At 45.5% G+C, this 144,179-nt stretch overlaps 1 protein-coding gene and 1 long non-coding RNA gene across 3 annotated transcripts; both read right to left on the bottom strand.

Moving 5' to 3' along the window:
- Positions 1–37,479: 37,479 nt before the first annotated feature.
- On the bottom strand, positions 37,480–101,676 carry LOC147359938 (uncharacterized). 2 transcript variants are annotated; one of them, XR_015138546.1, is made up of 3 exons: positions 101,179–101,676; positions 49,953–50,057; positions 37,480–37,609 (listed from the first exon to the last, which is right to left on the bottom strand). It is a non-coding gene; the product is annotated as an uncharacterized LOC147359938 (long non-coding RNA). The 2 variants fall into 2 exon arrangements; XR_015138545.1 differs by lacking the exons at positions 37,480–37,609; positions 49,953–50,057 and adding an exon at positions 78,966–80,239 and having other exon boundaries at positions 101,179–101,585.
- Positions 101,677–104,091: 2,415 nt separating this feature from the next.
- Positions 104,092–111,608, bottom strand: CBLN4 (cerebellin 4 precursor). Its single transcript, XM_086330793.1, has 3 exons — positions 110,661–111,608; positions 107,648–107,764; positions 104,092–105,395 (listed from the first exon to the last, which is right to left on the bottom strand). The coding sequence occupies exons 1-3, from the start codon at positions 110,949–110,951 to the stop codon at positions 105,198–105,200; spliced, it is 606 nt and encodes a 201-aa protein (XP_086186919.1). The 5' UTR covers positions 110,952–111,608; the 3' UTR covers positions 104,092–105,197.
- Between the last annotated feature and the right edge of the window lie 32,571 nt (positions 111,609–144,179).

Raw genomic sequence — 144,179 nt, 5'->3', positions numbered from 1 at the left:
ATAATAACTGATTGTGATTCGTTAAGTCCAGATTTAGAACCGTATTTCAGGTCTTTTTTACCTTTAGTCATTTCAGTGTCGATATCCAAATAGCCTTCAAACCTTTAGCTAAAATACACTTGGAGAAGTCAGCTAGAAGGGAAGGTACAAGCTATCTCTTCATTGAAAGGGGAGGGGCATTTTAACTTTAGGCTTTTAATCAATGACCCATTATATTTATATTGAGGTCAAGGTATTCCTTAACTGAAATGCATACATACAAATAAACTCCCACTCTTCTCACTCTTGAACTTGAACTGCACTGTAAGTTTGCCAATGGGAGTGTGTGACCTACTTTGAAATTCAGTTGCATCCTTTTTATTCTTTCATAAGGTCTGTAGTTTTTTGGCTCAATTCACATGAAATGCAATAAACTCACCCTTCAATTGTAAAACACATAAAAATACAGACAAAGCATTTTTTGATATTATTATAGGTATTATACAAAATATCAAGTTAAAAGTGAAATTATTTTATTGTAGTGTTGGGATGAAGTGTTGACAAGTATTCAATAGCCTGGATGTAATTTTATTCTCAAGATCTTCCTTACACACTAAATAAGATGTGAAGTCTTTGGTTGTTTAAGAGAGATCATCATGGGATTTTTTTTTTTTTTTTTCTGTTATTTACCAGGATTGGTGGGGAGGGGACAATGATGGTACAGATTTTGTTTTCATCCAAGACAGTACCCATAAAACAACAGGCTTACATGCTCTCTGAGTAAAAACATATAATTTCGCACTGGCCCTGTATTTTAATAAGAAATGAACTGACATTTTCTCCTGTCAGCTAATGAAACAATTGGGGACTACTGAAGAATGAAAAATGGATGATTAACAGCTTTATCTGGTGTCAAAGAAGCTCTCTTCATCTTAGTGATGAGTTGGCAATTTCTTATTTGGGAAGCCTGTTTTGAACACTCAGAGGCAGGGAGAATAGAGAATTAGAAGTTACTGTGTTAAGGGTATTATTATTGTTATTATTAATTTCCTTCTATAGATGTAAAGGCAAATGCCAGCTGCATGGAAAAATCTTGTCTTAGCTCAAGGTAACCATTCTCTCTTATATCATCAGAAAACTATTTCTATCAAATTCTTGGTGCAACAAGAAATTTAGAAAGTTTAAAACTTGGCAACTGAGATGAAGCAGAGGAATTGGACTCAAAGGAATAGAACAGTCATTCTTCTGTTAGGGGAAGCACACTGATTGAAACCGCCCACCCTGGCCAGGCACCATAGTAACCATTTGCATGAGTTGTTTTATGACAGGAGAGCCTGATAAAGGATACGGAACTAATGAGCCACCACCAACAGGAAGAGTTTGGGAAAGGTGGAAAGGAGACACCGCATGTCCATCCACTTGCCAGAATCCCTCTCGCTAGCATCCATCTTGGCTGAGCGATGTGTGTGCCACCAGGAAAGACTCCAAATTAGAATGATTGGCCAAAGACCACCCGGAAACTAATCCCATCACCATAAAACCCAAGACTTCGAGCCACGTGGCAGAGCAGTTCTCCTGGGTTCCCTTACCCTACTGCTCTCCACCCGGGTGCCCTTTGCCAATAAAATCTCTTGCTTTGTCAGCACATGTGTCTCCTCGGACAATTCGTTTCTGAGTGTTAGACAAGAGCCCAGTTTCAGGCCCTGGAAGGGGTACCCCTTCCTGCAACACTTCTAGATGGAATCTTGTCTCCAGAGTTAGGTAATCAAACGTGATAAAGATTTTTACCAGCCATGCTAAATAAATTGTGAGATAACACAATGGATTGCAAATCAGTCATTAAAAATCACCATGTAGACAGTAAAATGTAATGTTCAAGGTCACAGACATTGGCCTCAGACAGATCAGGGTTCAAATCCCCATCCTACCATTTGTTAGCTATATTATCTTGGGCAATTTATTTCATCTCTCCAGAAGTGACCATCTCAGAGAGTAGTTGTTCAAGTCACTTGAGATAATGTGCTTAAAATGCTTCTTATAAGACACACACAAATACTTAAATCAATGAAAAAAATACTTAATGGATGTTTTTTCTTATCATACTAATTTTAGCATTTGAAATATACACGTTATTGCTGGGTTTTAAAAAATCAGTTTGCAGAACCACATACAGAGTATGATCTCATTCACATAAGTTCCCCACATGCTTCTCTATGTGGCTTTGTAGTGGCACAAGAGCTGTATAGAAGGGTGTTCTGAAAATGAAAACAACTGTTATTTTCATGCTGTGGTACTTTCAGTGCTTATCACTCTTTGCTTTGCCTTTTTCTTTATATGTCATCTTACAGAAACTATTAAGTTGTCTGTAAAATCAACACTCACCAGACAGGTTTCAACATTTACCCAAATAGTCAGTTAGATGAGACTGACGTCTTACTGGAGAGAGAGATTAGGGAGAATAGGCCATCGGGAGCAATTTATCTTTCATGACCCTTCCCAAAGATGAAAGATACAGGGGAACGGTCTCTGCTCTTCGGACACAAAGGAAACGGCCTCATCGTTCTTGTGCTGCCATGCAACTGACTTTTGAAGAGTGTCTTTGAGACTTCCCATGAAATAAAAAAAAAGTTTATCGCCCATTTCAAATGACCTCTCAGAGAACTTTGGCTACTACATAGCTGGAGAAATTGAAACAAGAAAAATGAGGGAAAATAGTTCCTCTTTTGATTCTTGTCAAATGGTGCTCTTGCTAACCAAATTATTCACCAAGGGAATTCACAAGGGTGACCTGATGACACGGGAAAAATCCATTGCCTCAACTGAAGTCCATGCAAAACCTCACTAGCATTACAGTCATGCCCATAAAGTAAATCATTGTCATTCGTGTGATGGTGAAACATTCCCAGGAGTCCGGCTTCGGATTTGGTTTGGAAGCTTTCTTAGGACAGATCCAGGAAGGCATTAGGGGAAAATATTAAAAAAACAAAAAAGTTGAGGGTTGTCATTTCCTGCTCTGTGACATGAGGAAGCTGACCACCATCTAAGGCTTGACATTCTTTCATTTCATGTCAACTGTCTTCCATGAGCAAAGGCTGAGTTCATGTGGACAGTCAGAGGGGCAGCATCATCCCAGGAGAACCATATCATCAATACTTGCTTCCCACGCACCAAGATCAGAGTGCTGAAAACAAAACCAACAAACTAAAACACCCAGAAACAATAGCTTTTCATAAAGGTAAAAATATGTGTTGCTGTTCTTTAGTCTCTAAGTTGTGTCCAGCTGTTTATGACCCCATGGACTGAAGCCCACCAGGCAAGAGCACTGGAGTGGGTTGCCATGTTCTCCTCCAGGGGATCTGCCCGACCCAGGGACGGAACCCATGTCTCCTGTATTGGCAGGTGGATTCATTACCTCTGAACCACTTGGGAAGTCCCTAAAAATATGTGTACATGTGTGCAAATGTACCAGTACCCAAGAAATAATACATAAACTTGGAAACTCAAATAGTTTGGCAAATGAGAAGCTTAGTATCAGGAGTCATTTTGTCCAAACTATAGCCATATTTAGTTGCAAATTAAAAGTAGTTACATTCTTTGGTTGTACTAACCGCATCCCAATAATTCAGCGTCTCATATGACCAGCAGTTACTGTGTTGAGCAGCACAAAAATAGAACATTTCCATAACTGGAGAAAGTTCGATGGATTACCACTGGATGAGAGGCTGTAACACACTCTTTTTGCACATATTGCTTATTCAAGAATTGTAATTTTTTTAATTGTGAAATTAAAATTTTTAATTTTTAAAGTAATAATTTTAACCGTTTTATATAATTCGTATTGGAAAGTTCAAAAGGACTTTTCCGGTTTTCATCACTGGCTGCCAAAATTGCAAAACACCCTTCGACGGCCAAATTCAGAAATCCTATTATAGACTGTTCTCCCTAGAGCACATATAACAATTAACTAAAAAACAATTTAAGGCACGGATCAATTATAATCGTGAAGTACAAAGCCTTAATTTTGTTTCAAAAGCTAATACTAAATTGCTCTTTTTAAACTGATTTTCACTCCCAGGTACAGGAATCATATCGCAGATGGAGGGTATAGAGACAAGTGTGAGACGGTCCATACTGAGCCCCCAGGCTAAGTGCACAGCAGGCTGCAGACATGACACTCACGGGTGTGTGAGGCCTGCTTCTCTCCCTCCTCGTCTGTACTAAGCAGGAAAACAGACTATTGGATGAGAAATGTCATCTCAAGTTTTGGTCTCTGTCAGGAGCCCAAATTGTCTTTCTGCTGTTTCTCTTTGGGGGGATTGACATACTGATGAAAAATTTATTCAAAAATATATGTCGGGTGCTTGCTATGTGTGCGTCTCCAGCCAGGCCCTGGAGATGGAGCAGATAAAGTCCTTGGACCTCAAGCTGCTTACTTTCTAAGCTAACTGATGGTCAGTAGACCATTAAGTAAAATAACAATAGACACGTAAGTAAAAACATGTCCGGTGGAGAAGACTGAGTGCTTTGGTAGAGGCTTGCTCATTTACATGGAGTGGCTATCGCAGGCAGAATAAAAGTTCCCCAAAGATGTCCATATCCTAATCCCAGAAACCTGTGAATGTGTTACCTGATACGGCACAAGAGATTTTGCAAATGTGAATAAATGAAAGATTTCGTGATTGGGAGAGTTCCCTGGATTATCTGCATGGGTCTCAGTTAATCACAGTTGTTTGTAACTGTGAGGCAGAGGAGGTGTGGCCTTGGAGGCAGATGTTGGACTGATGTGACTGCTGTCTGCCTGCAAGAGGCCCAAGGAACAGGCAGGCCCCAGAAGCTGGAAAAGGCAAGCAAACGGATTCTCTCCTAAGAGCCTCTGGAAGAAGTGAAAATCTACCAATAGCTTGATTTTATCCCAGTGAAAAACATTTTGGACCCTGAACCCCAGGACTGCAAGATTATAAATTTGTGTGGTTTGCGTGCATGTGTGCTTGGTCGCTAAGTCATATCCACCCCACGGACAGTAGCCAACAAGGCTTCCCTGTCCATAGGATTTCTCATGCAAGAATACTGGAGTCAGTATTCATTCCCTTCTCTAGGGGATCTTCCCAACCTAGGGATCAAATCTGAGGCTCCTGCACTCGCAGGCGGTTCATATAATAGTCATCTGAGTTAAATTCACCCATTCCAGTCCATTTTAGTTCGCTGATTCCTAGAATGTCGACGTTCACTCTTGCCATCTCCTGTTTGACCACTTCCAATTTGCCTTGATTCATGGACCTATCATACCAGGTTCCTATGCAATATTGTTCTTTACATCATCAGACTTCGCTTCCATCACCAGTCACATCCACAACTAGTGTTGTTTTCACTTTGGCTCCATCTCTTCATTCTTGCTGGAGTTATTTCTCCACTGATCTCCAGTAGCATCCTGGGCACCTACCAACCTGGGGGTTCATCTTTCACTGTCCTATCTTTTTGCCTTTTCATACTGTCCATGGGGTTCTCAAGGCAAGAATACTGAAGTGGTTGGCCATTCCCTTCTCCAGTGGACCACGTTTTGTCAGAACTTACACCATGACCCGTCCGTCTTGGGTGGCCCTACACGGCATGGCTCTTAGTTTCATTGAGTTAGACAAGGCTGTGGTTCAGTAACCAGTTTGTTTAGATTTCTGTGATTGTGGTTTTCATTCTGTCTGCCCTCTGATGGATAAGGACAAGAGGTTTATACAAGCTTCCTGATGGGAGGGACTGGCTGTGGGGGAATCTGGTCTTGCTCTGACAGGCGGGGCTGTGCCCAGTAAATCTTTAACCTGATTTTCTGTTGATGGGTGGGGCTGTGTTCCCTCCCTATAGTTTGGCCTGAGGCCAAACTATGATAGGGGTAATGGTAGTAATGGTGACCTCCTTCAAAATGCCAGCTTGCCAGGTGGCTCCCAGGACTGTTGTATTCAGTGCCCCTGACCCTGTGGCAGGCCACTGTTGACCCACACCTCTGTCCGACACTCCTTGACACTCACAGACAAGTCTGGCTCAGTCTCTTGTGAGGTCACTGCTCCTTTCTCCTGGGTCCTGGTGCACACAAAGTTTTGTTTGTGCCCTCCAAGAATCTGTTTCTCCAGTCCTGTGGAAGTTCTGTAATCAAATCCCACTGGCCTCCAAAGTCAAATCCCCAAGGGGTTCTCAGTCCCTTTGCTGGATCCCCAGATTGGGGATCTGTTGTGGGTCCTAGAACTTTTGCAACAGTGTGAGAACTTCTTCAATATAATTGTTCTCCAGTTTGTGGGTTGTCTGCTCAGTGGCTATATCGTGGGGCTAATGGCAACCTCCTCCAAGAGGATTTATGCTACAGGCAGCACCTCCCAGGCCTGCTGCAGCCAGAGCCCCGTGGCAGGACAGTGCTGACCCCTGCCTCCACAGGAGACACTCAGACACTCAAAGACAGGCATCCGGTCCCATCACTTCATGGCAAATAGATGGGGAAGCAATGGAAACAGTGGCAGACTTTATTTTCTTGGGCTCCAAAATCACTGCAGATGGTGATTGTAGCCATGAAATTAAAAGACGCTTACTCCTTGGAAGAAAAGCTGTGACAAACCTAGACAGCATATTAAAAAGCAGAGACATTACTTTGCTGGACAAACACGTCTAGTCAAAGCTATGGTTTTTCCAGTAGTCATGTATGGGTGTGAGAGCTGGACTATAAAGAAAGCTGAGTGCAGAAGAATTGATGCTTTTGAACTAGGGTGTTGGAGAAGAGTCTTGAAAGTCCCTTGGACTGCAAGGAGATCCAACCAGTCAATCCTAAAGGAAATCAGCCCTGAATATTCATTGGAAGGACTGATGCTGAAGCTGAAACTCCAATAGTTTGGCCACCTGATGCAAAGAACTGACTCATTTGAAGACCCTGATGCTGGGAAAGATTGAAGGCAGGAGGAGAAGGGTACGACAGAGGATGAGATGGTTGGACAGCATCACCGACTTGATGAACATGAGTTTGAGCAAACTCTGGGAGTTGGTGATGGACAGGGAAGCCTGGCTTGCTGCAGTCCACGGGGTCACACAGAGTCGGACAAGACTGAGTGACTGAACTGAGCTGAGTTTGTGGTGATTTGGTACAGCAGATGAGGAAACAAATATGGTGGCCATGAACAACTTCACTGAAAATCTGACATTTGGACAAAGATCTAAGGAGCGGGGAGGGCCATCTGAGAGGGACACACATTCCAGGCAGCAAAGAGCAAGTGCAGATTCCCTGAGGCAGGAGCAGGGGAGTGGAGGCAGGGGGAGGGGCATTAGTGGGGGTAAGGTCAGAGGTGGCTGACTAAGATCAGTCAGGCTGGGTGGGTGGGACCCATACCCTGAATGAGATAGGGAGTCATTACAGGGTTTTCCAACAGAGAGATGAGGGGATGGGATTTATATTTTAAAAGGATTACTGTAATGACTGCTGAGCTGGGCAAAGACAGAAGCAGAGAGACCAGTTTGTCTAATAAGCAGGCGGGGGGCCTCCCTGGCTGTCCAGTGGTTGGGATGTGGTGCTCTCACTGCCGTGACCCTGTATTCAGTCCCTGGTCAGGGGGCTGAGATCCCGCTAAGCTGCATGGCACAGCCAAAATGAAAAATAAAGTAAAAATTTAAAAATCCAGGTGAGAGGTAATAATGACTTGGACCAAGGCAGTGAGAAGTGGTGGGTCTCTCGATGTGTTTTACAAAGATCATCTTGGTTGTGAGGTTGAGAAAAGATGCAGACAGGGCAAGCAGAGGAGCAGAGAGACGCTGGTAAACGACTGCAATAATTCGGCAAAAGTGACAGTCGTGTGGACCTCCATCCAAAAGCAGGGATTTGACACTGATCTGTTTTCAAGGTAGGACGGAATTTTCTGACATCTGGTCAGGATGAAAGTTATCCAGGGAGAAAGCTGCCACCCACAGAGATGTCTTTTCCTTCCTCACTCTGCAATCCTAAGCCCCAGGCAGCCTAACTATTCTCCCCAAGAGGCTCATTTTCAGGATCCATTTGAACAATTTACAAGATTATTTATAACAAGCAAAGAAAAAGCTTGGATAATTAAAATCAAGTCAGGTCCTCCAATGATTTGAAGACACCATTATTTCAACCTCCTTTCCCATCAACTTTTTCATCAGTACTGTGTAAGCACAAGGTTACAAGAGTCTGGTAGTGGAAGCAGCATCCAGAACAGCAAGTCTCCAAGGTGAATGAGTTATTTGAACAAGGCATTCCAAGCATAGGTTCCTAGATGCCTAAAAGATCATGTATCATGTGAACTACTTTCAATATTTCAAAAATCTTTTTGGAAACTTTACATAGAAGTAGAATATTGCACTGTGATGCTATATTAACTGTCTGATTCTGGTGACTTTATAGCCAGCCTGTGGGATCCAAATTATACTAGTCAGTTAGCAATTAAAAAAATAGGAAAATCAATAACTAATGAAGAAATGCAATTTGTTCAAAAAATAATCTTTAAAACCATAGGAACTATAAGAAAATAACACAGAGGTTGCCTAGAGGAAATCTTTGGGACTGATGGGGTTAATTCTCTTTCACTCAGGTGATTAGCCCATCACCCTCCACAGCTTCTTTGAGATGATAAATTTCATGCCAGTCTCCCACTTACTGATCCAGCGTTGTGGACCATTGTGATCTACCAGCATCACTCTCTCACCTCCTGATGACAATGTCCTAATGTTCCCTAAGAACTACTTCTCTCTGACTCTCAGGCCACAGAGTTTAGATTGAGAGCATTTTTCTCCCTGGCTAACCATCTCCCCTTCAGCCTCTCCAGGGTGCCGATGTGATGCAGGCTACCTGTCCAATCAGAGCATCACATTTTCCCAGCCACTCCGACTGGCTCGGACCTGAGCATGTGACTCAAGAGAGGAGCCTGGGAGTTTCACTGGGAAGACCAAGGATGGCAGGACTCCTTCTCCACCTGTAGGTTTGTTGAGCAGTCAGGATGCAAGCCTGGAGCTGTTGGCTCCATCGTGCCCCCATGAAGGAGCGTCTGCTAGAGAAGGAGCCGGAATAGAGGCACACAGGAAAGCCAGAGGAAGCAGACTGAGCCCTGAGCTTTTGCTCAGTCAAGGGAACGGCCTAGTTCTAAGAGGTAAATGAATAGTTTGGAGTCCTGTTTCTTTCACCTCCTTGCCATGGAGTAAGCTGCTTAGTCTTGGCAATCATATAAAAGCTAACTTATTACCAAGGCTATTGAGAGAAATAATTAAGAAAAGTCTTTGAGAGTAATTTGAAATGTATAAACACACTATACAGAAACAAAAATGAGAACTGAAGTTATTATCCTGTGCTATTTTCCCTTCCCACTCTCTGATGAAGGCAAGGAGTGAAATGACTGAATAGTAGGAGTCAGCAAGGCAAAGTCCATTAATAGTTGAGAATTGTTGACTGTAAATAATTATTCAGCTATTAAACCTTTAGAGTAGACTCTGTCTGATGCATGTTCTCTAATAGCGGTGAGTTTTCCACCAACACCTTTTGCTTCTGTGCCCTGTAATCAGACCCAAAGTAACTCTGGTTTAGGGTGTGTGTGTGTGTGTGTGTTTATTTTTCCCTCTTCCATTAAACTTGACTAGGACACAAGTCATTATAGATGCTCATCCATTACAGGAGTACTGGAGCTGCTCCACATTTGCATATGAATATGTAAAAGAGATTTATAATTCTATCTCTGAACATAAAAACATTTGTTGCATAAATTACACTAATATTCCTAAGCCCATTTGGTTTTCTCTGCTGCCTATCCATCCAGATATGGCTGAGTGGTTTCCATGGCCACAGGGAAGATCTTAGGTGAGGCAGGCGCATTCCGGGTTGGGAAGGACCGCGTCCTCCAGTGGAGTCTGCGGACACAGGGTGAGTAGGCCGAGCTCCCAGGGCAGCGGGAAGAGCCTTGCCAAGGTCAGTATCACTTGTTTCCGTATAAGCTGTAACCCAAGCCAAGGATCTCCAACTGCGCAGACTGAGTTCACACACCACACAAACCACAATGTGCTTCCACAACAACACGGAGGATGACACACCTCAAGACCTAGAGCGAGATGACATACAGGCAGAAGTCGTCACAACCAATGAGCGAGATGACATACAGGCAGAAGGAGTCACAATCAGTGAGCGAGATGACATACAGGCAGAAGGAGTCACAATCAATGAGCGAGATGACATACAGGCAGAAGGAGTCACAATCAGTGAGCGAGATGACATACAGGCAGAAGTAGTCACAATCAAAGAGCGAGATGACATACAGGCAGAAGGAGTCACAATCAGTGAGCAAGATGACATACAGGCAGAAGGAGTCACAATCAGTGAGCGAGATGACATACAGGCAGAAGGAGTCACAATCAATGGCTGTTGCTTAGTTGCTAAGTCATGTCCAGCTCTTCTTTTTTTTTTGCAACCCCATGGACTGTGGCCCATCAGGCTCCTCTGTCCATGGGATTTCCTGGCAAGAACACTGGAGTGGGCTATCATTTCCTTCTCTGGGGGATCTGCCCCACCCAGGGATCAAGCCCATGTCTCCTGCAGTTCAGGAGGATTCTTCACCACTGAGCCACCTGGGAAGCAGTCTTGACTATTACCTCCATCGTAAAGTCACATCAAGCCCAGGAATCCAATCCTGCAAGTTGCAAGTGCCTGCAAAGCTCACGCTTTAAGCTACCATGTCGTAAAATGCCAACTGCCCAAACTCTGAGACCTGACATTTGAAATAATTCTGTCCATATTACCTATCTTTCCCTTTTCTCATTCACTTGTATCTGTTGATGCTGTTCTTTAAATGCTTCTTGACATCTAGAACCTTCAAAGCTTGGCAAGTTTTCTAGTCCCTTATCCTGTTAGGACCTATCTGTGCCCTCCACTCCCGAGCCTGGAAGCGATGGTCTCAGTGAGCCACTTCCAGGGACAGGACCATCCTGCAGCTTTCCAGGACCGGAGGCCCTCCACGAGTGACCTCCTGAGCAAACCTCATCATCTACTTGCTTGGACCCCATTTCTGAGCTACCAAATATGGCCTGAGAATATGATAAAATTGAGCTGAATAGTTCCCCATGCATCTTTTTTTCCCAGCAAGACCCACAAAGGACAATGGAGGTGGTAAAAATGGTGGTAAAAACTAGTCATAGATTCTTTTCAAATGCAGCTTCCTGTTTAAAAAAAGAAAAAACTGGGGCTTCCCTGATGGCTCAGTGGGTAAGAATCCACCTGCCAGTGCAAGAGACGTGGGTTGGATTCCTGGTCTGGGAAGAACCCACATGTCTCAGAGCAGCTAAGCTCATGCACCACAGCTGCCAAGCCTGTGCTCTAGGGCCCAGCTGGGGGTTGCAGCTTCTGAGCCCACGCGCCGCAGCTCCCGAAGCCCACGCGCCTGGGGCCTGAGCCTGCACTGCAGAGCCTGTGCGCCTGGGGTTCATGTTCTGCAACGAGGAGCCACTGCAATGAGAAGCCTGTGCACCGCAACTAGAGAGGAGTCCCTGCTCGCTGCAACTAGAGAAAGTCCAGGCACAGCAATGAAGACCCAGCACAGCCAAAAATAAAATAAAAACAACCAAATAAATAATATCTAACAACAACAACAAAACAAACCGTCACATACTGAGGCAATCATGAAACCTAGTAGGAGTAATGGGTGTGGAGGACCCTAAGAGGGTCTGGGATTTCTCCTCCAGAAGCCCACAGCCCAGACTGCAAGTCAGGGGTGCTCCCCACATGGGAAAAGGATGTTTGCAAAGAAACGTTCAAGGAAAATCTGTTGAACCCAACTGTTGATTGGCTAGCAGCTGGAGATGGTCTTGCAAAGACTGAGCTTAGAATCACTAGAAGCGCTCAAAGGCTTCTGTGCTCCCAGGCTTATAAAATAGGAATTCCTGTGGGAAGTAGAAGACTGGAAAATAGGGCTACGGAAGGTCTGTGTCTTCCTTAATTCAGGATTAAGGATGCTGCAGGTAAATAACACAGGCTTACAAACAATGGAAATCTCTCTCTCCCAGTTCTGGAGCCTCAGATAAGGATCTAAGCCAGCCCTGATGAGGGTCCTCCCAAGCTTCATCGCGGGCATGTCCTGCCACGTCCTCATGGATTGGAGCATGGACGGAGCTCTGTGGGGTCCCTTTATAAGAACACGAACCCAGGGACTTCCCTCGTGGTCCTGTGATTAAGACTGTGCCTTCCCGTTCAGGGGGTGTGGGTTCCATCTCTGGTGGGGAAGTAGGATCCCACACGCCTTGCAGCCAAAAACCAAAACAAAACAGGAACAATATTGTAACAAATTTTAAAAAAATGGTCCACATCAAAAAATGTTTGAAAAAACAAAAAAACAGAACACGAGTCCCATTCATGAGGGCTCTATCCTTATGACCTAAGCACCTTCTAAAGGCTCTACCTTCACACACCATCACGTCCGACATTCGCATTCCAACTCACACCCGCTGCAAGGATGCAAGCGCCCAGGCCGTGGCTGTCTGGAAACGGGCAGCTTCTACCCTCCTTCCCTTCCTCCCGGCCGTTTCCCTTTCCTTTTCTTCCATGGAGGCCCTTTTCCTCCATGTGGACAGGAGGGAGACTTTCATCTCCAAGACCGAAAACTGATTAAATGTTTATTGGGATCATCCACTGAAACCAAGCAATGCGGCCAAGACTGAGGCCCGACATCCTTTTTATCCTTTTGCCAGCTTCATCTGGAGACCATCGTTGTCTCTTTCAAGTGACTTTGGGCTCTGCGGGCGCCAAGTACATTACCCCGTTCCCTGCCAGCTCCACAGAGGCCAATGCTCTGCCTCGCTCCTGCCAACCATGTAGTTTGCCAGCAACATCTCCAAGCTGGGAAAATGCACACACATCAAAAGATCCGCTAGGAGGTTCAGAAACCAGGCACAGAATGGAGGCACAGCTGAAACTCAAGTCCAGCCACCAGCTCTGTGCAAGGCTTTGTGAGCAGCACCTGGCATCTTCCTCAGGCACATTTTGGGGTCTTTCCCAACGACACGGCCGCCGAGAGGTACCGGGGAACTTCTGTGGCTTTCCCTTCCTAGAAACCAGGAGGAAGAAAGACATGTCGCTTACCCTAACCCTAGAGAGCTCTCCCCTATGCTACAAGAGTCTTGGGTTTCCCTCTGCACTGAGAAGCAGGGGCTGGACCCTAGCTGCCAGCATCACCCCAGGAGAGCACAATTAACAATCTTGAAAAAAATATGCACTTTAAAGGCATCATCCTCAAAGAGATCAGAGACAGGCCTGCTTATTAACAAAGGCTGCAAACGGGCGCTGGGGGCGTTTGCACCCACAGAGGTTTCCTTCGCCTGGAAGCCTGCCACCGGGCTCAAAGTGGCCCATGGCGGGAGGACAGGTGGGAGAGAAAATTCACCCCTGAATCCCCAGCTGCCCACGGCACTCCCACCGCAAAGAGGCTTGAAGAAGTGGACAAAGAGGAAGTCATTTTAAATGCTGCTGAGTTGCTTTAAAGGTTTTGTTTGCTTGCTTGTTTCTCGTTGCGTTGAAAATGCCAGTGACGCTGTTGTGTACACGTCTGGCTGCACTGAGTCTCGGCTGCGGTGCGGGCTGTGCTCTGGCTGTGACGTGGGCTCCAGGGCTCGGGGCTCTGAGGTGCATCTGCGTGCTCTCTAGTTGCACGGCAAGGGCTCAGTTACTCTGCAGCACATGGGATCCTAGCTCCCCATCCAGGGACCCATCCTGCGTATCCCCTGCCCCTGGATGCGGACTCTCAGTCACTGGACCACCAGAGCAGTCCCCCCTTGTCTGTTTTTTAATCAAGGAGCTGGTGGGCGGACAATGGGTGGGGTTTTTCATTTGCCATTTTGACTGTCGATTTCTTGATCAATACTTACCTTTCCTGTATCTGGTAAGCAGTAACAGCTCAAGGCGCTGACTGCCTATTCTAAGTTATTCATTTTCAAAAAGAAATTACTTTCCTATGATGTGAATGGTTTGCCAACACAATACTGGGGCACTTGGGCTATATCAGACAGTATTTTCTTCTCTTTTTATTCTTGAGTAACATGAGTTAGTGTTTGTCTATGTAAAACAGGTAGCCGCTCTTCATATCCAAGAAGGAGTCCTAATGAAGTATAAAGTTAACCCTAAGCAGTTGGGAGGACAGGAAAATACATGCCATGAGTCAACCAGGGGACTCCCCTGGTGGTCCAGTGGCTAAGACTCCACGCTCCCAACAGGGGGCAGGGGTTGAATCCTTGGTCAGGGAACTAGATCCCATACGCTACAACTGAAAAAATAAAAAGTAAAAAAGATCCCGAGTGCTGCAAGCAAGATCCAGGACAGCCCAAATGTGCTACACTGTGCTTGGTCACTCAGTCGTGTCTGACTCTCTGTGACCCCCTGGACTGTAGCCTACCAGGATTCTCTGTCCATGGGCTTCTCTAGGCAAGAACACCGGAGTAGGTTGCCACTTCCTCCTCCAGGGATCTTCCCAACCCAAGGATCGAACCAAGGTCTCTTGCATTGTAGGCAGATTCTTTTACCATCTGAGCCACCAGGGAAGCCCAAATTAATTAATTAATATTTTAAAAATGAATCAGCCATAATTTATTGAATGCTTATTACATGGTGGGCACTATGTCAAGGGCTGTATAAACATCATTTCATCACATAAACCTGCAGGCAACTCTATGAGGTACATATTATTATCCCCAAACAACAGGCAAGGATTCAGAGACATTGTTAAGTAAAAGGTAACATTAAGAATATGATGAGAAATCGGGTCACTGGATTCCTAAGGCAAAAAGAAAATACTCGTCAGATTAATATAGTAAAGTGAGGAAAGGATAAAAAAAAAGACTTTTCTAAACTTAGAAGAGACCATTTTAGCCAATAAAATGCAGGAAATTTGCCGTTCAACTTCATCTCCATCCTTTGAACTCTCATTCTCAAAGTTCTGGTGACATGAAGATATGGTGACAAACATTAACATCTCATGGAAGTCAGATGTTAATACACATTTTCTTTTCAAACCTTCAAATCCTTGTTTTCCAAATTTGGAATGTGAGCCTCAACCAAAAAGTGCATCACTCCTCACAGGACACAATCGAAGCCCACAGTGGGGAACGTGACAGTGACTTCAGGGCTCCGTCATCTTCTTAAATCAGTATCCCAACTCTCTGAAAATACCTACTTATACAAACACAATGCAAAAATACATATTGTTCTTGTTGTCTGGTTGCTCAGTCATGTCCAACTCTTTGCAGCCCCATGGACTGCAGCACACCACGCATCCCTGTCCTTCACCATCTCTTGGAGTTTGCTCAAATGCATGTCCATCAAGTTGGTGATGTCATCCAACCATCTCATCCTCTGTTGTCCACTTCTCCTGCCTTCAGTCTTTCCCAGCATCAGGGTCTTTTCTAAGGAGTCAGCTCTTCACATCAGGTGGCCAAAATATTGGAGTTTCAGCTTCAGCATCAGTCCTTCCAATGAATATTCAGGATTGATTTCCCTTAGGATGGACTGGTTTGATCTTCCTGCAGTCCAAGGGACTCTCAAGAGTCTTCTCCAACACCACAGTTCAAAAGCGGCAATTCTTCAGTACTCAGCCTTCTTTATGGTCCAACTCTCACATCCATACATAACTACTGGAAAAACCATAGCTTGACAAGATGAACCTTTGTCAGCAAAGTAATGTCTCTGCTTTTTAATACACTGTCAAGGATTGTCAGTGTATTGCATTTCTTCCTAACAGCAAGCGTCTTTTAATTTCATGGTTGTGGTCACCATCTGCAGTGATTTTGGAGACCAAGAAAATAAAATCTGTCACTGTTTCCACTGTGTTCCCATCTATTTGCCATGAAGTGATGGGATGTCCAACTTTTTCACTCTCCTCTTTCATTTTCATCAAGAGGCTCTAATTCCTCTTCACTTTCTGCCATAAGGGTGGTGTCATCTGCATATCTGAGGTTATTAATATTTTTCCCAGCAATCTTGATTCCAGCTTGTGCTTCATCCAGGCTGGCATTTTGCATGACGTACTCTGTGTAGAAGTTAAATAAGCAGGTGACAATATACACAATTGATGTACTCCTTTCCCAATTTTGAACCAGTCCTTTGTTCCATGTCCAGTTCTACCTGTAGTTTCTTGATTTTCACACAGGTTTCACAGGAGACAGTTAAGGTGGTCTGGTATTCCCATCTCTTCAAGAGTTTTCCACAGCCATCCACACAGTCAAATGCTTTAGTGAAATCAATGAAGCAGAAGTAGATGTTTTTGCTGGAATTCTCTTGCTTGTTCTATGATCCAAAGGATGTTGGAAATTTGATCTCTGATTTCTCTGTCTTTTCTAAATCTAGCTTGTATGCCTGGAAGTTCTCAGTTCATGAACTTTTAAAGCCTAGTGTGGAGAATTTTGAGGATTACTTTTTTAGTATATGAGATGAGTGCAACTGTGTTGTTTGAACACTCTTTGGCATTGCCTTTCTTTGGTATTGGAATTGACCTTTTCCAGTCCTGTGGCCACTGCTGAGTTTTCCAAATGTGCTGGCATATTGAGTGAAGCACTTTCACAGCATCATCTTTTAGGATTTGAAATAGCTCAGCTGGAATTCCATCACCTCCACTCACTTTGTTGGTAGTGATGCTTTCTAAGGCCCACTTGACTTCACATTCCAGGATGTCTGGCTCTAGGTGAGTGATCACACCATTGTGATTATCTGGGTCATGAAGATATTTTTTTGTACAGTTCTTCTGTGTGTCCTTGTTATCTCTTCTTAACATCTTCTGCTTCTGTTAGGTCCATACCACTTCTGTCCTTTATTGAGCCCATCTTTGCATGAAATGTTCTCTTGGTATCTCTAATTTTCTTGAAGAGATCTCTAGTCTTTACCATTCTATTGTTTTCCTCTATTTCTTTGCACTGATGACTGAGGAAGGCTTTCTTATCTCTCCTTGGTATTCTTTGGAACTCTGCATTCAAATGGATATATCTTTCCTTTTCTATTTTGCTTTTTGCTTCTCTTCTTTTCTCAGCTATTTGTAAGGCTTCCTCAGACAGCCATTTTGGTTTTTTGCATTTTGTTTTCTGGGGATGGACTTGATCCCTGTCTCCTGTACAATGTCACAAACCTCTGTCCATAGTTCATCAGGCACTCTGTTTATCAGATATAATCCCTTGAATCTATTTCTCACTTCCACTGTATAATCATAAGGGATTTTAATCATAAGGGATTTTGTTTAGGTCATACCTGAATGGTCTAATGGTTTTCCCTACTTTCTTCAACTGAAGTCTGAATTTGGCAATGAGGAGTTCATGATCTGAGCCACAGTCAGCTCCCAGTCTTGTTTTTGCTGACTGTATAAAGCTTCTCCATCTTTGGCTGCAAAGAATATAATCAATCTGATTTCGATGTTGACCGTCTGGTGATGTTCATGTCTAGAGTCTTCTCTTGTGTTGTTGGAAGAGGGTGTTTGCTATGACCAGTGTGTTCTCTTGGCAAAACTCTATTAGTCTTTGCCCTGCTTCATTCTGTACTCCAAGGACAAATTTGCTGTCACTCCAGGTGTTTCTTGACTTCCTATTTTTGCATTCCAGTCCCCTATAATGAAAAGGACATGTTTTTTGAGTGTTAGTTCTAGAAGGTCTTGTAGGTCTTCATAGAACCGTTCAACTTCAGCTTCTTCAGCAATAGTGGTCAGGGCATAGACTTGGATTACTGTGATACTGAATGGTTTACCTTGGAAACAGAGATCATTCTGTCGTTTTTGAGAGCACATCCAAGTACTGCATTTCAGATTGTTTTGTTGACTTTGATGGCTACTCCATTCCTTCTAAGGGATTCCTGCACACAGTAGTAGATATAATGGTCATCTGAGTTAAATTCACCCATTCCAGTCCATTTTAGTTTGCTGATTCCTAGAACATCGATGTTCACTCTTGCCATCTCCTGTTTGACCACTTCCAATTTGTCTTGATTCATGGACCTAACATTCCAGGTTCCTATGCAATATTGCTCTTTACAGCATCGGACCTTGCTTCTGTCACCAGTCACATCCACAACTGGGTGTTGTTTTTGCTTTGGCTCCATCCCTTCATTCTTTCTGCAGTTATTTCTCTACTGATCTCCCATAGCATATTGGGCACCTACCGACCTGAGAGTTCATCTTTCAGTATCCTATCTTTTTGCCTTTTCATACTGTCACAGCAAAAAAAACTCAGTTTAAACTCTGTACTAGGGATTATACAACAACAATGTATCCTGCTTGAGGACAGTTTCTCTTTCCTGAAAACCTTCTGGCTAATCCTGTTATCTTAAAATGTAAATTATGTGAGTGGATCTAGTAAGATCTTTACACCCTTGAGATATTCTTTTGATTTATTGTAATAACTAGTTTAAAAGGTATATAACTCCCTTGCTAACACTAGAGAAGGGGCATTCTCTGTCCCCCTTCTGATGTCTGTGTCAGAAGCTTTCTGTGTCCCTTTTCACTTTCATAAAACTCTGCTACACAAAAGCTCTTGAGTGATCAAGCCTGGTCCCTGGTCCCGAAGTTAAATCTTCTTTGGAGATCATGAATTTGACACCATTCACCGTAAGCTACCAGTTTCTCTGGTAAAGAATCTGCCTACAGTGCAGGAAACCCAGGTTTGATCCTTGCATCAGGAAGATATACCCAGGGGATAGCTCTCCAGGGGATGACCACCCACTCCAATATTCTTGCCTAGAGAATTTCATGGACAGAGAAGCCTGGTGGGCAACAGTCCGTGGGGTCACAAAGAGTCAGATGTGACTGAGCAACTCACATTGGACATCCGGTCTCAAGAACGCTAACTCTATGATGCTGTTCTTGCCCCAGGCCTCCCCTCAGGATCAAGCCGAGGTGCCAGGCCAGCTTAGACCACAGCCTTGCTTAGATTCTTCCCACTTCCCTCTTCACTTCTCCTGGGGGCACTTCCTCAAAAACTCTCTTTCACATGAATCCTTGTCTCAGGCTCTGCTTCTAGGGAATCCAACCCAAGAGGCTCTCATTGCCCTCCGCCAAAGGGTTCACTGATGGCCTGCGATTTACACAAGTGAATTCAATGACCCCTCAATGAATAGATAATTCCAGACCACTTAAACTGTTCCAGAACACACAGAAAGGAAAAACACATCACAAGTCATTCTGTGGAACCCTGACACCATCAACATCAAACTTCGACAAAGCAAAGGAAAACAGCCAACTGATCTGACTTATAAATATTCATTCAAAAAATTTTAAACAAAATACTAATAACAGCAAAATTAACATGAATATATAGATTTACCATGCCCAAATAAGGTTCATAACCTATTAACATAATTTATCCTATTGGGCAGTCTGTGGGCACAAAACCTATGATATTCTAAAAATGATAAAAAATGACATCTAATTAAATTTTATATTAAGAACAGTCAATATTTTAATAACAATTTTATAAAATATCTATCTATCTATATAATATATAATATATTTTATAATATATATAAAATATATATCTCTATATATATAACAGATATCAGTAGAAATAAAACAGATACAATAGAAATAACTAGAAGTATAAAGGAAGAACAGACTTTTTTTCAAAAGCAAGAAAAAAGGTTTTCAAATACCAGCAAATAAATTTAATAGGAAATATATAGGATCTTTAAAAACCTATAAAATATAACTAGTATGCTATGAGAGGTACTAATAAATTAATACAATTTATTAATCAATTAATAAAAAAGATACTTGCCACTCTTTTCTAACATAGGTCAGTTTTATGAAACTATCAAATTTCCCCTAAGGTAAGAATGTAATGTGATCACTATTAAAACCCCAAGAAGTGTATTTCATTGATTGGTTGAGTTGTTTTTTTTTTTTTTAAGGAAGGAAAAAGTTAATTAAAGTCTCAGGGAAAATTAATGATACAAAAATAACCAGAAAAACTGAAACAGCAGAGTAAGTAGATGGTGGGATCAGCCTTGAAAGATAAAATATTATAAAGATAGAGTAATTTGTTGAGATAATGAATGCAAATTTCTTAGCACATTTCCTGACACAGGAATGGAGAGAAAGATTAATGGAACAAACCTGAATGATAAAGCTGACACAAATACAGATGGAGATTTAATTTAGGAGAAAGTTTTCATTTTAAATCAGTAGGAGAAAGATAAATTATTCAATGAATATATTTGGGACTCCTCAAAGTTTTCTAAGTATAAAGTAAATTAAAATTGAAGCTCTACATCATTTCTTCCACCAAAAATCATCTCAAATGGGTCAGTGATATGACTAGTAAACAAAACCTTAAAAGCACTAGAAGAAAATATGATATTTGACAAAACTAAGCTTACTTCCTAAGCAAGATCTTTCTAGTCTAGAAGTAGGAACAATCTTTCTAACAAATGGGTTATAGATCTCACTAATTGAATTATTTTTCTTTTATTATCAAAAACACAGGTGTCTAACAAAGTATTTAAAATCAATATGACAAAATACTAACTTCCCTAGAGCAAAAAGAATACTTTAAAAGATTATTTTCCCAATTTATAAAAGAAAACATTAATTTCTTGTTTTAGAGGGGTACAATATGACTTTTGAACACAAAGCCATTTGCTCACACTCATAATTTAAAAAAAACAAAGATCAATACACAGTGTTTGGTGAGCCCATGAATAAACATATATTTTCAAGTGCTGCTGTGTAAATGAAGAACAGGGCCATCTTTCCAGGGGGCATTACAGAGGACACATCTATAAAAACGCAAAGGGTACTTAATGATGGTTCCATGAATTCTACTACTAAGTATTTCCCCTATATGCACAACCTTTTTTTTTTTTTTTTACCAATAAATTCAGTTCAGTCGCTCAGTTGTGTCCATTCTTTGTGACCCCATGGACTGCAGCACACCAGGCCTTCCTGTCAATAACCAGCTCCTGGGTCTTACTCAAACTCATGTCCATCGACTTAGTGATGCCATCCGATCATCTTATTCTCTATCATCCCTTTCTCCTCCTGCCTTCAATCTTTCCCAGCATCAGGGTCATTACCAATGAATCAGTTCTTAGCATCAAGTGGCCAAAGTATTGGAGTTTCAGCTTCAGCATCCATCCTTCCAATGAATATTCAGGACTGACTTCCTTTAGGATGGACTGGTTGGATCTCCTTGCTATCCAAGGGACTCTAAAGACTCTTCTCCAACACCACAGTTCAAAAGCATCAATTCTTTGGTGCTCAGCTTTCTTTATAGTCCAACTCTCACATCCATACATGACCACTGGAAAAACCATAGCTTTGACTAGACGGACCTTTGTTGGCAAAGTAATGTCTCTGCTTTTTAATATGTTTCTAGGTTTGTCATAGCTTTTCTTCCAAGGAGTAAGCGTCTTTTAATTTCATGGCTGCAGTCACCCTCTGCAGTGATTTTGGAGCCCCCAGAAATAAAGTCTTTCACTGTCTCCATTGTTTCACATCTATATGCCATGGAGTGATGGGTCCGGATGCCATGACCTTAGTTTTCTGAATGTTGAGCTTTAAGCCAACTTTTTCACTCTCCTCTTTCACTTTCATCAAGAGGTGCTTTAGTTCCTCTTCACTTTCTGCCATAAGGGTGGTGTCATCTGAATATCTGAAGTTATTGTATTTCTCCTGGCAATCTTGATTCCAGCTTGTGCTTCATCCAGCCTGGCATTTCGCATGATGTACTCTGCATTTAAGTTAAATAAGCAGAGTGACAACATAGAGCTTTGACGTATTCCTTTCCCGATTTGGAACAAGTCTGTTGTTCCATGTCCAGTTCTACCTGCTGCTTCTCGACTTGCATACAGATTTCTCAGGAGGCAGGTCAGGTGGTCTGGTATTCCCATCTCTTGAGGAATTTTCCAAAGTTTTTGTGATGCATACAGTCAAAGGCTTTGGTGTAGTCAATAAAGCAGAAGTAGATGTTTTTCTGGAACTGTCTTGCTTTTTTGATGATCCAATGGATGTTGGCAATTTGATCTCTGGTTCCTCTGCCTTTTCTAAATCCAGCTTGAACATCTGGAATTTCACAGTTCATGTACTGTTGAAGCTGGCTTGGAGAATTTTGAACATTACTTTGCTAGCATGTGAGATGAGTGCAATTGTGTGGTAGTTTGAGCATACTTTAGCATGGCCTTTCTTTGGGATTGGAATGAAAACTGACCTTTTCCTGTCCTGTGGCCACTGCTGAGTTTTCCAAATTTTCTGGCATATTGAATGTAGCATGTTCATGGCATCATCTCTTAGGATTTGAAATAGCTCCACTGGAATTCCATCACCTCCACTAGCTTCCTTCTTAGTGATGCTTCCTAAGGCCCACTTAACTTCATATTCCAGGATATCTGGCCTAATGAGTGATCACACCATCGTGATTATCTGGGTCATGAAGATCCTTTTTGTACAGTTCTTCTGTGTATTCTTGTCCCCTCTTCTTAACATCTTCTGCTTCTGTTGGGTCCATACCATTTCTGCCATAAAGGTGGTGTCATCTGCAAATCTGAGGTTGTTGATATTTCTCCTGGCAATCTTGATTCCAGCTTGTGCTTCATCCAGCCTGGCATTTCACGATGTACTCTGCATTTAAGTTAAATAAGCAGGGTGACAACATACAGCCTTGACATATTCCTTTCCCGATTTGGAACAAGTCTGTTGATTTGGAACAAGGCTTTGTTGTGCCTGTCTTTGCATGAAATGTTCCCTTGGTGTCTCTAATTTTCTGAAGAGATCTCTAGTCTTTCCCATTTTATTGTTTTCCTCTATTTCTTTACATTGATCACTGAGGAAGGCTATTCTTGCTATCTCTCCTTGCTATTCTTTGGAACTCTGCATTCAGATGGGTGTATCTTTCCTTTTCTCCTTTGCCTTTCACTTCTCTTCTTTTCTCAGCTATTTGTAAGGCTTCCTCAGACAGCCATTTTGCTTTTTTGCATTTCTTTCCCTTGGGGATGATCTTGATCACTGCCTCCTATACAGTCTCATGAACTTCTGTCAGAGTTCATCAGGCACTCTGTCTATCAGATCTAAGCCCTTAAATCTGTTTGTCACTTCCACTGTATAATCCTAAGGGATTTGATTTAGGGCATACCTGAATGGTCTAGTGATTTTCCCTACTTTCTTCAATTTAAGTCTGAATTTGGCAATAATGAGTCCATGATCTGAGCCAGTCAGCTCCTGGTCTTGTTTTTGCTGACTGTATAGAGCTTCTCCATCTTTGGCTGCAAAGAATATAATCAATCTGATTTTGGTATTGAGCATCTGGTGATGTTCATGCATAGTCTTCTCTTGTGTTGTTGGAAGTGGGTTTTGGATTCGAATGAAAACTGACCTGTTCCAGGCTATGAACAGGTGTTCTCTTTGGCAAAACTCTGCCTTTGCCCTGCTTCATTGTGTACTCCAGGGCCAAATACGCCTGTTACTCCAGGTAGCTCTTGACTTCATACTTTTGCATTCCAGTTCCCTATAAAGAAAAGGTCATCTTTTTTTGGTATTAGTTCTAGAAGGTCTTGTAGGTCTTTATAGAACCATTCAACTTCAGCTGCTTCCACAATACTGTTTGGGGCATAGACTTGGATTACTGTGATATTGAATGGTTTGTCTTGGAAACGAACAGAGATCATTCTGTCATCTTTGAGACTGCATCCAAGTACTGCATTTCAGACTCTTTTGATGACTATGAGGACTATTCAATTTCTTCTAAGGGATTCCTGCCTACAGTAGTAGATATAATGGTCATCTGAGTTAAATTCACCCATTCCAGTCCTTTTTAGTCCGCTGATTCCTTAAAACTCGATGTTCACTCTTGCCATCTCCTGTTGGACCACTTCCAATTTGCCTTGATTCATGGACCTAACATTCCAGGTTCCTGTGCAATACTGCTCTTTACAGCATTGGACTTTACTTCCATCACCAGCCACACCCACAGTTGTGCATTGTTTTTGCTTTGGCTCCAACTCTTCATTCTTTCTGGAGTTATTTCTCCACTGATCTCCAGTAGCATCCTGGGCACCTACCAACCTGGGGAGTTCATCTTTCAGTGTCCTATCTTTTTGCCTTTTCATACTGTTCATGGGGTTCTCAAGGTAAGAATACTGAAGTGGTTTGCCATTCCCTTCTTCAGCGGACCATGTTTTGTCAGAACTCTCCACCATGACCCATCCGTCATGGGTGGCCCTACACATCATGGCTCATAGTTTCATTGAGTTAGACAAGGCTGTGGTCCATGTGATCAGTTTGGTTAGTTTTCTGTGATTGTGATTTTCATTTTGTCTGCCCTCTGATGAGTAAGGATAAGAAGTTTATGGAAGTTTCCTGATGGCAGAGACTGACTGAGGGGAAAACTGGGTCTTGTTCTGATGGTTGGAGCTATGCTCCATAAATTTTTCATCCAGTTTTCTGTTGATGGGCGGGGCTGTTCCCTCCCTGTTGTTTGACTTGAGCCAAACTATGGTGGAGGTAATGACGATAATGGCCACTTCCTTCAAAAGGTCCCATGCACACACCTCTGCACTCAGTGACCCCAACCCTGCAGCGGGCCACCACTGACCCACGCCTCTACTGGAGACTCCTGGACACTCACGGGCAAGTCTGGGTCAGTCTCTTGTGGGGTCACTGCTGCTTTCTCCTGGGTCCTGGTACACACAAGGTTCTGTTGTTCCCTCCAAGAATCTATTTCCCCGTCCTGTGTAAGTGCTGGTGGCTCTGCGGTGGGGTTAATGGCGACCTCCTCCAAGAGGGCTTCCGCCATACCTGAGTCTACTGTGCCCAGAGCCCCTGCCCCTGTGCAGGCGAGTGCTGTCCTGCAGCTGCACAGGAGACACTCGAAGGCACGTCTGGCTCGGTCTCTGTGGCCCCTCCTGGATGCGTTTTGTTTGAGGCCTCCGAGTATCTCTGGGTACGGGGTACGGGGTTTGATTCTAAATGTAATTTCACCCCTCCTACCCATGGACGGAGGGGCCTGGTGGGCCGCAGTCCATGGGGTCGCTAAGAGTCGGACAAGACTCAGCGACTTGACTTTCACTTTTCACTTTCATGCATTGGAGAAGGAACTGGCACCCCACTCCAGGGTTCTTGCCTGGAGAATCCCAGGGACGGGGGAGCCTGGTGGGCTGCCGTCTATGGGGTCGCACAGAGTCGGACACGACTGAAGCGACTTAGCAGCAGCAGCAACCATCTTTCTGGGGCTTCTCCTTTGCCCTTGGATGTGGGGCATCTTTTTTTGGTGGGATCCAACATTCTCCTGTCAATGGTTGTTCAGCAGAGAGTTGTAATTTTGGAGTTTTCACAGGAGAAGATGACCGCACGTCCTCCTACTCCACCGTCTTGAATTCCATCCAAGTTTATTTTGCCAATAAACTTACATATAAAAACATTCACTGCAGCATATATTGCAGAAGACTAAAAACAATCTGAATGTCTCTAGTAATAATTAAACCAAAACCAAGCCATACAAAGTTTAGTTATTTAATTGATACAGTTTAAATAATTTATACTTTTTCATTTTGTAATTTAAAATAAATAAATAAATAAACCATATGCAACACAGCCAATATTTGCTGCAAAAGACCAGATGGTAAACATGGCTTCTCATGCAATATGGTCTCTGTCACAATTACTCAGCTCTGCTGTTAAGTAAACAAATAGGTATGTCCATGTTTCACTAAAACTTTACTCATAAAATTAGGTGGTAGGCTGGATTTAGCCCTTGGTCCATAGTTTTCCCATCCCTGATTTAGTGGCTTTATTTGTAGATAAATAATCTATATTTATTTACAGATTATGAGTATGGATGTATAAACTGTGCATTTGTATATGAACAGGTATTCTGTAATAACTTAAGCATGTAATACATATTCAATTCTAGATACAATATGCAATATGTGTTATATAACATATTCATTATATATGATAAATAAATAGTTCCTATAAGATAGTCCTCTATAGCAATGAAAAAGAATGAGGTGATCTATGTACTATGATACAGAAAACCTCCAAGTTATATTAATATTAAGGAGGAAATGCTAGGAGCAAACCCATGAGAAATGAACTGTCCCTTTGTATATAACAGTTTATAGGTTTTATGCAAAATTTTGTAAATGATACAGAAGAAGCTGTCATTGCCTCTAGGGAAGGGACTGAGGGACTGGTTTTCTGGGGAAAGAGAAAAACATTTCCTTCCTTTTTATATACTTTAGCACTATTGATATTTTAATAATGTGTATAGGTAACTTTTAACTATAAAAGGTATTTTTTAAAAAGAAAATTCATAAACTCTTTGGAATGAAGCATCAGGAATTAATAACGTACCTGGTTTGGAAGTCGGGCTGACAGTCAGATGGTATAACTGGTCTTGTTTAGTCGCTAAGTTGTGTCCGACTCTTTCTGACCCATGGACTGCAGCCCACCAGGCTTCTCTGTCCTTCGGGTTTCCTGGGTGAGAATCCTGGAGTGGATTGCCATTTCCTTCTCCAGGGCATCTTCCTGTCCCAGGGATTGAACTGTATCTCCTGCATTGGAGGCGGATTCTTTACCACTGAACGACCAGGGAAGCTCCATAACTGGTCACTCTGGTTATTAAAATGTTGAAATATATCTAGACCAATTGATAAACAATGACTGTTGTCAGCCTGGCCATCCTGCTCCATCTCGGGAACCATCTCCTCCCCACACTCCCCATGATTTAACAACTATGAGCTCTTAGCAAAGCTTATAACCTCCCTGGGTTTCTCTTTATTCATTAGCGAAATGTAGTCAGTAATACGTGGCCTACCTGGCCCTGGGCTTGTGAGTGTACGAAAGGAGATAGCATGTATAAAAGCACTCTGCAATGCAGAAAGCTCCAGGCCAACAATTAACATCATTTCTTTGTACCTAAGCCTGTCAACAAAGACAATGTGAAGAATTTGTTCTAAGAACACGTTCATTTTCTACTGTCCAGCCTCAAAGCATCACCTTTTGCTTATGTCTGTTACAGTGAGAATAACACCGTGGCCTACTTCACTGAATGTGTGTCAGTTTCCTTTGCTATCTGGGGTTCTTTGAGGACAGAAAATGCGGCTGGCTCAGTTGCATATACTCGGGACTCAGTATAATGGCTGAGTCCCAGCTGGCCTGGGATGAAGATGGTATGTGGCAAGGATGGAAGGAGCCAAACACCCAGTAAAGAAAGGCACATGTGCTATGTGCCCAGTTGTGCCTGACTCTACGCAACCCCACGGACTGCAGCCCGCCTGGCTCTTCTGTCCGTGGGATTCTCTAGGCAAGACTGCTGGAGTAGGTTTCCATTTCCTCCTCCAGAGGATCTTCCCAATCCAGGGATCAAACTCATGTCTCCTGCATCTCTTGCATTGGCAGATGGATCATTTTACCACTCTGCCACCTGGGAAGCCCTACTAACTGCATAGGAGCTAAGAAATCAGATGGATTTCAAAGACTGAGATTGAGACAGATGACGAAATATTCTAGAAAACCATCAAGAACATAGTATCTGTGGAAACCAGGCCATGATAAGGAAGAAGGAGAAAAGAAGCCCATCTCACTTAGAAATATAATGCTCTAATAATGCTCAGCACTGTTGATATTTTCAGCTAAATAACCCCTTGTGTGTGTGTTGGGGGGGGGGTGTTGAGGAGGTGGGAGGCGCTTTCCTGCACAGTTGGATATCCCCAGTATCTACTTGGCTTCCAGGAGCAACCGCTTCCAGATGTGACAACCAAAAATGTCTCCAGGCATTGACAAATCTCTCCTTCTTTATTTCATTTTTTCAGTGAACATTTTTCACTGGGGATATAAGAAGAATTAGATGAACACATGCCTATCATCATAGAACTTGTATTCAAGAGTTTGTATTTTCTTTCTCCCATCACTCGGCTCTTAATCTTATGATGAAGTGTCACTAAAATACTTTTCTGAATAGAGTACTATTAGATTCTAATTCTTCTTTTATCTCCTCATTGAAAAAAATACATTTAAAAAACCTGCCAGACAAGTACTGAGACACATGAAGCATCAGTCGCATCCTAGGTTCATGTACCTTTAACAGCTCGATAATAGTCAGAAGCTCTTAGTGTCTAATTGTGTGGATGTGAGAGTTGGACTATGAAGAAGGCTGAGCGCCGAAGAATTGATGCTTTTGAACTGTGGTGTTGGAGAAGACTCTTGAGAGTCCCTTGGACTGCAAGGAGATCCAACCTCCATTCTAAAGGAGATCAGTCCTGGGTGTTCTTTGGAAGGAATGATGCTAAAGCTGAAACTCCAGTACTTTGGCCACCTCATGCGAAGAGTTGACTCATTAGAAAAGACCCTGATGCTGGGAGGGGTTGGGGGCAGGAGGAGAAGGGGACGCCAGAGGATGAGATGGCTGGATGGCATCACCAACTCGATGGACATGAGTTTGAGTGAACTCTGGGAGATGGTGATGGACAGGGAGGCCTGGTGTGCTGCGATTCATGGGGTTGCAAAGAGTCGGACACGACTGAGTGACTGAACTGAACTGAACTGAACTGAGTGTCTAATTATTTCTATGTGACCTTAAGTTTCTGCTTTGAAACTCTGGAATTAGTTTTCTATCCAGTGTAACAAATCGTCACAAACATAGCTAGTGACAACATGCACACGTTACGTTATGCCCCAGTTCTGTAGGTCTGAGGGTCAGAAGTCTGCACAGGCTCAGCTGGGTCCTCATCTCAGCGTCTCACCAGGTGGAAATCTGGGTCCTGGCTGGACTGAACTCTCTTATGGAGGTTTTGGGAGAGAATCAGCTTTCAGGCTCATTCAAATTGTTGGCAGAATTCAATTACTTGTGTTTTAAGGACTGAGGTCCTATTTCCTCACTGTCAGCCAAGAACAGTTCTCATTTTTCACGTGGTACCTTTTGGTCCTTGCCTGTGATCCTTCCTATCTTCAGAACAGGACTGCCCTGGTGCCATGAATTCTTGAAGATTCCTAAATGTCTCTGGCTCTTGATTCTGACACAAGCCAGTGAGAATATTTTAATTAAAGAAGGCCCTCCATACCTTCACGTCACGTGACTCAGGGCCTTCATTACATCTGCCAAATCTCTTTAGAGAAGTAGTGTTTGATGGAATAACCTGGACATGGGAATCGTGGAGGCATATTTAGAATTCTGCCTATCACACCCTTCTGGCAAGTGGAGAGTAGGGGACCAGGAGGAGGCCTGGGGCTTGCATAGTTCCCTTTCAGGTCCTCCTTTGCTGAAACTGGGCTCTGTGTGACTTCCGTGGGGACCTGCAAGCCACACGAGGGTAGTGAATGCTGTGCTAGGTAAGGACAATACAGTCCTTATGCACATTTGTCCTGGAACCCTGAAAAGACTAAAGATAAGGGTGTTGAATGGAGGGAATTCATTTACCATCAAATTTGATCATTCCTGGGAAATGATTCAATATTTACTTTGTTTCCTATGACTGGGGTTTTAATTTACTTGCAACAGCAGTGAAGGCTCCATGTTCTGCATCTGATTGTGACACTCCTGTTGTGTCTCTAGGAGCTAGATTATAGGCTTTGCAAAAGTGAGGGGGCAGAAATATTTTAATTTTGTTTTTAATTATACAATAACAAAACTATTACAAACCAAGAAAGAATACCTTAAAATTAATTATCAGCCAGAATAAGATCTTGATAAAAGCCTTCCAAAGCTTAATCAAGATAAGATGAAAGAACATAAAATTAAATTAAAAAATACATATGCTTAAAGATGAAAGAATTCAGAGAAGTAAATGAAAAACATAACTTATAGGATAATAGGTGCTCTAAATGAGACACCTCTCTTGAATCACTGTCAAGGACATACCTTACTCGAATATATGATCAAAGACCCATATGAATCTCCCTCTACTAAACAAACAGAAAAGAATGACTCAAGTCTATTCTATTTCACCTTCCAGGTATGACTCAATTCCCAATTCTATGACAATGTTCTTTCTGTTTTTATAAAAAAAAAAAAAAAATCAGATGAACAAGGTAATGTCAACTTTGAAAAGAGAGCATAGATCTGAACCTGGTATTTGACCCCAGTCTTAGGAACCTGAGTCAGACATTTGAAGATTCTCTAGCTTCTAGGAAACACCACCAATCTCGAGGATAAAATGTAGATGTATTTGTTCCATAAAGCAAAGAACCTTCATGATTTTAAAATGAAGTATGTGTCCCAAGATGTTATCACAATCCATTTCTCTTACATCAAGAGAGAATCTCTTAAAATAAAGGCACTTCTGTCAACTTCACCAGTGGAGGAACTTCCCCCCTTCTCTCCATCCATTTGACTTGGGGAAGGGGACCATGATCCTCTCCCCAGTTTGAAAAAAAAACAAAAAAGTATGATTCAGGCCTCAGAGCATTGAATATCCTGCATCCTGGCCTCAATGATTGATTCAAGGATGGACACGTGATATCAGCTATGCCAATAATACTGTATCTCCAACTTGTGCTAAAAGTACCACCTGGATTGTCTAATTGGTAAGTAAACCTAGATCAGCTGACATCATTGCTCAGAAAAAAGCAGAGTCAAGACATGGAGAGAGAAAAGGTCTTGGCACCATTATTTGAGCACCTGGATCGAGCTTTACCTGACGTCATTTACATGCATCCTTTCCATCTGTATCAGCAAATACGTTCACTTTTTCCCTTGAACCAGTTTGAGTCAGTTTTCTGCCATGAAATTAAGAGTCATGACTAATCACTTTGTCTGGAAAGACCATCACAGCTGCTCTGTACCATCAGTCTCAGCAATTTTTTTCTTTTGCCTCCTCAGCTTCCTCTATACAAACTATGCAAATTCTTTTCTCTCTGGCTTTGCTCACTTGCTCCACCAATCTGAGATGCCCTCTGAGTCCCTCCCTCATTGTCCTTTCAGGGCCCGTCCTAATTCCCAGTCTCAAAAAGCTATTTTGACTCTCTCTAACCCTATTTCAGATGGCCACCACACCACCCATTGCCATACTATCCGATGTGATTTACTTGCCAGTTCATTTGTCTATAAATTACATCTCTAGTTACCTCACTGGACCCTAGCATAAAATATTTCTCCATCAGTTCACATGGTTTGAACACAATGTCAGTTCAAGGCTCCAGCATCTCCCATCTGGGTTGCTGATAAAGTCTTGTGACTGAACTATCCATCCACACACCAGCCCTTTTAGCCTGTTCTTCCCTCACCTGATAGACGCCCCTGCTGAAAACTCTTCAGTGCATTTTGGATGCGCTGAGGATTTTTTCCAAACTTCTTAAACAGCCTACAGAGCTCTGCATGGTCTCTACCAAGCTCTCCTCCTGCCTTCTCTCTGCTCCACTCAGGATTTTCAATCCTTCCTTCCTACCACCGTCCCTCCAGCATGGGACCGGACATGCCCGCCCCCTTTTCCCTTAACACTTGCTCCTGTTTTCCTTTCCTAATTAACTCTTGTTTGCTCTTTAGACCTCAGCACGATCTTCACTCCCTTGGGAAAACTTCTGTTTCCCCATGGATTAAAGTACGTTTCCTCTGATTATAAGTGCTCATGTCTCTATGACCTTTCTCTCACTGCATTTATCAAATTTATCATTATATATAATACATGAATATGCATATATAGGACTGTTTTGTTAATGCCTCCATCCTTGAACACAAGCCCTGCACAATTAAGAACCATGACCGTCTCTTCTGTTAATCCCTGACACTCAACAAATGCAACATTCTAAATGTATAGAAGGTACTGACTAAAAACTGGTGGAAATGAATGGAACAGTCACATAATTGGGTTATAATAAATATTGCTGGTTGGATGGAAGGGTAGACAGAAGGAAGGAAGATGGATAGAAGGAAGGGTGGGTGAATGAGATCACTGGTGAATGAATTCTTGTCCTCCAGCTATGACTTATGCCTATATTTGGAAAACTTAACAAAACAATAAAGCTCTTTAAAAATGACTGCCAACTTGCCTGGAAATAGGAACCCCTGGATGAAACACACTGGGTACAGAGCCCTAAACTGTGGGCAGGACAGCCTCCAAGACAGTGAAAAGCTTGAGAATCACAAAGGTCTGAATCGTTGACTGCTTCACCCTGTGAGTGGCAGGCAGCAAACACGAATTCTGAGGCTTTAGCCCCAGGTCTGCAGTTGAGTCTCATGTTTGCCTTTGGCCAGAAAAAGCAGCTAGGTAGAGATGATTATATAATCAGAGAAGCTTTTTTTTGTGTAGGTTTCTAATGAACTGGAGTAATATTTTATTAACACAAGTTTTCTTTGTGTGAAAACTAGCAGCCTTTCCCAGATTTGAGGTATTTTTAAGCTATCTTATCATGCCCTGTCTCCACCCAGGTAGTCAAGCTATGGCAAAAGTAAAGTCTACAGATTGAGAACAGATTTTATTCATAAAGTCATATCACCTACTGTTTTACACATGGATGATAAAGATTTTGATGGTTTCAAATAAGTTTTCAGTTACTGAGACAAAGTGGAATGTAAGAAGGATGATAAGGAACATAAATTAGCAGTTAAAGACAGTGGCAGGCACTTCCCCTGGAGCTTTATATATATTGTCACATCATGGAATCAGCACCGCAGCCCTAGAGGCTGATATTATTTTATCCACTTATGAGATGAAGCAAAGGTGTGGAGAGGGGTTCAGAGCCCTCTCCAAGGACATTCAATAAGCAAGAAACAGAAGAGGGACTTGAACCCACGTCAGCCTCTCTGACTCGGGGTAAAGAATTTGCCTACCAAGCAGGAGAGTCTGGTTTGATCCCTGGGTTGGGAAGATCCCCTGGAGAAGGAAATGGCAACCCACTTCAGTATTCTTGCCTGGGAAATCCCATGGACAGAGGAGCCTGGCGGGCTACAGTCCAGAGGGACACAAAAGAGTCGGACACAACTGAGCAACTAAACAACACCAACATTCAATCTGTTTGCCTGAGACTGAGGGGTTTTCCTGGACGTGGGGACTTTCAGTACTAAAACAAGGACTGTCCCAGGCAGATTGGAACAGTCGGTCAGATGTACGTATGGATTTATATTACCATCTCAACGCTGTCATAGTAAAAGTGTTTCATTATATGGATTTGTTATAACTCATCCAAACCATCCATCACTAATGAAAATTTAGATTGCTTCTAATTATAAGCCATTGTTTCTATCACAAACCATCTGTGCTGAACATCTTTGCACATATATCTCTGCGCACTTGACAATTATCTGCCTAGGATACATCTCTGGAAATAAAGTTGCTGAGTCAAAGAGTGTATCTATGTTGCATTTTGGTTCATACTACAAAACTGAACTGTCCTGTTTAAGCATCTTATTCATTTGCACTTTTGACCATTTGAACATGAGACATTTTCCTCATATCCTTATCAAATCTGAGTTTTGTCAACTTCAATAAATCTTTTTCAATTTGATAGACAATTTAGTTGAAATTCTTAATGCATTTTGTGGGCAGGATAGTATTATTTCTCTATTTAAAAAGTTAAATGCTTGATTATGGAAATATAATTTAATAATCAGTTATTAATCAGCCTTGCAGAGATATAATTCACATATCATAAAAGCCATCTGTTTTAAGAGTACAAGTTGAGCTGGGACTTCCCTGGTGGCCCAGTGGTGGAGAGTCTGTTTGCCTATGCAGAGGGCGTGGGTTCGATTCATGGTTGGGGAGGATTCCGCCTGCCTCAGGGCAGCTGGGCCTACGCACCACAGCTATGGAACCCAGCCCCTGGAGCCCGCGCTCTGCAACGAGAAGCCACGGCAGTGAGAAGCCAACAAGGCAACCAGAGAGCAGCCCCACTCGCCACAGCCAGCGAAAGCCTGTGTGCGGCGTCAGGACCCAGAGCGGCCACAGATAAACAAACTCGTTTTTATGAGATGAAGGATTTTAGTGTGTTTATGGAGTTGTCAGCCATCACCACCATCTAAGTTCAGAAAATTTCCATCATCCTAACAAGATCAGCCCTGGAATTTCTTTGGAAGGAATGATGCTAAAGCTGAAACTCCAGTACTTTGGCCACCTCATGCAAAGAGTTGACTCATTGGAAAAGACTCTGATGCTGGGAGGGACTGGGGGCAGAAGCAGAAGGGGACGACAGAGGATGAGATGGCTGGATGGCATCACTGACTCGATGGATGTGTCTGAGTGAAGTCCGGGAGTTGGTGATGGACAGGGAGGCCTGGCGTGCTGCGATTCATGGGGTCTGAACTGAACTGAACTGAACAAGAAATTGTGTGGTCATTTAGAGGCATTCCCTTTTCTCACCCCAGCCTTATGGAACCACGAACCTTCCTGTTTCTGACTGCCTATCGCAGAATTTAAATTGCGTAGGGTGACGGAGCATGCTGTTTTTGCCAGGACTGAGGGATTTCCAGGGCACGGAATATTCTCTGCTAAACCAGGACAGTCCTAGGAAAAACAGGACAAGTTGGTTACTCGACTGCGGCGTTTTCATAAACCAAACTTCTCCAGGCTCCCTTCCCCTTCTCACATTTCATTTGACCTCTGCCTACTGGTGTAGCCTGCTTTGGTGAGTCGGGGCAAAAGCATCTTGCAAAAGGAGACCCTCTACGAGTCAAGGTCTGTAAAACATTCTGATTTGAAGAGATTCCGGAAATGAAGCAAAGAGCTCCTCGGGTCTCCGGGACCCAAGGATGAGCCGGGTTACTTGACGTCCCTCACGTACCGCCCCTCTCTAGCAGCCGCGGTGTGGAGAAAGGCTCAGTCTCAGTCGCCCCAGAAATGAGGTGCTCTGGACGCGGGAGAAGTAACTGAGCCTCAGACGCGCCGCGCACACTGCCAGCGTCTCCCGGCACCCTCACCACGCCTCGGGAGGTGAGCGCCGGGAGTCCCACTTTACAAGTGAGAAGACTCAGCCCCAGAGAAAGTCATTCGTCCAGAGACACAGCTCCGACAGCTCCAGGTCAGAGGCAGAATTCAAACCCAGGTCTCGCCCATCACCCAAGCCTGACTCCTTTCAGTGACCCATGTGGCCTCCGGGGATCAGGGAGAGACTCAAAATGTAACTCAGAACCGACGCAGAAATGCACGAAGTTCACATTCCTCTCCCCCAAAACACAGAAACTTAAAAACGCTGTGGATCTGTTGTTGTATTTTTCCCCAAAAAATGTCTTTTCTCCAGTGAAAGAGTATTAAACTGAAGCGGGGAAGGAGTGGGTTGGGGAGCTAGAGATGGATATGCAGGTAATAGGGAAACCAATGTAATGCAGAGTGAAATCAATTTAAAATTTTGCTAAAACTTTTTATGCTTGCATATTTTACACTTACAGCATACCTTTAGTCTTATTTACAGTTTTGATTAAATCTATACTTCAGTACTTTACATCATGTATAAAAATATCATTTTATGTAAATATTTTTCCGAGAGATCTGTAAAAGTGTCTCATGTAATTGATATGACATTTCAAAATACAGAGTCAGTGTTTCATAATCAGATTCATGTCCTGGGCTAACGATAGAAAGCACCCCAGATTTTTATTTACTAGTCTTTAATTATCTCATTATCCTTAGTTGTGGGTATCTCTGATTTACTCAGACAGGAGATCTGGGGAGTAATATATTTGAAGCTACTGGATAATTTCCATTTATCTTTGCCTAAAACCTTTCTCCTTCTTGGAATAATAAGAGAGAAAATAATAAGAGAGAAAAACCTCTGCTTGTCCTCAGACCACCAGTGGCTACTGATCCTTCTACATGTCGATCTGCAGAGAAAACTCGCTGGGCTGTAAAATTGAAATATGCAGCCAATGTCAGGACTTGCATATTTAAACCCAGACTACTGCAATAAACACAAAGAAACTGAATACTTTGGGCTTAACGTTTCCGGATTCATTGGTAACTGTTGCGGTGGGATTTCGTTGGTAACTGTCGCGGTGGTTCGTGGAGAGCCGCTTGGACACGGTTTGTACCTACTTTGTCCACAGCTGACAAGGAGGAATTGAGTCTTCTGACCACTCACAGTTTGCCTTTCCTCAAACTGCATGTTGTCATCTTTTAAATGCTCTATTACATGGGCAGATAAATAGAAGATAACACCTTTCTATTCTTCAAAGCCACCAAGTTTGTGTAAGTCGTTACAGCAGCATTTGGGAACAATCCGACTGGCCCAGTGGTGGCCAGAGACAGATGATCAGATTCGTGTTTGGAGAGAGTTCTCTAGCAATGCTTGCCATGAAAGCAGAGAAATCTGTTGGGAAACTACTGCAAAGTTCGATTAAGAGACGATGGTATTTTGGAACAGGAAGTTGGTGATGGGTTCACAGTGGGGTTTCTCAACCTTGGTATACTGACGGCTGTGTAAGAATTTCATTCTTGTGCCTGCAGGGAGCTGACCTGTACTCTGCAGGATAAAGTCAGCAGCTTTCTTGGCCTAACCTACTAGATGCTACTAGCACCTCCCCCACAGTATAACCAAAACTGTCCCTAGAAATGGATGACTATTCTCTAGAGGGCAAAACTGTCCTGGTAGTCGAGGATTTCTGAGTTGGAAAAAACTGGACAGAATGCAGGGTTATATAAAGGTATGGGACTAATTGCTTGACATATGTTTTCAAAAATAAATATCAGCATTTTTTGTTATCAAGTTCTATTTTTTTTCAGAAGTTCTAGAATCATTATCCAAGAGGTGATCCGGAGCTTTCGTCCTCTAATCTCTTATTCCTCACTTATTCTTTTTTTTAAATTTTTGCGTATTTACTTTTGGTCGCACTGGTTCTCTGTTGCTACACAGAATTTCTCTAGTGATGGTGAGCAGGGACCACGCTCCGGCGCCCAGGCTTCTCACTGTGGTGGCTCCTCCTGCTGCAGAGAACCGGCTCCAGGCTCACGAGCTTCAGTAGCTGCAGTGCGCGGGCTTGGTTGCCCCCTGGCCTGTGGAATCTTCCCAAACCAGGGACTGAATGTGCATCCCCTGCACTGGCAGGTGGATTCTTAACCACTGGACCATCAGGGAAGTCCCTCATCATTTAGTCTTGCCCTCGGCAACTGGCAAAGACTGCTGTTGTCGTTTCTGCAGCTGCAGGGTGGGTTCACACCCAAGGGCGTGCTTCTCTAGAGCAGTAGCACGGAGGCTCTTAGGAGACCCCGTGAAGAACCCCAGAACACGGCTCCCGGGGAAAAAGAACTTTGCAGGCTCTGATCAAGCATGATCTTCCCCTTGGTTTTTCTTTTTCAAATAGCTTTATTGAGATGTAATTCACACATCATAAAATCCACCCTTTTGAAGCACACAATTCAGTGGTTTTTAGTGTCATCACAAGGCTGTGCATCCGTCACCACTATCCAACTCAGGAACAGTTTTATCTCCTCAAAAAGAAACGTCACTCCCTCACTCCCTCCCTCCGGCCCCTGGAAGCCACGCATCTCCTCTGTCTGTATAGAGTTGCCAGTTCTGGGCATTTTATATAAATGGGAGCAGACAACATGTGGTTTTTTGTGTCTGGCTCCCTTCATTTAGCATAACGTTTTCAAGGTTCATCCATGTTGGCGCTGAATCAGTACTTCCTTTTCACAGCAGAACAGTAATTCCACCGCACAGACCGGCCACACCTCTTGTCCCTTGGTCAGCTGCTGGGTGTGCGGATTGTTTCTGCCTCGCTTTCATTCTTGCTGGTGAGACTGTCCCTGAAACGATTGTGCAGAATGAGCCCCTTCATGGAGCAAACAAACTAAAGCTTTCCAGCCTGATTGGTGTCTGGACTAAAAGAATAATTGATTCTTTTATTAATTTGATATTCATTAAGACCCTAATGTTTCAGGGCTCTGTGTAACACCCTGGGGATGCTACGGTAAACAAAACCAAGACCTTATTGTCAGGGATATTTCATTCTGGTGGGAGGACGCAGGTAATGAACAAACGGGGCAAGACACAGACTCATGTATCCAACCCTCTGTTGGATATTTGCACGCGTAGGCAATTCACTAGGACTGGGTAGACACGAATGGAGAAGCAACAGAACATAGCTGTCTTCCATTCATGTGTCCCCTGGGAGAGTTCAGACACACAGTTGTGACCACACCAGTTCTGACACTGCTTACTCCAAGTCCACTCTACTTTTAAAGCAAAGCGTCTGGTTACCAGTAGATCACAAGGAAGTGGAAATAAGTGGCTTGTTTTCAGCTGCCAAACCGCTCACCTGGAAAGGGCGTATAGTTAGACAAGGCGGCTTCCCAGGTGGCCCGGGGGTAAAGAGTCTTCTACTAAGGCAGGAACTACAAGAGACACGGGTTCGATCTCTGGGTCAGGAAGACCCCTTGGAGAAGGGAATGGCAACCCACTCCAGTAATCTTGCCTGGAGAATCTCATGGACAGAGGAGCCTTGTGGGCTACAATCCCTGGGGTCACAATAGTTGGATACGACTGAGTGCCTGAGCACAACACGTGCTGTAATAAAGTTCTGAGCTGGACTCTTTAGGAGAAGACAGTAGAGCAAAGTCAGAAAGCAGAGGGACTTCGGGGGTGGGGGCACTTTGAACTGGACCCTAAAAGGCACTGGAGTCTGGGGATGGGAGGAAAGGCAGGAGGGAGGCCTCATGGACACAGCACCGCCGCGCCTCGTCACCACCGCTGTGCCTGGACCGGGGTTCCTTCCACCTGGCTCCCTGTCTCGATTAGGTCCCACCCCGTTGTGGCATCTCCAGGGCTTCCAGCTCCCAAAACAAGTTCCTCCTCGACATACTCAGGCTTTGAGACCACACTTGCTCACCCTCCTCTTGTAGAGTGTCCCAGAAGTGAGCCGCCTGGGTGTCTTCGTGTTTGGTCTCAGCCCACCTGGTCCTTTGTGAATGAGAAGCGGGTAGCCCTGCATGTCTCTGAGAAGAGGGGGACCCAAGGTGCCATCCTGACCCAGGCTGCACACCTGGAGGGGCACAATCCTGTACTTGAGAATTGATTAGGAAGCACATTCATCTCTCTCTCTCCTGCGTGCATGCGCTCGCTCTCTCTCTCTCTCTCTCTCTCTCTCTCACTCTCTCTCTCTCCCTCCCTGCACACTCCATTCTCTTCTCTTCGAGTCTTTAGGTTGGCATGCCCTCACACTTTGAGGATGGATTGGCATCCGGTCCCACCACTTCATGGGAAATAGATGGGGAAACAGTGGAAACAGTGTCAGACTTTATTTTTCTGGGCTCCAAAATCACTGCAGATGGTGACTGCAGCCATGAAATTAAAAGACGCTTGCTCCTTGGAAGGAAAGTTATGACCAACCTAGATAGCATATTCAAAAGCAGAGACATTACTTTGCCAACAAAGTTTCCTCTAGTCAAGGCTATGGTTTTTCCTGTGGTCATGTATGGATGTGAGAGTTGGACTGTGAAGAAAGCTGAGTGCTGAAGAATTGATGCTTTTGAACTGTGGTGTTGGAGAAGACTCCTGAGAGTCCCTTGGACTGCAAGGAGATCCAACCAGTCCATTCTGAAGGAGATCAGCCCTGGGATTTCTTTGGAAGGAATGATGCTAAAGCTGAAACTCCAGTACTTTGGTCACCTCATGCGAAGAGTTGACTCATTGGAAAAGACTCTGATGCTGGGAGGGATTGGGGGCAGGAGGAGAAGGGGACGACAGAGGATGAGATGGCTGAATGGCATCACTGACTCGATGGACGTGAGTCTCAGTGAACTCCGGGAGTTGGTGATGGACAGGGAGGCCTGGTGTGCTGTGATTCATGGGGTCACAAGGAGTCGGACACGACTGAGCGACTGATCTGATCTGATCTGATGGCCTTTAAATCAAGTACTGAGGAACCTAAGCGTAATTGAAAGACAGCCTCCCTGTCTTTTGGAACTCGAGATGCAATCATTATTTATAAGATAATGTTTCGATTTTAAGGCTGCACTTAATTTTAATTGATCTATGGACATGAATAAATGAAATATAACAACGAAAGCAGTCTCGGTGTTCCATTCCTGGGCATATTCTCAAATCCTGGGGATTTCGACAAGCAGAGACCGCAGATACAGGCAGCCGCACCGCTGCCCCGCACCCTCCTGCAGCGCTAACGATCGGTAAACACACTCCACCTGTGGGCTGGCGGCCCCGGGATGGGGGGTGAACGGTGATGGAGGGCCCAGGTGTCCTTCAACAACCCCCTCCTCCCCTTTGCCTTAACTCCCTTTTGGGATCCAGGTCCTAGAAATCCATTCACCCGCCAAGGTGCAGTACTGCATCTCCCTCTGGGCGACTCATTGCCCTTCACGCTCTGCAGTGGCCCCCGTGGAGGCCCCAGCGTCTGGCATGAGCCCCCTGGGCTGAGGCACCTCGGCTGTTAGGTGCGTGGTCTCTGGAGATGCACTGCTTGGGTCTGGATCCTGCCTAGCTCCTTCAGCCTTGCAAGCTTGTGCCTGTTGCCAATCTCTGTGCCTCAGTTTCCTGGTCTGTAAAATGGGACAGCATTAGAACACACGTTGCTGTTACATTCCTCTGGGATTGGCCAGAGGTTTGAATGAGAGAAGATAAGGAAGCACAGCGCTCGAATGTCAGCGCTTATTGTCCTTAACCACAGTCCACTTGGGCGGGGAACAGGCCTTTTGAAGACACAACAGACTCTTCTTTTCCCTTTAATACAACCATGCCCTTAGTGTAAACTCCAGAAAGCCACTGAGTCTTCATTACTATTACTACTGGCTATGCCGGGCCTTCGTTGCTGCGTGGCCTTCTCGAGCTGCGGAGGGTGGGGGCTACTCTCTGCTGTGGAGCCAGGGCCCCAGGGCTTGCTGGCCTCCGGAGTTGGGGCTTCCAGGCTCCAGGGCACAGGCTCAGTGGCTGTGGCCCTCGGGCTCCACTGCTCCGCAGCAGATGGGATCTTCCCAGATCAGGGCTCGAACCCGTGTCTCGTGCATCAGCAGGCAAATTCTTTAGCACCGAACCACCTGAGGAGCCCCATGCTGGTGCTGGTAAGTCGCTTCAGTAGTGTCCGACTCTGCTCGACCCCATAGACGGCAGACCCCATAGACAGGCTCCCCTGTCCCTGGGATTCTCCAGGCAAGAACACTGGAGTGGGTTGCCATTTCCTTCTCCAATGCATGAAAGTGAAAAGTGAAAGTGAAGTCGCTCAGTCGTGTCTGACTCTTCTCGACCCCATGGACTGCAGCCCACCAGGCTCCTCCATCCGTGGGATTTTCCAGGCAAGAGTACTGGAGTGGAGTGCCACTGCCTTCTCTGGAGGAGCCCCATAGTAGACTCTTAATCAGATATTCACTGACTCTTTCTTCCATGAGGCTGAAGGGACTATGGAGGTGTTAGAAGCAGGATTTTCAAATATTCTCTAGGAATGTCTCAAGGGGAATGATGAAGATAGAAGTAAATTCTTAGGGAAAAAAGAAAGAAAAAAAGAAAAATCTCCCGGGTTTCCAGAAGTGATCTTTACCAACGTTAGCAAGTTCACCAGTCTTTAAGACAGTCAAGTTTAGAGCACCCATGCAGTACAGGGCAGCCTCTAAATACCGTTCAAATAATGTGTCTTATTTTATTTCAAGTCAACCTGAAGTGAAAAAATATTTTTACACAAAGCATAGCAATTTATGCAGCAACCCCTCCATAATGAGCTGGTTCAATAACACATAATTATATGGAAAGTACTTAAATGCTAACTATGTACTTTTAAAATGTTGCAAAAGTAGGTTCATAATTAAATTATAATTACAAGTAAAAATCGAGACAATGATTATTCCCTGAGAGATCGGCACATTTTTATTTCCAGGGTTGAGTGCAGCTTCTCTCATACTCTGATTCATTTCTTTTGTTGGTAGCTCCACTCTGATCCAACTCGTTTCGCATGATGGATTTTAAATTTAAAATTAACTGAAATTATCTTGCAGATTACTAATTACCACATACAATGATTTCAATAGAATACCTGGGTTGCCATTAAAAAGTAGTTTGCGAGCATATAAGTTTGAAATTGTGAAAGATTTATACTGAGATGAGGGAGATTGTTGGCAGATCATTGAATAGGAACTGAATTATTGACAGATCTTGGAAGTTTTCAAACAAGCTCTGAACTGCTTGTGGGGACGGGTTATACAGCTGTCAATGTGGCAAAGCTATAAAACCTTTCCAGAATTTTCTGTCACTCAGAGTTGGTCCTTTTGCAAGTAAAGAAACATATCTGAATTAACCACAGGAAAGAGAATGGTTGACTCATTCATTCAACAAAGCTGAAGCACAGCTTCACCGCAAGCCTGGCAGGACGCACAGTCCGAGGCACTGTCCCAGGGTCTAACTTCTTCTCTCACCAGCCTCCAGCCCGGCTGTCCTCTCTGTTTCTTTTCTCCCAGCCAGGTGTCCTCCACGTGGTGGAGCGTGGCTGCCGCAGCTTGAGACCCCTGGGCTCAGAGCTGAGGTTGCCGGGGAAGATCAGCAGTCCTTTCCAAGAACGCCGGCAAGTCTCGGGTCTGAATCTTGTGGATTCAAAGGATGCCGATCTCTGTGGTACCCAGGCGACTGCTGTACTCCGGCTGAATCTGGGTTCCATGCCCTCCTGGGGAGGATGGAGACACGCACATATACAGGGGCTGAGAGTCTCGAAGGAAAAGGCGACTCCTGCTTCCAGAAGAAATGGGAAGAGATACCTGAAGGCCAAAAGCTCTGGATGAGCAACCAAGTGATCAGACTTGGTCCCCATCTCTCTTCCCCTGCCTCTTAATTAAATTAATTTCCATCTCTGCTCAGTCAGTCCTTACCCCAGAATGAATCTGTCTGTCATTCAGTTGAATCCACGCATTTTGGCCAACATATGCTTTAAAGGGGGCACCCTGGTGGCTCAGGGGTAAAGAACTGGTCTGCCAATGCAGGCGACGTGGGCTTGATCCCTGATCTGGGACGATCCCACATGCTGTGGAGCAACCAAGTCACTGCACCCCAACTACTGAGCCCGAGCTCCAGGGTCCGGGAGCCGCAGCTTCTGAGTCCACACGCTGGAAGCTGGAGCTCTGCAGCTAGAGGAGCCTCTGCAGTGAGACGTGGGCACCTCGACCCTGATGGGCCTCTTCGCATCCCACTTGTGGGCCTTGCAACTGCAGTGCGGAGTAGGTATTAGTGCCCTAGTTTACAGACGAGGCACCAAGAACTCAGAGAGATTAAGAAGTCATCCAGCATCCCCGAGCAGGACCCTCGCTGAGCCACGGCATCGTTTATCCAGTTAGCATCCTCCGTGGCCTCGGCTTCTGGGAGAGCCACCAGCTGTCCTGGTTTGCCTGGGACAGAGGTTCCCTGCACGTGGCACTTCCAGTGCTCAAACCGAGACCTGGGACAAAGCTGGTCGTTCTGTTTACTCTTAGCTACTTGAGGCCTAAGGTCTCTCGGTTAATTAAGAGCAGTCTTAAAGTTCTGGCTTACATTTATCAACTCCTACAGCCTTTACCTAAATAATCAGCCCATAGCTTTACAGCTGATGGTTAGTTTGTAATTATAAAAACAAGGTCTCTGAATATGGATGACATCCCGTATATGGGGAATGTGAAAAGAAATGATACAAGGGAGCTTACTTACAAAACAGAAGGGGACGCACAGACTGGAGGATGAACTATGGTTGGCGGGGGGAGGGATAGTTAGGGAGTTTGGGGAGGTCATGTGCACACTGCTGTATTTAAAATGGATAACCAACAAGGACCTACCATACAGCACGGAGGACGCTGCTCAGTGTCACGTGGCAGCCCGGGGGGGGGGGGTGGGGGGGGCGGGGGCGGGGAAGAGCGCACACGTGTGTCTGTGTGGCTGAGTCCCCTCCTGTTCGCCTGAAACTACCACAGCATTGTTAATCGCTGCACTCCAAAACCAAATAAAAAGTTTAGAGTTTGAAAAATAATAAAAATACCTGCAAAAAACAACAAAAACAATGGGGCTCTGAAACCTGAGCTCTTCAGCACCACTGGAACTAGGCACCGAATCTCTCGTTCTGGAGAAGAACTCTGACGGGGAAGTTTTCCCAAGTTTTCACTTTGGAGTTAAAAGGATTTTGATATTTCTTTTCATAAGAAGGATTAAATACTTTTGTGTGATTCTAAACCTCCCTTCTTTAGAGACAATGTCCTGACACTCGCCTACATTCTCAAAAGATATCAACTACTGCAAATACAGGCTTGCCATAATAAATTATCCAACTCCAGTGTAATTAGACTAAAGCAGGTACTAAGTCACCCTCAACTGCTTCTCTGCATCCTGATGCCGTACGGAGCTACTCTGAAGCAACGTTACTTATGATGATTAACCAATCTGTTCACTTGTTTCCACTTTTATTCTAATTACTATGCACTCACTACAAGCCTTAGCCCAAAGAGCAAACGACAGTATTAATGAGCAGATAATCCCTACAATTTAGGGGCAATTGTACAAACAAATCGGAATGTCTGCTAAATTTCTGCTAATGTTCAAACACACTTCATCAGACTTATCAGAACAGCAAATCAAGTTACCACTTAAAAAGTAGTTCAGTTCAAACAGCCCTACTGATCAGAATATTCATTCCCTTTGAAGAGTAACACTCAGTGAAATAGCTTTTAATCACTTCTAGGATACTCTAACCTCAGGGGGTTCTGGTCAAGAGATGTCTTTATTATGCATCCATAAGATCACTGAGCTTCCCCATTGAATCTGAAATCCATTTCCTGCAGGAGGCCTGTCTGAAGATCAAACGCCAGGTAACATCTTCAGCCAGGAACAACTGGCAGCGGTGCTTCTGTCAGGCTTGTCTGAAGGGATGTCCAGTCTTTATTAGGGTCCTCCTGGGTGGTTCAGACAGTAAAGAATCTGCCTGCTAAGGCCGGAGACCTGGGTTCAATCCCTGGGTTGGGAAGACCCCCTGGAGAAGGGAACGGCTACCCACTCCAGTATTCTTGCCTGGGAAATCCCATGGACAGAGGAGCCCTGTGGGCTATTGTCCACGGAGTCACAGAGAGTCAGACACAACTGAGCAACTAACACTTTCATTTTCAGTCTTTATTAAAATCACTTGGGTATTTTGGGGGGGGAGGGCCTTCTAAGTGCTCAGAATCCTCTAAGCATGAGAGACCCACTGGTCAAGATCATGACAAGGAACCAGACCCAACCAACAGGTTCATGAGCAGATGTACTAAATAGGTTTATAAAATAATTACAGGGATACTTATTAAACATTTAATTAAGAAAATATGAAAATAAAAAGCTACATGCCAAACACTGAGCCAAGTAGTGTTAATGAAAAAGAATAATCAATAGTCAGCCTAAGAAAGAAATGAAAATTGTACTCCAGTCAACCTGAGCATTATAACTGGGAGACAGTCTTGCAGAAAGCTCCGAGTTCCACCTGTTAGAGGTCATAGTTGTATATAGGTTTTGAGACAAAGTTTCTTTATTAAGTGATGTGCTGACAATTTACACAACACAGATCTACACTGGCAAGTTGAACAGGGGGTCAGGGTCTTCATGACCCCTTACAAGAGTAAGAAGGAAGGTATCTTCTAAGAAGTTGTGGCCCTTTATGAGATTAAGAAGGAATATTATCTCCTAAGGAGGGCTGATGAGTGCAGGTGCACTAACCCTGCTCCAAATGGGCAGAGAAAAATTTTATGATTAATTTTTTTCTTGCCATAAAATATGAGTTTTATTCCATCGGTAGTTTACCTGCATGTTCTCATTCAATTCTCAGATCAACAGAGGAGATTAGTATTATTATTATCCCTACATAACAATGGGGATAAGATCCTGGGTCAGAAAACCACAGTGTGTGTCCTGAATCAGGCCACCATCTACGTTTTTGAATAAAACTTTATGGTAACACAGCCATGCCCAGTCGCATCAGATCAGATCAGTCGCTCAGTCGTGTCCGACCCTTTGCGACCCCATGAATCACAGCACGCCAGGCTTCCCTGTCCATCACCAACTCCCGGAGTTCACTGAGACTCACGTCCATCGAGTCAGTGATGCCATCCAGCCATCTCATCCTCTGTCATCCCCTTCTCCTCCTGCCCCCAATCCCTCCCAGCATCAGAGTCTTTTCCAATGAGTCAACTCTTCACATGAGGTGGCCAAGCATCATTAGCTTTAGCATCATTCCTTCCAAAGAAATCCCAGGGCTGATCTCCTTCAGAATGGACTGGTTGGATCTCCTTGCAGTCCAAGGGACTCTCAAGAGTCTTCTCCAACACCACAGTTCAAAAGCATCAATTCTTCAGTGCTCAGCCTCCTTCACAGTCCAACTCTCACATCCATACATGACCACTGGAGAAACCATAGCCTTGACTAGACGAACCTTTGTGGGCAAAGTAATGTCTCTGCTTTTGAATATGCTATCTAGGTTGGTCATAACTTTCCTTCCAAGGAGTAAGTGTCTTTTAATTTCATGGCTGCAGTCACCATCTGCAGTGATTTTTTAGCCCCAAAAAATAAAGTCTGACACTGTTTCCACTGTTTCCCCATCTATTTCCCATGAAGTGGTGGGACTGGATGCCATGATCTTCGTTTTCTGAATGTTGAGCTTTAAGCCAACTTTTCACTCTCCTCTTTCACTTTTATCAAGAGGCTTTTTAGTTCCTCTTCACTTTCTGCCATAAGGGTGGTGTCATCTGCATATCTGAGGTTATTGATATTTCTCCCAGAAATCTTGATTCCAGCTTGTGTTTCTTCCAGTCCAGGCTGACAGCAGGGTTGAATAGTTGAGATAGGGACCATCTCGCTCACAGAGTCTGAACTATTTACCAGATAGCCCTTTACAAGAAGGCTTTCTAGCCCCAACACAGGAGGCCCAGAAGAGAAGACATACATGGATAATTACAAACTGGTTCCAGTTCTATAGAGGAAAAGAGACATTATGAGAACTTATTCAGATATCAGTAATATAGTTTGTTTAATGCAGAGAGCTGTGTCTTTGAGGCCAGTGAGGGCATCTCTCAAAAGGGAGACTTGAGTCTTTCAGAAAATGCTTCTTTTCCAGCTTCCTCTCCCACTGCCCCAGGGAAGCTTCACCCACACAAGTCCGTCTGAGCCCCTGCGCCTTTCCTCACTGCTTGCCATGAGTTCTTACCGAACTCCAGGGCTGATGACCTGGTGATTTGCTTTCCGACTTCTCTTTCCTCTCTTGGCTTCTCCAGCTTGGTATCTTTTCTGCTATTGATTCAGAATCTCAGTTCAGCAGGACCCTGACTCCAGTTCCAGTCTCTGCATAAGGCTTTGGTCTCAACCTAAGAACACACTCGTTCCTAGCTTGGTCTCCCCTCCCCAGACTGGCGCCGATCTCTCAGACGGCCCCCTCTCCATGAAGAGCACTAACCTCCATCAGTCACATGGATGCAATCTTAAATCTTTAAAAGAAGTTTAAATTTCATAGGTAATGTATGAGTTCATTCTGCTCATGAAAGTTCAAACATTGCGGATGAAGCTGAACCACTTTCAGGACCGTTCCTTCACCCATTCCTCAACGAGAGAGCAGCACCCAGCAGAGTGCAAGAGACATCAGAGTCCGGAACACAGAGCGCTGGTCGTCGACAGGCAGGCGCATTCTTTCAGAGACTGCTGATGAGACAGGAGGGCGTCCTGACAGTTTCCATTAAAATTTACAGATTCTATGTCTCAGCAAAACCACTACTTGAGATTTAACCTAAAAAATACTCGAAGGGGCATGCACATGGAGGAGCACTGCGGTGTTTGTGGCAGTTACAGTAAACAACTTCCATACAATTTTAAAAGGTGGCATAAATTAATGGCATTTGCAAGATATAAGCCATATTGCTATTGATCCCTATTTCCCAAACCTTTTCTTGATCATTATTCTTTTCACCAAAATCATCCATATTCAAGGATGAGGCAAATGCATTAAGTGAGGTAGGATAAGGATCCAGAGGAGATAAGCAGAGAATCCTGAAATATTTCTCTTGCCCAGCAGGGCTGTGCAGGGCAGAGACCAGAGGCTCAAAGGCATCATGCTGAACAGTAACAGAGGACGTGGCTTGAAAGCTAGGTTGAGGAAGAATCAAAAATTTACATGAAGGTGTTTGTATATTGTTTATTAGCAAGATGAAGTTGCTAAAGACTTATGAATCAGGCTGTGCTATAAATCCTGGGCTTCAAGAAGATTAATCTGGCACAATGGTGAGGAGAGAGACAAAGACCATTCGGAAGTTCTCTATTAAAACAGCCCGAGCGTGACGTGATAAGGCTTAAGCTTGCTGGCAGAAAGAAAGAAAGTCTGAGCTCGAGATTGCTAAGAGAACCCCTCTGCTCCCCACTCTGCATTCCTATCACAAGTCTGTAGTGTTCCTTCAGGGTACACCGAGCCCTCCCTCCGTCTTTTGGAGTGGATCCATCCTGCATCCCTTCCACTCTGTTCAAACTTGGCTGCACTCAACGTGAAGCTGCTGAGCAATGAAATATGATGACGCCTGAGAAGAGTCTCAGCAGCTGCAGAGCCCAAGTAAGCTAGTGATTCAGAGCAGGGGCACTAAGGTCAATTACTTAATAACTTACTACAGTGAACGCATGCATAGACATTTTGATTTTTACTAATTGTAGAGTTACACAAAATAAACAGCACTTGGCTTCACATCCCTGCGTGGAAACCTGTCAAGGGGAAGCTTTCCTGTGATTTAAAGCTCCTGGCTTTACCCTTGAGCGCAGGTCACTTGCTGAGAAGTTGAAGAGACCGATAGTAACGCACTGGTTTAGTAAGATTTCCTGATATGACTGTGTGTTGGCCTGTGCTGTGCGCCGTTCAGGAACACCGGGCTCTACCAAAGCTAAGGGATTTGAACAGAGGCTGTTAGCATGGTCACCCTCTGTTTTGGGGCAAGGAACAGTGTAGGAGTGGAGAAAAGGGGTGGAATGGTAACGCTAAAATGTGGACAGTTAAACCACTAAAAATGCAATCCAATCAAGACTTGAAACCCAGCTTCTCCAACTGCTAGCTGAGTGGCCTTGAACAAGTGAATTATCCACTCAAAACATCTGTGTCTTCATCTAACCAAGGACCACTCTACAGAATTATTGTGCAAACTAAATGTGATACTCACGTGAGGCATCTGAGAGTTTTGCAAGTCCAAGACCCGTTCCCACGCCTCCTGATCTTCTCTCAGGCCTTCCCCCTCTCAGTCCAAGCGATTAGACTGGGTCCTGACTACCCGTCTCCGACTTCAAGGACAGACGCTTGACCTTGGTCTGGCTAATCGAAATAACCCATCTCTTGACAACAGTCAACCAGTTTAAGGATGGACACATTACCTGATGCAGAGAAATCAGGTCAAATAAGGCTCAACTCCAGTTATTTTACTTTTCAGGAAATGAGGGATGCTCACCAGTTTAAGTTACTAAAAGAACAGGACATCAACTCAGAACACGCGGCAGCCATGTCTCTACCCCAAGAAGCAAACCTAATGAAGAAGAAGGCAGCCAGAGGCACACACACCCAAACGCTCCAGGGAGGAAGACGGGCCTGATGACACTGCTGAAGCCCCTTGACCCAGTCATGCCTGAAGCTGAACTATCCTGGAACGATTTATTTTATGAGCCAATAAGTTCTCTTTTTGCTCTTGAAAAGTTTAGGCAAGTCTTTTGGATCTTGCAACCTAGAGTTGTAGTACCTTAAGTAAAGCTTTAATATACTTTGTGATGTGCAGAAGGCACTTAAAAGCTACTCATTATGTTGGAAGTCTCCACACACATCTCTCTTCTCAAGCCATGTTTCTTTTCCAGATCACCAGAAATTCATGGAAAGGGGGGGTCCATTTCCTAGTTTCTGTCCAAAATTTTAAAAAATAGTTTCTGATTTAGATCTCTTCGAACAAACAGAAAGGTCCAGAGATGTTTAAAGCAGTAGCAGTTCTGAGCAGGTTTAGGGCTGAGGGATAAAAAGAAACAAAGCATTTTGGCCTTTGGTCAGATACCTGGAGACCTGGAGGCCACTCTATCCTTAATAGTTACTGGTAGACAACCTAATCCCCTTGAGGTCAGGGACTGTTTTTCATGCCATCACAGGATAACGTTTTGTATATTTGGTATTCTTACCTTTTGAAGCTCATTCATGATGTTGGATCCATGATAACCACAGCTCACATGCCATCTGATCAGGGAATTATTCGGAGCTCTGCTTTCCAGGTAAGGAAGCGGGAGCTGTAAGACATGACGTGACACAAGAAGGTGCCGTGGCCCGTCCTCCGGGAAACAGCAGGGATCTGAAATCAGGACCTAGGGAGTATGCCCCCGAGGCCCTTCCTCTCCATAACTTTAAGCAGTTGTCTCAGACCATCATGGAGGTTCAGCGGGTCAGCTCTGATACCTGGCTTCAAGTACTGTTCACTGTGCCCCTTGAGACAGCTGTTTACCTGAGAATTCTCCTCTCCCTCAACCCTGACATAAACTTGACTACAGACCGCATTTCCCTAACGACTGGAGGTTTAGGCGAGACAGTGGGCACACCTGACACACCACCTCCAGCCCAGAACAAAGGCAGAGTCTGGCAAACGCTGAGTCTGAACAGGCACGGATCACACTCCTCCCGGGAACAGCCTTGCTGGGAAGTTCTTCCTGGAAGACTTGTGCAGACCACAAGGCATGTCAAGGATGCTCCCGGCAGCCTGTCTGTATGAACAGGGTCAGATACAGTCTGAAGATCTGCCAGTAGACAGGCGTGGCAGAGGAAAGTGCATCCCACAACACAGAATTCTACTTAACAATTTTAAAAATGCCACGCAACTCATTATGCCCTGACACAGCAAGGAACATAAGATATACTTGGGGCAGAAAAAAAAAATGTGACAATGATATGTGTAAAAGAATAAGCCAGGGGAAGTTCCCTGGTGCTCCTGTGGTTGAGAGTTCACGTTCCAATGCAGGGGCACAGGTTCGACCCCTGGTTGGGGGCTAAGATCCCTCGTGGCCAAAATAACGAACACAGTAGCCCTACTGTAACAAATTCAACAAGGCCTTTGAAAATGGTCCACATTAAAAGTAAAAGTGTCTAAAAAAAAAGAAGAAACCAGTATATATTTCCAAAGATACATGTGTCTCCTTCCAAAGAAGACACATGGGAACGCTCTTGAAAAAAAGGCCAAAGGGCACATGAAACCCACAGGTCAAGTGCTGAATTGAGTGCAGAGGTCAGGAAAGAAACTAGCCATATCTATGACGTTTTCATTTCTAACAATGAAAAGCTGGTCATGAATTACTGATGTGATTACAAATTAACAGTAAGGAAACACTGAAGGCAATCGAGAGTAACCTGCTTGATCTGCTCGGTGCTAAAATAAACGGGAATAAACCGGGAAAAGAATCTTCACCCACTTCCGGAAGTATAACAAAAGGGCGATAAACAAGCTGATTGAATTTCTCCTTTCTCCCCCCCATCCCTGTAAAACTTTTACCTATTTATTTATTTTGCTTTTAACTAGCCGTGTCCCATATACACAGCGCAATTATCTTCCTTCATGTCATCACTCAGTTGAATGATCTTGCCACATGAAAAACAAGTTTGGCACAATCGTTGCATATTGCTGGGAAATTATCATCAACTTTCTTTTCTCTTCAAAAAAATTTTTCACAATGACACTGATGAGTTCCGTTGTTTTTTTATCCAATACCTTAACCCAGTTTCAATCCGTAGTCTGCATCAGGTCCTTGAAATGTGATATTAATGGTGGAAATAGCCTTAGGATTTGGAGCACTGCATCCAAAATATGGTTTTGCTGGACTCACCCCACATGGATAGCTGCAGGCTCCTCCATCGCCCCAGCCTCCTCCATCACCCCAGCCCACATGGCAGCTCATCCTGTCCCCTTGGCTGACTTCTGCCCATTCTCATGGCTTTCAGATACCACCTCTTGGCAACACAAATTCATTTCTTTAGTCTAGATCTCTTTTTTCTGAGCTCTAGAATCAGAAAACCAACATCCCCTTCAACATCTTTCCTTTGTCGACTCATCTGCACCTTCAACTTAACATGTCCAAAATGAAGACCGATGTCTCTCCTAAATCTTCTTAGTGAGTGACCCCACCCTTCAGAAGGCAGCAAGGTGGGCTTCAACCCAGCTCCTCCTTGTCCCCTCCACATCATCCTTCACTGACCTATTGGTGTGACCTCCAAAGTTTCTCCCCAGTCCACCCATTTCCCTTCATCCGCACCATCACCATATAGGAGCCACGACCCCCTCTCACCTGGTCCAGGGCAGAGCCTTCCTCACCTGCCCCCCATCTCATCCTCACTCTTCTATTTTTCACAGTGTCATTCTCTTGCTTTTAGTCCTCCACGGCCTTCCACTACCCTTAGATCAAAACCCCAACTCCTCACATGTTAGCAGGGCCAGAACCTGTGTGTGTGTGTGTGCTGAGTCGCTTCAGTCGTGTTCGACTCTGTGTGACCCCGTGGACTGTAGACCCCAGGCCCCTCTGTCCGTGGGGCTCCCCAGGCAGGAACACTGGAGTGGGCTGCCACTGAAGTGGACCTTCCCGACCCAGGGACCGAACCTGTGTCTCCTGCACAGCAGGCAGGTTCTCTACCAGGAGGGCCACCTGGGAAGCGCAGCTGGAGCCTGTGTAGCTCCGACCTTACATACGCTCCTGCCCCGCAGTCAGCTAGGGACCTCTAGAGTCTCCCAGAAAATAACCTCTTTCCCTCCCATTTCCTTTTCTGCATTTTTGCATCTGTGACTCCTTCTTCTTTTCGGGTCTTGGTTTCAGTATCCCCTCCACGCAGAACCTTCCTTGACCACCTCTCCAGACTGCTGGAGCAACAACCTTTCTTCCCTCATAGCACAATCCCAAGCTTTAACTGCACCACCCACGTGTTTACTTGCCGTTACCCACCTCTTCCATGAGGGCAGGAATCGTCTCTAGCTTGTTTACAGTTGTAGACCCACCGCCAACCTCAAGGTCTGACACACAGTTGAGACACAAAACCTTTTTGTAGAATAAATCAATCAGAAACACACTTATGGAATCCTGTGCTACGTGTCCAGCACTTTGAGTTCACGGGAAGACGGAGTACTTTATTAGAAACATGGGATTAAATGCCATAATCTTTGCCATTAAGGATGGTGCATTCCATTTGAAGAGACAGAATCTGTGGAATGTAAAGATTCAATTTAAGTATTGAATCGTATGCTTTTGATCATGCTGAGTTGACGAAAGAACTTCCAGTGGGACAGGCCAAACAAATGGTTTGCTTATAGATGAAAGGGGTAAAGTTACAGAAGTTGGAGACATGAGACCTGACAAGGTCTGGAACATCCCGAAACAGCCCTATGGAGGATAATGGATGCATAACCTAAGAAGGGTCAGAATCAGGTAAAACTACTCAAAACTACCCGGAACGGTGGCCTCTGGTCCTGAAGTAACGCAAAAATTAAAGAGCCCATTTGTTGTCAAATAGGAGGACGTTTTATTATCTCTCTACTACCACCTGTACCAAGGAGTTCTGGCAATTTCCCAGGTCAGCCCAGAATTGGAATGAGATGGGGAAGGGGGATATGGGAGGGAAACTTTCCTGAGAAACAGGCTGGTACCGTCTCTGCCCTTGTCCACAGGGCCTTCCTCTCCCGCCTTGTCCTGACAGCTCTAGTCATTTTTGGACCGTTATCATTTTCCATAGTCAGTGACAAACCAGGACTTTGCAAGACAGCTGGTGCCCACACTAAACCTCAGAGGTCTTACTAGCTCGGGGCAAACAGATGCTCCTCACTGTTCCTACCTAGCTCACCTAGGGCTGTAACTGGTCCAGGTCCTGGGCATATTTGCTTAACAGATGTATCCTAATTTAAATGAACTTGGAAGGGATGGGGGAAAATAAATAAGAAATGCAAATTTTTAGCTACTCAAATTTTTATGTTTTAATGACACACTCCAGGGACTCACAGGGGAAGGAGAAAAGTTTGAACATTGCCTATCAATTTTGAGTTCACAGCTAATTTTTTTTTAAATGTGGGCCATTTTTAAAGTCTGTATTGAATTTGTTGCAATATTGCTTCTGTTTTAGCTTTTGCTTTTTGGCCACGAGGTACGTGGAATCCTAGCTCCCTGACCAGGGATCGAACCTGCATCCCTGCATTGGAAGGTGAAGTCTTAACCAGTCATCCACCAGGGAAGTCCTGAGGCTAATGTTCTTTTCATACTATACCTTCTGGTGATTAGTAAGAGGTAAGAGTATAGATCAAGAAGTTAAGGGAATGAAGAGGAGGAGGAAATTTGGATTAAGAGAGAAAGTCATAAGTGTGACCTGCTTAAAGGACAATACAGGGCCAAGTTGGATCCATACAGGTAAAACGGGAGCGTGGCAGTTTGTTTGGAAGGCTGAACAAGAGAACTGGGCTGAAACTGTGTCTATAAAGCAAGCGCACTCTTGTGACTCAGACCATTTTTGCTTCCTTAGGTTTACAGGACTACTGGAAATTACCAAAGGGGCTAAATTCCATGCATGCCATTTATTGGCATGATCCATGATGAAGAGACAAGAGACAGCTGTAATCAAGCTAAAGATGTACATGAATAATGGGAATGGAGGGTTGGAGACTCCAGCTTGTGGACAAGAGCAGGTAAAAGCCTAGAAAACAATGGTAACGGTGGGAAGGAAAGAGAGATACAAGACACTCTCCAGGGGAAAAGTCACTAAGATGCAGTGACTAGGAGGTGATGGAGATGCGCACACCTGATATCCCCAAGGCTGCAGGCACAGCAGGTGTGCGTCAGCTGGGAAGTCAAGGGTACACATCAGGGAAGTCAAGAGGAGACACAGGCTGGGGTGGGGGAACATAATGATGAATTTGTTTCTCTACCTGCTAAGCGTAAGGTACCAGTGGGATGCATAGTTGAAAATGCCCAGTAGGTTATTAGAGATATAGGAGCCAGGTCCAAAGAGTGTGTTAAAACAGCACAGGCTAGAAAACTCACCTGAAACACACAGGAACTTTAGTGCTTTGCTAAAATCTCTGAAGCTTATGAATTGTCTATTCTTAGTTCTTTGCGTTGGAGAAGGAAATGGCAACCCACTCCAGTGTTCTTGCCTGGAGAATCCCATGGACGGAGAAGCCTGGTGGGCTGCAGTCCATGGGGTCGCACAGAGTCGGACACGACTGAAGCGACTCGGAGGCAGCAGCAGTTCTTTGTGATGCCCTGAATTATAGATGTATATTGCCCAAGACTCTTGATACCTAAGTCTTTCCAAACAAATAACTATGAATGCAAAAAACTGCAAGGTCTGAAACCACTCCTGGATTCAGCCTGGATCCTGGACATTTGTCTCCTGTGTTTATGATGTCCATCCACAGCGATATAGCCGATACCTGCCATTAATTTCTCATCCCCTAGTTCATCAACCGTAGATTTTTTCACCTAAATAAATTTAATTTACAAAGTAGCACTACTGTAAGTGAAGAAACAGCATCACTGGTTGTAAACAGAACACAGCTCAACAAAGAGAGCTGACGGGCAGAGAGTCGTTGAATTCGGCTGTTGCGTAGTAGACATTTGTCATTTTTTTTCATACCCATCCTCTGAAAGTCCTTCCTTTATGAGAGGGGATATATATTTATGGCTTATTCATGCTTTTGTATGGCAGAAATCAACACAACATTGTAAAGCAATTATCTTCCAGTTTAAAAAAACGAAAAAAAAAGAATTGAAAAATTAAAAACAAACAAACCCAAGACTCTCATGAAGTGTATGCTTTCAGCCACCATACCTGGGACAATTCCGATAAGCTGGACACTGTCGGAATCTATTATGATAAAATCTACTTCTTTCACTATTATTCCATTTTCAAGGGAGAGAAAACATCACTGTTCACACCCCACGTTTTAGCACTAAAGGAAAAACCTGAGATACAGTGAAGCAGGACAGTGGCCCCAGTGGTAAAGAACCTGCCAGCCAATGCAAGAGACAAGAGATGCAGGTTCGACCCCTGGGTTGGGAAGAAGAGGGCACAGCAGCCCACTCCAGTGTTCTTGCCTAGAGAACGCCCTGCACAGAGAAGCCTGGCGGGCTTCAGTCCATAGGGTCACAAAGAATCGGCCACGACTGAAGCCCTTAGCATGCACACACGCATGCAGAATAACTGCAGAAGCAGCCTGTGTAGTTTAAATCCACCTTGTACCTCTACCAAGCAGTGGCAGCTTGGTCGGCAGTTAACTGCTGACCCATTTTCCACCTGTAAAATCTCCACGCTGGTAGAGCCACCTCTCTGGGTTCCTAGGAGGATTACAGGAGCTCATACAATTGGAAGTACAGGGTGCACTGCCAGAGCCAGAGTGAGAAAGATCAACAGGATCGATGGATCTAAACTCCTTGGTTAGACAAACAGATACCATGAATGCACGTGCAAAGCGATGTTCCCAAACCCCAGGCTCCTGGGGACTTGCTCTTGGTAGGAACTTAACACGCTTGTTTACTGCCAAACAGGAATCCATCTACTGTAGCAATAAGTTACTGAGCACCTTTCATATACCAAGAAATATGCCCATGCCTGGCATAGACCATAAAGATATAAAAATAAATAACTAAATTAATTCTATGCTTTCAAATATTCCAAACCTATTTCTAACTCAGGAATCAAAATTTCAAGAGAGAACTCCCCTGACTTGAAGAGAATCTCACCTTTCCAAAAGGAAAAAACAAACAAACAAACAAACAAACAGATTTCATTGAGTTCTATCTTTTATACTCACCCAGAAATCATGATTTGTTAATGGCTTGTGATAAAAGTGTACAGCCCGTGTCACTGGGACTGTAGAAATCACGCTGACCACACAACAGTCCCTCTACCTCATGTCCAGTCAAAGGTCCCCATAACTCATGATAACTCTGTAATGCTTTAACACCCAGGTCTGGAAAGAAAGGCTATTTTCCCGAAACATGTTGCAGCAGCATTCTTCAAAAGTGATTCATTCTTGGTGGGAACTCTTTGGCATGTTAGGGGATCATTCATCAAGACTGTTTACAACAAAGGTCTTTCTCCAAACTCAGGATGTGTGAAAACAGCCCTTAACTCGATAAAAATAATTCTAACCACCAAAACAAGCAGACAGGCTCTACACTGTCAGCCGTAGGTCAGAGCAGACAAAGCGAACGTGAAGGGCTCGCGCAGGGCTTGGGGGAAGTGCTGGCTCTTCAGAGGAGCACATCACCGGCTTGCTCATCTCCGCTGAAAATGCTGTCGCTACAGCAGAGTTCCTTCTGCTTTCTGTTCCGAGCCTAATTAAAATGCAAGCTCTGAACCCTGCTGTTGGGAGATGGCTCTCCAGGAGTCTCTTGCATTTCTTCCTGGCTTGTGAGCAGAGGCACTGCCTGCCTTTGCAACAGGCTATTTGTTCAAGAATTTTGCACAGCAAACAGCCTTGGGAGATAGACGGGTTGTCTCCTGACACAGAGCAATGGCAGAGTCTGTTTACCATCCACAGTGTAAAGATAACACCTCCCTCTGAGGAAGAGGGCAGATACTGCCCAGTATGAAAGATTTGGGGCTTCTCAAATTTGGGTCCCTCTCCAGAGCACAGCCCACAATAGGACACCTGTGCAGGCATCGCCAGCCCTGTTTGTCTTACCCTCTGGGAATCAGAGCTCCAGGAGACAGTGCAAATGCTGACACCGTGGCCGTGTGTGCCCAGCTGCCCTTTGTCTCTGACCCAAGTCTTGTGTCCTCAACAACAGCCAGAAAACCATGGCAGGCCATTTGTTAGCCTGCAAGAAGAGGGCATCTCTGACATCTGCCATATAATTAATGACAGGGACAGAGGAAAGAGACAAACAGGTGATTAAGAGTCAATCCCACCAGGGAATTGTAAGTAGGAAAAATATGGGGGCCACAGGAAGGTGATGATCGCTCAAGAAAGCAGGCTGGCTTAACCACAAAGCCAAGCAGGCTTGCTTAGCAACAAAAACATACAGAGCACGAGACAGGCCCCCAAACAGTAAAACGAGGGTGGCATGAGCCCCACATCCTGCCCAGTGAACTCAGGGAGTTAATGATCCCTAGGACATGCTGCCTGTTCACGCAGAAACAATCATCTGTGGACCTGGCCTGACCACGTAGGGACAGAAACCCCCTGCCCAAGCTGGAGGAGGAGCTGCTGATGGAAGCATGAGGTCTGCTCAAGAGAGACGAAAACGTGCCCCCTGCCCACTCTTCCTCTGGCTGCAAAACCGTGGCCCAGTAAGTTTTCAGGGCACAGCAGCCCCTTGCCTGGCTCACAAGTCCTATTCTAATAAGTCACTTCTCATATACCACTTTGCCTTGCGCTGAACTCTTTTCTGTGTGGAGATATAAAGGACTAAGGTACTGGAGCTCTTTGGAACCCCTGAAATGACACCAAACTGTTTCATTAATATTCTTTTATCACTCAGAATCTTTATCAAAAGGCCCTCTGAAGTCTCCTCACACTTATACTATAAATAAAATAACATGCTTGCTATATGGAAATGGCTTCAGAATAAGTTCTCTCAAGTCCTCTTCCTTCTCCTTCTCTCCTCCGAAGAAACTCAGAGACCCACCGCCCTGTGAAACTCAGCCACCACGCACCTGGGGAGGCTCCAGAGTGCTGAAGACCTAGAAATCAGAAGAGCTGGTGCAGAAAGAGAAAAATGATAGAGATCATTCCAACATCTTGGCAACTCTGTCAAGAGTCAGCCCTGTCAAATATTATTATTTAATTCAGAGTTGAGAGATTCCAAGATTTAGTTTGTGAATGTATCTCTGCTCAGAGTAAAGAATAAAGAACAACTTTAAATCTTTTGTTTCATTTTTCTTAAATTTGAGACCAAACTAATCACCATAATTAATTATCATGTTTAAATATTCCACTGGAATACCAAGGGTTGGCAAACTACGGCACACTGACCCAGTCCAGCCCACTGCTTGTTTTTATAGATAAAGTTTTACTGGGACACCAGCACACCCGTTCATTCATCACTGTCGGTGGTTGCTTTTGTGCCTCCACAGAAGTAAGTCATGGAGACAGAGCCTGGATGGCTCACAAAACCTGAAATATTTACTGCCTGACCCTTCACAGAAGTTTACTGACTTCTGGTAAATCCTAGCTTTCCTTCCAGCAGCCTTACTGCCTGAGTTATTTTCCTGAATAGCACAGCCATATCCTTCTTTCCTGAAGGTCTCTGATGCCTTACAGGATGAACCATGTTCCTAGACCCCGACTCACAGCTGGCTTTCCTCTGACTTCACCTGCCATCACACACCCTTTACTCCTGCACCCCTGACCTTCCCTCTCCTGGGACACCCTCCCCCAGGAGGTCACCTAGGATGGTGCCCAGCTCTGTACCCTTGTAGACAATATTCTCTTCGGGTTCATCATCCATAAAATGGGACAATAATTGTGCCTCCCTTGCGGGCTTGGTCTGAGAGTTAAAGGGATGCTTGTTTGTAAAACACATAGGCTTGTGCCTGAGACACAGGATCCACTAAGCATGGCTACTCAGGAACGGAAGTTACAGAGGTCACTTCTCCCCTTTCCCTGGTACTCTGTGACAATAACAGCTAAGATCTGTGGGCTTCCCTGATGGCTCAATGCTGAAGGAGCCCCGTGCCAATGCAGAAAATGCAGGTTTGATCCCCTAGGTCAGGAAGATCCCTTGGAGAAAGAAATGGCAACCCACTCCAGTATTCTTGCCTAGGAAATCCCATGAACAGAAGAGCCTCTTGGGCTCCAGTCCATGGAGTTGCCAAAGAGTCAAACACACCTTAGGGACAACAACAATATTTATATGACCTCCCTATCAGGAGGCATCAATCCAAGCCTTTTATATGCATTCTTTTAGTTAACCCTGGAAAGCTCCAGGAAGTATTAATACTTAGGGTTATTCTTAATTGATTCATGAGGAATACAGATAGGAAGACTTGCCCAAGGTCACACAGCTAACAAGTCAGCACTTCACTCACTTAGTTTTGGCTTTAGGTCAATGAATCAGTAAGTCAGAGAGCAAACAGACCAAATCAAGCAACGAAGCCTCCCCCATGACTCAGTGATAAAGAACCCACCTGCCAATCCAGGAGATGTGGGTTCAGTCTCTGGACTGGGGAGATCCCCTGGAGGAGGAAATGGCAACCCACTCCAGTATTTTCATCTGGGGAAGTCCACAGACAGAGGAGCCTGGCTGGCTACTGTCCACGGGGTCACAGAGAGTCGGACCTGACTGAGCATGCATGATACGAAGTAGCGCCTGGTAAACTTGGAGAGACAGCCCTGAGGTGGAAGAGGGTCTCTATCAATGAGCTGAAAACATCAATGACACTGCGGTATCCCTTCCCTTAAGGCAAGTGGTCTTACGTAACCAACTCAAGCACAGTCACACCCTTCTAAAATGATTCCCCAGGGCACTTTAGCTTAACCTTAGCTTCAACTCCTTTATTAAGACATAAACAACAACACCTAACCTAGATAGAGAAGGCAATAGAGAAGGCAATGGCACCCCACTCCAGTACTCTTGCCAGGAAGATCCCATGGACGGAGGAGCCTGGTAGGCTGCAGTCCATGGGGTCGCTAGGAGTCGGACATGACTGAGTGACTTCACTTTCACTTTTCACTTTCCTGCATTGGAGAAGGAAATGGCGACCCACTTCAGTGTTCTTGCCTAGAGAACCCCAGGGACCGCGGGGCCTGGTGGGCTGCCGTCTATGAGGTCGCACAGAGTCGGACACAACTGAAGTGACTTAGCAGCAGCAATAGCAGCAACCTAGATATTAAGGGTTTTGTGAAAATATCTTCCTCAGTCAACCACTTGCGTGTGCTTCTCCCTTGCAAGTTCACAGACCTCCGTGCCTGCCATTAAGGGGGAATTGCTAACCACAGCAGGTCCAACCCAACCAGGTTCATCAGTGAACGGTGATTGATTAGGGGAAAAACAAACCGCCTGGCGAGAGACAGCCCTTGCAACTGGATCCTCAATTAAAACTGAACTGTGCAATCTTCGCATTTAAAGGGAAATCAATGGCATTGACTGAGTCCAAAAGAGGCAGCCACATATGAACACATTACAGATCTGACTGCTGCAAAACATGGTTTTGAAATAGAACATATAAAAATGACTGTGTGTGTTTTACGGCCAAACGCGATAACCAGGCTACCTGGTGGGGAAGCTAACAAAGTACTCGTTTTATCAAGGGAATGGGATGCAACTGCTTTGAATGAGGTCTCTGCTGGTGATCCTTCCTCTGCAAGCCCCTCAGTTGCCAGTAATTTCCTGGAGGGTTTTTTTTTTTTAACAGTGAGGATGTGAACGGATTCTTACCCCCTTTTCCTGGGGTTGCACACAGCAGTCAATTAAATTAGTGTCAGAACCTTAAAAGACACCAAGGTAATCAGTTTAGGGGGACTGGGGCCCCATGGGCTCCAGATCTGGATTTGCAAGGCAGTCATTAGTCTCCAGGCGGCTGGATTGGAGAATTACACCTTTTTCATTTTTTCATTGGGAGGAAATTTAGTAGTGACGGTAAGGCTGACAGGCTAGGGAATTATCTTTCAAATTTTAGTAGCATCATTCCAGGCTGGCACTGAATTTTGGTCTCAATAGTTTTATCAGTCTCAGGGAGGCTGATTCTCGATAATTAAAGGGGCACCTGATTCCCAAGATAGGTGTACACTAGGCTATTTAAACACATGAATTGCTGTAAATTATGCAAAAACAAAAATGTTAATGCCAAGCTTAAAATGGTGTATAAAGACTTATTCAAAGAATTTGGTTTTGTAAGAGTAGTGCAGATTTGGGAAAGTCAACCAAAGCTGCTTGGGAAATATTTATTCTCAAGACGTGATGCTCCTGGCAAACTTATGTGTAAGAGAAAGCCTCCAGGAAGCCTCACAGAAGAAATGATTTTTTGGGGGAACCATCAAGATGGAATTTCAGGTTTATCTTAGTTATATGGAGGTATGAGTCTTTTATGTTGCTTACGCCTTCATAATATAACCTGGCAGTATTTTCATCCAATTATTCAGGTTTTCATTAAATCTGATGCTGGGAAAAAGAGGAACCTTGAAAAAGAACTGGAGAAAAAAAAAAGCAGCAGCCAATTCTCGTATCTCTAAATGAAAGTGAAGTGGGATGAAAACTGTAATGTAGCAAATAATTCCCAGAGGCCTGGTGAACTGGTCTCCAGGGTTGAGCAGTTAAACTGCCAATAAAACCTAAACTAAATAAGGAGAAATAAGATGGCAAACCCAAGGGCTAAAGCAAGCATTTGTTTCTCACAGTTCTGGAGGCCGAGAAGTCCAAGATCAAGGTGCCAGAAGATTTGGTAAAGACCCTCTTCCTAGTCTGAGGATCCCCTCCCCATCACATCCTCATGTGGAGGAGAGCAGAGAGGAGCCGTCCCCTTCTGCTTGGAGCAGTACCACTCAATGCCTTTTGTCCCTATATAGCTCTTAAAAGCATCTCCTTTTACTATCAAAAGTGTCTTTGTTTGGATGAAAAAAATCAAATGATCCCCCTACACGTCTCACCAAGTCCAATGTAGATCTTCCCTCCAGAGTAGGAATAAGCTCCTGTTTCTTTACCAGAGCTCCAGATAAAGTCACCACTTAACATTTACTGGGCATGACATATGAAATATAAGAATCGGCATGTCCTAGAATGATTGTATGAGATACTTGAAGATGATAAAATGGACAAAGAGTTAGGGAAATGAATTTCGTTTACCATATGCTTATTCCAAGCAGAGATGCGTTCCTTAGAATGGCAAGCAGTGTCAGCTATACATCTTACATTGTTCTACCCCGTGGAGTGCAGGCAGTGGGATTCTGGGAGGTGATCTGAGAACAGTGCAGTGTGACACACTGTACCTGTCTCCTGAGGTTGTAAGAATCTACATTAAAAATACTCCGTAGTTTCTGGCATATTCAGTTCAGTCTCTTAGTCATGTCCAACTCTTTGCGACCCCATGGACTGTAGCACACCAGGCCTCCCTGTCCATCACCAATTCCTGGAGCCCACCCAAGCTCATGTCCATTGAGTCGGTGATGCCATCCAACCATCTCAACCTCTGTCGTCCCCTTCTCCTCCTGTCTTCAATCTTTCCCAGCATCAGGGTCTTTTCAAATGAGTCAGTTCTTCGCATCAGGCAGCCAAAGTATTGGAGTTTCAGCTTCAACATTAGCCCTTCCAATGAATATTCAGGACTGATTTCCTTTGGGATAGACTGGTTGGATTTCCTTGCAGTCCAAGGGACTCTCAAGAGTCTTCTCCAACACCACAGTTTAAAAGCATCCATTCGTCAATGCTCAGCTTTATTCACAGTCCAACTCTCACATCCATACATGACCACTGGAAAAACCATAGCCTTGACTAGATGGACCTTTGTTGGCAAAGTAATGCCTCTGCTTTTTAATATGCTGTCTTCTGCTGCTGCTAAGTCACTTCAGTCGTGTTTGACTCTGTGTGACCCCATAGACAGCAGCCCACCAGGCTCCCCCATCCCTGGGATTCTCCAGGCAAGAACACTGGAGTGGGTTGCCATTTCCTTCTCCAATGCATGAAAGTGAAAAGTGAAAGTGAAGTCACTCAGTCATGTCTGACCCTTAGCAAGCCCAGGGACTGCAGCCTACCTACCAGGCTCCTCCGTCCACGGGATTTTCCAGGCAAGAGTACTGGAGTGGGGTGCCATTGCCTTCTCCAAATATGCTGTCTAGGTTGGTCATAACTTTTCTTCCAAGGAGTGGCATATAGTAAGCATTCAAGGATCATTAATGATTTAAGCATCATTATACATATGATGATTATATTTATATAACGATTCAAGCATCATTATTACACTTCACCTGTTTTCTTGGCTAAGATAGGAACCAGAGGGACATGGATCAAGTCTTCACCACAGTGAATCCAGCTGTGCCTTGAGTCATCCTCCCTAACCTTCTCAGTTACAGGAGTCAATATGTCCTTTTCCCTTTTATGCTGAAGTCAGTTTGATTGAGTTTCTATCACTTACAATCAAAAGACCCTGAAGAAACACAGCCGCAAGGAGCAAGTGCAGGATGATACGAAGTGTCTCATCCATGGCTTCGGGGATCCTTGACGCTTGAGTGGCAATGACTGAGCTGAGGGAGGACCCGAGGCTGGGGACCCCATCTGGCTCACTCATGACTGCCCCCCAGGGCCTTCCGTGAAGCAGATTCTTAGTCCTGTGAGGGGAACTACCAGAAGAATAAGCTGTGAAATAGTTGGCTTCTCATCTCCACGTGGATGAGTTACAGCCGCAGTAATTCTGCACAACAAGCCCCTGACTACGCACCCTCCCAGCCGCGTGGGTCCTGGCCCTGCCACGTGACTCCACTGACTCTGCTGGGGACTGCCTGTTCCACGAGCCTTCCGTCCGCCCTCTTCCTCCCCCCAGCGCAGCCCAGCTATGTTGTCCTCATGGTGCAGGCTGAGGGGCAAGGGGGCCAGCGCAATCTCATAAGCATCTTCCAGGACTTTGCAGCACGGCCACTAACGTTGTTTGCCAAAGCAAATCACACAGACAGAGCCAAGGTCTGGGACAGGAAGACACATTCGGCTCCCTTAGAGAAAATAACTTGCAAAGAGGCTGCACAGGGCATGAGGCTGCAGGGGACACGAACCACGGGGGCGTGTGCGCAGCTAACACACCTCTCCAACCTTCCGAATTCTTTCCAATTGACTTCAAGCTCAGAAAAGCCAGACATATAATCCAGATACTAGAAACTGAGTTTACTGTCAAGAGAAAAGGTGCATCATAAAAGCAATCAGATAAGCTAGGAGTTTGGAGATTTTCAACAGGATCTTCCCCGCCCCACCAAAATTTAGAACTGACACTGACATAGCTTCCAGCCAAAGTATTTTCTTTAACTTAATCATTCTCAAGTGGCTTGCATATAACTCTACAGGAATTTACAGGCCTAAAAGTCAACCACGGGAAAGACAGTGTTTACATCATTCCACTGAGGTCAAAAGGCGACATGTCAGATTTATCAGTCGGGATCCTAGTGAGGACAGCCCATTGCAAGGGGTAACGTAAGAGAGATCAGCGGAGTTTACTCTCAAGGCTGTGGGCAGAGTTCCCAGAGGCATCAAAGGATAGGGAGTCACCTTCGCACCAGGGAGGCGAGGAGAACAGTGCGGTCTTAGGAGGAAAGCGGTGTTGCTGGGAACGTACGCTGGGGCAGCTGCTGTGAAGAACTTCCCAGGTGGCGCTAGTGGTAAAGAAGCTGCTTCCAATGCAGGAGATGTGAGAGATGCATGCTTGATCCCTGGGTTGGAAAGATCCCCTGGAGAAGGAAATGGCAACCTGCTCCAGTATTCTTGCCTGGAGAATCCCCATGGACAGAGGAGCCTCGTGTGCTGCCGTCCATAGGGCTGCAAACAGTTGGACAAAACTGAAGTGATTAACACGTACTCAGTATGGAGAACAGTAAAGAGATTCCTTAAAAAATTAAAAATAGAGTAGCCATATGATCTAGCAATCCCACTCCTGGGCATATATCAGGACAAGCTATAATTTGAAGAGATACATGCACCCCCATGTTCATTGCGGTGGTATTTACAATAGACAAGACAGGGAAACAACCTAAGTGTCCACTGACAGAGGAGTCCATAGAGAAGATGTGGTGCACACACACACCAGAACACTACCCAGCCACAGAAAAGAACGGAATCATGCCAGTTGCAGGAACAGAGATGGACCCAGAGAGAGTCACAGTCAGTGAAGTGCTTCAGATAGAGGAGACAGGGCGCATGACATTCCTAAAGGAGGACTCTAAAGAGAAATGATACAAATGAACGTGCAAAACAGAAAGGGACGCACAGACCTGGAAAATGAACTTATGGCTGCTGGGGGCGGGGAGGGGAGAAGGGATGGTTAGGGAGTTTGGGATGGACAGGTACACATGGCTCTATCTAAATTGCATAACCAACAAGGACCTGCTGTATGACACAAGGAACTCTGCTCAGGGCTAAGCGGCAGGCTGGAAGGGAGGAGTTTGGGGGAGGATGGATACACGTATATATACGGTTGAGTCCCACTGCCCTTCACCTAAACTATCGCAACGGTTAGCTGGCTACACTCCAATACAAAGCAAAAAGTTAAAAAAAAAAAACACTGAGAAAAAGAAGTAAAGCACAGTTTTCATTACTTACACATGCATGCGCGCACACACACGCACACACGCACGCACACACGCACACACACCCCACACACACCCCACACAGGCACGGGAGAGAAATGCTGAATGAACAGAGCTCTTAGTGGAGCCCACGGAAAGCTCCAGTTGTGGGAGGGGGCTGCCTAAGGTGAGGTGTGGACGGAGATGGAGGATAGGGAAAACAGGAAGATAAATTACCTAAATATCTCTTTTTCATCCTCCAAACTCCTACAGCCACCGCTTTGGCTGAATCTGACCAGAAACCAGAGGTATTAGCGTGAATCTAGGTGATGCATTCTGGGAAGGTCATCACCCAGGGGCATAGAACCGAGGATAAGGGGAGAACTGGTGTGGAGTCAGAGGGTGTCCAGGCCCCTTAGGCAAACCTCTGAGTAGTTAGAAGCACTACTCTGATTTCTCTGTTCACTATCCACCTGGGGCTGTCAACAATGCCTGTCTCCAAATACACCTGACTCTCTGCCCCTTGAGAGCATGATACTTGACACCGCCTCGCCCTCTAGGGTGGGTTCAAGCACGCATGCTAAGTCATTTCAGCCGTGTCCAACTCTTTGAGACCCTGTGGACTGAAGTCTGCCAGGCTCCTCCATCCATGGGATTTCCCAGGCAAGAATACTGGAGTGGGTTGCCATTTCCTTCTCCAGGGGATCTTCCCAACCCAGGGATCACACCTATGTCTCCTGCTTGGCAGGTAGATTCTTTAACACTGAGACAGCAGGGAAGCTTGTGAATTGCTTTTAACCAATAGAAATGGCAGTGGTGACAGAATGATGTGATTACATGTATGCAATTACATTAAATAAGAATCCAATGCCCACTTTGGAAGAGACTGTCTCCCTTGAAGACTTTGGTGAAGCACGTGGTCATCTCAAGGGAGGCCTAGGGGCCAAGGTACTGAGGGCGGCCTCAGATCAACAGTTACGAATAGGCAGGAGCTGAAGGTGGTCTCCAGCTGCCAGCCAGCGAGAAACAAATTCTACCAACAGTCACGCAAATGTGGAGGTGTATCTTTCTCCAGTCTTCGGATGAAAACCCGGCCCTTGTTGACACCTTGGCTTGCAGCCTGTGGAGACCCTAGGAGGAGACACTCACAGACACTGTGAGGTGACAACTGTGAGCTGCTTTAAGGGCAAAGCTGCGGCCCTTCGTCACACAGCAGCAGACGCTGACAGACGCACCAGGGCCCACGACGGGCTTCACAAGCCTCGTCTCGCTGACGCCTCCCAACCAGGCTGTGATACATCACATTCATCTTACAGAAGAGAAGGGAGCCTGAAGCTCAGAGACTTTATTCTTCTGACTCAAGGCCGTGTAGACGGTGACGCCGGGCTCAAACACAGGCGGACCTCAGAGCCCACCCCCTCACTCCATTCTGTGCTGCTCGGTCATTCTGCATCTTTGACCCTGCCGTCATTCTGCTCAAAACCCCACAGTTGAGAGCCACAGTGTCCACCACCCAGGAGTCTTCAGTGACTTACAAACTGTAATACCTAACCCTTTCAGGGCACTTACTCTATGCCAAGCATGTCACACGCAATACTTCATTTAGTCCTCCCAACAGCCCTGTGACGTAGGCACTCTCTTTCCCCCAGTTGACAAACGAGGACATAAAGGCACTGAGGGGTTCAGTGTCATGCCCGAGGTCATCCAGGCAGTAAGCAGAAGACCTGGGGGTCAAACCCAAGCAACCTGGCCCCATTTTTTAACCACCGTATAATCTACTGCTTCTAAATTTGACAAAGTTTGATAATGATCAGTTTGTTCAAAGTGAATCAGTGGGGTCCATCTCTCTGAAAATGTCATTCTCACTCACTTGCCTTCTGATACATTCTCTTAAACAGAAGAGGAAGCAAGGGAATTACATTGGATTGTGCAAAACCCTGGCTCTCCCCGTAAGGGAGAGCCACGTATATGAACACCATCCATCGGGTGTGTCAGGACAGTAGTTTATGAGCCACTGACCCAGAGATTAGATTCTCTGTCCCTCAGCCTTGAGTTCAAGGCCTTCCACGACTCGGTCAGGATCTGTAATTCCCACTTGAATTCTCACAGTTCCCTCTTCATGGAATCCACACCCTAGAGAAGCCAAACTTCTTATACACGTCCCATAAGATCTCTGCTCACGCTGGCTTCTTCCACATTCCCCTCATCTCCACATGTCCAAACACTTCCCATCATTCAAGGGTCATTTGAAATTCCCCTCCCTCTTAGCATCATTGTCAATTCCTTTTCTCAAGACTCTTGCCATCCACCTTCAAGCTGGAGGCGAATCCTTTCTTCTCTAAGCTTCCATTCCAGTCTCCCTCGTACTTTCCTAAGATGCTCCTTGGTGTCTGCCTTGTGTCACGGTTATCTGTGCACATATCTTCATCACAGTGACAACTGTAACAACGAAACTTGCTTTCTGCGGGAGTACTCTGCGTCCGAGCTAAAGGCTTTGGCATATATTTTCACATAAAGATGTGCCTCTCAGACAAGCAATCCCCATATGTGTATGTGCTCAGTCATGCCCAACTCTTTGGGACCCCACAGACTGTAGCCTGCCAGGCTCCTCTGTCCGTGGGATTCCCAGGCAAGAGTCCTGGAGTGGGTCGCCATTTCCTTCTCCAGGGGATCTTCCGGACCCAGGGACTGAACTCCCATCTCTTGAGCCTCCTGCACTGGCAGGTGGATTCTTTACCCCTGAGCTGCCCGGGAAGCCATGCCTGGATGTAAAAGGGATGATACTTGAAGAAAGGAAGACGGTAAACTTTTTTCTGAAGTTCACAGTTGAACAGAATTCCGGAAGTTTAGCCCTTATTGCATTTTCCCACTCTTTGCTTAGCAAAGCTACAGAAAAAAGGTCCTTCCATTGTACTGCACTAGCCGACCCTTCCCCCAGGGGAGAGGGGCGCTGGCTGGGCCGCTGCGGGAGCTGACCTGACCCCCTCTTCTATTCTGTCACTGCCAGTAGGCACGGGCTCCAGTCTAGAGCGAATGTGCATGCTTATTTTTCAGTCTGACAGTGCTATTTGTGAGAACTGAGCCTCAACATCTTTGGGGAACCTTATGCTCTTCCATCCTGAACCACGGTGCAGCTGATTTTGTGATGTAAAATGTTTATGTGTAGGTGTAGGTGTAGTGGAGCTTCCTGGCGGCTCCATGGTAAAGAATCCTTCCGCCAATGCAGGAGACGCAGGTTCGATCCCTGGGTCGGGAAGATCCCCTAAAGAAGAGAATGGCAACCCAGTCCAGCATTCTTGCCTGGGAAATCCCATGGACAGAGGAGCCTGGTGGGCTACCATCCATGGGATCACAAACAAGTCAGATACAACTTAGTGATTAAACAACAACAAGTATAAAGTAACAATGCTAGCAATGCTAACTACCATATTTTGGTGGAACATATTATATGTACCTTTTAACCCCTTATAAAAAGTCACCCAGGTACTTCCCTGGGGGTCCAGTGGTTAGGACTCTGCTCCCTCTGAAGAGGGCACCGGTGGTTCGATACCTGATTGGGGAACTAAACCCCAAGGCTGGGGGGCCTAAAAACAATATATTTGTTGAACACTAAGAACATACTGTCTGAGCATCTGTCAGGGTAACAATAAATGTTAAAAGAATAATAATAAAAATTAAATTAAATTTTAAAAGTTAGCCAGCTAGCAGAAAGGGATACAGGCTCCAGAATCCATACTTGTAACCAGAACGTGAAGGACAGCCAGCTACAGGGCACGGTGTCTTAGAGAACGCGTGCTGTGTCTCACCACCGTGCTAAGGGCTATCATCCTTTCTTGCAAAATTTCATATAACTCTCACAGTGAGCCAGATACTCATTTCAGTTACTTTACTTTTCATGAGAAAAGGACAACTCCAAGAGGCTAAGGACTTTGTCCAAGTCAGACAGAGAACAAGCAGGAAACGTGAGGTTTGAGCCCGGCATTATCTAAGGCCAAGCCGTGCGTTCCGGTTCACAGGGCTGAGCTGTCCGTGGGTCATGCAGTCACTTCATTCAGCCCCTCAGCAGACCACATTTGGGAAAAAAGAGCCAAGGAAACAAAAAAGCTCCTAGCTTTCTTTTAAAACAAAGAAATATTAAAAGATAATTTTAATCAAATAGTCAAACTGCAAACATATAATAAAAAGTAACACTATTATTCTTAGCCACACTATTATCACACCTAAAATATTAAATTTTTAAAACAAATCCATGTGTTTGAGAGACAAACTAGAATATGCATAAATAAAATGGGGTTTGCCTCAAAATGATTCAGTGGGAACAGAGATGAAACAAGATTGGCAACGAGTGAATACTGCCCGCGCTGAGCAACCGCTACCTCACGACTCATGACACTGCTATCTGTGTGCGTGTTTGTACTTGTCCATAATAAACAATTCTCTGAAAATAAAGAAACCCACAGAAATAAAAAGTAAACTTTCCTCCTCTGACTCCAGGTCAGATCCTTGTTTCCCTTCCCTCAAAACAACCGCTGTGGTTTCTATTTGTCCAGTAATGTGTCAGCTGTGCACAAATGTGCTACAGATGGAAACACACAGACATCCTCTTCTCCCCTCGGCTCTTCTCAGGTGACAACACAGCCTGGTTGCCTTCATGGCCACTCCTCCCAGCCCTCGTCTATCACATCATCCTGTCTATTTCCTTCACAGCATTTAAAATCAACACACGTGGGCGCAGTACAGCCCACACACCGCAATGAAGAGGAGCCCCTGACCCCCGCAACTGTAGCCTGCACGCAGCAGCAAAGAGAGTGGAAATAGTAAATAGATCTTAAAAAAGTTTCATCACCCCAATATGAAAGCTCGTACCCATCAAGCATCTTACCCCTCCCACTGATATGAAATAAAATATTTAGAATAAGTAGATCCATAGAGACAGAAAGCAGATTAGTGGTTGGATTTGTGTGACCTTGAGATTAAAAACTCAAATAAATGCTTTGGAGAAAAATAATAGTATTCTGGCAGGCTGCATCTTCCAATCTAGTCCAAGTTGTCAGGAAAGGCTTCCTGGAGGAAGTGACACTTGAGCTGGGAGCTAATAGAAGAGCAAGTGTTAGCCAAGTGAAGAGACAGGAAAGCAGGGGGAAGAGTTCCCCTTGCCGGTGGGGTGGTCATTTTGTTCTGCTTTGTCCAGACTTTCCTGGTTTTAGCACTGGAAATCCCACAGTGAGGGAAGTTCTTCAGTCCCGGGAAACTGAAACAGTTGGTCACCCTAGGTCAGGTGAATTGTATGTGCAAAGGCCCTGAGGCAGACGGGAGCAGTCCCATTTTAGAAAAGACAAGAGGGCAAGTATGGCTGGACACGATGATCAGTGTGAGTCAAGGCAGGAAAGTTGTCTTCAGGAGGCTTTTTTGCATATCAAGGAATTTATATGCTCGCTATCTTGGCTGCTGGAGAAATACGGAGTTTTACGTGTGGAGATCATATGAGCAAAGGTGAGATGTTGTGAAATTTACCCCGTACTGAGTGGAGGATTGACTAGAAGACACTGGAAGCAAAGGGCAGTCATCAACTCAACAAACGGTAGCTTGTGTTATTACCACTACAGCTACTTCAAAGCGGGGAGAATCACCAATTACGAATAGAGAATTCCAGTGTGAACTTGGGAGTCTGGAAGCAGGTGGGTGCATCTTTGGAGAACGTACAGAAGCTGTGGACCCAGGCCATGCATTTCTGTCATGTCAGCTTGCAGAGAACAAGAGACCAAAGACTGAACTGTGCTTTGACTCGGGTCAGCAATAATAGAGTTCCCCATTGTGGAGGACTGAATTCTGTTGAAAATTTAATTTTTTAAATAAATAGAACAGAAAGGTCAAAATCCTGCTAGCAGAAAAGTGGATCTGAAATTGGAAATTGCTCAGAAATGCCTTTTACTTCCTCTCTGTTATATTAATGACTTTTCCAAACTCACCCCCAAAGGAATTTCTCTTAGATATGCTAATGTCACTCCATCTCTTGAAAAACCTCATGTCAAACAGTGCCATTGAAAAGGCCCTAATAGAAGATACACGTGGAAATCACCCGTGATTAGCAGCTTTATTTAAAGCGAAACTAAAAGGAACAGGTTCTGTCCCTACAGATTCAAGCGGCAAAACCCACAAGGGCCGTCCCTGGATTCTCACCACAGCCTCTCCCCTCCGTCGGGACCATTCCCCGTCTTTCTCCCCCAGTGTCCCTATCCTGGCTGAGACCTCAGTGGTGGTGGTTTAGTTGCTGAGTCATGTCTGACTCTTGCGACCCATGGACTGTAGCCCGCTGGGCTCCTCTCCATAGGATTCTCCAGGAAGGAATACTGGAGTGACTTGCATTTCCTTCTCCAGGAGATCTTCCCACCCAGGAATCAAACCCGGGTCTCCTGCACTGCAGGGAGGTTCTTTACTGACTGAGCCACCCGGGAAGCCTTGGCTGAGACCTTGGGAATCAGATGAAACAGCAAGCTGTCCCCAGTTCCCCAGGTTTGGTGGAGGACCCCACCTTATGCCACCAGGACATTAGTGTTTTTCCTTACAGGACACTTAGTCACCTCTAGTCTTGCTAGTTTAGTCTCCTTTTCCCTCGCCAGACTGTAAGAGGCTCCGGGGTGGACACCTGACGTACACTTGCAACAGCTAAGACACCAGAGCGCAGAGTAAAGCCTTCCCAGTGTGGATTCACGGCAAATCCACGTGGCATCGAACGACTGCTTACTGGTACTTTGTGTTGGAAGGGCTACATTATCCCAGGTTCTTTACGAACATCACTGAGTTCCATCTGACCCCCCTGGACAATTCTATAAAGTGATATAACCAGTCAGACTGAGCAATCGACAGTCAGGGGTTCAATTAATTTGTCAAAGTTATGTTGCCAATAATTGGCTAGGCCATGATTATAATCAAGCCTGTGACTTCAAATCCGACATTTTCAGCCATTTCAACAGTGATTCACAATGCAAGTACAGGAGGCTATGAATGCATGGCATGATTTGATTTAAAGAAAACTAACCGCTTTTAACTGCAGTAAAGAATTTTAGCCCACGGTGCTTTCCTTCTCCAGGACAGAATGAAAACTGAAGGGAAGAGACCCATCAGACATGGAATCTTCTTCAGACAACTCTGCCTCCCCTCCAGAAAAACGGTGCTCAGTTGCTCAGTTGTGTGAGTGCTAGTCGCTCAGTCGTGTCCGACTCTTTGCAGCCCCCTACAGTGTGGCCCACCAGGCTCCTCTGTCCCTGGGATTCTCCAGGCAAGAACACTGGAGTGGGCTGCCATTTCCTACCCCAGGGCTCTTCTGGATGCAGAGATCAGACTCGAATCTGTGGTCCTGCACTGGCAGGTGGATTCTTTACCATGAGTGCGACCTGGAAAGCCCCACTTACTGTTAATGACTGGAAGTCCAGGTTTCCCGGGTAATCAAAGCCCTTCCTGAGAGACTCTGCAGTGCCAATATGAGGGGAAAGAAAGATGCAGGATCTGGGTGAGGTGAGGAGGGGGAGGAAAGTGAGGAGGAGCAGGGGGAGGAGGGGGAGCAGGGGGAGGGGGAGGAGAGTGAGGAGGAACCAGGGGAGGAGGGGGAGCAGAGGGAGGAGAGGGAGCAGGGGGAGGAGGGGGAGGAGGGGAGGAGCAAGGGAGGGGGAGCAGGGGGAGGGGAAGGAGAGTGAGGAGGAGCAGGGGGAGGAGGAGGGGAGTGAGGAGGAGTGGGGGAGAAGGGGGAGCAGAGGGAGGAGAGGGAGCAGGGGGAGGAGGGGAAGGAGGGGAAGGAAGGGGAGGGGGAGCAGGGAGAGGGGGAGGAGAGTGAGGAGGAGCAGGGGGAGGAGGGGGAGGGGAGTGAGGAGGAGCAAGGGGAGGGGGAGCAGGGGGAGGGGGAGGAGACTGAGGAGCTGGGGGGAGGAGAGGGAGGCAGGGCGGAGCAGCATGTGCATGGGAACTGAAGGAGGTGCTCCCCTCCTCAGCTCTGGAAGGAGCCCCCTCATGTATGTGCCTGAGACACCCAGTCACTTGCCTCCAGTCCTGAGACGCAGGGCTGTCTGATGTGACGGGTTGAGGGGGTGATGCAAGCAGAGAGAAGATTCAGAAGAAGCCAGGAGGCCGGGTCCAGGGGTGGAGCCATCACCCAGGAAATGCGGGAGACACTTGGGGATCTGGCCAGCGAGCACCCCACCAGAGGCAGCTTCCACCACCACATCCCCAGGAAGCCCACTGACACCCAACCAGGAGGCCCTTCGCCCTGAAAAGCCCTCTGGCCAGAGCTCGTGTCAGAACTCCAGGAGGCCATCTCCCCCGAACGCACTCAGGACAACTGTAGGACCAAGGAGACCCCTTGCCAGCCAGCAGGATGGGGGAATCAGACTTGGGGATGAGAGGCCATGTCTGAACGGTGCCCGTCTAGAGCCTGAGATGTGCCCACCACCATGTCAGGACATTGGTCCAGACAACATGAGTCCCTGAGATGCTGCGGAGGTCCAGATGGGCCAGGGAGGAATTTGTGGAATTTTAACGTGTTCAAGCAAGACAAAGTCCCATCAAGTTGAAGGTGTGTTTATTCAGGACACCTCAGATCATTGCACATGCTGGTGACTTTCATAAATCTGCAAGGCAAGGTGTAGCATCTATGGTGTCTCTAATTTATGTGGCCTTGGAACTCTGTCTTTAAGAAGTTTCTGGCCCAGAAATCCTTAAAATGGCAGCGTCACAGATGTGTTTCATTTGTCCCACAAAAGGTTTGAGATCTTTTGGATTACCAACATTTACAAATCAACAGGTTTCATCAAAAAATATTTTTAGTATTTATAGTATTCCTCAAAAAAAAAAAAAAAAAAAAAGATCAGATGTTCTGACAACAGAAACCTCACCTTCATACATGGCAGCTGCTCTGCTGAGATGGCCTGAAGGCCAAGTTTGCCCCAGTCCCTAGCAGTCCCTAATGTCTCTCCATCACTAACCAAAGTCAAAGGTTCACTTCCATTTATCATGGTGCTTGTTCTGCTGTTTCTGCTGCAGTGAGAAATATTTCTCCACGATCATGCCCCCAGTAGGGGAGAGGGCAGGGAGACAATGAAAGAGGTTAAGACATTCCTGCGTTTCTGGTGACTAGCCTTCTGCCATCTTCATGTCACCAGCCTGGCCTATGTTGGCCTCAGTCTGTTCTGGGGAAGAGGGGTGGGGGGAATCAGTGCTGTAATATTGAGGTCACATGATGTGACCCTAACATCAAAATAGTACAGAGTGGTGGTTGGGGTAGTGGGAACTCTAAGCTATAGTTACCATCTGGGTAAATTCATACACGTAACTCACACTCTGTGAGCCTCAGCCTCTTCATCTGAAAGCCGGGCACAACAGTGCCCACTCCCCAGGGCTCTGTGACAATAGACACACACATGCTTAGCACAGGTCCGATACCCAGTAGGCACAGCAATGTTAGCAGCACATGACCGCTGCTTCCTTTCCAGGGGCAAAGTTCAAGTCATTCCTTCCCCCTTCCTCTCTTCCACCTGTGCCTAATATTGTCATTGTTCAGTCAGTAAGTCGTGTCCGACTCTTTGCAACCCCATGGACTGTAGCTCACCAGGCTTCCCTGTCCTTCACTATCTCCCCGAGTTTTCTCAAACTCACATCCATCGAGTCGACGATGCCGTCCACGCATCTCATCCTCTGTTGCCTCCTTCTCTATCTGCCCTCAACCTTTCCCAGCATCAGTCTTTTCCAATGAGTCAGCTCTTCGCATCCAGTGACCAAAGTATCAGAGCTTCAGCATCAGTCTTTCCAATGAATATTCAGGGTTGATTTCTTTAGGATTGACTGTTTTGATCTCCTTGCAGTCCAAGTGATTCTCAAGTGTCTTCTCCAACCCCGAAGTTCAAAAGAATCAATTCTTCGGTGCTCAGCCTTCTTTATGGTCCAACTGTCATATCCATACATGACTACTGGATAAATCATAGCTTTGACTAGATGGGCCTTTGTCAGCAAAGCGATGGCTCTACTTTTTAACACACTGTCTAGGTTTGTCATAGCTTTTCTTCCAAGGAGCAAGCGTCTTTTAATTTCACGTGGTCACCATCCACAGTGATTTTGGAGGCCAAGAAAATAAAATCTGTCATTGTTTTCCCATCTATTTGCCATGAAGTGATGGGACCGGATGCCATCATCTTAGTTTTTTGAGTGTTGAGTTTCAAGCCAGGTTTTTTACTCTCCTCTTTCACCTTCATCAAGAGGCTCTTTGGTTCCTCTTTGCTTTATGTCGCTACGGTGGTGTCATCTACACATCTGAGGTTGCTGATATTTCTCCCTTCAATCTTGATTCCAGCTTGTGCGTCATCCAGCCTGGCATTTCACTTGATGTACTTGATGTACTCTAAGATGCATGTAAGTTAAGTAAGCAGGGTGACAATATACAGCCTTGACTTACTCCTTTTCCAATTTTGAAAAGGTTTGTTGTTCCATGTCCGGTTCTAACTGTTGCTTCTTGACCTGCATACAAGTTTCTCAGAAGGCAGGTGAGAGATTCCCATTTCTTTAAGAATTTTCCAAGTTTATTGGGCCTAATATTGGGCTCAGCCCAAAGGTGGGAGCATTGAAAGTGTAGGTATAGCAAGTACTCACTAAATGTGGATGTCAGTTTCTGAAACAGCCTGTTGTACTTCTGCTACAGACATGGGGACTAACATATGGAAGGCCTTCAAATAGTTATTAAATAAATGAAGAAAGAGAAAAGGAAAAGAAAAGGTTCAGTTCAGTTCAGTCGCTCAGTCGTGTCCAGCTCTTTGCGACCCCATGAATAGCAGCACACCAGGCCTCCCTGTCCATCACCAACTCCCGGAATTCACTCAGACTCACGTCCATTGAGTCAGTGATGCCATCCAGCCATCTCATCCTCTGTCGTCCCCTTCTCCTCATGCCCTCAATCCCTCCCACCATCAGAGTCTTTTCCAATGAGTCAACTCTTAGCATGACGTGGCCAAAGTGCTGGAGTTTCAGCTTTAGCATCATTCCTTCCAAAGAAATCCCAGGGCTGATCTCCTTCAGAATGGACTGGTTGGATCAAGAGTCTTCTCCAACACCACAGTTCAAAAGCATCAATTCTTCGGCGCTCAGCCTTCTTCACAGTCCAACTCTCACATCCACACATGACCACAGGAAAAACCATAGCCTTGACTAGACGGACCTTTGTTGGCAAAGTAATGTCTCTGCTTTTGAATATGCTATCTAGGTTGGACATAACTTTCCTTCCAAGGAGTAAGCGTCTTTTAATTTCATGGCCACAGTCACCATCTGTAGTGATTTTGGAGCCACCCCAAAATAAAGTCTGACACTGTTTCCACTGTTTCCCCATCTATTTCCCATGAAGTGGTGGGACCGTATGCCATGATCTTCGTTTTCTGAATGTTGAGCTTTAAGGCAACTTTTTCACTCTCCACTTTCACTTTCATCAAGAGGCTTTTGAGTTCCTCTTCACTTTCTGCCGTAAGGGTGGTGTCATCTGCATATCTGAGGTTATTGATATTTCTCCCTGCAATCTTGATTCCAGCTTGTGTTTCTTCCAGCCCAGCATTTCTCATGATGTACTCTGCATATAAGTTAAATAAGCAGGGTGACAATATACAGCCTTGACATACTCCTCTTCCTATTTGGAACCAGTCTGTTGTTCCATGTCCAGTTCTAAAGAAAAGGTGGACAGTGGCAAAAGAAGGAGAGAGATGACGGTAAGTTCCCAGAACTTGTTTCAACCACTAAAGGTGGTCTCCATTGCTTCTGTCCCTGTTGGGTTAGCCACACCTGCATTTTTCTTGAGGAGCCCCTTTCCCCACTCTCCATCTATGAAGTTGAGCAGGGTTGACTGCCTCTATAGCTGGGAGGAGGGCAACAGTGTCAGTCAGCATAATCCTATCCCACTAGCCATAACGATTGTTCAGGCTGTGTTTATGAGCTCTGCTAATCCAACTCAAGTGGATCCCTAAACTCCTTAAGGAGAAACTCTCCTTCACTGGCTGGGGATGAACCAGTGAAGGTACAAAGCTGGAGGAACCTGAAATTGTTTGGGGCCACCACGAGAAGCCTACTAGAATCAAGCCAATAATACTCAGTTAGAGCTAAGAGATGGAGAAAGAATCCCATTGCTACTACTTAAGAACCTGGATCCAGCCATACCTGAAGCCATTCATTACCCTATGAACTTTACACTTTCTCAAGCCAACTGTTGTTTTTTTTAATTAAACCAGTTTTATTTGGGTTTCTATCATTTGCAGTTGAAATAATCCTGAATAATAGGGAAGACTTAAATTACCTTTGGTTCAAGGCAAGGAAAACAAAACTAATTCAACGGATTAAACCACGGATGCAGGGGCTTCCAGGGTGGCTCAGTGGTAAAGAATTTGCCTGCCAATGCAGGGCACATGGGTTCAACACCTGATTCGGGAATATCCCACATGCCTCAGAGCAAATCAACCTATATGCCACAACTATCAGGCCTGTGCTCTGTAGCCTGGGGGCTGTAACTACTGAATCCCTCATGTCCTAGAGCCCACAGTCCACAAGAGAAGCCCCCGCAGTGAGAAGCCCACACGCCACAACTAAAGACTAGACCTTGTTCTCTGAAACTAGAGAAAAGCCCGCACAGCAACAAAGACCCAGCACAGCCGAAAATAAAAATAAATAAAACATGAGCATTTTTTAAATACCTGGGCGCAAACCCTTCATTCCCAAAACAGCTGCCATTCTGAATGCCTGCTATGTGACAGGCTCAGACGGACCCTTCACATTCACTGTGACGCCTGAGCCATGAGAGCTTCTCCAATAAGCACCATGGTCCTTCTTCTTCTAAGAAAGAAAAATAAAGCATCGAAATGCCCAATACCCAATTCCTTCTCTTGGTCTTTTAAAATGAATCTCGTGTCTCAGTTACCATTCTTTGTGTCAGGGGAAAGAAAAACACACACACTAGAGAACCTCCATATAAATCAATCTTTATTCCATTTCAAAGCCTGCAAGATTTTCCAGATATTCCAAAGGTCTCCTTTCCTGAGTGAAATACTACATTTATTTAATAAAGCAGGTAGGATTTACTATCTGGACACGGGTAAGCACTTTTTACTCTTCACAAGATAGATGACAGCTGCTGGCAGGCGCCTTTCCTCCCTCGCTTTTGCTTTTTTTTCTCCTCTTTTGCTAGGACTGCACAACTTTACCTATCACAATTGAATTACCAGTCGGAGCCAAATGAAGATTGTCCCTGTGGGGGTGCTGTGTAGGCTGTAGGCTTTATTTTCTTTTAAAGACTTCAAAGAATTAGAAATTAATGTTATCACCTATGGTTTTAAACGATGCTGACATTGCTCTGGGGGAGCCTTAGATCCTCCCAACACACACACACACACAATTAGAATAACAAAGTTTTACGCTGAATCTGCCAGAGAGTGTTGATGAGAAATAGCAGAGAGGAAAGCAGTCCCAGCCTAAACTGCCAGAGAAAGACAAGGCCCAGCCAGCCAGTTTCTGCCCGTTGGCTTCAACCCGGGCCGGAGTCAGTGCTTTAAACAGAGTCCGCCTGTGGAGGAGGGAAGAAAGAGGTTTCTTTCCATCTGCTGCCAGCAGGGCAGAGGTGCGTTCTCGCTCTCGACATCCTCACCCACAAATCGGGCAGGAGGCCAGTCTGTTCCTTGGCTGAAAAACCCCAATTAAAAATGCATGACTTCGGTCTTCCGGAGGAGGCGAAAGTCAGCGCTGGCTTGTGCAAACACTTGGAGCAGCGGCGGTGAACAGAGGCCTCTCATCACCTCACCTGCCAGCCGAGGTCCGGGAACAACGCCCAGTAATCCTGCGGAGACGCGGCAGGTCCAGAGGAGACTTCCAGGGCCCTCACCCACTCATCTGGGCCCGACTAGGGCTTCAGGAAAGGCCACTTCAGGAGCTCGATAAAGCCTTTTTCGGCACAAAGAGCTGGTCTTGTCCCTTAGACGCACCGACGTATGCGTACAAATACGCGTGCACCCACGTGGGCAGGCCTGGCCTTGAAGGTATTCTCCTCAGCCACACGTGTCTGCCTCAGCTCATGACTCATCAGTCAGCCTGGGGACACTTCCTCACCTCCTTTAGTCTGTTGACACTTCTGTTAACCCTGAGCAGCGGGACTTCCCTGCTGGTGCTGTGGTTGAGACAGCCTTTCAAGGCAGGGGATGCATTTCTGATCCCTGGTCCGGAGTTAAAATCCCATGTGCCAAGTGGCTGAAATACCAAAATATAAAACAGAAGTGATATTAACAACGTCAATAGACTTTAAAAAGGTTCACATTAAAAAAGAAAGAAAGAAACATATAAATCTCTTTTAAAAAAGCGGCAACGATATCGGTCTTCTCTGTCTCTGCATCCCCAGCACACAGGGAGCTGGTGAAAAATGTTAAATTTGTTTGAGAAAGGTAAGTGAAAAGACGGGAGGCAAGGCACTCCGTTTCCCCTACTTTCCATCTTAGGAGCTTCCACATGGCTCCAAAGCTTCCCTCTCATTCTTCTCTCTACATCTCCCAGAGGGTTCCTTTTTCACAAAGCACTGGTGAATAATTGAGAACCTTCCCCATGGTTTTCTAAAGTAAAGAGAGACGTTTAATGGCTCCTCTGGCCTTCTCCACCACACAGCGCCTCTTCAGGTGGTTTTCCCCACCAGCAAGCAGCTCCACTCCCTCCCTGCACTGTGTGACCCTGAACAATTCCACTCTGCACCCACACATGTCCTCTGCTGCTGCTGCTAAGTCGCTTCAGTCATGTCTGACTCTGTGCAACCCCATAGATGGCAGCCCACCAGGCTCCCCCATCCCTGGGATTCTCCAGGCAGGAACACTGGAGTGGGTTGCCATTTCCTTCTCCAATGCATGAAAGTGAAAAGTGAAAGTGAAGTCGCTCAGTTGTGTCCGACTCTTAGCAACCCCATGGACTGCAGCCTACCAGGCTCCTCCGTCCATGGGATTTTCCAGGCAAGAGTACTGGAGTGGGGTGCCATTGCTTTCTCTGACACATGTCCTCTAGCCTTGATCAAAACCAAAGTCACCCACAGAAGCAAGGACCCATAAGGGAGTTCACAAGCCATGGGTGCCCGGAGTTTAATCACCAGTGCTAATGGCTGATCAAAGTATTTCTTTCAAACATTCCAAGTTCTGTCACTGAGTGAGGTTCTGGTAAATTAAATGAAGTTATCAGTTGAAAACTTCTAAGTTTTAATGTCCAAACTCAGCATCCCCAAAGAGTGAGGATGCCTTTGTTGCCCTGGAGTCTCAGACCTGGTTAACCCTCAGGACCACTTTTTGCTCTGGGCTGTGCAGGGTCTCAGCTGCAGCGGGTGGGACCTAGTTCCCTAGCAGGTTCGAACCTGGGCTCCCAGCATCAGGAGCGTGGAGGCTTAGCTGTGGACCACCAGGGAGTGTCCTTGAGGACCACGTTTATTATGCCAGTTACCCCGTGAATTCATCAGAATTCTTTTTCAATGGTTCACCTTGAATGTTGACAGTTTCCTAAAATCTGTTATTTTTTCGTGAATCAATTTTTTAATTTATTAAAACCCTCCAATAATCTCCACCTACTAGTATTCTCTTGTGTAGCCCCATTCATTGAGGACAGGCTGAATCTTGGGATCTTGTTCTAATTAGTTGTTGCTTGGTCGCTAAGTCACATCTGACTCTTTTTCCACCCTATGGACTGTGGCCTGCCAGGCTTCTCTGTCCATGGGTTTTCCCAGGCTAGTATACTGGAGTGCCATTTCCTTCTCCAGGGGATCTTTCTGACCCAGAGATTGAACTCAAGTCTCCTGCATTGGCAGGCAGATTCTTTAATAACACTGAGCTCCCAGGGAAGCCCTCTTAATAAGTAGAACGTGGCAAAAAAGATGGGATGTCATTTCAGGCTGTAAAAACCTTGACTCTCATCATGCCGGCCTGTGTCTCCACTGCCATCTCAGCAGCTTCATGAAGCAAGCTGCCTTGTTGGCGAGGCCTTTCCCTCAAGGAAATGAATTCTTCCAACCACCACCTAAGTGGGCTTCGAAGTGGGTTCTTCTCCAGTGTAGCCTTCATATGAGACATCAGACTCGGCTGACACCTCGATTGTCCCCTTGAGAGACTCTGGGCTGGAGACCCCAAGCTAGGCTGTGCTCAGATTCCTAATCATCTGCTCGTGTTGGGACCGTGGACTTCCCTGGTGGTTGACCGGTTGAGACGTAGCCTTCTAAGGCAGGAGGTGCTGGCTGGATCCCTGGCTGGCTGGATGGGGGGAGATAAAGATCCCACCTGCCTCGCGGCCATGAAAACAAGACATAAAGCAGAAGCAGTATTGTAACAAATCTAATAAAGACTTAAAAAATGGTCCACATGAAAAAAAAATCTTTTAAAAAATGTGTTATTTTAAGCCACTAAGTTTGGGGCAATTTGTTACGTGCCAACAGTGACTGATACACCTAGAAACTAAGATCCCTGTGAAGCGTTCATCACCTGTGTTGGCTGGTGTGTGGCCTAATGGGAGGTGCTGAGCAATTCTGAACAGACACATGGAAGCTGAACTGCATGAAACGAATCACCAGTTACCACTCACCAGGCCTGCTATCTTACTGAAGTCTAAAAAAACTCCAGGAAACCAGGATCAATAGTCTCTGAATTATCTGTTTGTGAAGACCTTACGTACACTCTCACTTCTCTGGATTTTGTTTAAGCCCCTAGCCTTTCCTAGCTAACATGCTATAGCCACATGCTGGCCACTGCCTATTTGGCTGGGGTAAGCCCCCGGGAGGGGGCATGGGTGTCTCATTCCCTGAGGGGTCTGCCTGCCTGGATTTCTCCTCTACTTATTACCATTTAATGGGAGCCTTCATCCCCTCCAAAGTCTACACAATTGAGGAGTTGCATCTTGTGGGAAAATCCCACTTTGGAAATTGATTGATCCATGGCTCTATTTACCAGCTGTGGGAAGTCACACAAAACTACCCACTAGATAGTTGGGTTTCTAATCATGGGAGCAGAATTCTGCCCTAGCTCTCCCAATACCAGTGTGGTGGACACAGAAACACAGCACCCAGACCCCGCCTCCCGAAAGCACGAGGCTGCATGGAGGCAGTGGCCCCAGACTCCAGCTGCAGTGCCTCTGGGGTCTGCCTGCCTGGTGGAGGCCACGCCCTTCCCCGGAGCTGGGCACAGTGGGGCGGGTGTGCAGACGCCTACTCAGTGCTGGACACTCTGTTAGTAACATTAGCTCCTCCCTGGGGTAAACTGAGCTCTGCTGGCCTGCATCTCTGTCCTTTCCTTCTGCCCTTCCTGCTTCCTCTCCCTTCCTTCCCACATGTTGGTCTCTCATAAATACTTTACACCTCAGATTGTCCCAGCATCTGCTTCCTGGGGAACCCAACTTGTGATGTCGCCATTAAGGAGGCCCTGCTTAAAATGCGACTCCTAGGATAGTGTGCAAAAATGCCTAAAACCATGTTTACCTCCATTACTATTTCCACGCGTGTGCTTCTATCTCCAGTATTGTGGCTCTTCATCTCCTCCTCAAGATGCTGGCATCCATCAGAACAGGGACTATTCCTCTTTTTTTTTTTTGCTTGTTTTTTTTTTTTTTTTTTTTTGGTTGCACCACATGGCTTTCAGGATCCTAGTTCCCCAACCAGGGATTGAAGTTGGGCCCTCTGCAGTGAAAGCACAGAGCCCTAACCACTTGACTGCCAGGGAATTTCCTCCTCTGATTTGTTATACACAAAGTGCAGTCCAAGAATCAGCAACATCAGAACCAGTTAGCGGACCACAGTAGTGAGGTGGAATCTCAGGTCCCACCCTTGACTGACTGGGCAGGCATCTGAATCCTAACAAGACCACATCAAAGTCGAGAAGCAGGGCTGTGCTGTTTGGTGTCTACCTTCAGCCTTCGTACATGCCTGAGCCTAGGGAAAGGGTGAAGACCCAGACTTGCTGACTGAGCCTGCATGTGACATCGGATGAAAAAGCTCAAGGAAGAGAATGGAGCCTACTGATTAGAAAATGGGAGTTTTTCATTTCTGGGAAAAGGGATGATACTCAGAGACAGAACACAGCAGCACTGGCAGTCTCTCGTCCAGCCACCGCTTTCCTGCCCCACCACACTGAGCTTAGCTGCTTGGTCGTGTCCGACTCTTTGCACCCCCTGGGCTGTAGCCCACCAGGCTCCTCTGTCCATGGGCTTCTCCAGGCAAGAACATTGGAGTGGGTTGCCATTCCCTTCTCCAGGGAATCTTCCCAACCCAGGGATCGAACCCAGGTCTCCCGTATTGCAGGCAGATTCTTTACTGCCTGAGTCACCAGAGGGCTGGCCAGAGAAGGCAACAGTATGAGATGTGACCAACTGGCCTCTGAGCCAGGCCTTGTGAAGGATGCTGTAGGCATTTATCACTTAGACACAGATGGAGACACAGACGTGCGAGGAGCCTTGGGTCAGCCTTCAAAGAGAGATTTTAATGAACTGGCCACACTTCATCATTTTGATAATCATGGAAATTAGAGGAGGAAATGAGAGGCCTGGCAGCCCGTCCAGTTCATCAGTGGTCTGCACTGCACGGGTCTCTAGTGGGTATATTTTGGAGGGTTTCACAACATTCCTGGCTGAAATGATTTTCGTGCCTAGAGAAAATTAGGGGTCAGTTCACACTTGCTCCTTTGCTTCTCTTGTCTAAAAGGTCATCGTCCAAATTCTATTTTCATCAGCAGCTGCTTCTTGCAAACAGAAGTGAAGTGTTAGCACTAAGATGTCATAATCTATTTTATTCTATTTAAGCAATGTTTCATCAGGATAGTCTGGAGAATGCAACAGCAACAACAAAATATAAATCTTGAAACTGATCAGATGTGTATTTTGTGTTCATGCTTCATGCCCAGCACAGGTCAGTAGGGAGACTTGTTCATCATGACTGAGATCTTATCACCAACAAAGATATTTCCGTCTGTTCTTCTACATTCACCACAGGAAGAGCTGAGAAGAAAGTAGATTGCACATGGGCTTTGGGAGTGTCTTCATGGAAGTGACACACATCGCCTCTATCTTGTTTTGCTGGCAGGTTGCTTGACCACAGACTCACTGTGTGGCCCACCCATGTGCCTGGAAGGGAGAAGAACCAGGAGTATTCTGGGGCAGCAAGAATGACTGCCACAAGAAGGAAATCTACCACAAATGCTCAATGGTCAGCCTCAATCTCTACGGCCATGTGATGGAAAGAACAAGATTCTGTGGAGTTTGGAAAATGGCTTTCATGTACGTCAGTCATATTTATTGAGTCCTGAGTTGCAGTGACAAGAGTCACTCAAAGATAATAGCTATGTTTCAAAAAATAAAGGCAAAAAACATAAGTCAGTAAACAAACCATGCAATGAAAATGTTATGAAGCAACAACCTAAACACCCACTAACAGAGGAATGGATAAAAAAGATGTGGCATATATATACACACACTCACACACACACACGCATGGAGTATTCCTTGGCCATATACACACAAACACACACACACACACACACACACGCATGGAGTATTCCTTGGCCATAAGAAGGAACAAAACTGGGTCATTTGTAGTGATGTGGATGGACCCACAGTCTGTCACACAGAGTGAAGTCAGAAAGAAAAAAAAATTGTATATTAACACACTCACAGAATCTAGAAAGCTGGCACTGTTGAACCTATTTTCAGGGCATGAATCGAGACTCAGACGCATGGAACGGATATGTGGATGCAGGGCAGGGAGGAAGGGTGGGGTGAATTGGGAGATTAGGATTGACATATACACGGCCATGTGTGAAACAGATTAGCTAGTGGGAAGCTGCTGTGTACACAGGGAGCTCAGCTCGGTGCTCTGTGATGACCTGGAGGGGTGGGGTGAGGGTATGGGACGGGGCAGGGGGCTCAAGAGCGGAGATACAGACAGACAGACAGACACACACACACACACAGCTAACTCACTTCATTGTACAGTAGAAACCAACACAAGATTGTAAAGCAATTATGGAAAAGAAACTGCCTGCCATGCAGCAAACCTAGCTCCCAGATCTTGGCTCCTATGTACCGATATCCACAACAAGAAACGAGAGATTCAGAGAAAGGGCTGCTTCCTGTGCTGGGGAAGAAAAAGTACAAGAGCCTGGAACATCTTTTTGTGTAAGAATGTGCTTGAAAAATGATAGAAACATGTTTTCAAAAATCTGAAGCCAAACTGAGAGGGCTCCCTCAGACCACACATGTGTATGCTAAATCATGTCCAACTCTTTGCAACCCCTTGGACTGCAGCCCACCAGGCTGCCCTGTCCATGGGATTCTCCAGACAAGAATACTGAGTGGGTGGCCATTTACTGCTCCAGGGGATCATCTCAACCCAGAGATTGAACCCATGTCTCTTGAGTCTCCAGCACTGCAGATGGATTCTTTACCAACTGCACCACCGCACTGAGGACAATTTGAGTATTTAAAGCAATAATAACAGTAATGGATTGTAATCCAATGAATAAAGTAGGAAACCAGGAGTCCATACAGGCAGGCAGGCCAATAGTCCAGTGATAAATGGGATGTTTACACAGTCTCAAAACTCCTCCCTATGAAATATCTTAATTCCAATGAGGAGAAGAGTAAATACAGAGGACAAGACTGGTAGACCCCACCATAATCTAACAATCAGAGGGAACATTACCAGTGATGGGACAGAGTTAAATTTCAAGGCAGCTTCACTTCTGGAATACCCCTGGTGAAGACGCTCAACCTGGATCCGATTGGGGGAGACATCAGACAAACCCAAAGCGAGGGACATGGAACAAACTAAACACCGCCCTGCCATTCTCAGAAGCGTGCAGGTCACAGGAGTCAGTCACAGACCGAGGCCACATCCTGGACTCAAGGCACTTGAAGGGGCAAGACCACCAAAAGCAACGTGTGATTTTGACCTGGAAGCTTTCACTATGAAAGACATCGTTGGGCCAACCGGTGCAACTTGAACAGAATCTGAGAATCATAAATGGGCTTCCCAGGTGGCGAAAGTGGTAAAGAACCTGCCTGCCAACGCAGGAGACATAAGAGATGCAGATTTGATTCCTGGGTTGGGAAGATCCCCTGGAGGAGGGAATGACAACCCTGTCTAGTATGGGTTGGAGAATTCCAAAGACAGAGGAGCCTGGTGAGCTACAGTTCATGGGGCTGAAAACAGCTGAACACGACTAAAGCAACTTAGCACCAAACATGTGGTTGTATGATGATTATGTAGAATTGCTTCCTCGTTTGTAAGAAATACATACCATAGTATCTGGGGGGTGAGCAGACACACTTATCCTCAAATGCTTCCAGAAAAAAGACTTCAGTCCTATATGTGTAAATGTTACAAATTTTTATTGTCTCAAAATGACCCCCAAAATGCAAAGTTACACTAAAAGGAATGAAAATATATTAATACACTAAGAATAAGAAAGTTACAGACCTGAGTGGTTGGACTCCAATTTTTTAAAGTTTATTTTTATTGAGTTTCTAACAACGGTCTCTAATGTTATGAAAGCATCACGTGTACATTATATTCTTACATCTGTGTCCTGTAGCAAGTCCACCACCAGAAATTTCATTTTCATCATCATAGAGTGGATCCCCTTTATCTGTTTTACATGCCTCCATTCCTCCATTCCACTCTTCTCTTTCCAGGTGGCACTACTGGGAAGGAATCTGCCAGTCAGTGCAGGAGATATAGGTTGGATCCCTGGGCCAGGAAGATCCCCTGGAAAAGGAAATGGCACCCACTCCAGTGTTCTTGCCTAGAAAATCCCATGGATGGAGGAACCAGATGGGCTACAGTCCATGGGGTCGCAAAGAGTTGGACACGACTGAGCGGCTGAGCATGAATATACACAACCCCTTCCTCTTTGGTAACCAGCACTCTGCTCTCTTTACCTCCCCATCTTTTTTATTATTAATATTTACTTATTAAAAAAAGTCTGGCCACATCCAGTCTTAGTTGGCAGCATGCAGGCTCTTCTGCTGGGCTTGTAGACTTCTTTCTAGATGGGACGCAAGTGCTTAGTCACCCTGCAGCATGTGAGATCTTGCTCCCCAGGCAGGGGTTGAACTGGTGTCCCCTGCATTGGAAGGTAGATTCGAAATCACTGGATCACCAGGGAAGTGCCTACCCATTTGTTTTTGAATGGTTCTGTATGTTCATTTGTTCATTCATTTTTTATATTTCATATATGAGTGCAGTCATACAGTATGTAGAAGATATTTGCAAATCACATATCTGATAAGGGGTAGGTTAATGTCCAAAATCACTATGAACAAAGCTAGTGGAGGTGATGGAATTCCAGTTGAGCTATTTCAAATCCTGAAAGATGATGCTGTGAAAGTGCTGCACTCAATATGGCCGCAAATTTGGAAAACTCAGCAGTGGCCACAGGACTGGAAAAGGTCAGTTTTCATTCCAATCCCAAAGAAAGGCAATGCCAAAGAATGCTCAAACTACCGCACAATTGCACTCATCTCACACGCTGGTAAAATAATGCTCAAAATTCTCCAAGCCAGGCTTCAGCAATACATGAACCATGAACTTCCACATATTCAAGCTGGATTTAGAAAAGGCAGAGGAACCAGAGATCAAATTGCCAACATCTGCTGGATCATAAAAAAAGCGAGAGAGTTCCAGAAAAACATCTATTTCTGCTTTATTGACTATGCCAAAACATTTGACTGTGTGGATCACAATAAACTGTGGAAAATTCTGAAAGAGATGGGAGTACCAGACCACCTGATCTGCCTCTTGAGAAATCTGTAAGCACGTCAGGAAGCAACAGTTAGAACTGGACATGGCCCAACAGACTGGTTCCAAATAGGAAAAGGAGTACGTCAAGGCTGTATATTGTCACCCTGTTTATTTAACTTATATGCAGAGTACATCATGAGAAACGCTGGACTGGAAGAAGAACAAGCTGGAATCAAGATTGCGGGGAGAAATATCAATAACCTCAGATATGCAGATGACACCACCCTTATGGCAGAAAGTGAAGAGGAACTCAAAAGCCTCTTGATGAAAGTGAAAGAGGAGAGTGAAAATGTTGGCTTAAAGCTCAACATTCAGAAAAAGAAGATCATGGCATCTGGTCCCGTCACTTCATGGGAAATAGATGGGGAAACAGTGGAAACAGTGTCAGACTTTATTTTTCTGGGCTCCAAAATCACTACAGATGGTGACTGCAGCCACGAAATTAAAAGATGCTTACTCCTTGGAAGGAAAGTTATGACCAACCTAGATAGCATATTCAAAAGCAGAGATATTACTTTGCCAACAAAGGTCTGTCTAGTCAAGGCTATGGTTTTTCCAGTGGTCATGTATGGATGTGAGAGTTGGACTGTGAAGAAAGCTGAGTGCCAAAGAATTGATGCTTTTGAACTGTGGTGTTGGAGAGGATTCTTGAGAGTCCCTTGGACTGCAAGGAGATCCAACCAGTCCATTCTAAAGGAGATCAGTCCTGGGTGTTCACTGGAAGGACTGATGTTGAAGCTGAAACTCCAATACTTTGGCCACATCATGCTAAGAATTGACTTATTGGAAAAGACTCTGATGCTGGGAGGGATTGAGGGCAGGAGGAGAAGGGGACGACAGAGGATGAGATGGCTGGATGGCATCACGGACTCAATGGACATGAGTTTGAGTGAACTCCAGGAGTTGGTGATGGACAGGGAGGCTTGGTGTGCTGCAATTCATGGGGTCGCAAAGAGCTGGACACGACCTAGCGACTGAACTGAACCGAATGTCCAAAATACATAAAGATCTTGTACAACTCAACAACAACAACAGCAAAAACAAACAACCCAATGAAGAACTGGAAAGAGGAGATGAAGATATTTTTCCCAAAGAAGAAAATGACCAATTTTGTTTTTTTAAAAAAGGAATGCAGCATAAATCAACTATTTGTTATTGTTCAGTCATTAAGTCATGTCCGACTCTTTGCAGCCCCATGGACTGCAGCATACCAGACTTCCCTGTCCTACTATACCTCAATTTAAAATAAAATTTAAAAAATGCAAGCACACACACAAGCCTACAATATTGATGGTGACCATTTCCAGGTGGAAAGACTGAGTCTTGAATTTTTGTTGCTATTGTTTCTTCAAATCATCTGAAATTCACTACCAGAACATATTCCTTTTGTGCTGAGGAAGTGTTGGAAAAAAGAGTTGACTGGCTTGACCGTTCCCAGTGCTCTTTTGGGTTCTCCCAGTATCTTGGTTCTTCAGCCCCAGCTTTGCAGAGCTCAAGGCTTCACACAGGCACAAAGTAGGACACAGCAACCAAGAGACAGCGGGGCTCCGCAAGCCCGGAGGTTTGTCTAACCTTGTCTGTTGCGCAGACCCTCTCTCCATAATCCCACCAGGATAAGCCCCTTTGACGCTCACCCGCACAACCAGAGGTGCTGTATACTGCCGGCATCAACCACTGGTTTCCCAGGACAGCCCTCTTGGTGACTCTCAGAGCAATTTAAGACCTGCACGTATTCAACTCGGGTCTCCAGTGCATGGGAAGTCAGGAGGGGTGCTCCCTCCCTCTGTTCATTCTGTTCCCCAGGGCTGAAGCCAGGACTGTTAACAAGCTGCCCTCTCTCCCCTCACTCACACCTGGAGGGGCGCTGGGGAGAGAGGCGTCCGGCCGCTCCCCCAAAGCTGCAGAATGAAGCTTCCCTCCACAGTCAGCACCATGCGGCCTCCACTGACAGCACTGTGACGAGATTTAATGAGTCCTATCGAATCTGGGGCAGATATTTTCATGAATTTTAAATAGAAAGATGGGTTAAAGTCAACTTCTTGTTTGGGACTGAATGATGACAATATTTGAAAAGTCACTTCAGAGCATCTCTAATATCTAGCTGATTATTGCAGTCACCTGGGGAACCTGAAAAATAAGACAGATTTCTCAGCTCTGAAGCCCATCTCATGGGCCTTATTGGGCCCATCACCCAATAAGTCAGAGATGCTACAGGCATTGGCAGGGAGAGTGAAATGACCCTTCTTTTTTCACCCTACACACGGCAGCATCTTTTGCAATTTTTTTAAGCAAACATGCATTCACTTGGTAATTCAGAAAACACAAGGAAGAAAAAATAAACCATCATGAAAATTATTCCAACAGATTTGCCTATTCAGGTGGGGAATTTAAAGAGCAATCTCACACTCTGAAACTCATCTATTTGGCTGCCTTGAAAAGACAGTGGACAATGCAAGGTTAGTAATTCCTAATTTTAGTATCAGGAACAATCTTCACATGAGCAAGGCACTTTATTGTTTACAATGGCTCAAGTGGTAAAGAATCTGCCTGCAATGCAGGAGACATAGGAGATACAAGTTCCATCCCTGGGTAGAGAAGATCCCCTGGAGGAGGAAATGGCAACCCACTGCAGTATTCTTGCCTGGGAAATCCCAGGGACAGAGGAGCCTGATGGGCTACAGTCCATGGGATCACAAAGATTCAGACATGACTAAGCATGTGATGAATGGTGCATTTTTATTTAAATAATAATGTTCAACAGGTAGTACAGAAACAACTAGCATCAGAATTCCCAGTGATACTGATCAAAAATCCAGATTTCCTGGGCCCCGCCTCCAGGCTTATGGAACCAGAAATTCTGGGGATGGGGGCAATATTAGAACATTTTTAACGTGCATACCAAGAGATTCTTGTGCAGAGGAAATTCAAGAACAACTGGAGAGCATACTGACCCTTCGCAGGCAAGGCAAATAGGACCACTGACTTGCCCAAGGTCACATGGGGTGAACCGGAAGATCCTTCACGCTTCCCCACTTTCCAAGAACCTGCAAAACGACAGGGTGGCACAACTGCCCAGGAGTTTGCTGGAATCATGTCCTGTAAAATTTCCCGAGCTCACCCAGAAGCTTCTTCCAAGTGAGAGGCTAAGCATCTGATGAGGAAGACAAACGATCAGGAAGCTCTTTCCCCCCAACACAGCATGAGCCAGATTCTTCCAGAAATTGCACTCGCCTTGGACTATGAGGAAGTCTTTTCAGATGTACCATGGGGAATGTTTTCTGGACGTGGGTTCTCCATGGTGACTAAACCCCTCATGAGGTCAGTTACGGGAGTTCAGACTCAACAGGAAGATGAGATGTGCATGCACGTGGCAGGAAGCATGGTGGCAAGTCTCAAAGCTTAGGAATGGGGCAGGCGAGCAGGAACACAGGCGCTTAGTCACCTGAACCGCGGCCGGGACCGCCTGCACCAGGCTCGCGGCTGCCCAGGTGCTCAAGAGCCAGGGCAGCGGATGAATATTCGAACAAAGTACAATGCTCCAGCTTCCCTCCCCCAATTACACTCCAATTAAAAATAAATACAAAGAAAAGAAATCACCTGTCAACTTGCAGGACCTCAGCCACCACCGACTTGAAGCTGTGACCGAGGCGGCTCTCCCCACCCAGTTTATCAGACCTCAGAACTACTGTCCTGACCCGCGGAGGGAGACATTTTCCACCAGCCAGCCCAAATTGGGGGTGGGTGTGGGGTCTTAGAGGCAGAAACATAGTGGAGCTATAGGTTTTTGAAGAAGAGTTGTCCTCGAAAACCTACATGTATAAATTCATAGCTAACCTGCTAAGCTTTTCAGGAAGCTGTGTGCTAGTTCACAAGAAGCGGGCTGGTGCTCATGGAGAACGTTTGCTTCACCTTCCAACTCTAGGGTCACTGGGGACTTTTCACAAACTGGATCGGACCAGACACCTGAGCTCCGAACAGGTGAGCTCTGAAGGGCGCTGAATCATCTGACACTGACCCACGGGCACACAGGCCTCAGGCCCCAACTTCCCATAAGCAGACATTCTTTATTTTGAGGGGACATTTATTTTAAAAACTTATTTTATATTGGATGGAGTATAACAATAACAATGTTGTGACGGTTTCAGGTACACAGCAGAGTGATATACATGTATCCATCCGCCCCCAAATCCCCCACTCAGGCCACCACATAACTCAGAGAAGAGTTTCCTGTGCTATACAGTAGGGCCTTGTTGGCTATCCATTTTAAATACAGCAGTTAAATTCACATTTTGAGGAAAAATAGAGTTTGGAGGAATTGCTGCTACTGTAATAAATAATTACAATAATCAGTTTATCATTAAACACTTAAATCTCTTTATAACAAGATATCTAAGCCTCAACAGATGACCTGCTTATTTTAACCAAAATAAAGTTCCAAAAGAAATACAAATCTTTTCTATGTTGTTCCTTAAAACAAACAGCTTAAAATATTTACTTTTCCGGCAAAAAGAAAGTTTAGGAATGTCTCCTCTTTGTGATGACTTTGTTGTTGTTCAGCTGTGTCCAGCTCTTTGCCATCCTATGGACTGCAGCACACCAGGCTTCCGTCCTTTGCTGTCTCCCAGAGTTTGCTCAAATTCTGTCCATGGAGTTGGTGATGCTATCTAGCCATCCCATCCTCTGCCACCCGCTTCTTTTGCCTTCAGTCTTTCCCAGAATTGGGACAAGACATTCTTTAGAAATAAGAAATGACAGAGAGGATTTAGGAAAGGAAGTCTCTCTCTTCTACCACTAACCTGTGAGGCACTTTTCTGCAAAGTAGGCAAAGGAATTTTGTTTTTAAATCTCGCTTTTTTTTTGTTGATATCTATTTTTATTCTCATTTTTTAAAAAAATCAAACAAAAATGTTAAATTGGACTATAGTTGATTTACAGTGTTGTTAGGTTCAGGTATGCAGCCAAGTGATTCCGCTGTACACATACCTGAACCCATTCTTTTTCAGATTCTTAACCCTAACCCTTATAAGCTAACACAAAATTCTGAATATAGTTCCTTGTGCTATACATTCTGCCCTTGTTGGTTTTCTGTTTTATACATAGCATTGTATTATGTTAATTCCAAGCTCCTAATTTATTTCTGCCCATATCTATTTTTAAAGGAAAGGGGATTCTTTTTTAACCAAAGATACTTCCATCAGAAGGTTGTCATAATACACTTGTTAGAATATGACAGTTTACTGTCTTCTGCTAGAAAATTATGGAAATATAAAGTAATTCTATGATGTCTATGACAGATGTGGCACACTCCTGGAATAGTGCAGTGTACAACCCCCACAACTGTACATGGGCAGCCCTGTATCATTCTTCATGATTTTAACGGCACTTGACCTCGAAAGGATACTGTAGTGAAAGCAACGAGGAGGTCACGTACAGCAGGTTGCTGTTTCAAAGCTCTTAGATTGTTGGGCTCTTCAGACACTAAGCCCACACTCTGCTCTTCAGACTGCAGGATTTCCACCCGGAAAGTGAAGCAGCATTCACAAAGAGGTCTGCAACTTGTAGCAATGATGAAAGGCAGATTCAGAATTTATAGTATACAGGTCATGCAGCAGGTGCACAAGAAGGTGTGACTGTTTATTCAGTAGAAAATGGATGTGCCCAAACCCCAAGAGAAGGCTCCTGCCTTATTTTCTAACAAACGTGGCCTTTCTCAGAAAATCATGGATGACTTTTGTGATTCTCCCCAACGTCAACACGTGGCATTGTGCCAATTTCTAGTAGTAAGGGAGGATCTGGTATTTTTTCATTTTTAAAAACCAGTTCAATCAAAGAAAAGGCAATTTTGCAAACTAGGACTTTTTAATGGCTCTAACAGATTCCAGTGGTCATGTGTGGATGTGCGAGTTGGACTGTGAAGAAAGCTGAGCACCAAAGAATTGATGCTTTTGAACTGTGGTGTTGGAGAAGACTCTTGAGAGTCCCTTGGACTGCAAGGAGATCCAATCAGTCCATTCTGAAGGAGATCAGCCCTGGGATTTCTTTGGAAGGAATGATGCTAAAGCTGAAACTCCAGTACTTTGGCCAGCTCATGCGAAGAGTTGACTCATTGGAAAAGACTCTGATGCTGGGAGGGATTGGGGGCAGGAGGTGAAGGGGATGACAGAGGATGAGATGGCTGGATGGCATCACTGACTGGATGGACGTGAGTCTGAGTGAACTCCGGGAGCTGGTGATGGACAGGGAGGCCTGATGTGCTGTGATTCATGGGGTCACAAAGAGTTGGACATGATTGAGCAATTGAACTGAACTGAACAGATTCCATAACCTGAAGCTCTAATACTTTCGCCACCTGACACGAAGAGTCAACTCACTGGAAAAGACCCTGGTACTGGGAAAGATTGAGGGCAGGAGGAGAAGGGGGCGACAGAGGATGAGATGTTTGGATGGCATCACCAACTCAATGGACATGAGTTTGAGCAAGCTCCAGGAGATGGTGAAGGACAGGGAGGCCTGGCGTGCTGCAGTTCATGGGTTCGCAAAGAGTCAGACATGACAGAGTGACTGAACAGCAAACGGATCCCATAGTTCCCTTTACGGATGCTCATAAAATACTGTCTCATCTTCTCACAAGTGGGTAAAAGGACAAAGTCCCAGCTCGCCAGAGATGAGCCCCAGTGCTTCTGAAGTTGCTCCTAAAGGCCAAAGCCCCCCAGGGCCTCCGGTTCTGAGGCTGACTCCTTGGGCAGAGGGAGCTGGATGTGACTTCCTTCTAAGTCTGGACACAGTGCCCATGAGTTACCGAAATGCGGGCTTCTCCTCTCCCCAGAGAGGAGGGCACCAGACTATTCCAGCAGCATTTCTCTCCCAATCAAGCTAACGGAGAAACAGAAGGACAGAACTCAGTGCACGTTCTGACGCCGCCCGTGGTTCAGAAAGTCACGCTGATGTAAAGGGGCTGGGATCTTCACAACAGAATCCTTTGACTTGCAGAGAACTGGCCTCGACACCAGAGAGAGAGGAGAAAAAACACAACACTTGAACAGAAACCAGGATGGATTTCCCTCCTTCCTACTTGTCATGTCAGATAGCAAAGAGATTCTACCATTTGCTTTTTCTTGGGTTTGGGTTGAATTTGTTTTTATCCTTGTGCATTACTTCTTTGACCAAACGCTTCTTATGCCTGGAGTTGCTGTTTTGTTTTTTTTTTTTACCATGGCTGGGGTTGGGTGAGAGAAAAAACATGATACCTTTTCACTGCAGTGTTAAAAAAAATGCTCACACTCAAAGTGAAAGCCAAGCTATTTTTAAATGAAACACTCATGACTGCATGTGTTTCTAAATAGCGAAGGCACTGAGAAGAAAAGAGCCGTACACAACTCACAAAGGAAGCTGGGTCCATTCGCGTAAACTTAGAACAGGATCAAAGCCCCCTGACCCCAGCCCGAGAGCAGAATCAAGCAGGCTGGCTATCGCTGTTGGAAACAGGATAACCGTCCAGTCAGAACCACGGGCTGCTGAGTACAAAATGAGGGAAACTTTGTCGTATCACTCGGCGCCTAAAGGTACCTCCTGACCTGAGGACTTAGTGGAGATGCAGTCCTTAAATTCCGTGGCCACAGGTAACAGCCCAACACAGGAAAGAGGGCGGCGGCCAAGAGGAGTTACCCCATGTCCAAGGCAGGGGCAGCAGCCGAGAGTACCTGACTGCGACGGCGCAGGAACGGCGAGAGGAGATACCCAGTATCCGAGGTCACGATCGGTGGCCGGGAGGAGCTACCCCACACCCCCACACCCGAGGCCAGGGGCGGCGGCCGGGAGGAGCAACCCACACCCGAGGCCAGGGGCAGCGATGAGAGGAGTTACCCCGCGTCCAAGGTCAGGGGCGGCGGTCGGGAGGAGATACCCCACGCCCCTAAGCCCAAGGGCGGCAGCGGGGAGGAGCAACCACACGACCGAGGCCAGGGGCAGTGGACGAGAGGACCAACCCCACGTCCAAGGAGCCGTGGCTGCATGGGCGCAGGAGGGCCTAAAGGAGCTATCCCACATTGAAGGTCAGGAAGGGCGGTAGTGAGGAGATACCCCTCGTCCAAGGTAAGGAGCAATGGCTGCACTTTGCTGGAGCAGCCGTGAAGAGATACCCCACACCCAAGGTAAGAGAAACCCAAGTAAGATGGTAGGTGTTGCAAGAGGGCATCAGAGGGCAAACACACTGAAACCATACTCACAGAAAACTAGTCAATCTAATCACACTAGGACCACAGCCTTGTCTAACTCAAAGAAACTAAGCCATGCCTGTGGGGCAACCCAAGGTGGGCGGGTCATGGTGGAGAGATTTGACAGAATGTGGTCCACTGGAGAAGGGAATGGCAAACCACTTCAGTATTCTTGCCTTGAGAATCCCATGAACAGTATGAACAGGCAAAATGATAGGATACTGAAAGAAAAACTCCCCAGGTCAGTAGGTGCCCAATATGCTACTGGAGATCAGTGGAGAAATAACTCCAGAAAGAATGAAGGGATGGAGCCAAAGCAAAAACAATACCCAGCTGTGGATGTGACTGGTGATAGAAGCAAGGTCCGATGCTGTGAAGAGCAATATTGCATAGGAACCTGGAATGTCAGGTCCATGAATCAAGGCAAATTGGAAGTGGTCAAACAAGGGATGGCAAGAGTGAATGTCGACATTCTAGGAATCAGCAAACTGAAATGGACTGGAATGGGTGAATTTAACTCAGATGACCATTATATCTACTACTGTGGGCAGGAATCCCTTAGAAGAAATGGAGTGGCCATCATGGTCAACAAAAGAGTCCGAAATGCAGTACTTGGACGCAATCTCAAAAACCACAGAATGATCTCTGTTTGTTTCCAAGGCAAACCATTCAATATCACAGTAATCCAAGTCTATGCCCCAACCAGTAACGCTGAAGAAGCTGAAGTTGAACGGTTCTATGAAGACCTACAAGACCTTTTAGAACTAACACCCAAAAAAGATGTCCTTTTCATTATAGGGGACTGGAATGCAAAAGTAGGAAGTCAAGAAACACCTGGAGTAACAGGCAAATTTGGCCTTGGAATACAGAATGAAGCAGGGCAAAGACTAATAGAGTTTTGCCAAGAAAATGCACTGGTCATAGCAAACACTCTCTTCCAACAACACAAGAGAAGACTCTACACGTGGACATCACCAGATGGTCAACACCGAAATCAGATTGATTATATTCTTTGCAGCCAAAGATGGAGAAGCTCTATACAGTCAGCAAAAACAAGACCAGGAGCTGACTGTGGCTCAGACCATGAACTCCTTATTGCCAAATTCAGACTTAAATTGAAGAAAGGAGGGAAAACCACTAGACCATTCAGGTATGACCTAAATCAAATCCCTTATGATTATACAGTGGAAGTGAGAAATAGATTTAAGGGCCTAGATCTGATAGAGTGCCTGATGAACTATGGAATGAGGTTCATAACATTGTACAGGAGACAGGGATCAAGACCATCCCCATGGAAAAGAAATGCAAAAAAGCAAAATGGCTGTCTGGGGAGGCCTTACAAATAGCTGTGAAAAAAGAAGCGAAAAGCAAAGGAGAAAAGGAAAGATATAAACATCTGAATGCAGAGTTCCAAAGAATAGCAAGAAGAGATAAGAAAGCCTTCTTCAGCGATCAATGCAAAGAAATAGAGGAAAACAACAGAATGGGAAAGACTAGGGATCTCTTCAAGAAAATCAGAGATACCAAAGGAACATTTCATGCAAAGATGAGCTCGATAAAGGACAGAAATGGTATGGACCTAACAGAAACAGAAGATATTAAGAAGAGATGGCAAGAATACACAGAACTGTACAAAAAAGATCTTCACGACCCAGATAATCACGATGGTGTGATCACTGACCTAGAGCCAGACATCCTGGAATGTGAAGTCAAGGGGGCCTTAGAAAGCATCACTACGAGCAAAGCTAGTGGAGGTGATGGAATTCCAGTTGAGCTATTCCAAATCCTGAAAGATGATGCTGTGAAAGTGCTGCACTCAATATGCCCACAAATTTGGAAAACTCAGCAGTGGCCACAGGACTGGAAAAGGTCAGTTTTCATTCCAATCCCAAAGAAAGGCAATGCCAAAGAATGGTCAAACTACCGCACAATTGCACTCATCTCACACACTGGTAAAGTAATGCTCAAAATTCTCCAAGCCAGGATTCAGCAATACGTGAACCGTGAACTTCCTGATGTTCAAGCTGGTTTTAGAAAAGGCAGAGGAACCAAAGATCAAATTGCCAACATCCGCTGGATCATAGAAAAAGCAAGAGCATTCTAGAAAAACATCTATTTCTGCTTTATTGACTATGCCAAAACATTTGACTGTGTGGATCACAAAAAACTGTGGAAAATTCTGAAAGAGATGGGAATACCAGACCACCTGATCTGCCTCTTGAGAAATTTGTGTGCAGGTCAGGAAGCAACAGTTAGAACTGGACATGGAACAACAGACTGGTTCCAAATAGGAAAAGGAGTTCATCAAGGCTGTATATTGTTACCCTGTTTATTTAACTTATATGCAGAATACATCATGAGAAATGCTGGACTGGAAGAAACACAAACTGCAATCAAGATTGCCAGGAGAAATATCAATAACGTCAGATATGCAGATGACACCACCCTTATGGCAGAAAGTGAAGAGGAACTAAAAAGCCTCTTGATGAAAGTGAAAGTGGAGAGTGAAAAAGTTGGCTTAAAGCTCAATATTCAGAAAAAGAAGATCATGGCATCTGGTCCTATCACTTCATGGGAAATAGATGGGGAAACAGTGGAAACAGTGTCAGACTTTATTTTTCTGGGCTCCAAAATCACTACAGATGGTGACTACGGCCATGAAATTAAAAGATGCTTACTCCTTGGAAGGAAAGTTATGACCAACCTAGATAGCATATTCAAAAGCAGAGACATTACTTTACCAACAAAGGTTCGTCTAGTCAAGGCTATGGTTTTTCCTGTGGTCATGTATGGATGTGAGAGTTGGACTGTGAAGAAGGCTGAGAGCTGAAGAATTGATGCTTTTGAACTGTGGTGTTGAAGGAGACTCTTGAGAGTCCCTTGGACTGCAAGGAGATCCAACCAGTCCATTCTGAAGGAGATCAGCCCTGGGATTTCTTTGGAAGGAATGATGCTAAAGCTGAAACTCCAGTACTTTGGCCACCTTATGCAAAGAGTTGACTCATTGGAAAAGACTCTGATGCTGGGAGGGATTGAGGGCAGGAGGAGAAGGGGACGACAGAGGATAAGATGGCTGGATGGTATCACTGACTGGATGGACGTGAGTCTGAGTGAACTCCGGGAGTTGGTGATGGACAGGGAGGCCTGGCGTGCTGCGATTCATGGAGTCACAAACAGTCGGACATGACTGAGCAACTGATCTGATTTGAACACCCTATCCTGGATGATAAAGCCATATCTTTGCCAGGGGATGGCCATTTCCACACACAGACACCAGAACCCGTTTCCAGTTTGATGAGCAGCAGCCTTGCTGAACGCACAGGTCAGTGGACTCCCCCGACTTCCAGAAATGGCGGCAGGCCTGCTCTTGCTTGCATCATTCCCTTCCCTCTGGAAGGCTAGGAAAGAAACCCACTCAACAGATCATTTCAAGCCATGTTTTCCTCTTGTCCTGAAGGAAAAGAAAGGAATGCAAAAATAGCGACCACCGGCATTCATCACCCTGCATTTTCTTCCCCTATTGATCGTACTGTGACATCCAAGCTAAAACATGAGACACAACAAATGAAAGCAGGAAAAAACAACAACTACTGCTGAGCAGAGAGACACCGCCCTCAGCTCTCAGGCACGACAGTTGCTTGTCAGAGTCCCTCATCCCCCCAGGACTAGCAGACCGAAACCCTCGGAGGTTTCCTCAAAAACCCCAGCCCCTGGAAAGTCAGAGGGTCAAAATCTATGGTCTCAAGGTAACCCCGTGGGAAATAAAGACTTCCTTAGCTCAGTGCCTATGATGATACATTTCCTCCATTAAATACATATCAACAATTGGACCAAAAAATTGTTGAGAAAGCCTTCTGCTCTTGGATGAATTTTAAACGTACTTTCCAGCCTCCTGGAAATTGCTCACATCTTGGATCCTTCTGAATATATTCCCCCATTCTCTCTCTCTCTCTCTGACACACACACACACACTTTATTAAGCTGAACAATGTCTTCTGAAGCCAAATGCCAAGTACCCTTAGACACAGGGCCTACAGTCACAGGAGAAGGGTCGCTTCAGCCATAAAGAAAAGCAAGCTGTGCCTACACCTTTATTTGAGGAGGAACGCTGACGAAATGAGGCCCGTCACCGAGGCTTTTCTTTCCTACAAGGCGCCGCCTTCGTGGTGACTCACCTCCGTCTCAGGCCGGGTCTCCCCCCGCTCCTCGAGGTGTGGTCCTCCGGCAGCGCTTCCACGGCCTTCTCGGCACAGCGCGGAGTCCGCACGGCCCAGCCCGCGGCGCTCCGGCCTTCCCGTCCCAGAGCCGGAGTCTCCACGGCCCAGCCCGCAGCCCCGGCTCCGGCCTTCTCGGCACAGCGCGGAGCCTCGGGCTGACTGCGCGCAGGCCTCGTGCTCACTGTCCCGGGCTCCTCGCGTTAGAACAGGGAGGATCGTAAAAGTGCCTGGACTCGAGGGTCACTGCAAAGAAAACACCCGCACCTGATGGGCTGACGCTGTAAGCATCACCTGGGGATCTGGTTCAACTGTCTGAAGCCCGGACGCTGTTCTGCGGCAGGTGGTCTTTGGGTTTCTGTGAAGATACAACCTCGTAAACTGTACTGTGTCCGTGAACCATGCGGTGGGAGGGGCAGAAGACCTTGTTAAAGATGCAGATACTGATTCAGCAGATCTGGGGAGCCTAAAGCCTCCCTGGGTTTCTAAGACGCCTCCTTGGTAAGGGCACTGTTGGTCCATAGAAACACACTTGTTTTTTAGCTTTTTATTTTGTATTGGGATATAGCTGATTATCAGTATTGTGATAGTTTCACGTGAACAGAGAAGGGACTCAGCCATGCATATACATGTATCCCTTCTCCTCCAAACTGCTCTCCCTCCAGGCTGCTGCATAACACTGAGCAGCATTCCCTGCAGTCTGAAGACAGAGGGTTTAAGCAGTGAAGGCGGCCTGGTAAAGCCTACGACCCTCAGTCAGAAGACAAGGTAGAAACCACACTTTTAGACCTCTCTTGCTCCTGGTGAGGTTTCTAGCTGCGTTTACTGTCTAAGGAGCTCTAAAAAGAGCAGCTGTCACCACTTCTATAAACTCAGTACCTAGCAAAGCATGTAACACATTATAAGGATAGTTTAAACAATGTTGGTGGAAGATATTTATTCCAAGAATAAAAGCAGTAACTTGCTAAAGAAAAAAAAGACACTCAGCTATCCAGGTATCTAGAAACCAAAAAGAATGGGGAAAACAGCTGTAAGTCCAAAAATGGAAAACAAGAAAGGATTAAAAATTTAACAAGGTAACCAGGCTCTAACAGAATCCAAGGCCACAAGGAGACCCCAAAAGCATGTGGAATCAAGGAGATCCTATGCACAAGCTCCTTCTTTCCTTCAGTTTCATTTTCTTGGGATTCTATCTTGGGAAAATGCTTGCTACAGAAAACTGCTTGCTTTTGCTGATCAATAGATCAAGGAACAGTCAAAGGAGATAAGGAACATCTAGGAAGGGAGTGCACTGGCATTAATGAATACAGACAGGCCAATGTGAACACTGTGCTCAATTACCATTTCTGTGGACTGAGCAATTTCTGAAAAGTATTTTCAAGCCATAGAACATGTAAGGAGCATCTATCTGGCTCCATTTATGGAAATACTCTGACGCCACTGCCTCCTGATTTTCACCTGGCCCACTCAGACTCAATCCTCTTCCTTTTACTCTTCCAATCTTAATACCCTCCCTACTGCCCTGCTTGGCCTGTGTGCCTGCTGCAAGCTAAGTCACTGCAGCGTGTCGGACTCTTTGCGACCCCATGGACTGTAGCCTGCCAGGCTCCTCTGTTCATGGGATTCTCCAGGCAAGAATACTGGAGTGGGTTGCCATGCCCTCCTCCAGGGGATCTTCCCAACCCAGGGATCAAACCCGGGTCTCCTGCATTGCAGGTGGATTCTTAACCATCTGAGCCACCTGAAGCCCTTAGGAATTAAAGTCAAGCTCTTTGCCAGTGTTCTTCTATGTTCAGAAAAATAAGGGCAAGCCCCAAAGCTTGGCCATAAGTCTGTTTATAATAGATACTCTACATCAGTCTACTTTGTTAAGCACCAAACTTTCTCTGTCTTATCTCTTGGAAATTCGCAATACTCTTAAGCCATTTTGCCAAAACAATGACTAATAGCATATTTATTCAAGTACAGTTCACTCTTTTGCAATGTACAGACACAAACCCTGCACACAGAGAGCTGTGGGGAAGGTCACGTGAGACCAGGCACATTCGCAGAGGATGCAGTTTAGATGAAAGCCCCGTGTGCAAGGCTGTTTCCCACGTTACACAGTCACAGAGGAGGGAAGATCTCTGACAGGGTGCCAGCCGGGGGATAAGTTGCCAAGCAAAACATTGCAGGTCCACTGCCAGCATCTCCAGATAGTTCTTCTTGGGAAGAGAATCTTCCTGTGATGAACGGATATTCTGACGTGATGATTAATCACAATTATACTGGGGGGCTGCCTGCATGTTTCCTCCCACAGAATCCTACAAGAGCCCCCCAATGCCACAGACTACAAAAGGGGGCACCCAGATTTGTTTTAATTGACAACCGACCAGGAAATTGAGCCAAATCTCCAGAGGAGACAGCTGTCATTATAGTTCCTCCTGAAAAGAAATGGGGCTTGTGCTTGCCCGTTAGTGCTGAGTAAAGGGCAGAACTCTTCCTCAAGTCTTTTGTTTGAAAATATTGATCTTTATTTGCATCACCACTCATTCATTCACTGAGCCCTTCACGATGCTTCAGTGGATCTTTTAAAACTTAACTTCCTAACAGTAAGTTATTCTGAAAGGAGACTTTACTAAGTTCATTGATCCTCTTTTGCCAAGCTCACAACTCCTGAATCTGGACAAATTAAACATGGTAAAGATTTCCTATGCCAGTTGAGGGACATTCTCTAGAAATCCAGAAAGCTTTTCTTCAGCTCCAAGACCAAGAAATGAGAGAAAGGAAGAAAGGACAGGGGTGAGGGAGGGAGGGAGAGAGGGTTGGTAAGAGAAAGGGAATAAATCATGTAAGATCCATATTTCCAAAACTGAAAGGACCAAACAATTCAGCTAACATATATTAATCTTTATTCTGTAACAGAGACATAAATAATTTTATGAATTCATATGACCTGTACAAAAGACAAAATAAGATATTGTACTAAGTTCAGATATGGAATATTTGGATTTACTATTAGCTGAACAGAGAAATCTAAACAATTTTAGGAGTTAAGGCAAAACCAGATGCTACTTCAAACACAACAGAAGGTTTGAAAAATAGGTATAATTAAAACCGAGGGCATCCCATCTCCAGTTAATAAAGTAGTCATGTCTAAGGAAAAAAAAAATCCCTTAGGTTTTTAATAAAGTGGCTATTATCAATCATGTTAATTAAAATGAGCAATAAAGTATAAGATTTCCCATGGAGGAGAGCTGTTTTGCGCAGGTTTGAGGATTGAGCACTGAAGAATTCGGATATGCAACTTTTTCTGTGTTAGATTTATGATCTATTCTTCCTATTAGAAAATATAATTTGGAAAATATGACTCTTTCACATATATAATTAAAATACAACTATGAAGCATTCTTTCTTTTTTTAAGGGAAGTCGTGTGGGTGATCTCATAGAGTAAATTTGCGGGCAAGCCATTACCCTATTTGTTGAGAAGACACAAAGTCAGAAATTACCTTAAGAGAACTGAACAAACTAATCCCAAAGGAATAAAAACAAGTGTAACCAGTATATGGACACAGCACACAATTCTTTGGCAGGATCACACGAATCGTTGATTGAAGTCAGAACTTTACATATAGAGTTCTCTAATTCTCAGACCCGGTTGTGGGTCTTTGAAAACTAAATAAATAAAATGCCACATCTGCAACAAATTCAGTGATTTCAGGAAATTAAATTCAGAATAAACCTTGCAGACAGCTTTGAATTGTTACACTTAAGCATAGATGGGTATCAACTGTTGAGTCCCAATCCGAGTACACTGAAATGCACACAAAAATCATCTGTGGAGTTCGATGCTGGTTCAGACAGCTTAGCATCCTTACAGAGAACACATATTCGCCCACAAGAAACCCGTGAAGACATCAATCCGGTGAAGCGGAAGTGATCCTCAGGAAGTCAGGGGGGGCCGCCCCTCCCCAGACGAGCATCACGGAGACCTCGGATCCTATAGGGGGAACACCAGGAAGCCAGAGAACGTGGAGTACTGCCAGCCTCCGACCAAGTTACCTTTCTCCAGTTTTAGGTAAACCTTATCCTCTTTATCCAGGTAGAGCAGGACCCCGTTCGTGGCGGCCTCGCGTGTCACGTCTTTATCCCCAGCAAAGGCAGATATGACTGGTTTTCCGTTTAACATCAGGTTAACCTATAAGGAACAAAACAAAACAAGACACCGAAGAGCTCTCTCTAAAGTCAAATGAATGAATGAAACAGAAACAGATTCACGATTATAGAGAACCAACTGGGGTTACCAATGAGGGGAGGGAAGGGGAAGGGAAGACAGGGGGAGGGGATTAGGAGGTAACACTGACCACGTAGCAAATGAATAGGCTCCAAGGATATATGTGTACAGCACAGGGAGACACAGCCATTATTTTATAATCGCTTTAAATGGACTGTAATCTACAAAAATATTGAATTGCTATGTTGTTCACCTGAAACTAACAATATTGCGAATCAACTATTCTGCAATAGAAAGAAAGAAACAAGGAAAAGAAGGGAGGGGGGAGTGGGAGAGAAGGAAGGAAGAAAGAAAGCATCTTTCTACAAAACATCTACAAGGGTCAAGGGTTGGGGGGCGGGAATAATGTCTAATATGATCATCCTGGTAAAGTATCTGATGTCCAGTAAATACATCCCTTTCCTTTCAAATTAGCTAACTGGGGTGGCTAGGCTTAGTATGATCTTACTGAGCTGATCTTTTTAACTTGAAAAAAAAAATTAATTTCTCCCACAAAAATTTCCTTAAATACTCACAGAAGATCACCATCCATGGAGAAAAATCCAGCCATGTGAAGTCTGACTCCCCTTCAGGACATAAGTTGGGCCTACTACTTTATTTATCTCTCATATTCAACAGCAAGTTTTCAGTTAGGACACATGCCTGTGGCTTCCCAATACATTAGTAAAAATAACCCCATGCCCTTCGCTCAGAGAAACTCAGGGACCGCAAGGCTCTACTAATATCTCTGCAGGTTTACTGTACAGCTGAGACATGCATATGCTAAATAAACATCAGCTGAAATTGTAGAATATGACTGTCCACTGTGATTTCTTCTAGTGTTTTCCCTGATAAGAAATGGGCACTAAAAATAATAATCACTACTACCACTAAATGTTTTAATGATGGATAATTAGCAACAAATTTATTACCTTCCCTCCACAGTAAAATTTTGATTATACTGTGTCAAATATTACCTAAGTTTCTAAATATTGGCGTTTGGGAAAAGCTTTTCCATGGGACTAAATTTGTTTACTAGATATTCATTCCTTTTATGTCAAAAATTAATACTGAATAAATTAAGTATGAGGCTGATCAATTTATCCATTCACTAAGATATGTAAAAGTGGTAGATGTGTAATCTAACATTCATCTGGACACAATGTGACTCAGTGGTAAAGAATCTGCCTGCAATGCAGGAGACTTGGGTTCGATCCCTGGGTCAGGAAGATCCCCTGGAGAAGGAAATGGCAACCCGCTCCAGTATTCTTGCCTGGAGAATCCCATGGACAGAGGAGCCTGGTGGACTAAAGTCCATGGGGTCACAAGAGTTCATACATAACTTAGCAACTAAACCACCACCACCAATATACAATACATACAGTGAACAGATGATGAAAAAAGTATCCTAGAATTCCATAGACATGCACTGGTATTACTGAGTGTCCGCATATTTGAATATTATAGGAATTAGCTCCATCATTGTCCTTGAGTGTGAGTTTAAGCCTGTTCCTTAGAAAGCACAGCACAAAATATATTAACTGTGGAACTGCATTTGGTAAGAATTCACTAATTTCAGAGTAACTAAGGATAAACTACTTAGAAGATAAGCGTAGCATATCCTTTCTTTAAAAGTATATTGAATAATTGTTCCTTCAGCAATTTATTCTTGGTCTTAGTTGTTAACTGCAGTTCATAATTTTTAACAATGACAGCAAATTTGTTTTATTTATTTAGTAGGTACTTGTAAAACTCTGATAGTCTTACTATTTGTTGTTGTTGTTGTTGTTAAAAATTTGGGTAATTTTTGCACATGCATTAAAAGCAGCCAAGGTCTTATAAAGAGATTTGTGCCACTGAATTTTTACTATTTCCTTCCTCCTTCCTATTTTCTTTCTTAACAGAAAAAAGTAGCTTTAAAAACTATGCTTTTTAAGTGACTGGTTGTTATTAAGGTAATAAGTTTAATTGTGTATTTTTCTATATGCTTGTCACATATTTTTCTATATGCTTCTATGCTTCATAGAAAGCGTTATTGGAGATTACATGTTTTAAAAATAAACTACTATGAAGATGGCTATTTTTACAATGAAAACACATAAACACTTAAATACATGGCCCACCATAGATAAACACTGTCATTCCGCGGTAGAGAGAGAGCAGGTCAGAAGACATACCTGTATCGTTTGGCTCTGGTACACTTTAATTACGTGAAAGCTGAAACTGTAAATTCCTTTTCTGGGTGCTACAAAGACAGACTCCAGGGTGAAAAAATTACCCACGTTTACTAGAATCTACAAATAAAAAGGATAAACACAGTCAACTATTACAATACTCTCTGTAAGTAAAGTCAGTGTTCTTCCTTCCCTTTTCTTTTCCTTCCTATTTTCTTTCTTAACAAAGAAACCTAGCTTTAAAAAACCACAGAAAATAAAACATGGAGTTCTATTCCCTTTTTCTTTAGTGACTTGAAAAACGGATTTGTATGTTGGAAGGTTCTTCATCTTTTTAATGTTAGACTAAAAAAATAAAGTCAGAGCTTTGTATTCATGCCTCGATTTCCAGCAAGGCCGGCTGGCTCTGAACATGTGGGGCTTATAAACACTGGCTCTACCTTCAGAGTCAGAAAAAGGCATCAGCCCCACGTCTACACACCCACCCTCTGGAGCCTTGCATGCCCAGAGGTGGCGTTCCGGGCCAGCCAATCGCGTCCGTGGCTCTCTGCAGGCCCTCCTGGACAGAGGTATGGACGCTCCCTCCACTGGGCAGCATGATCCATGACACCGAACAGTTGGTGCCCGAGTAAGGCGAACGCCTGGCCCTCCTCTGAGCCCCCGCCAAGCCTCAGCTCAGATCCACAGCCATGCGTTCCCTTCCTATGCCACCCAGGTCTTAACTATAAATATTTTGGCCATGACTCAGCCTTTGCAGGCTGCCAAGGAATAGAGACTGTGAAACAGGTGGCATCTCTGTCCCCCCCGGTGTTAGTCAGTGTCCGTCCCCTCAACAGTTGCTGCCGTTTGTTTAAAAGTTCAAGGGACAAAAAGGAAGAGAAACAAAGTGCTGGTTCCCAAGAAAACAACAGTGCATTCTGTATTCCGAGATGTTCAGCTTAGTTCTACTGATTATGAAATTAGCTCTGCATTTCAATAGATGACCTCTTAAACTAAATGCCACATGTGACAAAGAGAGAGAGAATGTGTGTGTGTGTGTGTGTGTGCATATTGAGGATGGGGGTAGCAGGCAGGATATAACTAAGGTTTCTTCCATTTCTCTCCAAGAAATAAATCTAGAAGCGGCATTCAGAAAAACCAGATGTCCTTACAAAAGTACATTTCCCCCATATCAATGGCAATCTGCTACTATTTCTTTTAAACACTACATTCAGGCTAATATAAGCCCTTTGCATAATTCCCTAGACATACTATTACCTGTGAGCAACGCATCGGAATATAGTGCTGGTCAGGTAGATGTACCAGGCTCAACCCCCAACTTAAAATGCGTCTGTGTGTATCATTTTATTCTGAGATTACTCCTTTTTCCAAGTAAACATCAGATTTCTTCCTCTGACCCTATGATCGATGGTCTTTCAGCAACAAATCACCAGCTATGCAATACTTCCCAACAGAGGTTTTACAAAGATTTGTTTAAGCACATTTAAAATAATTTGAGGTACTTAGCAGGGACTCCCTGAATCAGACACAAGTAGCATAATTCATTAGCAATAATGGAGCTAGCTGATTAGTGTTGACTACACATAAGGCTGAATGTTGACTGTACATTGTAATTAGAGCACCCAGACACCTCGAGATTTATTACCAAATGTGTCTTATTGTCTCTAAGATGCAGGAGCACCCAGAACAGGAGAGCAAACTCTTCTCCTCTTCTAAATGACAGAAAGGTCACTGAACACAATGCACTGTACAGAGGACAGTGCAGTGTCCACAGTATTTAATTCATGCACTGAAACACAGACCAGGGGTCGTGCTAGACTTTATTTCCATCAAGATGAAAAATATGCACTAAAACCCAAAGGGGTTGCTTAATTCTTTTAAAATGATGGCTATTCGATAGGAAGCCCCAGAGAGGCATTCTCTGTCTTTGACCAGCTGGAGAGTACATTACTTAGTAACAATTAAGTAAGGAAGAGAAATGTCACCTCATCGCTCCCCGGGCACATCCTACAGCACCACTTAACCCGTGTTCGTGCCCATGTGGCATGCCACTGTGAACCACACACACGACTTTGGAATTTAAAAGACTCCGGGTGCAGCAGAGGTTGAAATGATCAGCCTGGAATCTGTTTTCAGTTTTAAGACTCCTTCCTCAGCTGATATCCTGGAGTTTCTCAGCGCTAGACCCACGAGCTCCGATCGCTAAGATGAAGCTCCAGTGGCCATCAGTCGCTCCCAGTCCCCTGTCCTCAGCCCCCAGCCCTCTCTCCCCACTGCTTCGCGGGTCTCTGAAAAGGGCAGGAGCTAGGGACGGAGAAAGGCTTCCCAGCGCTTCCCTACAGGAGCTCAGCGCCTCTACCCATTGCTTCTCTCCTCCTCTCAACTTTTCCAAGTAGCGGAGGAGGGCTTTCTGCTGCAGCCGCGCTTGGCACCGAACAGGGAGCGAGATCCGACCTGGGCCCCCGCTGCCGCCTCCGCAGCCCCCTGCGGGGTCTGGGCAGAGTGTGGACCCCTCCCAGCCCACCCCGCCCAGGGCTCCCTCTAGGGAGAAGCTTCTCCATCCGGGAGGAACACATCATCTGTTCTGCCCTGGAAAGAGTCCTCTGCTTGCCGGAGGACGGCCTCCGCGGCCCCGGCAGAAGAGTGGAGGCCGGGCGCCAGGCTCGAGCAGAAAGACGGCGAGGTGCAGGGACCAGGACCCGCCGGTTCCAGCAGACCTGTTGCTATTCAACGTGTCTCGAGTTCTCCCTGCGGCTCTGAGCTGCCAGCCCCTCTCCCATCGCCCCAGCAGCTCTCCGGAGGCCAGGAGGGAGTGGGGGCGGGCTGGGGCGGGGGAGACCTCAGAAGTTTCAGATCCCGACGCGCGGAGACGCCAGCGCCAACCCGGTGCCGACCCGGCTCCCTGCACCGCAATCAGAGCGGCTCAGCCCGAGCAGACGACCCGGGGCTCAGCCGCCTGCACGTCGCCCCTCCCGCCGCCCGAGCCTTGGCCTCCCGCGTCCCCCGGGGCTCTGACCTGGTCGAAGTAAATGATGCGCGTCTTGTTGCTCATCTCGGACGGCTCGTGGTTGGTGCTGCGCACAGCCGAGAAGGCGACCTTGGAGTTGGCTGCCCGGACCGAGATCCCCAGGGGCGAGGAGGAGGAGCCCTTGGAGTCCGTGGCGGGGTTCGAGTCGCACACCACGAGGCACTTGCCCTCCAGCACGATGGGCTCTGTGTCATTCTGCGCCCAGACGCGCAGCCCCGGCAGGGCGAGGGCTAGCAGCAGGGCCGGCAGCGCGGCCGGCGCCCGGCGCCCGGGGCCCATGGCGAGCGAGGCTGGGGGCCGCCGCAGCTGGCCGGCGCTCCCGCGTGCCCGCGTGGTCTCCTCCCCGGGACCCCGGTGCTGGGGACGGTGCGGGTGGCTAGATGCACCACGCGGCGGGGCCGGCGGCGGCGCGCACACCTCCGGCAGCTCCGTGGTTTGAAGTCAGAGTTCCCCCTCGCGCTGTCTCGCTGGCTCTGCTACCTTCGTCCTTTAAGGAGCTCATGCAGAACCCCCTCCCCCGCCCTCCTCCGCCTGAGATCAGCCCTGCCTGGGACCCCCGCACCCACCCTTGTTCCTAGACATCAAAGTCGCCGAACCCTCCCGTTCACCCCTCAAAGAGGAAAATGATCAGAAATCCTCACCCCAAACCAAGCTTCCCCAGGTGAAGCGCGCAGCAGGAAAAACCCAGGGGGCTCGGAGAAGCCCCGGGATGCTGGGGGCCGGTCGGGGCCAGGGTCGTCCCGGCTCGTCTCCAGCTGGCGGCGGGGACGGATTACAGAAGCCGAAGGTGTTTCCCGGAGCGGGAAGAACGCGCGGCTGTGTTCATGGCCAGGTCTCTAGCCACTCTCGATTTCGCTTGGTCAAAAAATTCCCCAGAGCTTGGCGTCTCTCGGAAGGCGGCAGGGCGGCAGCGGCTAGCCGGGTCCCCAGCACGGAGGCAAAAATCCGCGGGATCCGCCGCACGGCGCCGGGCAGCTGGCCCCGGAGCCCTAGCCCGCCGCCGCCGCGCGCCGCGAGCCCCCGCGCACAACTTTCCGTGTCTTCGCGCAGCCGGGGGGCGCGTGGCGGGCACACGCGCGCTATTTATAGGAGCGCACGCCGGCTGGGCTTGGCTCGCTGCTCAGCCCGCCGACCCCCCGGGAAGGGAAAGGCGGCCGGGGACCCTCGCTGAGCAGCTCCCGCCTGGCCTGGAACAGACCTCCGGCACGCGAGGCGCACGGCTCTGCTGGCCGCCGAGGTCTGAGGCCCCCCAGCCCCGGGGGCGCGCGGCACCCAGACTGCGAGGGGCGGGCGCCCAGCGCCCCGCGCCCGCCCGGCTTCCGCGCCGGCTCGCCCCGTGCTCGGTGCGGGCTGGCAGAGTGGGCCGAGGCGGCCCGGGACTCCGCCGCCCAGAGGAGCGCGGCGCTACCAGCCCCGCCCGCGGAGCGAAGGGCGGCAGCGGCCTCGCGCGGCGCGCGGCTGGGGACCCAGGGGCCCGCGCCACGGGCCTGACCGCGCCCAGCGCAGCGCGGGCGTCGGCAAGCCCGAGGGCCCGGAGACCTCCGGAGAGCCTTGGGGTGAGCCGGAGCCGCTGGGAGCAGGCGCCCAAGGCCTCCTGCTCTGGGAAGGGGAGCCTCACACGCCTCTGGGTGCGCCTTCCCCCCACACCGCCAGTCCACCCCAGGCAAGGCCAGGAGAGAAAGGGAGTTAACGACAATCAGTCCTCCGGAGCCTTAGCCCTCCAGCAGCCAACCCCTCCGGAGAACACTGCACTCCCCGCCCCGTGCTGCCCTCGACCTGTGCCTGCTCAGTGCCATCTTGGGCTCTGATTGGCACGGTTTAGCGGCCTCCTCTGCAGCCTCCGGTGGGAGGGAAAGGCTTGTCTGGTGACCCGCTGCGTGAACTTGACCAAGTTACTCACCTTTCTGAGACGGAGGGGCTCCACTAATCAAGGCCTCATGGGCCCTCCACTTCTGTGATGCTTTGGGGTCACCACTCCCCTCCCAAATTCCTTTCAGACTCCCAGCTGCCCAGCTGTCCCAGAGGACAGGCCCTAAGTCTTTAATCAAACAGAAGGTGTTTATTGAGCAATGTCTCCCAGGTGGATGGCTTCCTACTCCTTCCTGAAAGAACACCACCCTCCTGAGCCTGAATTCAAGCTGCTCCAGACAGAAGTCAGACCTGCGTCTCCAGGCTTGTCCCCTCATCAGGTCCTCCCAGAGGGCTGTGTGCTGAGCCACAAGCATCGCACTGCAGCTCCAATTGTTAAAATCAGAAATGCTTCTTCCAGTTGGTATTTCCCCGACCCCTACCTCCATATAATCTTGCGACTAAGGTTCCTGGAGCCAAAGGGGCCTGCAGAGTGTGCTCCAGTGAGGCCAGTATCAGCTCTGATTGTGGGTCCACGTGCTGTGCTATTTGTAAAACTGTTGAGTCACTAATCCACCCCAAGCCTAGCAGAGCTTTTCGCCTGAACCCTGGCTGCACTTTGTACCTCTCTCCTGGTTTTCAGCACAGTCTGCTGGGAGAGCAGCTGCAGCTTCTTTTCATTTGATGCTGCCTCTGGGGCACAGGGACTGGACCTAATTTGGCCCCTTCCTCCTGTAGCAGCACTCTGCCTTTCTGGTCCAAAACAGCTCTTCAGTAACTAAGGCCTGGGCTGTTCAATTTCAGGCTGGAAGAACTTGGAGGAAAAAAAGCTCTGTTGACTACAAAATTGTTAAATAGTCGATAAGTTGTCTTCCCTCCAACCCCAATATATTCTCCCAGCATCCTTTTCTTCCCTGGGTATCTTTCTTCCTGCAAGAACTCAGGTTTAAAGAAACTTCTTCCCTCCCTCTTTTCCTCTCTACAAAGTACTCATTTTGTAGCCCCCAAATCCAGCATGATGACCATATTAGGGACTCAGAAATTGATTGTGAAATGACTGACTCCTCCAGAGAGAAGGTCGGTATCAGTCATTCATTTTATGATATAAACTGGCTTAAATGAATCTCTCTCAGTAAGATTTATGCAATGCCTCCCAGGTAATTGGAGATGAAAGTCTTGGTTCCTTACTAACAGGCGTCCCCTATTGAGGGGGTTCCAAAGATGCGGACACTGCATTTTCCTTTGGCTCCTACTGGAGAAGCAATCTGGCATTGTAAATCACAGGGCCTTGTCTCCCGTTCCCACCACAGGTGATTGAACAAGGGGAGGCCCTGGGTTCTAGGGAAGTCAGCCCATTTGGTACCAGAAGCCTATGCTTCTGTGTCCTGATTCCACCAGATAAAGTGGGGCTGGTGCTTTTCTCTGGGATCTGAGTGGGACACAGATGGTCTCTAGTAAGCGCTGGGTCGTGCAGAGGAGAGGCCTGTCGTCTCCTGAACTGGCCATCAATGGGTTTAATCAGACGACTATGCTGGAAGATGGAGAAGGAAACGGCAACCCAGTCCAGTATTCATGCCTGGAAAATCCCATGGACCGAGGAGCCTGGTGGGCTACAATCCATGGGGTCGCAAAGAGTCAGATACAACTGAGCGACTTCTGTGTGTGTGTATGCTGGAAGAAACAGGGGTGACCACACTGGTGGACAGAGGCCAACTCTCCACACTGCTGAGAAATAGAAGGAGAGAGGGAGTGAACCATCTCCAGTTTCTTAACTCCTATTCACAAGATGTCCAGCAACCTTGAGTTTTTTGAGAGGCTCCTGCATCCTTGTAATAAAACGCATTTCACTTGAGCTGGTTGTAGTAACCTACTACTGTTCCTTGGCATTCAGGATCCTCAGTAGAACTATATCCCAGAAATCATACCACACAAGCCCATGCAACTCCTGCCAAAAGACATTACCAAATCCAATCCCCTGCCTATGGGACATGTTTTCCTAACATTTGGGGAACAGAAGCATCACCTGCTCCCCAAGCCTTCTCCAGCCCCACCATCCCCAGGAGGAAAGAAACAGGATCAAGCCCAAGTTTCATTCCAGCCACAACACACATCTGCTTCTTCCTTCCTTCCTTCTTCCTTCCCTCTCTACCTACCTCATTTCTCTTTCTTTCTTGTTGCAGATGTAGTATTAAAAATCTTAGTTATGATTTTGATCCAAATGTGTCACTTTTCTGAGATTCCCAGGTTGCATTTGATGCTAAGAATTCTGTTGCTAGACCTTTAGCAATTTCACTTCTCTGCATCTGTGCACATCGTAAAGTAAATTATTAGAAGTAAATTAAAACCTGAACTATTCTTGCATAGGAGAGTAATACTCCTGTGGTCAGTAACATTCCATTATATTTATGTACCTCATCTTCTTTATCCGTTCATCCATCTATTCACGGACATTCTGGTTGCTTTCAATGTCTTGGCTACTGTGGATAGTGCCAGTCTGAATACTGGGGTGCTTTCCAAATACTGGCATCTTTCCAAATTAGAGTTTTCCGCTTTCTGGGTATAATCCGGGAGGAGGACTGCTGGGTCATATGGTAGCTCTGTTTTTAGTTTTTAAGTCTCCTCCATACTATCCTCCATAGTGGCTACACCACTTTACCTTCCCAGCAACAGTGTAGGAGGGTTCCTTTTTCTCCACACCCTTTCCAGCATTTATTACTTGTAGAGGTTTTGATGATGGCCATTCTGACTGGTGTGAGGTAATACCTCATTTTAGTTTGATTTGCATTTCTCTAATAATTAGCGATAAATTATCAGGATCAAATCCACTCTAATAAAGTGTCTGCCTGCAATGCAGGAGACCCTGGTTCGATCCCTGGGTCAGGAAGGTCCCCTGGAGAAAGGCATGGCAACCCACCACAGTATTCTTGCCTGGAGAATTCCATGGACAGAGGAGCCTGGCGGGCCACAGTCCATGGGGTCTCAAAGAGTTGGACACAATTGAATGACTATCACTTTATTTCTTTTAATAATTAGTGATGTTCAACATCTTTGTTCAAGCTGGTTTTAGAAAAGGCAGAGGAACCAGAGATCAAATTGCCAACATCCACTGGATCATCGAAAAAGCAAGAGCGTTCCAGAAAAACATCTATTTCTGCTTTATTGACTATGCCAAAGCCTTTGACTGTGTGGATCACAATAAACTGTGGAAAATTCTGAAAGAGATGGGAATACCAAACCACTTGACCTGCCTCTTGAGAAACATGTATGCACGTCAGGAAGCAACAGTTAGAACTGGACATGGAACAACAGACTGGTTCCAAATAGGGAAAGGAGTACGTCAAGGCTGTATATTGTCAACCTGCTGATTTAACTTATACGCAGAGTACATAATGAGAAATGCTGGGCTGGAGGAAGCACAAGCTGGAATCAAGATTGTGGGGAGAAATATCAATAACCTCAGATATGCAGATGACACCACTCATATGGCAGAAAGTGAAGAGGAACTAAAAAGCCTCTTGATGAAAGTGAAAGAGGAGAGTGAAAAAGGTGGCTTAAAGTTCAACATTCAGAAAATGAAGATCATGGCATCTGGTCCCATCATTTCACGGGAAATAGATGGGGAAAATGTGGAAACAGTGTCAGACTTTATTTTTCTGGGCTCCAAAATCACTGCAGATGGTGACTGCAGCCATGAAATTAAAAGACGCTTACTCCTTGGAAGGAAAGTTATGTCCAACCTAGATAGCATATTCAAAAGCAGAGACATTTCTATGCCAACCAAGGTCCGTCTAGTCAAGGCTATGGTTTTTCCTGTGGTCATGTATGGATGTGAGAGTTGGACTGTGAAGAAGGCTGAGCGCTGAAGAATTGATGCTTTTGAACTGTGGTGTTGGAGAAGACTCTTGAGAGTCCCTTGGACTGCAAGGAGATCCAACCAGTCCATTCTAAAAGAGATCAGTCCTGGGTGTTCAATGGAAAGAATGATGCTAAAGCTGAAACTCCAGTACTTTGGCCACCTCATGCGAAGAGTTGACTCATTGGAAAAGACTCTGATGCTGGGAAGGATTGGGGGCAGGAAGAGAAGGGGACGACAGAGGATGAGATGGCTGGATGGCATCACTGACTCAATGGACATGAGTTTGGGTAAATTCTGGGAGTTGGTGATGGACAGGGAGGCCTGGCATGCTGCGGTTCATGGGGTGGCAAAGAGTCAGACACGACTGAGCAACTGAACTGAACTGAACATCTTTTCATGTGCCTACTGGCCATCTGCTTATCTTGTTTGCAAAAATGTCTATTTAAGTCTTCTGCCCATCTTTTGATTGGGTTGTTTTTTTTTTAAGAGGGATCTTGAAAATTTTGATCCATGCTTAGGTCCAAGAAAGGGAGGCCAATGAGGCAAAGAGGATTTACTGGAAAGACTCTATGTCACAAGTCTAAGGGCAAAACCGAACTTTGGGAACGTAGTGAGGCCTTGCAGGTAACCCAGAATGTTGCCTTTCCTCTGTCTATCTATCATCTATCGATTTATCTATCATCTCCTATTAAATATCTAGATCTATCATCTATCTATATCTCCATCTCTCTCTCTTTGGCACAACTTCACGATTTTTTGCTCACTGCAATCCAGCTTTTTCTGAAGCTTACATAATAGACAATGGCAACTGATACTCCCAAATTGTACACATAACAGATCCATCCACCCAGAGGGTACCCCCAAATCTCAGGGAACAGACTGATTCCCTGCCCACCCCTCCCTGGGATCACATGTCCACCCCTTGTAGTGCACACAGAATGATTCCCATAACTAGGTACATGGAAATCTGGAGCAGGATCCAGTTCAGTTCAGTTCAGTTCAGTCCCTCAGTCGTGTCCGACTCTTTGCGACCCCATGAATCGCAGCACACCAGGCCTCCCTGTCCATCACCAACTCCTGGAGTTCACTCAGACTCACATCCATCCAGTCAGTGATGCCATCCAGCCACCTCATCCTCTGTCGTCCCCTTCTCCCCCTGCCCCTAATCCCTCCCAGCATCAGAGTCTTTTCCAATGAGTCAATTCTTAGCATGATGTGGCCAAAGTATTGGAGTTTCAACTTCAACATCAGTCCTTCCAGTGAACACCCAGGACTGATCTCCTTCAGAATGGACTGGTTGGATCTCCTTGCAGTCCAAGGGACTCTCAAGAGTCTTCTCCAACACCACAGTTCAAAAGCATCAATTCTTCGGCGCTCAGCTTTCTTCACAGTCCAACTCTCACATCCATACATGACCACAGGAAAAACCATAGCCTTGACTAGACGGACCTTGGTTGGCAAAGTAATGTCTCTGCTTTTGAATATGCTATCTAGGTTGGACATAACTTTCCTTCCAAGGAGTAAGCGTCTTTTAATTTCATGGCTGCAGTCACCATCTGCAGTGATTTGGGAGCCCCCCAAAATAAAGTCTGACACTGTTTCCACTGTTTCCCCATCTATTTCCCATGAAGTGATGGGACTGGATGCCATGATCTTTGTTTTCTGAATGCTGAGCTTTAAGCCACCTTTTTCACTCTCCACTTTCCCTTTCATCAAGAGGCTTTTTAGTTCCTCTTCACTTTCTGCCATACGGGTGGTGTCATCTGGATATCTGAGGTTATTGATATTTCTCCTGGCAATCTTGATTCTAGCTTGTGTTTCTTCCAGTCCAGCGTTTCTCATGATGTACTCTGCATAGAAGTTAAATAAGCAGGGTGACAATATACAGCCTTGATGTACTCCTTTCCCTATTTGGAACCAGTCTGTTGTTCCATGTCCAGTTCTGTTGCTTCCTGACCTGCATACAGATTTCTCAAGAGGCAGATCAGGTGGTCTGGTATTCCCATCTCTTTCAGAATTTTCCACAGTTTATTGTGATCCACACAAAGGCTTTGGCATAGTCAATAAAGCAGAAATAGATGTTTTTCTGGAACTCTCTAGCTTTTTAAATGATCCAGTGGATGTTGGCAATTTGATCTCTGGTTCTTCTGCCTTTTCTAAAAGCAGCTTGAACATCAGGAAGTTCACGGTTCACATATTGCTGAAGCCTGGCTTGGAGAATTTTGAGCATTACTTTACTAGCATGTGAGATGAGTGCAATTGTGTGGTAGTTTGAGCATTCTTTGGCATTGTCTTTCTTTGGGATTGGAATGAAAACTGACCTTTTCCAGTCCTGTGGCCACTGCTGAGTTTTCCAAATTTGCTGGCATGTTGAGTGCAGCACTTTCACAGCATCATCTTTCAGGATTTGAAATAGCTCCACTGGAATTCCATCACCTCCACTAGCTTTGTTCATAGTGATGCTTTCTAAGGCCCACTTGACTTCACATTCCAGGATGTCTGGCTCTAGGTCAGTGATCATACCATTGTGATTATCTGGGTCGTGAAGATCTTTTTTGTACAGTTCTTCTGTGTATTCTTGCCACCTCTTCTTAATATCTTCTGCTTCTATTAGGTACATACCATCTCAGAGGAGAGTACAATTCCTAAAAAACTGCTGCAAGTAATATGTAATGAAGTGGAAAGGAGCCAGGGACAGATTAATCTGCAATGTGTGATTCCATGTTGACAGACTGTAAGTGTATGTAGATATGGATATTTCTGTTATTCAAAGGAAAATATGCAAAGCTAGATGGCAAATTGTTAACGGTAGAGAAACAATATAAAAGAAAAATAAACTATTAATTTTACTTAATCAGTTTATGATTTGAATGGTCACAGTAATCATATATCACCTCGTGTTTCACATTTAATAAGTTTTTTTTTTAAAGGAAAAGGGTGCTGGAAAGACTGCCCAATAGAAATCTACTACATTGACTTTTTTTTATATATATAATTTAAACTTAATTAAAGTTTGGAGAGAAAAGGAACTAACATTCTTTTTCATAAGCTGAATTGGTTGAACTACAATTTCCTTTCTTTTGTCATATTGATCCAACTCTAAAAAATAATTCACTCAAAGTCTAGGAAGACACCCAGACATATAAAGCCTCCCAGTCCACATTTAAGAAAAAAAATTACATTGCAACTGGTAAAGCTCATGAGTAGTATCAAAATAGCTGATTGCATTTTAGATTCAGCCCAGCTCCTCACAGGACATGTCAGCGCCTGAGGACAACTGTAGCCTGTGCTGGTCATGCTCGTTTCTGTCGCAGACATGAGGAGGGTCTGAACACAGCATCCACATCAGTAGCTTCTACTCACAGGAATCTGCTGGGAGGCTTGTCTCCAGTGCAGGTCCTCAGGCCCTAGTCTGAGATGGTGGTTCTTCTCACAAATTGGAAATTTGTTTCTTAACCAACACCTGGCTGAGCCTGAAGCAGATGGCACAGTGACTTTGTAGATGCCACTGGTGGGGCACATCCCCCAAGGGTCCTTATGCAGTCAGGTTATTATTCCTTTGGTTGAAAATAGGGCACTTAGATCAGCTTCATCTTCTACTGGCTTTATGACCACAGGGGAAGTTACAGACCTTATTTCAGTCAGGAAAACTGCAATTATAAAAATAATAGTCCATAGTTCATGGCGGGGATTGAACAAGGAAACATAAGCAGGGTGCTTAGCTCAGTATCGGGAACACAGGAGGTTCATAATTAAGAGCTCAGTTCAGTTCAGTCACTCAGTCATGTCCGATTCTTTACCACCCTACGAATTGCAGCACACCAGGCCTCCCTGTCCATCACCAACACCCGGAGTTCACTCAAACTCATCTCCATCGAGTTGGTGATGCCATCCAGCCATCTCATCCTCTGTCGTCCCCTTCTCCTCCTGCCCCCAGTCCTTCCCAGCATCAGAGTCTTTTCCAATGAGTCAACTCTTCGCATGAGGTGGCCAAAGTACTGGAGTTTCAGCTTTAGCATCATTCCTTCCACAGAAATCCCAGGGCTGATCTCCTTCAGAATGGACTGGTTGGATCTCCTTGCAGTCCAAGGGACTCTCAAGAGTCTTCTCCAACACCACAGTTCAAAAGCATCAATTCTTCAGCACTCAGCTTTCTTCACAGTCCAACTCTCACATCCATACATGACCACAGGAAAAACCATAGCCTTGACTAGACAGACCTTTGTTGACAAAGAAATGTCTCTGCTTTTGAATATGCTATCTAGGTTGGACATAACTTTCCTTCCCAGGAGTAAGCGTCTTTTAATTTCATGGCTGCAGTCACCATCTGCAGTGATTTGGGAGCCCCCAAAAACAAAGTCTGACACTGTTTCCACTGTTTCCCCATCTATTTCCCATGAAGTGATGGGACCAGATGACATGATCTTCGTTTCCTGAATGTTGAGCTTTAAGCCAACTTTTTCACTCTCCTCTTTCACTTTCATCAAGAGGCTCTTTAGTTCCTCTTCACTTTCTGCCATAAGGGTAGTGTCATCTGCATATCTGAGGTTATTGATATTTCTCCCCGCAATCTTGATTCCAGCTTGTGCTTCCTCCAGCCCAGCATTTCTCATGATGTACTCTGCGTATAAGTTAAATAAGCAGGGTGACAATATACAGCCTTGATGTACTCCTTTTCCTATTTGGAACCTGTCTGTTGTTCCATGTCCAGTTCTAATTGTTGCTTCCTGACCTACATACAGGTTTCTCAAGAGGCAGGTCAGGTGGTCTGGTATTCCCATCTCTTTCAGAATTTTCCACAGTTTATTGTGATCCACACAGTCAAAGGCTTTGGCATAGTCAATAAAGCAGAAATAGATGTTTTTCTGGAACACTCTTGCTTTTTCGATGATCCAGCGGATGTTGGCAATTTGATCTCTGGTTCCTCTGCCTTTTCTAAAACCAGCTTGAACATCTGGAAGTTCACGGTTCACATATTGCTGAAGCCTGGTTTGGAGAATTTGAGCAATACTTTACTAGCGTGTGAGATGAGTGCAATTGTGCAGTAGTTTGAGTGTTCTTTGGTGAGTCGTGACTGTTATCGGTAATTTCTGGAATCTATTCATGGCTAAAGGCAAAGGTGCACCACTGCACCCTGGACCAAGGCTCATCGACTGTTGGCGAGAAGTGGCCACAATTGAACCTCATCAATGTTATAACAGGAGAGAACACAGCTTCACCAAGTGGGAGAGAGACTCAAGTTCCAGATGCCCAGTGCAGACACAATAACCAAAGTCAATTTGTGGGCAAGCTTTTGCCATCAGATGAGTGCCTGGGTTTTAGAGTAATGAGGCTGACAAGAGTTAAACTGCAATAATTCTGTCTGGCTAAAGCCCAACTTAAGAAGGCTGAGTGTTGAAGAATTTATGCTTTTGAATTGTGGTGCTGGAGAAGACTCTTGAGAGTCCCTTGGACTGCAAGGAGATCAAACTAGTCCATCCTAAAGGAAATCAACCTTGAATATTCATTGGAAGGACTGATGCTGAAGCTGAAATTCCAATACTTTGGCCACCTGTTGCAAAGAACTGACTTATTGGGAAAGACCCTGATGCTGGGAAGGATTGAAGGCAGGAGGAGAAGAGGACAACAGAGGATGAGATGGTTAGATAGTATACCAACTCAATGGACATGAATTTGAGCAAACTCCAGGAGATAGTGGAGGACAGAGGAGGCTGGCATGCTGTCATCCATGGGGTCTCAGAGAATCAGACATGACTTAGTGGCTAAACAACAACCACAAAGCTCTTAGGTAAAACTAAGGCGTTTGTTAGCTCAATTTGTGAGCTTCCTGCAAGAACGGTCAAAGAGTTGTGTTTTCTTTTTTATTCCTTCCTTCCCCGTTCTCTTAATCATGGGGTCTCATCATTCAGAGTGTCTGAGAGATGCATTTAGTGAATGTGAAGGTCAAGCATGGCTGTGGGAAACAGCATCACAGTCTGAGGAACCGGAAAGCCACGTGGGGAGGGAGCCAGGCGGAGGTGTCCTGAGGAGCTGGTCATCCAGCTATTTATTTGGCAGCTGCAGGTCCTAGATGCTTTTCATTGCCCTGAGCTTCTCTGTCATTCTCAGGGGGAAGAGGGAGAAAGCTTCAGTCCACAAGGTCGCCCTCGTCTCTACCGCCCTTCACAGCACTTGCCTGGGGGGAGTGTGGGGTAGGAGGCCTGAACTGGCGGAGGAGCTGACCGTCTGCGTTCCCATTGCCTCTCTCAGATGAGCCTCTCTCGTGGCTGCGTGTGAGCCTCGTGTTTAAAGAGAGGTATCCTCCTAGAACATGGCCGCTAAAAGCAAGCCAACCACTTTGTCTCCCAGCTGAAAAAAACGGCAATTTGTTTTGACTCCGACAGAAAATGTACCAATGGTGGCTCCCTGGGAGCTTCTGTCAGCCCCACTGTCAGAACTCCAGGAGCACTTGACCTGAGCAGTGCTCCCCTCGGGGCTTCCCAAGCGGCGCTAGTGGTAAAGAACCCGCCTGCCAATGCAGGAGACGTGGGTTTGATCCCTGGGTCGGGAGGATCCTCTGGAGAAGGACATGGCAACCCACTCCAGTACTCTTGCCTGGAGAATCCCATGGACAGAGGAGCCTGGTGGGCTGCCGTCCGTGGGGTCACAAAGAGCACACGAGTGAAGCGACTTAGCACGCACGCATGTACGACGTTCCCCTGTGCGCTAAGTTTAGAGTCTAACCCTGGAATGCACTGCAACTCCATTGGTTCCCCATGTCTGGAGAAGCTGCAATTGCTGATAAATTCTCCCATTTAACTGAGATATAGATCTTTAACTATATCTTTATCTGAGATATCTTACCACCCTGATTTCACAGATGAGGAAAGAGAGGCTCTGAGAGGCTGCTGCAGAAGGGGTGGATTTGATTGCAGGACACTTGTCTTCATGTCTTTCCCGTAAGACCATACAAGAAAGGTTGAAAAGAAAATCCAACGGAGCTTTTGGTATGTTCAGAACTAATTTTTTGTCTGTGATGAACCGAATTCAGAACAGAAACTGACTGTATCCGTAGAAGTATTAATATCAGTAGAGAACAAACAGGAATGAAACTTAAGGAATAAGAAGACAGATCTCAAATCACACAATTCTAATAAAAGCTATTGACCATAAGCCCAAGGGAGAGAGATAGAGGTATATGTGTGTGTATAAACATATATAATAAATTAAATAGCAAATATTTTATATGTATCATTAGACACGTGGTTAGATCATCTTATGACCTCAGAGCTTTGTGTGCTTTTACAGTGATCCCCAGGGCTGCGATTTCACATCACTGCTTTTTCATGTGACTCAAATTGTCTTCCGCATCGTGTTGTGAGTTACATGAGGGCAGAAGGGAACTTCTTTTTGCTCACCGTAATATAGCTGATTTCCCAGAACAGTTCCGGGCGCATAGTACACGTGTGTTAGATATTTGTCGATGTTAAAGAATAAAGCGATGTGGCACAGATTCTAACTTTGGCTTCCTTCTCTGAGTGTATTTCCAATTACAACACTAGTTTCAAAAATTCATTTACATCTTCTCTAGTCCTCATGCATTCTTCGTGATCTGTAATAACCCACCCTCTGCCCCTGGAAGGAATGTGTTGTTCAGTAGCCTTTCCTTCCCCTGGACGCCCGTCTTCACAGCTGTGCCTTGTTTTCCTTTCCTCACACTGGGTTGTGAGTGTGACTCAGTTTTGGCCAAGCTACCGGCTCAGCCACTTTCTTTTCTGCCCCTGGGGTTCTGATAATGCCTCCTCTTTGTTAGATTGTGGGTTCAATGAAGCAAAATCTGCCCTTTGCCTGCTAATTGGGTACCTGCAGGATTCTAGGAACAATTCCAAGGTGAGAAGCTATAGCTTCTGAATCCACTGGCTTCTGGCTTCTGGCTCTCCGGGCTGGCTATGGGCATCCTGAATGACTAACAATACACCAACTAACTTGACACTCTCGGCCATCTGTCTGTTGGCTAAATAACCACCTCTTGGATAGACCAACTCATCACTGAGGCAGCTGGTGTTTGAGAGATTGAGTGAGCTGAACAGCTTCTGGGTTGGGTCCAATATTTCCTGACCACAAAAAAAGAAAAAAAAAAAAGAATTTCACAGGGCTTTGAATGAGCTTTGTGGAGTCTTTATAAAGCAAAAGAGACGAGAAAAGCAAAGTGAATGAGGAAATAGATGGGCTGCGCTTCAGAGCACGCCCCTCGTGGCTGTGTTTCATTCTCTCTCCCTTTTACCGTCCACACATCCTCCATGTTTCTGCTTCTCTAACTCTCTTCCTATATTTGTTTTTCTCAAGTTCCCAGTCTTACACTCCACTCAGCCATTAGGTAATCAGGGCTTGCTGCTGCTAAGTCGCTTCAGTCGTGTCCGACTCTGTGTGACCCCATGGACGGCAGCCCACCAGCCTCCGCCGTCCCTGGGATTCTCCAGGCAAGAACACTGGAGTGGGTTGCAGACAGGGCATTAATTAGGGCGAGGGTGGAAACTCCAGTGCCCTCAGGGGTGTGGCTGGCATCTGTGGTGTGGCTCTTTCTGGTTACTCAAGGGTAGAAACCCCTTCTCACCTTTGGGACCCTTATCCTCAAGGAGCAGAGCTGAGAGCACCAGATAGTCGTGTCCACCTTCCCTTGCAGCTAGGGTACAAGCACGGGACCTAAACTCTGCCAGTCAGACATCCCCCACCCGTCCTTGAATTTGAAGTCTGCACAGGGCAGCAGGGAGCTCACGGAACCTTCTGGGGAGAGAGAAAGCTGCTGCCACCGCTCTAGGGCAGAACCAGCACAGCGAGCCTGGAGCAGGCGACACGTGCACAGGAGGCCATGTGTGGGTCTGTGCGTGGCAGCCACGTCTGGGGTCCGGTCTCAGCGGGACAAGCTGTGTGCCCCCCTGGGTGCATCAGCCCCAACCCAGGGCTTCCGTTCTAAGAGCCTGTGAGCCGCTGAATGCGAGTGCTCAGCACTCGGTCCTGTCTGACTCTGCGATCCTATGGACTGCAGCCCACCAGGCTACTCTGTCCACGAGATTTCCCAGGCAGGAAATACTGGGGTGGGTTGCTATTTCCTTCTCCAGGGGATCTTCCGGACCCAGAAATCAAACTCCTGTCTCCTGTCTCCTGTGTCTCCTGCATTGGCAGGAGGATGCTTTACCGTTGAGCCACCTGGGAAGTCTCAAACCACTGAATATACTCTAATAGATTTCTTTTCTACCGAACCCATCAGTCAGCTCTTGGTGCTTGCAAGTGTGAGTCCAGATGGACACTGGGGCTAATCAGGGCCATAAATGGGTGACGTCAGAAGGAGGGGATCCTGGAAAGGCAGATCATTTCCGCCTCATCTTGAACAGGCAGCTGCTGGTAAACCTGGTTCAATGCCAGATGTTTGATTTTCCAAAAAAAAGATAAGTTCTGAGTTTTTGGTGAAACTTTCACTTTTAGATGTTAGCAACTCAGCCAAATGTTTAGGAGGTACACAAACATGACTGTATGCTACAAATAGCTCCAGAACTGCCAGTCTGCATTCTCTCTACTTTTTATTTTTGTCGTTTGTGTGTTTGTGGTGTTTTTGCTTTTTGTTTTGTTCTGTTTTTTATTTTTAAGAAACATTTCAGAATATCTGTGACAGAGAGGCTTCTTTGAAGTAACATTCCTTTTTTGAAGTGCAGTGCTTTTTGTAAAACCTTGATTTTTGGCCTTACTGAGCAGCTTGCAGGATCTTAGTTCCCCAACCAAGTATCAAACTTGCACCCCCAGCAGTGAAAGTGCTGAGACCTAACCACGGGTCCGTCAGGGAAGTTCTGTAACGTTCTTATTTCCCACTCAAACTCTACACTTTACAGGAGCTCAACCAGCTCACAGATCTATTTATTGCCTGTGCTGGGTCTTCGTTGCTGGATTTTCTCTGGTTGCATGAGCGGGGGCTGCTCTCTGGTGGCGAGGATGTTCTCTTTTTTAGGAGGATGCCCAGGCTCCTCACTGTGCAGCTTCTCGTGGTGTGGACCCCGGGCTCTCAGTGCACAGGCTCCGGTAGGTGCCTCAGGGGCTCTGGGCTCAGGGTTAGCAGTCGTGGTGCGCAGGCTTAGTTCCCTGTGGGATCTTCCTGGACCAGGGATCCAACCCATGTCTCCTCATTGGCAGGTGCCTTCATGGCCAACAGGGAAGCCCTACTTCACAGACAGAAAATTGTTGGGGAGTAGGTTGGTCTGAATGGGAAATCAGTTCAGTTCAGTTCAGTCGCTCAGTCGTGTCTGACTCTTTGCGACCCCATGAATCGCAGCACGCCAGGCCTCCCTGTCCATCACCAACTCCAGGAGCTCATTCAGACTCAAGTCCATCGAGTCAGTGATGCCATCCAGCCATCTCATCCTCTGTCGTCCCCTTCTCCTCCTGCCCCCAATCCCTCCCAGCATCAGAGTCTTTTCCAATGAGTCAACTCTTCACATGAGGTGGCCAAAGTACTGGAGTTTCAGCTTTAGCATCATTCCTTCCAAAGAAATTTCAGGGCTGATCTCCTTCAGAATGGACTGGTTGGATCTCCTTGCAGTCCAAGGGACTCTCAAGAGTCTTCTCCAACACCACAGTTCAAAAGCTTCAATTCTTCAGCACTCAGCTTTCTTCACAGTCCAACTCCCACATCCATACATGACCACAGGAAAAACCATAGCCTTGATTAGATGGACCTTGGTTGGCAAAGTAATGTCTCTGCTTTTGAATATGCTATCTAGGTTGAACATAACTTTCCTTCCAAGGAGTAAGCATCTTTTAATTTCATGGCTGCAGTCACCATCTGCAGTGATTTTGGAGCCCCCCAAAATAAAGTCTGACACTGTTTCCACTGTTTCCCCATCTATTTCCCATGAAGTGATGGGACCCGATGCCATGAATGGGAAATAACAAATGCTAATTCCAAACCATCACAACTGCCCAGGTGGCCCTGATCACACCTACCCACCTGGTCAAAGGTTTGAATAGTGTGGCCTCTCCAGCTCAGACATCACCTCTGACTTGGGGAAGCATCCGAGCTTCCTCCTGATGTGCCTGCTCCAGCTGGGGTGCCTGGCTTCCATCTGGCCACAGGCCATGCCCTTTACCATCCCAGCCTCTCAGAGGAAGTCTCAGGAAACTCAAGAGAGGCTGGGCTATGTGTTCCCAGCATCTTTAGCCTTTAAAATGGAAGGTAATCCTTCCTCTTGGACTTCTGCTCCTGAGGACAGGTAACTGAGGCCACTTGTTCAGCAGAGCCTTCTGATACTCAGAGCAGATCAGGCTGAATGTCTGCCTCTGCCAACCAAGACCTCCCAAGTAACAGGGTTGTCTTTTGCTTTCAATAGAAAACAGTAAAAGATGACAAGGGCAAATGAAATTTCTGTACTTTGGTAACTAACGTGAAATGCACATTTGCCTACTAACATTTTATGGCTCTCAGTTCTACCCAAGAAGATGCTTCAATTAAGGATTGAGCACAAAGGGCTTTCTTGGTGGCTCAGTGGTAAAGAATCCACCTGCCAGTGCAGGAGATTCGAGTCTGATCCCTGGTCCAGGAAGATCCCACATGCTGTGGAGCAACCAAGCCCATGTACCACAAGTACTGAGCCTGTGCTCTAGGGTCCCATGTGCTGCGACTACTAAGCCCAAGCACCCTGGAGCCCATGCTTGGGAACAAAAGCCACTACAATGACAACCCCTGCAATGGGGCAGGAGCCCCTCACTGCTCCCAGAGAAAAGCTTGAGCAGCATTGAAGACCCAGCACAGCCAAAAATAAAATAAATAGATTAAAAATTTTTTTAAGTATTAAGCAGGAGGAAAGTACTAACAGAGGAACCAACGCGATGAGTGATGGGAAGGAGCTGTGTGTGTCCAAGACCTTTTGAGGATGACTCAGTGAGGACTTTAGTCCAAACGAGCTGTGAAAAAACTGCTCTTAACAAAGGCAATTAAAATGATGAGACTGAATCAATAAGAAGCCCCAAAAGAACCCTTATTTACCAAATCTTTGACAGAAGAAGCCAATCCTTCTGCTCAGACCCCAGCAGCTCTGAGGCTGGCAAGGGCAGCAAGGACACAAGAGGCTGAGCCTCAGATACTGAAGGAGGAAGAACACGTCTCCAGTTGCAGGCGGGACACAGACGCGAACCCAGCCTCCTGTGAGCTCCCCCAGGTGGATGCTGAAGGAGCCAGACGTGTTTGCAATTAGTGATTTTTCACGGCTTGCCAGAGCCCCATCGAATAGCCTCTCAAAAACTCAAGTTCACGTTGTTCACATTGCTATGGAAACACTCTCCTGTCAAACAGAAAAAAACCCACAGGAGTGACTCTCAAGTTCTATATAAACTGTTAAGTCTGTACCTGTGTGACCGTGTGTGAACATGCGTCCAGGTGCTCACACATGCACACACACAGACACACACCACATACATACTGGGAGAAGCATGCAGACACTCATCCTCTGGACTGCAGATTTACATGAAATAGCCTTTTCCAAAAGGAAATGGCTGACCACACCTCTACGAAGGGGATCTATAGAAGTCATTTCTCGTTTGATAGATGAGACACGCAGGAGAAAAAGCGTCAGGAAGCGTCCTATGGTCTTTCAGGAAGGAACCCCTCCCAGTCCCCTTCCTGGTTTCAGTACTCTCTCCCTTCCCTTGAACACTCCCTCCTTCTCAAGCACTTGAAGTCCCCTTTCCCTTTTCTCTTTTCTTTGTCAGAAAGTTCTGAAATTGTAACTTTCTTGGGAATAAATAAGGTATCTGCATTATAGTTCCACAAGAGAGTGTCTAATGCTATGATGAAACGTGGGCAGAACTGGAACGTTTACCTTCTCTAGAAAGAAGTAGGAGTGGGCACTTCATTTCTAAGGGTCCCCTAGACTTTCTTCTTGGAGACAGCTCCTTACCTGTGTTTTGTCTTCATCCCCATCGTTCTGGTTAAGCCACCAACATCTCCCACCTGGGCACTGAGAGGCTTTCTAACTGAGCAGCCTGAACCCAGGGTGGTCTCCCCTCTGCCATTCCCCCACCGATGCCAGAAGCCCCAAGTCTGACCATTTCGTCCCCTGACGAGACCGTCTCACTGGCTCCCCACTGTTGCTGTTTAGCCACTTTGCTTCCTACTATTGGTCTCTAGTTGCCATGTCATGTCTGACTCTTTGTGATATCATGAACTGTAGCCCACCAGGCCCCTCTTTCCATGGGATTTCCCAGGCAAGAATATTGCCATTTCCTTCTCCAGGGTACTTTCCTGAGCCAGGGATCAAACCTGTGACTCCTGCATTGGCAGGTGGATTCTTTACCACTGAGCCACCAGGGAAGCCCCTTACCTATGAGACAAAACCCAAAGTCCTCACCAGTCCACTCACCACCCCTGGAATGCCCGCACCTCCTAGACATACTTGGGTTTGGTTTTCTTGTTGACTGTCACCATTACCACTCATCAATATATTTTACTTTCTGATAGTTTACAAACTTTGTAAGACCTAGGATCACATCTGACTTGTTCAGAATGATAACTCCTCTATTCTGCACAATGCCTAGCATGCAGTAGGAATTCAATAATTTTGTGTTGAGTAAATGAGTGAATTAACAAATACGTTCTGGAAATTGATGGTCTAGCTGTAAACCCCTAAAAGAAAAACTCCTCGGTGCTTCAGCCTGCTGTGTTGTTCGGTGTACAAGTATAAATCTGCATGACAAAAAAAAAAATCTCTATTTATCCAAAATGTAAGTGTCTGTTAGGCCCCAGACTAATATCATCCAGCCCTCTGCCCTCAACATGAGAGCAGGGGAAAGCAGGTACAGGGAATAAACAAGGAGGAAAAGATACCTTTGGAGAAGGACTTAAGAACTGAGACTGAAATGTTCTGGAGACCACATCAAGACAGGTGTTAGACAAGACAGCTTGAAGTAGACTTGACCTTGGCAAAGGCAGTCAAGGTCACAGCAGCAGGATCTCAGGGCACAGTCGCAGTACAAGGTCAGGCACGATATGGGAGGATGAACAGCACATTTGGTCCATCCGTGAGTGGAGAAGAGCTTTGTAACAAGCAGTTCAGAACTAAATCCAGGAATGGAAAATTCAAACTAGGGCATGGTATTCACTTAGTACCCAGAAAGCACATTAGGGACATGAGTGCTGATTCCAACTAGCCTTGCTGGGCTGGACTTCATTCCCTGGGGTTTCCTCAATTCCTTCGGCCAGAGTTCCTCTCTCCTTCTCCAAAGACTGACAGCAACCTGCGTATAGCCCCTTCATTGCACTCAGCACATGCGGGCCTCAGGTGTGACTTGACCTTGGGCTTCTTGGCTGGCCTGGGAACGTGTGTGCTGTGCTGCTGTGCTGTCATTCAGTCCTGTCTGACTCTTTGTGACCCCATGGACTATAGCCTGCCAGGCTCCTCCATTCATCGGATTTCCCAGAAAAGAATACTGGAGTGGGGTTACCATTTCCTTCTCCAGGGGATCTTCCCAACCCAAGGATTGAAACCATGACCCCTGCGTGTCCTGAATCTTCTGCATTGCCAGCAGATTCTTTATTGCTGAGTCACCGGGGAAGCCTAAAGAATCTCAGTTCAGTTCAGTTGCTCAGTTGTGTCCGACTCTTTGCGACCCCATGGACTGCAGCACGCCAGGCCTTCCTGTCCATCACCAACTCCTGGAGTTTACCTAAACCCATGTCCATTGAGGCAGTGATGTCTTCCAACCATCTCATCTTCTGTCGTCCCCTTCTCCTCCCACCTTCAGTCTTTCCCAGCATCAGGGTCTTTTCAAATGAGTCTGTTCTTTGCATCAGGTGGTCAGAGTACTGGAGTTTCAGCTTCAGTATCAGTCCTTCCAATGAACACCCAGGACTGATCTCCTTTAGGATGGACTGGTTGGATCTCCTTGCTGTCCAAAGGACTCTCAAGAGTCTTCTCCAACACCACAGTTCAAAAGCATCAGTTCTTTGGTGCTCAGCTTTCTTTATAGTCCAACTCTCACATCCATACATGACCACTGGAAAAACCACATCTTTGACTAGATGGACCTTTGTTGGCAAAGTAATGCCTGTACTTTTTAATATGCTGTCTAGGTTGGTTGTAGCTTTTCTTCCAAGGAGTAAGTGTCTTTTCATTTCATGGCTTCAATCACCATCTGCAGGGATTTTGGAGCCCCCCAAAATAAAGTCTCTCACTGTTTCCATTCTTTCCCCATCTATTTGTCATGAAGTGATAGAACTGGATGCCATGATCTTGGTTTTTCGAATGTTGAGTTTTAAGCCAACTTTTTCACTCTCCTCTTTCACTTTCATCAAGAGGCTCTTTAGTTCTTCTTTACTTTCTACCATAAGGGTGGTGTCATCTGCATATCTGAGGTTATTGATATTTCTCCCAGCAATCTTGATTCCAGCTTGTGCTTCTTCCAGCCCAGCGTTTCTCATGATGTACTCTGCATATGAGTTAAATAAGCAGGTTGACAATATACAGCCTTGACGTACTCCTTTCCCTATTTGGAACCAGTCTGTTGTTCCATGTCCAGTTCTATCTGTTGCTTCTTGACGTGCATACAGGTTTCTCAAGAGGCAGGTCAGGTGGTTTGGTATTCCCATCTCTTTCATAATTTTCCACAGTTTATTGTGATCCACACAAAGGCTTTGGCATAGTCAATAAAGCAGAAATAGATGTTTTTCTGGAACTCTCTTGCTTTTTCTATGATCCAGCAGATGTTGGCAATTTGATCTCTGGTTCCTCTGCCTTTTCTCAATCCAACTTGAACATCTGGAAGTTCACAGTTCATGTATTGCTGAAGCCTGGCTTGGAGAATTTTGAGCATTACTTTACTAGCATGTGAGATGAGTGCAATTGTGTGGTAGTTTGAGCATTCTTTGGCATTGTCTTTCTTTGGGATTGGAATGAAAACTGACCTTATCCAGTCCTGTGGCCACTGCTGAGTTTTCCAAATTTGCTGGCATATTGAGTGCAGCATTTTCACAGCATCATCTTTCAGGATTTGAAAGAGCTCAACTGGAATTCCATCACCTCCACTAGCTTTGTTTGGCCCACTTGACTTCACATTCCAAGATGTCTGGCTCTAGGTGAGTGATCACACCATCGTGATTATCTGGGTCATGAAGATGTTTTTTGTACAGTTCTGTGTATTCTTGCCACCTCTTCTTAATATCTTCTGCTTCTGTTGGGTCCATACCATTTCTGTCCTTTATCGAGCCCATCTTTGCATGAAATGTTCCCTTGGTATCTCTAATTTTCTTGAAGAGATCCCTAGTCTTTCCCATTCCGTTGTTTTCCTCTATTTCTTTGCATTGATCGCTGAGGAAGGCTTTCTTATTTCTCCTTGCTATTCTTTGGAACTCTGTATACAGATGCTTATATCTTTCCTTTTCTCCTTTGCTTTTCGCTTCTCTTCTTTTCACAGCTATTTGTAAGGCCTCTCCAGACAGCCATTTTGCTTTTTTGCATTTCTTTTCCATGGGGATGGTCTTGATCCCTGTCTCCTGTATAATGTCATGAACCTCATTCCATAGTTCATCAGGCACTGTCTATCAGATCTAGGCCCTTAAATCTATTTCTCACTTCCACTGTATAATCATAAGGGATTTGATTTAGGTCATACCTGAATGGTCTAGTGGTTTTCCCTACTTTCTTCAATTTAAGTCTGAATTTGGCAATAAGGAGTTCATGATCTGAGTCACAGTCAGCTCCCAGTCTTGTTTTTGCTTACTGTATAGAGCTTCTCCATCTTTGACTACAAAGAATATAATCAGTCTGATTTCGGTGTTGACCATCTGGTGATGTCCATGTCTAGAGTCTTCTCTTGTGTTGTTGGAAGAGGGTGTTTGCTATGACCAGTGGGTTCTCTTGGCAAAACTCAGTTAGCCTTTGCCCTGCTTCATTCCGTACTCCAAGGCCAAATTTGCCTGTTACTCCAGGTGTTTCTTGACTTCCTATTTTTGCATTCCAGTCCCCTATAATGAAAAGGACATCTTTTTTGGGTGTTATGGTTTAGGGCCCTCATAATTCACTTTAGAGCAGTGTGATGATTAATTTTATGTACCAAGTGGACTGGGCTAAGGGAGACCCAGATATCTTGTAAAACACTCTGTGTGTGTCTCTGAGGATTCCTGTACAAGAGATTAGCATGTGAATCAGTGAACTGAGCAAAAAGAATCTCTCTCACTGATGCCAGTGGGCATCAACCAATCCATTGGGAGCCTGAATAGAACAAAAAAGCTGAAGAAAGGTGAATTTCTCTCTGCTAAGCTAGAACACGGATCTTCTCCCACTTTGGACATGTATGTTCCTGATTGTTGGACGGCTGGAATCAGACCAGGACTTATATCAACCTCCCTGGTTCTCAGGCCTCCAGACTCAGACTGAATTAAACTATCTGCTTTCCTGGGTCCCCAACATGCAGATTGTAGTCCATGGGACTTCTCAGCCTCCATAATCACATGAGCCAATTCCTATGGTAATTCAATCTCTCTCTATAGATAGATTTTTTTCCTGATTGTCAGGAAAACCCTGGCTACTAGTAGAAATGTTGAGAAACAGAATTTTAAAGATGAGATTTCTTATTATTTATTGAAGTGTAGTTGATTCATAATGTGTTAATCTGCTATACAGAAAAGGGATTCAGTTATACATATATACATTTTTTACATTCTTTTTTCTTTATGGTTTATCATGGGATATCGAATACAGTTCTGTGCTATACAGCAGGTCCTTGTTTGTCCATTCCATATATAATAGATTGCATCTGCTAAACCCAGCCTCCCACTCACTCTACCCCGCAACAACCACCAGTCTGTTCTCTATGTCCATGATTCTGTTTCTATTTCATGGATAGGTTCTTTTGTGCCATATTTTAGATCATCACAATAAGTGATATCATATACTCCTTGTCTTTCTCTTTCTGACTTAACTTAGTGTGATAATCTCTAGTTGCACCCATACTGCTGCAGATGGCATTACTTCATTCTTTTTCATGCTTGTGTAATATCCCATGAGAAGAGTGGAGAAATAACTCCAGAAAGAATGAAGAGATGGAACCAAAGCAAAAACAATGCCCAGTTGTGGATGTGACTGGTGATGGAAGTACAGTCCAATGCTGTAAAGAACAATATTGCATAGGAACCTGGAATGTTAGGTCCATGAATCAAGGTAAATTGTAAGTGGTCAAATAGGTGAAAGGTTTTTGCTGAACCATGAAAAGAGGCCGGGATTCTTGGCCTCTGGAGGAGAAGAATTCAATCCAGGGCCAGAAATGAGGTTTGATTGCTCAGAGCTTTTGTGTAATAAAGTTTTATTAAAGTATAAAGGAGACAGAGAAAGTTCTGACATAGGCATCAGAAGGGGGCAGAAAGAGTACCCCCTTGTTAGTGTTAGCAGTGGAGTTATATACTCTCCAATGAATCAAAAGAATGTCTGGAGGTTGTAAAGACCTCACCAGACCTACTCCCATAATTTAAATTTTAAGATAACAGGATTAGCCAGAAGGTTTAATCCAGAGACTATCCTCAGGCAGGATACATTATTGTTATATAATCCTAGAGTTGGCTTAAAGCTCAACATTCAAAAAACGAAGATCATGGCATCTGGTGCCATCACTTCATGGGAAATAGATGGGGAAACAGTGGAAACAGTGTCAGACTTTATTTTTTGGCCTCAAAATCACTGCAGATGGTGATTGTAGCCATGAAATTAAAAAGACGCTTACTCCTTGGAAGGAAAGTTATGACCAACCTAGGTAGCATATTAAAAAGCAGAGACATTACTTTGCCAACAAAGGTCAGTAGTCTAGTCAGGCTATGGTTCTTCCTGTGGTCATGTATGGATGAGAGAGTTGGACTGTGAAGAAGGCTGAGCGCCGAAGAATTGATGCTTTTGAACTGTGGTGTTGGAGAAGACTCTTGAGAGTCCCTTGGACTGCAAGGAGATCCAACCAGTCCATTCTGAAGGAGATCAGCCCTGGGATTTCTTTGGAAGGAATGAGGTTAAAGCTGAGACTCCAGTACTTTGGCCAACTCATGCAAAGAGTTGACTCATTGGAAAAGACTCTGATGCTGGGAGAGATTGGGGGCAGGAGGAGAAGGGGACGACAGAGGATGAGATGGCTGGATGGCATCACTGACTTGATGGGCATGAGTTTGAGTGAACTCCGGGAGTTGGTGATTCTGGAAGGCCTGGCGTGCTGCAATTCATGGGGTCTCAAAGAGTCGGACACGACTGAGTGACTGAACTGAACTGAACTGAAGGAATGTAGAGGGGGAAAAAGGTTTGTCCTTTTTGCCTCCTTGAGAATTCCAGACCCCTCTCTCCTTGGGGACCCCTAGACTTCTTATCGGAGAAGGCAATGGCACCCCACTCCAGTACTCTTGCCTGGAAAATCCTATGGACAGAGGAGCCTGGTAGGCTGCAGTCCATGGGGTCACGAAGAGTCGGACACGACTGAGTGACTTCACTTTCACTTTTCACTTTCATGCATTGGAGAAGGAAATGGCAACCCACTCCAGTGTTCTTGCCTGGAGAATCCCAGGGACAGGGGAGCCTGGTGGGCTGCTGTCTCTGGGGTCGCACAGAGTCAGACATGACTGAAGCAACTTAGCAGCAGCAGCAGACTTCTTATCAACCTGCCTAGGAAATGACTCTTTCACAGGATATGCCAAGAGTGAACATCCACATTTGAGGAATCAGTGAACTAAAATGGACTGGAAATGGTGAATTTAATTCAGATGACCATTATATCTACTACTGTGGGCAAGAATCCCTTAGAAGAAATGGAGTAGCCCCCATAGTCAATGAAAGAATCTGAAATGCAGTAAGTGGGTGCAATCTCAAAAACAACAGAATGATCTCTGTTCATCTCCAAGGCAAATTACTCAATATCACAGTAATCCTAGTCTATGCCCCAAATACTAATGCTGAAGAAGCTGAAGCTGAACAGTTCTATGAAGACCTACAAGACCTTCTAGAACTAACACCCAAAAACAGTGTTCTTTTTATCATAGGGGACTGGAATGCAAAAGCAGAAAGTCAAGAGATACCTGTAGTAACAGGCAAATTTGGCCTTGGAGAACATAATGAAGCAGGGCAAAGGCTAACAGAGTTTGGCCAAGAGAACACACTGGTCAAAGCAAGAACACTCTTCCAACAACAGAAGAGAAGACTATACACATGGACATCACCAGATGGTCAATATCAAAATCAGACTGATTATATTCTTTGCAGCCAAAGATGGAGAAGCTCTATACAGTCAGCAAAAACAAGACTGGGAGCTGACTGTGGCTCAGATCATGAACAGCTTATTGCAAAATTCAGAGGTAAATTGAAGTAAATAGGGAAAACCACTAGACCATTCAGGTATGACCTAAATTAAATTCCTTATAATTGTACAGTGGAAGTGAGAAATAGACTCAAGGGATTATATCTGATAGAGTGCCTGAAGAACTGTGGACAGAGGTTCATGACACTGTACAGGAGGCAGTGATCAAGACCATCCCCAAGAAAAAGAAATGCAAAAAGGCAAAATGGTTGTCTGAGGAGGGCTTACAAATAGCTATGAAAAGAAGAGAAGCTAAAGGCAAAGGAGAAAAGGAAAGATATACCCATTTGAATGCAGAGTTCCAAAGAATAGCAAGGAGAGATAAGAAAGCCTCCCTCAGTGATCAATGCAAAAAAAAAAATAATTTTTATTTTATTATTGGAGTTTGATGGCATCACCAACTCGATGGACATGAGTTTGAGCAAGCTCCAGAAGTTGGTGATGGACAGGGAGGCCTGGCATGCTGCTTCCCATGGGGCTGCAAAGAGGTGGACACAACTGAGTGACTGAACTGAACTGAGTATTCTACTGCATATACATCTTTTTTATCCATTAATCTGTTGATGAACATTTAAGTTGTTTCCATGTGTGGCTATTATGAATAGCACTTCTATGAACATAGGATGAGTTTTTTTATTTGATTCTAGCTTTTTCCAGAATTGGCTCTCTAATATAATTAAAGATTCTATTTCCACTATTAAAAAAAGATCAACTGTCCATGACATGAGCTATTAATGGAGATATATATATCTCTGCATTGGACAGTCCTAATCAACCACTTGTAAGAAGTTAAGGAGCTAAATGATTCTGTATATGATATTTTCTAAAAATTTTAGAAAACTAAGGAAAATAATGACATTGGCTGTTGCTCCTAATGTTGCCGGACAATGTGAATGAAAAGAATGGGCTCAGGGATTCAACCATTAAATCCAACTGATGATGCTGATTATACTGATCATAATTACTTAATTGTTATAATTAATACTGATTATAGTTGATCTGATTGATAATGCTTATTAAAACAGTGATGTGAATGGTTTGGATTCCACATAATTCATTTTAGTACATCTGTGTGTTAAATGAGAATTTAGTCAACATCCATCCCATATTTATTTATAGCTATCAGGTACCACATGTGCTCTGCACTCTGGCAGCCTCAATCCATTCTCCTCACTATAAAGTGATTTTTTTGTTGATATGCAATATTATATAAGGTAAAGGTTTAGCAAAGTGATTTTTTGAAAAACCAAGTCTGCTCATGCTTGGAACCACACAATGTTTCCTGCTGCTCACAGGAGGAAGACCCTGCCACTGAAGGGCCCTGCAGACCCCGACGCCCACACTGACCCCATCCTTGTGCTGAAACACACAGCCTTCCTGCAGGTCCAACCACATCCCTTCTCACCATAGGAACTGCTCATGAAAGAGCATCTAATCCCAGAACGACGGCCTGCTCATTGCTTGATTAAATCACACACATTCTTCCAAGCGCCGCTGCCCAACAGAACTTTTACAGCGATGAGAAGCCTCCATGTCCGCACTGTTCGGTAGGCAGCGGTGGCTGAAGCACCTGAAACGTGACTACTGCGACCGAGGAACTGAATCTTAAATTTCATTTCACTTTGGTTAAAATTTAAATTTAAATAGCCGCACGTGGCTAGTGACTGCCATACCGGATAGTGCAGCTCTAGCATTCAGCTCGGGGAAATGCGAGTGGAAATGTTTGTCGTTACCCTCTAAATCCACAGAGAGGTGTTAACCCTGTACTTTTTAATCATGAAATTTACCACAGAAATGCCACGTGTTAGGGTTTCTATGTGGCTCAGCAGTATCGAATCTAACTGCAATGCAGGAGACCACTGGCAGTGCAGGAGACACGGTTTCGATCCCTGAGTCGGGAAGATCCCCTGGAGAAGGAAATGGCAACCCTCTCCAGTATTCTTGCCTGTGAAACCCATGGATAGAGAAGCTTGGTGGGCTACCATCAATGGGGTTGCAAAAGAGTCGGATGCAACTTAGTGACTACTAACCACATTAGTGTGATTATTTCTTTATCTTCAATTTCCCCCAGTTGTCATCAATTTCCATGAAGTCAAAGGTGGGTCTGTTTTCTTCCACACTGATCCCTAAGACTTAGTACAAGTGCCTGGCACAGAACAGACAATAATATTTGCGAATCAATAAATTAATACAATTCTGTGACTATCTGACTACAAAAACTGGCTGCATACTTCTAACCTTCCATTTTGTCATCTACATAGTCTATGGGTTCCTTCAAGCTTAAGTACCTTGTAGGTCATGCCTAAATAGGAAATTGCAGATATGCGCACTAGATGAAAAGCTCTACTTATCACTCGAGGCCGTTTTGTCAGCACAACGACTTTCCCTAGAGCATTTTGGAAAATGACAGTGGTTTATAGTTCAAAGACCAAATACATTCCGAAATATTACCAAAGCCCATTTCTGCCACTTCATTAAGGCACACAAAATGGATACAATCCACGTTTGACTATTGAAACAATTCATCGGGGTGACCATTTTATATTTTGCTGAGACTACAACACTTTTAGACTGAAAGTTAAAATCTGGGACCTCAAAATATGAGAAACACTCCTGGTAATCACTCCACCTCTGATTGATGCATCCTCGCAACTAATAAAATATGGATCAGAGAGATTTAATACCAATTTATAATTATCTGTTACTTCTTATTACTTTTGGTAATAACTTTTGTAGCTTTCTCATCACACATGCTTCTTCCAGAACAAAGTAAACCATGCCAAACATAGAGAAGGTTTCATTTGGCCAAGTTGTAAAATAAATTGTGTAAAAAGTGGAATGATGGAGGGTTTACATGGAGGTTGAAAGCTTGTCATGAATTTAAACTTGGCCAAGGGCTGCAATCCATGGGGTCGCTAAGAGTCAGACACGACTGAGTGACTTCACTTTCACTTTTCACTTTCATGCATTGGAGAAGGAAATGGCAACCCACTCCAGTGTTCTTACCTGGAGAATCCCAGGGATGGGGGAGCCTGGTGGGCTGCCGTCTCTGGGGTCGCACAGAGTTGGACACGACTGAAGTGACTTAGCATAGCATTAGCATAGCAAGGTCTTATGTATAGACTCAAGATGCAGAATATAGATACAGCATAGTCATCTTCTGGACCTAGCTTAAAATCTACACTTCTTTCTATATTGCCCTGTCTGGGCAAAGGCCCTGCCCTCCTCTTTGTTTGGGGCAAAGGCTTAATAAATGATCCTTACTGGTGAGCTCACCATGGTGACAGCAAACAGCACGCACAGGGTCACAGGCACTGGGGGAAGCCTGCTGAGGGTTCAGTTGCATCCTGTTTCCTCATGTGTAAAAGGGAGTAATCATCGCACCTTCAGAGCTGGCATGAGGATCAAATGAGATAATCATGTGAGGCGTGCTTGCCACACTGTGTGTGTGTCAAAGTGAAGCAGCCGGCGTGATGTGATGGAGGGACAGGAGCAGACAGACTACAGACCTGTGTGTGCAGCTCCTGCACTCAGCAACTCTGTGCACAATACTGCCAGTAAGTTTGATGCACCACCCTCTTCAGTGGCATTTATGCTTCATAACTACCACTTATCAAGCACCCACCGAGCACCAAGTACACACAATCTCATGACACCCTCCTGGAAGGGGAAGTAAGGGTTGCAATGGTCTAACAATAACAATAAAACAACAATAACAATAAAGATAACACCTAATCATGTCTGAGTACTTGTTGTACTGGGCACTCTGTGGTAAGTGTGTTATGTTCATTACCACATTTAACCTCCCTTGTCATCCCATCCCTTCCCACGATAATGAGGGAGTAAGGTTTGGGGCTTCCTAAGTGGCTCAGGGGTAAAGAATCTGCCTGCCCACGTAGGAGATGTGGATTTGATCCCTGGTGTGGGAAGATGCCCAGGAGAAGGAAATGGCAACTCACTCCAGTATTCTTGCCTGGGAAATCCCATGGACGGACCAGCCTGGTGGGCTACAGTCCATGGGGTCACAAAAGAGTTGGACACAACTGAGTGACTAAATAACAACAACAACAACACAACCTATGCTAGTGTAAGGGCAACTGCTGTTGTTTTAGAGAAAATGAGCTCTGGTCTAGAGAGCTAAGTAACAAGTTCAAGATCTGACCATCTATACAGTGTGTCTAACTACTAACAGCTGCTACGTCGTACTCCCTTAAGCCTGCTGATGTGGGAATTTAAAATTGGAAAACAGTATGAATCAGCTGCCAGTAAAAACATGAGCTGGGTAATAATGTGGAGGAGGGCTGGGGCTAGGACAAGGCAAATGAAGTGCCCAGGGTGCCAAAGTCAAGGAGGAATGAACTCTAAGGAAGAACCCACACTGGTTGGGAAGGGACTGGAAACTTGCTGTGTGGCTCACTGGGAATGGTGGTTAGGGGTCCCTCATTCTTCTACCCCTTTGTTCCAAAGCCCATGTCTTTGACCTACTGGGAACACAGCATCATACAATGAACTTGACGTAGGGTGTCTATTGAAACCTGGATGATGGCAGTCCAGCCCCTCAGTGGGTCTCCAAGCTCCATGGTGTCTCCTACCAGGCAGCCTTGGGCGCTTCAGGAAAAAATGCAGCCAGTGTGACCCTGACCATGCCCTCCTCCCCTGCAAAGGGGGTCTACCACCACCTTAAGGGCTTCCCAGGTGGCGAGTGGTAAAGAATCTGCCTGCCAAAGCAGGAGCCGCAAGAGACACAAATTTGATCCCTGGGTTGGGCAGATCCCCTGGAGGAGGGCATGGCAATCCATTCCGGTATTCTTACCTGGAGAATCCCAAGAACTGAGGAGCTGGAGGGCTCCAGTCCACAGGGTCACGGAGAGTTGGACATGACTGAGCATGGAGGCACCGTGTTATATGAGATTCTGTATTTGTACACAGTATTCAAATACTATAAAATCTTGGGACATGGTGTAGGCAGAGGCTCTGTGAGCAAGACAGGAAAGGTGGTACCTGAAATAGGTATTGACACCAGCGAGAAAGTGTAGGAAGCAGCTAATGTAATCAGCTGACCACCGAGTGGCCAGATGGCCCCTCACAGAATGGCATTTTATCAGGGTCTCATGCGATCTAAGCCCACTACGGGGCCCATATGTATTTTTCATCCCTGCCACCGTATCTCCTCTCTCACATCTGTGTGGACACACTGAGTGTGTTGATGACAGATACTGCCTGACACCAACCAGCAGAGTTATTCCATCCCCCTGATTATTCGGTGCTTCTTCTCTGGCAGTTGCTGTCTAGTGGGTGGTAGCATGCAATGAAGGATCTTCACACTTCGCACTTACTCCCATGGCTCACCCACATTCCATTCTTCAAACCATGTTGATCCTATTCTTCTTATCTTTCTCCTTCCAGTCTCCTAACCAATCATCCAAGCCATTACTCACTATCTAAGAGGCCACATTCTATCCTTAGGGCCGATCTCTTTCTGCATAGTGTAAATGTGGGTTCACCGTCCAAAGCTCTGTCATTGGGAGGATTTCTCTTCACCTCCATTTTCTGGGACATTCCAAGTGTGCAACGGCTTACTCCCACATGCTGAGTCAACTCAGTTCAGTTCAGTTCAGTCACTCAGTCATGTCTGACTCTTTGCAACCCCATGGACTGCAGCATGCCAGGCCTCCCTGTCCATCACCAACTCCCACAGTTTACTCAAACTCATGTCCATTGAGTCGGTGATGCCATCCAACCATCTCATCCTCTGTATCCCCTTCTCTTCCTGCCTTCATTCTTTCCCAGTATCAGGGTCTTTTCCAATGAGTTAGTTCTTCACATCAGGTGGCCAAAAGTACTGGAGTTTCAGCTTCAGCATCAGTCCTTCCAATGAATATTCAGGACTGATTTCCTTGAGGATGGACTGGTTGGATCTCCTTGCAGTCCAAGGAACTCTCCAGAGCTCTCCAGAGTCTTCTAATTTCATGGCTGAAGTCAACATTTGTAGTGATTTTGGAGCAAAAAAAAAAAAAAACGGTCTGAGACTGTTTCCATTGTTTCCCCATCTATTTGCCACAAAGTGATGGGACTGGATGCCATGTTTTTAGTTTTCTGAATGTTGAGCTTTGAGCCAACTTTTTCTCTCTCCTCTTTCACTTTCATCAAGAGGCTCTTTAGTTTCTCTTCACTTTCTGCCATAAGGGTGGTATCATCTGCATATCTGAGGTTATTGATATTTCTCCCAGCAATCTTGATTCCAGCTTGTGCTTCATCTAGTCTGGTATTTCTCATGATGTACTCTGCATAGAAGTTAAATAAGCAGGGTGACAATATACAGCCTTGATGTACTCCTTTCCCAATTTGGAATCAGTCTGTTGTTCCATGTCCAGTTCTAACTGTTGCTTCTTGACCTGCATACAGATTTCTCAGGAGGTAGGTCAGGTGGGCTGGTACTCCCATCTCTTGAAGAATTTTCCACAGTTTATTGTGATCCACATAGTCAAAGGTTTTCGTGAAGTCAATAAAGCAGAAGTAGATGTTTTTCTGGAACTCTCTTGCTTTTTCCATGATCCAGCGGATGTTGGCAATTTGATCTCTGGTTCCTCTGCCTTTTCTAAATCCAACTTGAACATCTGGAAGTTCATGACTCAAGTACTGTTGGAGCCTGGCTTGGAGAATTTTGAGCATTATTTTACTAATGTGTGAGATGAGTGCAATTGTGGGGTAGTTTGAGCATTCTTTGGCATTGCCTTTCTTTGGGATTGGAATGAAAACTGACCTTTTCCAGTCCTGTGGCCACTGCTGAGTTTTCCAAATTTGCTGGCATATTGAATGCAGCACTTTTACAGCATCATCTTTTAGGATTTGAAATAGCTCAACTGGAATTCCATCACCTCCACTAGCTTTGTTCATAGTGATGCTTCCTAAGGCCCACTTGACTTTGAATTCTAGGATGTCTGGCTCTAGATGAGGGATTACATCATCGTGATTACCTGGGTCATAAAGATCTTTTGTATATTTCTTCTGTGTATTCTTGCCACTTCTTCTTAATATCTTCTGCTTCTGTTGGGTCCATACCATTTCAGTCCTTTATTGTGCCCATCTTTGCATGAAATGTTCCCTTGGTATCCCTAATTATCTTGAAGAGATCTAGAGACTTTCCCATTCTATTGTTTACCTCTATTTCTTTGCACTGATCACTGAGGAAGTCTTTCTTATCTCTCTTGCTATTCTTTGGAACTCTGCATTCAAATGGGTATCTCTTTCCTTTTCTCCTTTGCCTTTTGCTTCTCTTCTTTTTACAGCTATTTGTAAGGCCTCCTCAGACAACCATTTTGCCTTTTCTTTTTGTGTTTCTTTTTCTTGGAGACGGTCTTGATCACTGCCTCCTGTACAGTGTCATGAACCTCTGTTCACAGTTCTTCAGGCACTCTGTCTATCAGATCTAATCCCTTGAATCTATTTGTCACTTCCATTGTATA

The sequence above is a fragment of the Bos grunniens genome, chromosome 13 (genome assembly GCF_055505025.1).
Source record: "Bos grunniens cultivar Pamir isolate PY7600 chromosome 13, Bosgru_T2T1.0, whole genome shotgun sequence".
NCBI lineage: Eukaryota > Metazoa > Chordata > Mammalia > Artiodactyla > Bovidae > Bos > Bos grunniens.
This window is presented reverse-complemented; position numbering and strand designations above follow the sequence as displayed.

What these genes read in the sequence shown, in the direction of transcription:
- CBLN4 (XM_086330793.1), bottom strand. Translation starts at nt 110,951, where the DNA reads ATGGGCCCCGGGCGCCGGGCGCCGGCCGCGCTGCCGGCCCTGCTGCTA. An exon ending in GCATCATTTACTTCGACCAG is followed by an intron (nt 107,765 to 110,660) that starts GTCAGAGCCCCG and finishes TTTTATTTGTAG; the next exon opens with ATTCTAGTAAACGTGGGTAA. An exon ending in ACCAGAGCCAAACGATACAG is followed by an intron (nt 105,396 to 107,647) that starts GTATGTCTTCTG and finishes TGTTCCTTATAG; the next exon opens with GTTAACCTGATGTTAAACGG.